At 51.5% G+C, this 135,499-nt stretch overlaps 1 protein-coding gene across 3 annotated transcripts; it reads right to left on the bottom strand.

Moving 5' to 3' along the window:
* Positions 1 to 54,506: 54,506 nt before the first annotated feature.
* IRF2 (interferon regulatory factor 2) lies at positions 54,507 to 130,319 on the bottom strand. Of its 3 annotated transcripts, none has more exons than XM_008151891.3 (9): positions 130,146 to 130,319; positions 91,700 to 91,795; positions 85,330 to 85,429; positions 84,151 to 84,327; positions 83,764 to 83,810; positions 75,264 to 75,378; positions 64,011 to 64,175; positions 57,023 to 57,069; positions 54,507 to 55,827 (listed from the first exon to the last, which is right to left on the bottom strand). In XM_008151891.3, the coding sequence occupies exons 2-9, from the start codon at positions 91,784 to 91,786 to the stop codon at positions 55,525 to 55,527; spliced, it is 1,041 nt and encodes a 346-aa protein (XP_008150113.2). In that variant the 5' UTR covers positions 91,787 to 91,795; positions 130,146 to 130,319; the 3' UTR covers positions 54,507 to 55,524. The 3 variants fall into 3 exon arrangements, with proteins under 3 accessions (XP_008150113.2, XP_054576122.1, XP_054576123.1); XM_054720147.1 differs by lacking the exon at positions 130,146 to 130,319 and adding an exon at positions 116,870 to 116,913; XM_054720148.1 differs by lacking the exons at positions 91,700 to 91,795; positions 130,146 to 130,319 and adding an exon at positions 90,428 to 90,472.
* Between the last annotated feature and the right edge of the window lie 5,180 nt (positions 130,320 to 135,499).

Raw genomic sequence — 135,499 nt, 5'->3', positions numbered from 1 at the left:
CTGTAGTTAAAAAATATTGTAATAACTATGTATGGTGCCAAGGGGATCACTTCGTAAGTTATATAAATGTCTAACCCACTATGCTGTACAGCTGAAACTAATACGAAATAATATTGAATGTCAACTATAGCTGAAAAAAGTTATCTAAAGTATTTGGGAAGACATTGTATTCAGATATGCTCAAAAAGATATCTGAATATAATCAATTCATAAATAAAATAATGATACTTATGGGAATCCTATGACCAATTTAATTAGCATATTTTAAGTGCATTTTCCCATTTTTTTAAAAATATATTTTATTGATTTTTTACAGAGAGGAAGAGAGAGGGATAGAGAGTTAGAAACATCGATGATAAACATAAATCAGCTGCCTCTTGCACCCCCCCCACTGGGGATGTGCCCGCAACCAAGGCACATGCCCTTGACCGGAATCGAACCTGGGACCTTTCAGTCCTCAGGCTGACGCTCTATCCACTGAGCCAAACCGGTTTCGGCATTTTTCCATTTTTTTACATTCTGGTTTCTTTTTAAGTATTTCAGTTTCTGTTTGATAGACCTTCCCAAATAGTAAATATGATTATTGAGAATGTACTTTATTAATAGATAAAAAATATGATTTGGAAGCTGAACTTAAAAAACTTAAGGAAGAGCTAGCTTGTTTTTAAAATGTAACTTTAATAAATTGAACATTAATTTTTAAAGCCAAATAGTCCCTGAATAAAATTGGTTCGGTCATCAACTGAAATGGAGACCGCAGCCAAGAAATCAAGAGAAAGTAAGACTCAGCAGGGCAGCAATGGAAGAATTGGGAGAGATCCCCAAGAACTAAGATGAGTCATTAGAGGTCAAGGCCACGGTCATCCCCATCCTCATCTTCCCAATTACTATGTACAGGTGTGAAAGTTGCGCAGGGAAGAAGGCTGATGGGGGGAAGAATTGTATTCATATAAAATATGATGTTGGGGGAGAGCTCTACGGATACTCTGGACGCCAGGAAGATGACCAAGTGGGCCCCAGAGCAAATTGAACCTAAAACATCACAGAAGACAAAAACAACAAAACTGAAGCTGTCTTACTTCGGGCACATCATGAGGAGGCAGGGTTCTTTGGCAACGACAGTCATGCTGGGGAAACAGAAGGCAGCAGGAAAAGAGGAAGACCAAATGGGAGAGGGGTCGACTCCATAAATGAAGCCACAAGCGTGAGTCTATAGGAGCCGGGCTGGGCTGTTGAGGACAGAACCCTGTGGCCCATCACTCATTCATAAGGTTACCAGGCGTCAGCGTCAACTTAATGACATGCAACACACCATCTTTTCTACCGAAAAGGACTCTCCCCGCCCCACACTCACACGGATGCCCACATTCACTTTTGAGTCGAGCAAGCCCGGTGTAGAGAGAGAAGGTGGACTAGCAGCTCATCATCATGTTGGACCTCAGTTGGCGCTCAATAAAAGACAGCAGCTGTATTTAGGATGTCATCATCCTCCTCCCTGCTCATGCTCCGTTTCCTTTCGGTCCTAAAAATTCAGACACTGGGTGTCACTATTGCTCAAAAGCACAGACCCAGTCTCAGAGTCTGGATAGAAATAGTTTAAGTAAATCCTTTGACAAATCACCCAGGAACGTTTTTTACTATGTTTGCGAGCTTGACAGTGGAAACAAAACAAATTTGTACCCAGAGTTCTGCCCCTGGTGTGCACCTGACCGGGGCAAGTCTGCAGCTCTGTTAGGAACCCGGGGAAATAGCTACTTTCTAACCCCATCGGTCCTTTCTAGGAGCCACCTTTCCACTTGTCATTAAAAAACAAACAAACAAAAAAGCACGAGGGATTTTGGAGTGTTAATCTCCTTCACGAAGAGTAGCTACTTCATTCAGGTTTAAAAGCAGGAGCGGGGGAAGGGATTCCCACCGCAGAGGAGAAACGAACAGTGAACGAGGTGAGTTGAATCACAAGCTCACGGCTTGTAGAATTGGTCCAGGCACCTGATACTACTTACAGCATCAGAAATGCTTCCTCCTTATTTCCCCCCCTTTTCTTCTTTCTCTTCTGTGTCCCCCAAACCAAGGGGAGATTCGGATTTGTTTGCTTGCTTGCTTATTTTAATTGTTTTAGCCGCAACTGTCCAATGCTTAGAACCCAGGTTATCTTCCACCTGGGTTTTCAAATTGGACTCTTTATCCTGCCCCCTGATCTTACCTCGCTGCTCTCCCCACCCTCCACCAAGTAGAAGGGCCCAAATTCTCTCAAGTTCCCGTGCTGCTGGGAGGTGGGGGGCAGCATTGTCATTTGTGAAGGTGGGAACCTCCCTGATGGTTTTTTCTCCCCGCCCCCTTCTCTTCCCTCACTGCCACCCACTCCTTTTTTCTGTTCTCTCTTCTTTCTCTCTGTTCCTTTTTTCGTAATGTAAAATCTACCTATCCCAATAGAGTTTTCCTTTGATTCATTCTACCACTTCATTTTCTATCATTCATTCTTGACTTTCAAGGGGGATCCTTGCCATTCTGTGGGACACTTCTCATGGTTTAATGAATACAAACCAGTTTCTCGATCAGCCGAAGGAAAGGGGACTTGCAGGCATGAACCGCCCAGCTTGGCCCTCGGAAAGTGCCCTGTGCTCCATGGAGCACGTGAAGAGTTGAGCCTGGATTGCATGCTGCTATCTGGCAAACCCCACGTGCCTGAGCAGTTGGGGTCACACTCGCTCCTCTTTGAAAAGAGCTTCCAACAGGAGCAGGCCATTGTCCTTGGCCTGAGCAAAGTCCCTGCTGAAGCAGTTAGAGGGCGGGGACCAGGCCGCCTCCAGCCTGGCACAACTCATGAAGGATGAGATTCTGTGGGTACAGCTGAGCTGCTTCTAGTCTGAGCCTGGACTCCAAAAGGGTCCGGAACAAGGAGAGGTTGAGATGGATTCGCCCTCAGCAGCGTCATTAGCACTTTGCTTTCATCCTCCACTCAGCTGCCTGGCCATGCTTTCTTCTTCCTCAATTTCCCCCTCCAGTGCCAAAGAGAGGGTCTAACATTCAGGAACACTCGATAAATGTTTGGGATGGATGGGTGGATGGATGGATGGATGTTATAAATCTCCACTGAGAAAACACCTGGAACAATCACTCTGTGATGTGAATAAACAAAAAAAGCACTAGCTTACCACTCAGGTCAACAAAGCTTAAGACAAGTTCATAGTTCATACCTCTTTTGAGGGGGGCTGTCCAGGTTTTGTTTGTTTGGTTGTTTTGGATTTTCCGTCTCTGGCTGCAGAGGTTGAGGACACCGTGTTCTCTATCCCTGACGCAGTGTCACTGCAGGGCTAGGCAAGGCCTCTCCCGTGGTTATTCATTACCTCGTCCTGCGGTTTTTCCTTCTACAGGCAGCCGGTAACTTCATGGTGAGGAATTTATATTAATCTTAGGAATAGTATTATATGTTACATAATAACACATTAATATATTAGAAATGTTATTTTTACTGAACTACCCAGGCTTTATTGACCTCTCAGATGTAGGTTAACATTCTTAGTGTGTGTAAAGAGTTCTTATAAATCCTCACAGAAGTAAAGATGAAAAACCTCACACAAACATGGGGGAAATAAAGAAATAAGTCAATTGCACACCAAAAAGAAGTATAACCAGCCAAAATTTATAAGAACATAGTCACCTTTACTCTTAAGGAAACCAATTTAAAATAAATGAGATGCTATAGTTACCTATCACATGTTTAAAATTTAAAACTCAGTGCTGTAGGGAGTATTTTAAAAATGGAGTTTACACACTCTGTAGTGACAGTATTCATTTGATTCAATTATTATAGAAGGGCACTTTGGAAAAAATGTATAACCTTTGAAGAGTAGATGATAGATACATGCATACATAAGTAAACACACACACACACACACACACACACACACACACACACATTGCATATCTTTTCGCCTACCTAGCAACTAAACTTTCAGGAATGTGACCTACTAAGGCCAATGAACTTGAGAAGATACTTAATCTCACTAGGTATAAGGGAAATGCAAATAAAACACAAGAAAGCATTTTATATCAGAGTTAGATCATATAAAGTGTGGGTGAGGGTGTAGTGACAAACACACCACCCTCATCTGAGCTCTGGTGGGAGTGTTACTGTGCAGTCACTTTGATGGGCCATTTGACAGTATCTGTTAGAATAAAATAAAAATGCGCCTCCTCCATGATGTAACAATTCCACTTCCCTGAGTTTCCCCAGATAAACATTTGCACATGTGCATAAGGAATTTGTTTGCCTTAGCAAAACACTGAAAGGAGCCCACATCCTAGGCAATAGGGAAAGAACGCATTAAACAGTGATTTGTCCTTATTATGGACTCTGACACAGCAGCTACAGGGTGCGATGCAGACCTTCCTGTGCTGGTATGGAAATGTTTCTAAGATATGCTACCGAGTGAATACATGTGGCATGGTAGTATCTGAGCACCACTCCCAGCATCACAAATAGAAACTATCCAGCACTACTAGTATATACTCTATTAAGATACATGAAAATATATGTAAACACATTATAATAGAAAGTTACGCAGTAGCCAGTCACAGCAGTTATTTCTATAAGAGTGACAGCGACTAGATTGAAGCTGATCATAATGGGGACTTTAGTCACTTCTGTAATGTTTGTTTGTTTGTTTTTACCAAGAAAGGTGTTCATTCATTACATAGGCATTTAAAAATATTTAAAAGCGTGGCTCGCACAGAGTTGGCTACGCTAATACTTATCACAGCGCTATTTGGAGTAGTGGGAGGTTGGAAGTAACGGTCCAACGGCAAGGAATACATAATGGATGACAACACAACCATCAAAACATCACACCTTCCATCCGCCCAGCAGGAGTGAGATATGAAAAGGGGCAATGCCTAGAGCTGCCTTCAAGGACATTCCCTTCAAGGTGCACATGTCAATTCTATTTCCATTCATTGGCCAGAACTCAGGTGTGACCACATCTACATGCAAGGCAGTCTGGGAAATGCTGTCCCTACCTGAGTGGTCATGTGTCCCGGTAAAAGTCTTGATACAATATGGGGAGAAGGAATACTGGGAGTTTCCTGGCAGACTGCTACTGTCTGCTTCAGTATATTATTTTCTTTTCCCTACTCGTTAACTATTTACCCTTTAGTGCTCACATTGAGTAACTGAGGTGTCTTACCAAGAGGGTGGGAGGTCAATAGACTACATCCCTATGAGGCAAGGACTAAACTAGATTAGCTCTTAAGATATAAATCTTCTTGGAAATGGTAAAAAAAAAAAAAAAGAAAGTATAGTTTTGGCATACATGAATTCAATAATAGAAAAATATTGGAATGCAAAGTTTGGAAGCAACAGACTTGATTTCAATGTACATGGGATAAAACATTGTGATAATCATCTTCACCATGGCACTTTTACAATTTTTCATTCTTTTTCATATTTTGAATGAATATTATGCTTTATAATTAAAATAACCACCATTCATAGAAAGTTGTATTAGTTTCCTATTAAAATTATCATAAACTTAGTAACTTAAAACAACACAAATTTATTATCTTACTAGAGGCCCAATGCATGAAAATTTGTGCCCGGCCTGCCCCCTCTCACAGTCCGGGAGCCCTTAGGGAGGTGACCGGGCCAATCAGGGTAAGATGCCACCCCCATCACCCCACTGCTGCTGCCACTGCCGGCCCTCACAGCTGCCATGGCTTTGTCCAGAGGACGTCCAGAAGATGTCTGGTCTGTCCAGTCTAATTAGCATATTACCCTTTTTTTAGTATAGATAGTTCTGGAGGTCAGTGTCAGAAATGAGTCTCCTGGGACTAAAATCAAGGTGTTGGCAGGGTTGGTTCCTTCTGGAGACTCTGGGGGAGAATCCGTTCCTTGCCTCTCCAGCTGCTAGAAGCTGTCTGCATTCCTTGGCTTGTGGCCGCATCACTTCAATCTCTGCTTCTGTGGTCACACCACTTTCTCCGACTCCATCTGATTTCCTATCTGTCTCATGTAAGGCCCGCATGGGTCACCCAGAATAATCTCCCCATTTTAAGATTCTTGACATAATCAAACCTGCGAAGTCCCTTTTGCCAGGTAACATTCACAGGTTTCAGAGATTAGGACGTGGACATCTTTGGGGGGTCCTTATTCAGCCGACCACAAAAGGCAAATGTATCCCATAAACTGTGCTCACTGTTTTCTGTATGCCCTCTCTAATCCTCACAACATCCCGTAACCTAAGTATGATATTCCATATAAGTGTTAGAATCCGTTTGCAGGTGAGATAGGACATAACTAACAGGTGCCACACCATCTCTAAGGACTAAAGACAGAATCCAGAACTACATCTGCCCAAGTAAAGGTCATTCTCCCTTAATAACGACTGGCATCCCCACTTTCCAGATCATCACCCACTGTCATTAAAAACAGCCCTGAGCAGGTCGGGGAGCCCTGAGTGGCTTCATGAATTCTCCCCTCCACCACCATTTCCACAATCCTTGCAATTAATCCAGAAACCTGGGCCACTATGCATCATCTACCCTCACTTCATGAAAAAAAGTGTCCCTAAAATGCCGAGGACGTACACACAACTATACAATAGGGTGACCCTTGAGACAGAAAACCAACTACAATGTTGAAGAAAGGGGACCTTCCTGGGGCACGCTCTGGGATTTCCTTGGAAAGGGCTTGGCTGTGTTTTTCTACGTGTTTTGTAGTCACTGCTCTTTATGGTCTCAAGGGACACAAGCCCAGCCATTAGTGACCTACAGGAGCCAGACTCCCCTTTCTCCAGAAAACAACGCCCGGAGGTGCTTTCTGCTTCCTCCTCGCAGCCATAGCAACCGTTGTTGGGTAATCCATGGTTGCCAACTCCTCAAGTGGAATGAGATTTTTTAAAAACCGGTGTCAATCCAGGACACACGAGAAAAGTGTTTTGTTTTTTTTTTTAAACCCTACTAGGCTCCTTTATAACTACGGTGTTTCAGAAGAAATATATACATACCCTGATATGTCCCTTTCTCCTGCTTTGGAAATATAATTCACATCCCAAGATCTGTCTCTATTCTAGCCTACACCGGTCCCTTCTCCAGCTGGCACCCGAGCCCACCCAGAAGCAAGTGCCCATCCCCACGCCAGAGGAGGCACTCCCTCCCAGGGGATGCAGTCAATTAAATGCTGCACCCTCCTTGCCTCACCCAGTCCCGCTCCCAGCCCCTCCTGCTGTCTCCTCCGGGCGCTCTGTGAGGGGGTGCATTTGTCCCTCAGGACCCCTTCCTCTTGATCTTCACCACAATACCCTCCTCCCTTCCTCATACCCCAGACCCCCCGTTATTTCTGTTCACACGCTGACTCCACAGCCCACTGTCTGGAAACCAATGCCCTCTCCAGGTGCCCATCCCACAAGAGGGGATCGTGGTGGGCTTTCGTGATTATTATACTACGATCTTTGCTCTGTCCACCCCCACGTCCCCTCAACAATGGCCACAATATCAACAAACACATGAATGGTATGTGTCAAAACAAACATGCCGGAGTGGACCCAACACAGGCCCACGCATGTCCAGCGTAGCCATCACTGTTCAATATGACTGACAGGTTTGCAGGTCTCATTCCTACATCACCGCTGGTCACATCACCCCTGCCAACACCTGTGGACAATTCACTTCTGTGGCTTCAGCTGTGAAGCGAGGGCAGTCCTAGCACACGAACACACGTGCAATCGCGTCTTCCTTTCTGTGTTTTCCGCCACTACATCCATGGCGCCTGGCCCAGCAACCGGGACATGTGTACTGAAAGGAAAATCCGTGCCTGGAGAACCAAGAGGAGACGGTTCTCACAGATGCCCTGATGTGATGGGTGGAAGACATGGAGAAGGAAGAAGACACGTCAAAGTGTGCGCGTTGCCGAAACCGGTGTGGTTCAGTGGATAGAGCGTCGGCCTGCGGACTCAGGGGTCCCAGGTTCGATTCCGGTCAAGGGCATGTACCTTGGTTGCGGGCACATCCCCAGTGGGGGGTGTGCAGGAGGCGGCTGATCGATGTTTCTCTCTCATCGATGTTTCTAACTCTCTATCCTCTCTCTTCCTCTCTGTAAAAAATCAATAAAATATATTTTTTTAAAAAAAGTGTGCGCGTCACGCCACGTCAGAGACACAGACCGTGGGGCTCCTGTGGGGGCCACGCCCGAGCTCGGGCTGAGTGGGCAGTGCTGGGCGGCTGGCCTGGAAGTTTCTCAAAGCCTGAATCCTAAACTATAGGTCAGCCAAGCAGAGCAAGAGAAATAGAACAAGAGAGAGAACAAAACCATCTGCAAGAGGAGCCGGGTCTGCGTGGACCTCTGATCATCTGGGTTCGGAGAAGCTGGGCCTATGAGCTACAGAGTCCGGGAACCAATGAGTTCATTTAATAGGGGAGAGACCTGTGTGTCAGGCTTGAGTTCTAGAAATTTCTCTCTGGCAAAGTGAGGACAGATTAGAGCGGGGGATGACTCACCACCAGGATGGTCACCGCTCTTTGTGGACATTAGAAATTGACCAAACCAAAACCTCGGGGGCAGCCAGCACCCCCAGGGCCGGGCCTTGCTGGGAAAAGCCGTTAAGGTCTTTTAATGGCAGGAATAGCTCCTCGCCAGATGCGTTCTCCTATTTTTAAATACAGACAATCCCCACCCTCCTAGAATCTGCCTCTGATTCTTGGAAATTGGGTAAAACCACATGTTTTTCATCATTCCTCAAAACCGCGAGCTCGAGGCATGGGGTTCTGAGCCGTAAGCAGCCGGGTGGCGTGTCTGTCCCCACTCATTTCCTCTGGTGCCTTACAGCAAACCCTGCGAGGTGAGAAGGCCATCGGGGAGAGACGGGGGCAGCCAGGATCCTAAAGGAAGGAGGCTGCCCAGACAGACGCTGCCCCAAAGGGCACAGAGGCAGGGGCGGGGTCCCAGATGCAAGGCCCCAGGGCACACATGTGGAGTCTGCTCAAAGCCAGCCATCTGTCCTGGTCCTGTCATCTCAGTCTCCTCCTTTTCATCACCTCGCGGGGGACAGCGGGCGCCCTGAGCGCTCTGCTCAGTAGGAAGGAAAGCAGCTGGCATCACCCATTCTGCGGTCGCCTGGGCTCCGTCAGCGGGCTTCCACCCCCTGCCACGCTGTTCCAGCCGGCCCCGGCCCCGGCCCCGTGGGAGCCCCTTAGCTGGCCATGGCCTCGGCTCCGCAGGGCTCCCAGTACTCATTGGCCCCTGCGGCCCCCAAACGCCAGAGGGCTCATTTGCCAAGCGCCAGGTTGTGAGAGGGGCTGGCACTGATTTGGCATCGGAGCAGTGAGCCAGCGCAGCACCCTCACGGCCGGCCTCTGGGCACTGCAGGGCGGGCTGCCGTCAGCGGGACTCCGTGGAGCTGCCCTGCTGGGATGGGGTGGGGGTCAGGGCTTTCCTTCGCCTCCCTCTTGCAGACCTTGGGACAGTGTTTTTGCTGATGCGACGGAAGCCACGTGTCCCCTCACTCTGGCAGGGGTGCATGTCAGCACCGGGAGGTTTGTGCCCCACGCCCAGAGGGGCGCTGCGTGTGGGCAGCGGCACACCCCGCCTGCCCCTCAGGCCCCGGGGTCTGTTTTGCTGCAGAAACTGTGGCAGCCCTGCCCCTGCCCTCCTACCAGGACACTGGGGAGAATTCAGCAAGTCGCGTATTCTACACGCTGAGGGAGGGGAGGGGGGGGAGAGAGGGGGAGGGAGGGAGAGGCCTCCGAGTCCACGGTACTACTGTCGTGGGAGGAATTTGTACACAGCGTGCGAGAGTAAAGCGTTAAGACAGAAAACCTTCGCCTTTAATGTAATCAACTTGCCATGCAGTTTTTTAAAACTATGAACTATTACCCAGAGTCCAGTTGAGATATTTCACATTTAAAAAACCAAGACTTCCTTCTTTTCCCAACACACAGGGCGGCGGCAGCTGCGGCACAGCAGCCCAGGCCCAGAGCAGCTACACACACACACACATACACACACACACACACACACGCACACACACACACACACCCGCTCCATGGCGCCCCGTGCACCAACCTGCCAGGGCAGGGTCCCCCAGCGTCTTCCAGTCATGCATGCTGCTTGCCCGGCCCCTGCGGGCACTGGAGTCGGGGGTCAGGCCTACTCAGTGGACCCCAGACACCCAGTCCGGGGAGGGCTGGGCCACAGCCTGTCCTGGTGATGCCCACGCATCCAGCGCATGAAATTCCGTCCGTCCGCCTGTCTGTCTGGCATGAAGCCGCTCTGCGCTCTCCTGCCCTGAGGAGCGACTGCTCAGAACAGGGCGAGGAGGAGGCGGCCGGTAAGGCCAGGCTGAGCCGCAGGTCTCCCCACCGCTCCCGTGAGTTCCGGGGGAGCCGGGAGCCAGTCCGCACCCTCGTGCCCCCTCCCATCCGTGCCACCGGAGGGGCGCCCACCACAGGGCCTCGCACAGGCACACGCAGTGGCACCCGGTCCGTGGCGACGACTCAGGTGAGTGCGAACAGGCGGCCCCGAAGGCAAGTTGAAGCTGCATCTCTTTCAGGAAACACACACGGGATTTTTTAAACGGCCAGTTTTCCAGAATTTTCCCCCATCGTGCTTTTAAACCTGAAGCTTTTTGCACCTGTTCTGGGTGGACTGCAAGGTGCAGCGTGTTTACAGAAATACCAACACTCCCAGCCCTGACCGCCAAAGGCCCAAATCTTGTGGGCCCGGGCGGGGGAGGGGGGGAGGGGGGACTCTCATAACCCTAGAACAGTGGTCGGCAAACCGCGGCTCGTGAGCCACATGCGGCTCTTTGGCCCCTGGAGTGTGGCTCTTCCACAAAATACCACGTGCGGGCGCGCACGTACAGTGCGATTGAAACTTCGTGGCCCATGCACAGAGGTCGGTTTTCGGCCTGGGCGAGTCTATTTTGAAGAAGTGGCGTTAGAACACTCCAGGGGCCAAAGAGCCGCAAGTGGCTCGTGAGCCGCGGTTTGCCGACCACTGGCCTAGGGCACCTGACACTCGGGCACGAAGGAGGCTTTGAAAGAAGAAGCAAACGTTTAACTTCTCTTTGCGAGTGAACCGCTCTCGCCTGACCTTGAAGTATCACAGGAACCACCAGAAGGCAGGGCTTGGGAAACCCCATGTGTCTCCACCCCGATGGCAGGGGCGGGCGGGCTCGGGCTCAGGTCCCGCCCCCTGGGTCTCATGACAGCCAGCCGGGCTGCAGGGAGAAGCCGCTCCCATGTCATAGCCTGGCCCACGGGTGGCATAGGTGCCCCTCTCTAATCCCCCCATCCCTCCTGCTGCCCCCCTCACCTGACCTACCCCCACTCTGCACAATGAATGCCACCCTGAACCGCTAACTGCAAAGCTTCACTCGTGTGGAGGGCACTCGCTGTGCACACACGGGGCTCGGAGCATCCTGACTGGGCAAACACAGCGCCCTAACCTTCCCGGGTTGGGGGGGGTCGCAAACGGCCACCCAGATCCTGGGGTCCTGCCTAACCCCCGCCACCCAGAACCCTGTAAAGCATTTCTCAGTTCCTCGGGTTTCACACCCGAGAGTGAGGCTCGGGAATGCCTGAGGATCCCTTCTCTTCCCGACCAGAGTCCCGCCCCCCAATTCTGGTTTCCCTCTGAGGACCCGCCACCTCCCGAGAATTCACAGCGGGAAGTCCAGCCACGTCCCAGAAGGCCGGTGTGCCCAGAGCACCACAGCGCTGCCCCCGAGATAAGCACCTCCGAGGACGGAGCCCGGCTCGCTGTCCGGGAGCGCACGTGCTGACGTCTGGCCTCACTGTTCCCTTAGAAGCATCCGTTCTGCCCACGCGGGGCGGGGGAGGGTGGGGTACCTGAGCCTGAAGACCTTTCGTCAGCCAATTGAGCTAAGGGTGGCAAAGCCCGGGCCGCCTCCTGGACGCTGTCCTTTCCCGAGTAGGAGAAGCTGGACTCATCGGGGAAGAGGAGAGGCGGGGTTTATGGGGTGAGGGGGGAGTTCAAGCTCCTTTTCTGTAACTGACATTGTCTACCACCCACTTGCCTCACCGGTCAGCTCTCCCGGCCCATCATGGAGATGAGCTGATGGCACAGCGCTGGAAAGTCCACTAGGGATTCTCACAAGAAGTTGCTGCTCACTAGCACTGAGAACTAACAGAAGTGAGATGACTCAGCGAGTCGGACATGCACACCCCCCTGAGACACTCATTCTGAGCCAGCGGCATGGCCATCGAGGCTGATGAATAGTCCCAGGATGAAAAGGCCAGTTTCTTAGGATGCCAAGAGCACAAGGCCAGTTGGCAAATCAACGATATCTGATGGGAGGCCTTTTAAAGAATCGTGGATAAATATGGCAACATTTAATCAACTTTTATTTCATCATTAATTCCTAAACAATGACTTATGACAATAATTATTAGCAATAGTTAGTTAATTTTAGTAGTATTGTTATTTAATAATTGCTTGTAATGTGCTTATTGAATTATTAATTATAATTATTAATTAATAATGAACTCTGCCATGTTTGTTAATTAGTGAATGCATAAGTGATGGAGTGGGCTGTGGGAAGCCATGGCAAAGGACAAAAAATCAGAGCGAGCAGGCAAGGGAGGGTACTCATTCACGCCGCTGAGCTTCGGAGAGCCACGATGACAGAGATCTTGGACCTAGAGAAGAGCTTCTTATGTAGGATATGCTTTCTGCATAGGAGTTTTTAAACTTCCAATCATTCTACCTGATTTAAAAAAAAATAAAATCTTCACTTGTGTAGATTTTTTATTTTAAAAAAAAAAATGATGGCCCCCAAAATGTAATCAGGTGGGGAAATTTTATCAGGTGTCCCCACGAAACTGAGGACCTGGAGGGTATGCTCTCCCAGGGCCCGGGGGAGAGCTGGCGCCGGGCACATGGGAAATTAACTTGATCTGGAAAGTCAGAGGAGAGAAGGATTCCTATTAGCTTCTCTGGCAATCAGAGGGAGGCCATGCGTGTGCTTTCGGCTAACAGCCTCACACGGATGCCTGCCTACCACATCCTCTCCAACACAAAGGAACCGCGATGTGTCCCCCAGCAAGAAAGTGCGCAGCCATGAAAAGGAATGGAGTTCTGACACATGCTACCTTGAAGGCATTATGCTAAGTGAAAGCCAGCCACAGAAGGACAGAAATTGTATGATTCCATTGGTGTGAGGTACCTAGCGCAGGCAGATCCACAGAGACAGAGGAGCGTTGGAGGTTACCAGGGACTGGAGGCAGGAGGATGGGGAGGAATTGCTTAATGGGGACAGAGTTTCTGTTTGGGAGGGTGAAAATATTTGGGAAATTGTGGTGATGGTTACACAACACAATGATTTATGCCACTGTATCGTAAACTCAGAAATGGCTAAAATGGCAAATTTTATGTTTTGTATGTTTATCACGATAAAAAAAATACAAAAATAAAAATGAACGAAAAGTTGGGATGCGTTGCACATGATTCTTTTGCTGCAAGACAGACAAGACCGTGTTTCCGAGTCCTCACAGCTCACTGGCAACCTCCTCTTCCAGCTGGACAGCCTCCGCCCCGCCCCCAAACATTCTTGCCCAGATTTCAACTCTGCTTCTAGTCTCAGCCCCAGCAAGAAAAGCTTCGGAATCCCAGAAACCCATGCTGGGAAATCAGTTTGCTTGAAGCCTTCATTTTTGGTTTTAATTAAAAATTTTTTTTAAATACCTTAAAAGCAAAATTGCTATTTAAAATAGGAGAAGCTGGACTCATCGGGGAACCTTCATTACACATGGTATCGATGCCTAGCCCATGATCAATCCATTTTTATTTTCCTTTTTCTCTTATTCCGGGAAGTAAAAAAATAAAGTGGCTTTGCTTTTTTTTAAAAAAAATATTTTATTGATTTTTTACAGAGAGGAAGGGAGAGGGACAGAGCCAGAAACATCGATGAGAGAGAAACATCGACGAGCCGCCTCTTGCACACCCCCCACCGGGGATTTGCCCGCAACCAAGGTACATGCCCCTGACCGGAATCGAACCTGGGACCTTCCAGTCCGCAGGCCGACACTCTATCCACTGAGCCAAACTGGCTTCGGCAAAATGGCTTTGCTTAAATATAAAAACTAACCTATCTTCTCATCTTGCTTACTTGCTTATATTAGATGGTTTCCCCAAACTGGCTGAGACGTCCTAAAGATGGCTCTCTAGCTAGGATGCTTACAGAACGTCTGTGTTTTGTATAACCACCCACATCGGGTTTGCCTTTTAAGTTTCAGGAGGCAGAAAATTCCTTAAAGATTTTCTTTGTAAATAAAGACTTTTTAAATAGCACTGACTAGATATTTCACATAACACGGGGGAGCGTTTGCCCAAGGTCAGTGTGCACGGCTTGAACTCGACTCAAGGTCACCAAGGAAGCCATGCTGAGAAGAGCCTCGGAGAGATAAGAAGGGGCGTGGGGTTTGCCGTTAACAGGCGGTGGTGGTAGTGGCTTTGATGTGTCAGGGTGGCAGGGCCACGGGACCCAGATACGCGATCCAACGTTCTTGTGGATGTTTCTGAGAGGGCGTTTTGGATGAGATGAACATTTCAATCAGTGAATTTCGAGTAAAGCAGCTGCTCTCCATAATGTGGGTGCGCCTCACCCAATCAGGTGAAGGCCCACATAGAACAAAAGACTGACCTCCCCCACGCAGGGTAGAACTCGGCAGCAGGCTCCCTTTAGACTTGAACGACAACATCCGCTCCTGCCTGAGTCTCCAGTCTGTTGGCTCACCTTGCCAACTTTGGACTTGCCCATAATTGCATGAGTCAGTTCCTTAAAAATAAAGCTCCTTCTAGATACACAAACACATCCTTTTGTTTCTGTGTTTCTGGAGAACCCTGACTAACACAGATCTAGCACCTCTCTGAGCCTCGCTTTCTTCATCTGTAAAATGGAGGTTTTTATATTACCTTGAAGTGTTCTGGGGAGAATGTACATAAAGCACATGACATGTCATGGATGTAAATAAAAGGTAGCATTTAAGGGGAAGCACTACAAACACGAAACTAAAGAAATGCTTCTCTCCCTTCCATAGCTCACACCTTTGCAAGCGAGATCCTAACAATGGGGGTGGGAGGGGGTGTTGATACCACATGAACAGGGCTACAGGTTTGTGTTCTCAGGTATGATGAGGACTAAATACACCACCCCAAAACATGGCACTTTGTCCTAAGGATTGTTTTGAGCTGCAGGCCATTAGCGCTCTGCCCTCCCCTTCTCCGTCTAAAAGCAGGACGTGAATTTCCATTTGTACAGGTGTGTCCCTTTCCCTACCAGGAAGAGACATACTCCAGAGACAACTCTCAGCCTCTACAATCTCAAGCCTGTTTCTCTCTCCCGGGATTGATGGTATGTTTACCTAGAGAAGACAAAGGCAAAGGCATTTAGGAAGGTAATATTGGCAGTCAGCGGGGTAGAATAGATGGAAAAGCCCACTTAAGAGTGAAATGATCCGTAATTATAGGTGGATGACCACCAGTTTTTTCTTGTTCCTGTTAGATGTCGAAACGAGAGGTATTGAATAAAAAGCATGGGGCTTAAAGTCGGAGGAGTTTTCAAATCCCAGCTGTGCTTCTTAGCAGCTATGGGCACTGGGAGAGTTACACATATTCTCCGAGCTTCACGTTGCTCATCTGTAACATTCCGTTATGGAGCATAAGAACACAGCAGATCCTGGAGTCATTGAAAGAAAATTTGTTTACCAAGCCCAGGCTTAATGGATCCAAGACCAAGACAATGGCATTGGCAGAATTAGGTTTGAATGGGATGACAGCATAAGTGGAAAAAAAAGAGAATGATTTGGGGAAAGTTGAAAGAGCTTCAGAAATATCGAGGGCCTCCTGACAACAAGGGCTTGTTGAAGTATTTAAACCCCAAAGTGCTTTTCCAACCTCATTTTTATTTTATTTTATTTTTTTTAATTACTTTATTGATTAAGGTATCACATATTTGTCATCAACCCCTCCCCCCATTCCCATCCCAAACCTCCCCACACGCATGCCCCCATTCCCCCTGTTGTCCATGATCATTGGTTAGGCTCATATGCTCCAACCTCATTTTTAGTAAAAGGAAGGGAGTTCTGTTTAAGAGAATAATAGAGAAAACCTCTACGAACCAGGAGAAATCTAATCTCTACCGCACTCGGGGTGACCAGCTGGCCCAGGCAAAGCAGCGTGGATGCTCAGGGGCCTCGAGCTTCTCCACCTCACTGGCCTTAAGATGGTTCCAGATGAGCCCATGAAACAAGATGCTTTGTGGAACTCCCGTTCAACTGTGTGGACCTCGGAGAGTGAGTCACACATTGTCATTCCTGCAGGACCGAGGAGGAGCCGGTCGTGTGCACGCCGGTGAGCACACGAACTCGGGATGCTCCAAACTCTGGTTTCCTAACGAGCACAGAGGGGCTCTGAGAGCCGAAGGTGTGTGATCCTTGTCCGCCCTTCGCCTGCGCAGGTGCCAGCGTACGAAGCGAGAGCAGAGAGGCCGCCTGCGTTTGATGGGGTGACACACACAAGCAATGCGTGTGCTCTGATGTCCGGCCCGGCGCAGAGAGAGGGAACTTTAAACTCGCTGGCGGACAGGGGATTCCTCCATTCTCTCTAAATGCCTACCCCCAGCTCCCCGCCCAGCCTCAGTACTCAGGGGGCTTTCTTCGTTGAGTCATAAGGGTAACCTCTGGCTGGCTCCAGAACTAACAGGAAGTCCCCTTAGAGTAGCACTGGGTTTTCTTTAAGAACTTTCATCCATTTGACAAAAAAAAATTTTTTTTAATTAATATACATCAATTCCTTATGCTTATTGCTATTGGTTTTATTTAAAAAACAACAACACACAAAAAAAAAACACAACAACACATAATATCAGGAACCTAACCTCAAAGATGTTACAGCCTGCTTGGGGAATCAAGCATAAAAATGGAGTAGGAGCTATACACAGCAGGTGGCATATTACTGATTTTGAGATAAGCCTGAGAGCAGTAACACGTACTGAGCATCTGCTGTGTCCCAGGCCTGACTAGGTGCTTTCCTGCGCCCTCCGATTACACTTCTCTGGAAGGTGGAAGGGGCTCCTGGCCCTTACCGAGGAAAGCTCTGGTTAAGGAACCAGAGGGGGCTTCCCACCAGAGTTTCTGGTTAAAACTCCAGGAACCTTTCGGCTACACCGGTGGTCGGCAAACCGCGGCTCATGAGCCACATGCGGCTCTTTGGCCCCTTGAGTGTGGCTCTTCCACAAAATACCACGGCCTGGGCGAGTCTATTTTGAAGAAGTGGCGTTAGAAGAAGTTTAAGTTTAAAAAATTGGGCTCTCCAAAGAAATTTCAATCGTTGTCCTGTTGATATTTGGCTCTGTTGACTAACGAGTGTGCCGACCACTGGGCTACACCAAACCTAATCAGACATTTTCCGCGTTTTCAGGAAGAGCGAGCACTGCCGTTGGCTGCGCCCAGAAGCTCTCCTTGGCTTTCCCTAGCAGCGTGCTCCCAGCAGGGTAACACCGGGCCTGACACGCACCAGTCTCCTGCAGGCCATTGGCCCAAGTCCCATCCGAGTCCCCTCCCGCCCCCGCCCCCCCTCTGGGCTTTCAAGAAGAGGTAGCTGCCTTCCTAAGGAAACTTTATTCTTCTTGTTTGCCACTAACCAAGAGCCAAGGCCCTTTCCGAAAACTCGCCGGCTGCCAGCAGCTGCTCTGTGGGATCCTTCGGCACGGGTCAGTTTCCTGTCGGTGTTGGCGCTGCTGTCACAGAGTGACCCCAACGCGTCGCTGAAGGCTGAGGAGCGGCTCAAAGTTAAATTGCTGGGAGCTTCCTCAGCGTGACTCTTCACGGCGGTGGCCCGGGCCGCCAGCTTTCTCTGCTTTCCCGTGGTGTTCACGGACACGTTACATGCACACATCTCTGTGGCATGTATACATTTCTCATGACGAGTTCACGTAGACAGTGATGTGTCACTCTAAACGTCACACAGGTAGCACCAAAAACAGCTCATCTGGCAGCAGTGCGTGGCTCTCAATGGATCGTCGTGTTAACGTGAAGAATAGACAGAAAATGGGGTGTTTAGACTCTGGAGTTTCAGGAGCCTAAGGACTCCTGGTGGTCTCACCTCTTGTACTTGTGGGGTTCTCCAGAGGAATTTCACAGCAGTTAAGGAAATAAGTAAGCATTCCCTTAATTAAAAGTGACAGGCACAGAAGGGGAACCGCTCAGTGGGGCGTGTGTGCTACAAAGAAGTGAGATTGGGAGCAGAGAAAAGTAACCCACATCGGGGGGCTGGTATTTAAAGATATTAAAGGAGCAAATACATGACATAACTGACTCCATTAGAAAGCAATTTGGAGTGAGGCAGGTTTTCTGTGCCTTTGGTGTTTTTTTAAAACATACTTTTATTGATTTTGGAGAGGAAAGGGAGAGGGAGAGAGAGATAGAAACATCAGTGATGAGAGAGAATCATTGATTGGCTGCCTCCTGCACGCCCCCTGCTGGGGATCGAGCCCGAAACCCAGGCATGTGCCCTTGACTGGAATCGAACCCGGGACCTTTCAGTCCACAGGCCAATGCTCTAACCCAGTGATGGCGAACCTATGACATGCGTGTCAGCACTGACACGCGTAGCCATTTCTGATGACATGCGGCCGCATGCCGAGGATGAAACATTTGCTGCTCCTGAGGATGAAACATTTGCGACTAGAGTCTTGGAGTTAGTTTCTTCCTCAAAGTGACACACTACCCGAGTTATGCTCAGTTTTTTGGCGAAGTTTGACACACCAAGCTCAAAAGGTTGTCCATCACTGCTCTAACCACTAAGCAAAACCGGCTAGGGCTTCTGTGCCTTTTGTAAGAAGAACACCGGGCTCAGGGAGGAGGAACGGCGGGCTCAGGGTCCTGTTAGCCCAGGGATAGCAGCCTTAAGCATCATTCAAAAGCCGAAACTGGCTCATCCGCACGTGGTTACATATAAACACAAACCACACATGGTTCCTGGAGCGGCAGGGTTCTCCCTTTTCAGTCACCCCCAGCTCCACACCATTGAGTTTCGTTTCCTAAGTCCTTCCAATGACACAAAGCGGAGGGAGCCTATAGGAAAGGGTTTAATGAAGAACCAACACGTGGAGACAGGAGAGGCCACAGGAATGAAAAAAACCGGCTGCAGCCAAGGTCCCTGGCGAGAGATTCCCGCTCTTTCCGAGCCTTAGACCTTCTGAGAACTTCCCTGAACCAAGGGGCACAGCACCCCAGTGCGGGCCTGTGTGCCAGGTGCCTGCAGTGGGGGTGGGTGAGGGCCACAGGTGTCGCCCTCCACTTCCTTCCCAGGGGAGAGGTGACCATGAAAGCAAGGCTCAGACTGAATTCAGCCATAAAAACAAACACGTGGACGCCAGCAGGCACCCGAGAGTCGCAGAACCAGCTCCGTGGACTTGAGGAAGTCCCGCTGCTCCCCTGGCGCGCTGACAAGGCCTGCAAACACTCTCGCTCCGGCGCAGGTGACAGTGTTCTATCAGCAAGCCTTAGCGCCTCCCCCCGCGAGAGGCAGGGCGAGACCCTCCTGCACGCGGGGGCCCCGGCCCCGTTTCCAGCCCTGAGGCAGAGGCAGCGTTTGGGAGGACATGCACTGCTCATGAGGCTTTCTCCATCCTCGTGCCCTGGAGAAGCCAGGGCAGGGGTGTCTGATGCAGTATTTTCTTTTTCTTTTTCTTTGTCTTTTTAAAAAAATATATTTTATTGATTTTTTACAGAGAGGAAGGGAGAGGGAGAGAGAGTTAGAAACATCAATGATGAGAGAAACATTGATCAGCTGCCTCCTGCACACCTCCTACTGGGGATGTGCCCCCAACCAAGGTATGTGCCCTTGACCGTAATCGAACCTGGGACCCTTCAGTCTACAGGCCAATGCTCTATCCACTGAGCCAAACCAGTTAGGGCTGATGCAGTATTTTCAACCGACTCGCATACAGCACTCCCTCTCATCCGGGGATCCACTCCAAGACCCTCTGTGGATGCCTGAAACCGCGGATAGTGCCAACACCGACATTCAGTCCAGCCTCTCAAAATTCAGTCCACGCACCATGTTCAGTCCTGCGTACATCCACACCTGTGATAAAGTTCAACTTATAAACGTGGCGCGGTAAGAGGCTAACAACAACAACAACTAAAGAGAACAGTTCTAACAATATCCTGTAATAAGATTTATCTGAATGTGCTCTCTCTCTCAAAGCATCTTCCTGGCTGTGCTCACCCTCTCAGGAGGTGGGGATATAAGTGCCTAGAAAGGCGCGAGCTTTCACCCCTTCACTCAAAGGCAGTGCTCTCCGGCTTCCTTCTGGCATCTGCGCTGCCAGCATCGCTCGGCTTGCACGCTGGGGCCGTTATTAAGTAAAATACGAGCTCTGAGATAACAGGACAGTGGACGTGATGACGGAGACGGCCACCGAGTGACTCACGGACAGGGCTCATCGGCAGCGTGGGGACCCCGGACCAAGGGAGGGGCCGCGACCGGGCTGACCAGAGCGGGACGCTCAGGCTTCATCGCGCTACTCAGAACAGCACACCTACAGACTTAAAACTTACCAATTATTATTGCCGGAATTTTCCATTTAATATGTCCAGGTCGCTGTTGACTACAGAAAACTGAAACCGCAGGAAGCGAAACGGCGGATAAGGGGGCACGACTGTGTTTTGAACAGTGAAAACTGTTTCTGAGATCCATTACGCCACGCGATTAAAGCCGGAGGTGATGATGGGGAATGGAGCCGGGAAGGGCTTACAGCTGCCTCTAGAGCAGGCGCTTCAGAATGATCTTCCCAATTCCAGCAAACCTCCCCTGGAGTGTGTACTCGGCTAAGTAGGTCCCTCACTAGGAACTAAGCCCCTGGGTGTCCATTAAAGTCCCAGAGGCAGCTACCTCCCTGCCTCGGGCGGGGTTCTTTAGCGGTAACTGCAGACAGCGTAGATTTCTGTGACTGTGCTCAATTGCTTCTAGCCAGAGCCCAGGCAGCATCCGGGCCCTCTCTCTCTCCCTCCTGCGCTGTGGTCTGGAGTCTTTTACAGACGCTACCCAGTCAGTTCTGTCTTCTCCAGCCCCTGCCTTGCACCAACCCTGTTGACCAGGTGACGGTGACCAGGGTTAGAGCTCAGCCCCTTCCCAGGCTGAGGAGGTGATTTCTTTTTTGACTCTAACATTTTGTTTCCAAATGTCCTGATTTTTTAAAAAAATTTTTAAATTGATTTCAGAGAGGGAGAGAGAGAAACATCAATGATGAGAGAGAATCATTGATCGTTGCATGCCCCCTACTGGGGATCGAGCCCGCAACCCGGGCATGTGCCCTTGACTGGAATCGAACCCGGGACCCTTCAGTCCATAGGTCGACACTCTATCCACTGAGCCAAACCAGGTAGGGCTGTCCTGATGTCTTTTGATTCACTATGAAAGGCACAGAATATCAGTCTCTCAAAATTCAGTAATAAGGAAACAAATCCATTTTTATTTTATTTTATTTTTATTTTTTTAAAAATATATTTTATTGATTTTTTACAGAGAGGAAGAGAGAGGAATAGAGAGTTAGAAACATCGATGAGAGAGAAACATCGATCAGCTGCCTCCTGCACACCCCCACTGGGGATGTGCCCGCAACCAAGGTACATGCCCCTGACCGGAATCGAACCTGGGACCCTTGAGTCCGCAGGCCGACGCTCTATCCACTGAGCCAAACCGGTTTCGGCAACAAATCCATTTTTAAAACGGACAAGATATTTTAAGACTCTTCACCCCCCCCAAAAAAAATATAGAGAGACAAATTGAAAACAATTACATAAAAATGTGCTCAACAGCATTTGTCACTTAGAGTAATGTGCATTGAAACCACCAACGGTTCCCAATACGCGGCCTTAGAATGGTCAACACTCAAAAGACTGAAAACACCAAGATCCGGCAAGAATGTGAAGGGATTGGAGCCCTCATATACTGCTAGCGGAAATGTAAAATAGCACAACCAGTTTGGAAAATAGTTTGGCAGTTTCTTAAAAATATAGATATGCACTTATGACGTATTTCACTTCTAGATATTTGCATAAGCGGAAGGAAAGCATACGTCCATACAATGCTGGTACGTAAATGTCGTAGAACCTTTACTTGCAATAGTCCAAAACGGAAACAACCCAAATGCCCCTCAACAGCTGGATGGGGAAACCCGCTGTGGTATATCCATACAATGAAACCGCACTCAGCAACCTAAAGGAGTGAGCCACTGATACACAAGACACTGTGGATGAACCTCAACATTATGCTGAGTAAAAGAAACTGGAGAAAAAAGAGTGCATCATGGATGGTTTCACTTATATAAAATTCTAGAAACTGCAAACTCATCTCTAGCGACAAGAAGCAGATGGGGAAAGGAGGGGGTGTGGGCAGGAGAGGTGGCGGGGGGGGGGAATTGCGAAGGGGGACAGGAAACAGAACTTTTGATGGCGATGAATGTGTTCATCATCCGAACTGTGGTGACGGTTTCATGTGTGTATACATATGACATAACTTCCCAAATCGTATGCTTTCCATATGTGCACTTAAATATGACACATTGCGTTGAAGAGCGTCAGAGTTTGCCATCCCAAAATATACCTCTTTGGGATATTGATTATTTTAAGCTGGTTATTAATATTTTTTAATCCTCACCTGAGGATATGTGTTTGTTTGGTTTTTATTGATTTGAGAGAGAGAGAGAGAGAGAAATATCTATCATTTGCCACTCATACGCGCTCTAACTGGGGATCAAACCTGCAACCTAGGCCTGTGCCCTGACCAGGAATTGAACAGTGACCTCTCGGTTCATGGGTTGACACTCAACCAGTGAGCCACACCAGCCAGGCATGCCTGAAAAGTTTTAGACGGAGCATCTGCTCCAGGAAAGGAGTGGTCAGCATAAACAACTACAGTGTGATAGGAACTAGTGTGGTAGACAGGGAGGAGCCTAGCAAGGCCCCTTCGGTCAAAGCCCTCTCTGCGTCCCGGTGTTAAAGATGGCCCTGCAAGCATTGGTTTACCAAATATTTGCTTTTCAATCTCCAGTGAATTGCCTTCCTTTCCTTTGAAGCCCCAACCCACTGCCTACCCCCTCTTTCTCCTTAACGCAACATGGCATACAAACCTCAACTGCCTGATTTGTGCCTGGGGTCCCATATTCTTATGGAACCCCCAAATGCACACACACAATTAAACTTGGTCATTTTCTCCTGTTCATCTGTCTCATGTCAATTCGGTTAGTAGACCAGCCAGAAGAACTAAGAGGAAAACGCAGGGACGTTTTCACTTCTCTCACATTATCATATGTCAATTATACTCCAATAAGTCTTGCACACGTTCACACTTTGTGCTCACCACACTGTTTCTCCAGTTTAAAGGGTCCCTGCTCTGGTTACCGCCAGCCTGGTTATTGGGTGAGAGATTCAATCTTGATGGCAAGTTACAGCTCACAGCTGAGTGACTGGCTCTTCTAAGTGCTTGTTAACGAAGGCCAGGCGTCAAAATGAACGAGGAAACTCAGTGGGAAAGAATCAGGGAGGCAACCTGGGTGGGTGGAAAGTGGATGGGACGAATGTGGGTTCGAGTGGTCATGCTGGTACTTACAGATGGTGACTTTAAGCTGGCTGCTTACTCTGTGCATGACTGAGGGGCACCTGGTCACAAGCTGATTCAGAATGAGATTTGGACAGACAAGAACCAGCAGCTCCAGAGCATCCTTTTTAATATAGATAGATAGATAGATAGATAGATAGATAGATAGATAGATTGATTTCAGAGAGAAAGGGAGAGGGCAAGAGAGATAGAAACATCAGTGATGAGAGAGAATCATTGACTGGCTGCCTCCTGCACGCCCCCTACTGGGGATGAAGCCTGCAACCCCAGCATGTGCCCTTGACTGGGATCGAACCTAGGACCCTTCAGTCCACAGGCAGACGCTCTATCCACTGAGCCAAACCAGCTAGGGCTCCAAAGCATCTTAATAGCAGGTCTCAATAGTTTCACCCAGAATTTTCTTCCCTCTGGTCCAATCAAATTCCAGAGATAGCATCCAATTAGGCCAGTTTGAGTCACTTGCCTGCCCCTTGACTAGGGGAGGGACAAGCATCTTATTAGCAAGTACAACTAAAGGGATTTGAGACGCTATCAGCAAATGAAGGTAGAATAGATGCTTGATGCCAAGACAAAAAAAAACACAAAACACAACCCACACAAAAAACACAACACAAAAAAAACAACCACAAATGGCTACTATACCAATTATATATATTGTGCATAACAGATTATAACAGATTCAGTGACTGAAGACAACAATGACTTGTTACCGCTCACAAATCTGAGGCTTACCTGCGCGGTTCCTCTTCTACCAGTCGTTTTGCGTGGTTCACTTGTGCAGTTGCCTTCGGCGAAAGGCAATTGGTTGGAAGGGCCCCGTGGCCACACTCACGTGTCTGGAAGCGGGTGCTGGCTGTCGGCTGGGGCACCATGTTTCTTCTCTGCATGGGCTCTCACCCTCCAATGAGCCACGCCTGCTGCATTCAGGGACGTCCAGGACCTGCTCCACGCGAGTGAAGGCAGAACCTGCCAGGCCTCGGAGCCTGGCTCTGGCTCTCACACATCTCTTCTGGAACATGGTTTGAGCCAGAGTAAGCCCCACGGTCATTGCACCTTCGAGGGCATGGAGACATAACCTGCACTCGGAGGGGAGGAACGGCTAGGTCACATTGCAGCGAGCATGCATAACTAGAAAGAGGGGGCTTGTAGCCACTAAGTAATCAACCAGCGCCCCTAGACACGTCTCCTTTTCCTCATGTATGAAATGAGAATAATAATACCCAACTCCTAAGGTTATATGATCATTAAATAAAATAACACACGTGGAAGATGTTTTTCGCCAAAAAACACGTGGTGAAAGAGCACCTGTTACTAATATCATTGAATTGTAGGCAGGCACCCCTCAAAGGAAAGTCTCTCGTTTGAAACCCTTGTGTTACCCTCTTTTTGTTGGTGCAGGCTGCAGTGCAAATGGCCAGGAACTGAGTTCTGTTGTCCAATTTCGGGATAAAGTCTTGCTTATGGTTTCCTTCCTGTGAGCCTCATAATGCAAGTGGAGTAAGGGATTAAACACGTTGAAATGTTCATTTGATTTGCCTTCAACTTTTGTCTTTACTTGATATGTGTGTATTGGTCAGTGTCCAGTCAGCAAAGCAGAACTACTTGAGGAATTTCCAATAGAGGGGCGTTGACATGGGAAAGTGGCTGTGAATGTATTGGAGGGCCGGCCGGAGGAAAGGAAAAGCGAGCTCATGCACAGATTAGCAACTGCAGAAAGCTGCTACCATCCTAAGGTTGACGGATCCAAAGGAGAAATGGTCCGGGATCCACTACTGCCCTGTCACCGAGGCTGCTGGCACACCTACAGCTTCCCTGCTGTGCGTGGGACATCTTTGGGAAACCAGGAGGCTGAACTCCCACCCACGGTGCCTGTCACTGAGCTGGGGCTGCTGCCAGAGCCAGACTCCAGGGATCCTGAGCTACGGAGGCTGCAGGAGCACCCGCCTCTGCTGCTGAAATTCGACTCCCTAAGCACAAACCCACCCTCACCCAAAGGCTGCCTTCACCGCCCAAGACTTCATTCAGCAGAAGCCGGGAAAACTTGGCTCCTCTCTCCCACCTACCCTCCAGACTCCCACCAGTGCCTCCCATTAGCAGAACCTGATTGGAAGCCAGCTCGCCGAGGCTCTGGGAAATGTAGTTTTCAGGCTTCTAGCCCCTGTGGAGAAGGACTGGGAGAGTGGGAACTGAGGTGAGAGCCTACAGACAAATAGCCAGCGCAGTGTACGGCGTACGCACAGATGTTTCACACACAGTACCGCTGTGTGTGGGTATCTCCAGCTGTTCTCTATTCGGGTTTGTCTGAAGCAAAGAGAACATGTGTCGACTGTCTCAAACTTCTAACAGAACACTATCACAACACACTTAACCACCCGATGATCAAACTCCTCTTCCTCCTCGCCATCTACTCCTTTCCTTCTTGGATTTGGCAGGGGATGTGCAAACGCTGGCAGACACTGCAGTTCACACTCCACTTTGCAAAACCCCAATGGAATCTTTCTAGCCTTCTGTCTTTTGCCCCTGAGTATCTCCCATGTGTAACCAAGGTAATCCTATATAATAAAGGCTAATATGTAAATTGACCGAACAGCAGAACAACCAGTCGCGGGGAACGGGCCTAAGCCGGCAGTCAGACATCCCCCAAGGGCTCCCGGACTGTGAGAGGGCATAAGCCAGGCTGAGGGACCCCCTCCCCGAGTGCACCTATATAATAAAAAGCTAATATGCAAATTGTCCCCTGGGAGTTCAACCGGGAGTTCGATCACTCGCTATGACATGCGCTGACCACCAGGGGATGGGGCGGAGCAAGTGGGCGACCAGCAGTGGTGGGGTGCTGAGGGAGTGAGGGAAGGAGGAGGCAGGGAGGCTGGGAGGTGGGAAACCTGATCAGCCCTGATCACAGGCCTAGGGACCCTACCCATACATGAATTTCGTGCACCGGGCTTCTAGTATGCTAATAAATTTGTGTTCTTTTTTCTCTTGTTATTCTGTATTTTATTACAGAGATCTCAACTAACAACTCAGAAGGCTAGAGGAAAAATTATTTTTTCTCCCCTACACACATGAAGTCTGCTAGATCCATAATAATACCAAAGGTTATTCTATTGAACTGGCAATGACTGTCCCTTACAGAACAAGGTCACTTGTTCTTAAGACCCAAGCATTAGACTATTCTTGGATTTTTCTCTTAGGTTAATTGAGCCTGGTGTTTCCTTCATGGGCTCAAAACATGCTGTTGTCTATAAGGCAAGCCCTAGAGATGGAGGCGTAGGAGGACGTGACAGGTCAGAGCCACTCTGACAAATGCGATGTGGTCAGGGCTCAGGAAAACCTCTGTCCCGGAATTAGCTTCCCAGGAATAATCAGGTCACGCTGAACAGCAAGGGCAGGCATGAAGGTGGAAACGGAGCGAGGCTTGTTTTGGACGTGGCGGTCCCGTGGAACCTCAAGTCGCTGAGTCACCCACGGGGACGCCACCTGAGGCGATGACAGGGAATGCAGCTGTAAGCGGGGTCATCTTGGGGTGAGGGGACGGCATGTGACTAAGAAGTTTAAAGAAGGAAACTAGCCTGTATTGAGGTCCTACTAGATGACAGGCATGTCCTATCACTTTCTCATTTTAATCCTGAAAACCTTATGACATTATCGCCTCTTTAGAAATAGGGAAACTGGGGGGGGGGGGGGGAGACCCCACATCTGGCAAGCAACATAGCCAGATTCCATGCCCTGTCTATTCCACTCACACGTCAATGCAGGCAAATCCTTGGGACTGGCACCCCTTGAGGGGGCTGAGGCACACGTAACCTTCACGGGGCCTCTGTCGTGTACCAGGCACTGTGTATGTGTCTGACACGCATCGTCCACTTTACCCTTTCTAAGCACCCTGAGGAGTAGGTACTGGCGCTTTCATTCTATAGGGTAGGAACATAAAGTCAAACGTTATAAATGTGTGAACACAGGATTTCAACCCAGGTCTGACTCACTCCAAAGCCATATTGTTTCCCATGAGCCTCCAGCCTCCCCATCTACTTTGGGAGTTAAGATACAACCACCTAAAGGTCAGGAAGAGTCCTGGGCAGAGCACAAGAGCCAGGTGACCGGTTTGGACAGGAGTGAGTAGCAACAGCGAGGCGAGGAGAGAGCCCTGGGGCTGGGATGGCCTGCCCTCGTCACACTGTCTCCCCGCTTGTGTCCCTCCTCCCTGCCAGCATCTCTCAGAGATCCAGACAGGACTGGGCCACTTCCTTTTATTTTCCCCCAGAACCCAGGATGAATTGGATTTGGGGTCCCAGCCACATGTTTTTGCTGACCTCCCCTCAGTGGGCCTCTTTGCTGCCTGCCACTCCCTCTGCCCACACTCCGATCTGCTGGGCTCCATGGGGTAAGCGCCTCTCGTTACAAAGAGGCCTCCCCTTTCTCAAGGTCATAAATATAGCCGGGCAGGGCCCACGCCTGCTCTTTAATTGGTGCCCCTCCAGACCCGTTACATCACTGTGCTCCCAGGGGATGGCCTATAAATATCTCCTGGCCAACTGAACACGCACAGTGCCCTTTAAAACAATCCCCAGCATCTCAGGAAAAGTGTGGCCACCGAAGTCCACTTCATAGGCTCAGTTTGGGATTTTCCAGCAACATTTTGAGTGGCTGCAAAGCATGAAGATGTCAGAGGCATCGAACAAAATGAAAGAAGCAAACCATAAACATATTATCGTTTCTAAAATCTCTTCCTTTTAAAAATGATGTCATGAGATAGCATTTTCTGCCCTAGGCAGCTTGTAGTCATGCCCTCAACCCACACACCCTGCTCTGCCCCTCCTCCACCTCCTCCTCCCTCTCCTAAGAAGAAGAAAGAAGAAGATGGAGGAGGAGGAGGAGGAGGAGGAGGAGGAGGAGGAGGAGGAGGAGGAGGAGGAGGAGGAGGACGAGGAGGAGGAGGAGGAGGAAGAAGTAGAGGAGAAGGAAGAGGAGAGACGGGGGTGGGGGGGAGGAGGAGGAGATCTTATGCTATTGGGAAATTGCTGGCTAAAAATTCCTCCAATCTCAACACTCTGTCCTCCTAACCTACATCTGTGAAAGGTCTCAGTGGTCAGAGCTTCACACATTTAAGCCAAACAGAACTCAGAAACAGAGAGGAGAGTGAGAGAAAGAAAATGAGACCATCTGAGTTCATAAAATAAACCGTTTTAGCCTAGTTTTCCATTCTAGGTAAATGCCCTTTACAGAAAAATGTTTTCAAACACCATGTTGTGAAAAACCATTACTGGGAAGCAATGATCAAGGGATTTCCTCTTGGCAAGGAATGTCACTCTGTGTTTGATATTTCACATCCACCCCATTTCAGCCGGTGATCAGAAAGGCAATAATGCTGGGCCAGGCCTCCACTGACAACAGTTACAAGACAGACATCCAGGAGCCTGAAAAGCTACATCCCTAGTGATGATCCCTAGGCGGTTTTAAAGACAGATTCCTTTATTACTCTCAGCCAACTCCAGAGGCATTTCCAAAATGTCGCTTTCTTGCCTTCCTTTTTAGTTCCTCTTTCAGCTGTGGCCCAGCAAATGCTGCGGCAGAAGTGACTTTCTCCCACTGCTCTGGAGTTTTCAGCTCCAAGTAGGAATGGATGGATGGATGGATGGATGGATGGATGGATGGACATGTGGGTGGATGTGCATGGTCCTCTGCCTCTGGTTCCAAGAGCCTGGGACTGAGGGAGCTAGTTACTTCTCAGCAGTGTCAGATTTCTGTTGACTCAAGAATCCACCCAGAAATCTGGGGCAACAGCCCTTGTACAGCGATACCCATGCTCTCTCTTCCAGCTTATGCACTGGTCAACACGTACAGGAAGGAAGTCACAACTTAAAAATAAAATTCACACCTAAACCATCAGCCAACATTTAAACCTTCCTCTGAAGTCTCACCATGCCCCGCACTGAGTTTTACCCAATGTCATGAACAATCACGTGGATACTCAGACACCTGGACCATCTCCTCGAGCCGGGATCTTCTCGGCAGAGCTGCCCCAGCAGAACCCGTGGTGGTGTCCTCTGCTGAGAAAACCTTCCTATGGCTGGCTGGGAGTCCCATCCCGACTCCCGTCCATCTGCGTGGGGGTACATTCCCCAGGCTTTCTGACCTCCTCAAATTCTGCTTGAGCAGGATTTAGAACTTGCCTCCTGGACATTAATGATGGATGAAATAGCTCATCACAGAGTCAAAGGAACTTCCATGGAAGTTTCTGCTCTTCCACAAAATTACTCCAGCAAAGGCTTCCTCCTCTGGATCCTATCCTCCCTGACAGAGGCCCCTGGGTGTGGTGTGGTCACGCTCGGAGCCCAGAGCAGCCAGGAGGGGGGTCCCCATGTCTCCACCCAGGGAGAAAGTGGGTTTTAACGCTTTGAAGTGAATGAACTTTCCCAAACTGCCCTTCAGTAAAAGATGTTCCAACTTCTGATATGCATATATATTTTCATTTTTTTAAGATCACTTCCTGGTAGTAGCCAGGACTCATGTAGATGACTGGCTCCTTTTTCTAATCCCCCAGGGAGCTTCTGTGGCTCTCCCGATGCCTCGATGCACTGCCTGTCCCCCGATGGCAAGGCTCTGCTACCCAGAGGTCACCGTGAGGCCAATGGCAGAGCCATCTGGCACCCAGGAAGTGGGAAGTCACCATTTGAATCCACGGATCATCTGGATTAAAAGATCATCTGTTAAGAGGCCTCTCCGTGTAGTCTAGCACCTCGTTAGAGAAATCCCTTTTCTGAATGTACCCTCCAAACCATCACTCTGACCAAACAAAACTAAGCCAGACACCTAGCCCTAGATAGGCCCTCAAAATACCGCTCTGTGCCCACTCTTCACCGCAGCCCCTTCCTGGCCCTCCTCCCACCCCCTGGCTAATGCGAATTGTGCAATTATTTGCTGACCCAGGTGCTTTCTCTCCTGGTTTCAGAGTTCCCCTCTTCCGTGTTAGAAGTTGCATAAACAACCTTATCTTTTGGCAGCACTTTTTAAACACGTAAGTCCTTTCTCTTTCCTCCACGCCCCCTGCCCGCCCGGGGGGTGCCAGTGCCAGCTTCCCCGGCTCTCCTCCGGCCTCGTCCTGGCATCGGGCACCTGGGCCTGATAGTTCTGCTAACCCAGTGGGCGACTAGGGCTCAGGGGATTGTGGAGCTCGGCTCTCGGAGGTGTTCATGGAAGGTCAAGGTCCACTGTTCCTCCCGCCCCTCCTTTAGAACACAGAGGCCCACGTCCTTCTCACCAAACCAGCTTAAAATCTGATACCTTGCAAGCAGGTAGGTGCGGCCGCACAATGATTCCCCCCACCCGCCGGCGAGCAAATATTTACCGGTGCTGGGCCGCTGCCCGGCGGGCGGGGCTCGGGGCCTGGCCCCTGGAAAATCACACCCATAGCTCTTTCCTCCTCCTGCCCCTTTTACACCAAATGGAACGGAGCCTGTTTTTAAAGGCTTCTGAGAAGGGTTCACAATTGCCCTGGGTAGAGGGCCTTAATGCGTAATTTAAATCTAATTCGCTTACGCATTCAACCTGCACTTACTAATCCATGGCGTGGACGTCATCTCTCATTCTGATTTCTGGAATAAGAGGGGGGAAGCTGCATCGCACACCTCACGCCCTCATCTCCTTCCAAATCCTTGGGGCTGGCGGGGGGGGGGTGTGGGGTGGGGAGAGGAGCAGATGTGGAAGCTCCAGCTTCTCTTTGCCCGGGGGCCCCTCCCGCGGCGCCCTGGCAGGGAAAGTGCAGGGGATGCTGGCTGTGTCCTGGGCAGAAAGAATGGCCTCTCATCCTCCACGGAGGAGCTCAGTCCCAGGCCCCAGCACCCGCCTACGTGCCGGCTGTGAGGCCTCAGTTTCCCCGTCGTCCTCACAGCTGCCTTTGAACCCTCCGAAGGAGTTGTTTCTCCACCAGCACTGCCTGTTCTGTGGCCCACATCTACGCCTGAGGACAGGAGAGTCTGGAAACGCGGTGCTGACGGCAGCCCTGTGAGAACAAAGGCCAAGGCCACCCCGAGTCCAGGGGGCAGAGCGCGAGCAGGGCAGGAGCGCCAAAGGCAAGGGCAGGAGCAGGGCACCGCGATGCCCGTGTGCACAGGGAGGGGCAGCCGGGGGCCCGCGGGCTTAGCTGCAGCTGCAGTGCTCACAGCTCTTCCCACCCAGGGCCACCTTCTCGCGTGGGGGGTGGATCTGAAGGGCAACGAGGAGACAGAGACACAGACGGGGGAGGAGGTGAAGGGGGCAGCCAGGGGAAGGGAGGGGAGAGAATCGCCTGTGCAATAGACATGGATTCAGAGTGGCTCCGAGGCTGAGAGCGGCCTGGCGCGGCACACGCCGAGGTCCAGGAGGCCTGACCCCTGTGGGCAGGTGTGCGCGTGAGGCCTCCCCGTCCCCCAGGGACCCGGTGCGTGGGTGGGCCTTTCTCTCCGTGTTCCCGGAGAGGCAGAGGCACGCCAATCATCAGAAGGGCCTTGGCTGGAGAAGCCGGGGGAGGACGCATCTCTGGAACCTACTCTTCTATGTTCTCTTTTCTCCAAGAGAGCCAGCGCCTCACAATCCCAGGAGGTGCTTTACGGGGAGACTGCAGGGCGAGGCGCTAGAAGGAATCAGGAGGCGATGCGGTGTGCTAAGTGCGAGCGGAGGCCTGGCACCGCCTCCTGGAGAGAAGCTTCTAAAGGCCCACCGTCCCGTCACGTGCAGCAGCCACCTGTCTGTGAGGGCGCTACCTCTGGGCACCGTGACTGCGCCCACTGGCACCCTGAGCTCACTGCCGCTGCCAAGGACAGGCTGCTCTCGCTCCATTGCCCTGAGCAGGTCAGCACGGCGACGCAGTGAGACGCAAGGCTGTTCGGCACTAAACAGAAAGTGCCCGCGCGACGTGAAGACGTGAAGAAAACCATCGGAATCTTTTGCAGAAGTGTCTCTCAGGAGTGCCAGCCGGAGCTGGTTTCAGAACCTCCAGAAACTGGACTTCCCGTGTGTCTGGGGAAGTTGAAAGTGAAGAGGAAGGGCTCGCCGAGACCTTTTCCCCCAGCGTTTGAAAAGCACTGATTGACCAAGAAGGCCGTCTCAGGACCCTGCTTCCCCTTTTAATGAGGAGGTCACATCAGACACACGTGCCCTCAGACACATCCCGTTCTCCAGGAAAACACGCGCGCCCAGAGCGCAGAGCTGCCGAGGATGGGCTGGCCGCGGAGACGCAGGGCGGGTGGAGGTTACTGTACTCATGTCTTCAACTGGTATTAATTTAATTAGTGCTCTGGTTGTACATCCCACGGTTTTTTGTTTTGTTTGTTTGTTGTTTAAATATATTTTATTGCCTTTTTACAGAGAGGAAGGGAGAGGGATAGAGAGTTAGAAACATCGAAGAGAGAGAAACATCGACCAGCTGCATCCTGCACACCCCCCACTGGGGATGTGTCCGCAACCAAGGTACATGCCCTTGACCGGAATCGAACCTGGGACCCTTGAGTCCGAAGGCCGATGCTCTATCCACTGAGCCAAACCGGTTAGGGCCAGCCCACAGCTTTTTAATAATCTGCCCCAACCCTCCTTTTCTCATGAACCCAATTAATTTTCATGCCTGATTTTGCAGAAGTAAGGTTTTAATCTTTTCTGGGGGTGGGGGGAGGGAAGAGAGGCGGGGAAGGGGTGCATAGACGGCATTATAGTAGGAACCTCGGTATTTGGGGATTCTTGGCTTATTGTCCTGTTTTCTGGATTCTTGTCTCATTTCACTTTGCTTGTATTGGTTTCCCATTGCGGCTGTAAGAAATTATCCCAGGCTTAGTGGCTTAACACAACTCAAATTTGTTATCTTAGTCTGAAAATCAGAAGTCCTAAACGGGTCTTGAAGGACGAGCCCCAAGGTGCAGGCAGGGCTGTGTTCCTTTCCTTTGATCTGGGCAGGTTGGCGATCCACTTGTTTTATTCTGCATATCACTGGTGGTGGTGATGGCCGTTAATGCATGGTTGTATTATAGTCCTCCTCAACTAGCATTTGGGAGAAAACGTGGACTCTCTTTCCATGCCCTCCACTCTGTTACTGCATCGCTATCATTGCTGATGCAATAGGACACTCCCTGTATTAAAAGGGCCAAAAATTGTACACTTGGAACCTATATCATTGTATTAACCAATGTCACCCCAATACACTTAATACCAAATTTTAAGAAAAAATAAATGCTTTTCTGTTGACTTCGTCCATAGAGTTAGCAGTTAACGCTGAAATTTGTCAAACAGCCCTTCCTAAATTATACTGTGGAATATAAAATAAATGGATTACTTAATTTCTATTGAAAAATGCAGTGTAAATGATGCTGCAGGACTTCCAGGTCATAACAGGCCCTTGGCTTGGTCCTGCGCTGGTGCACTTGCCCTTGAGCCCTGAGCTTCTGTGTTAGGAGTCCCACGGCTTAAGGCCGCCATGCTGTGAGGAAGCCACACCACACGGAGAGGCCCGGGAAGCGCTCCAGTCAACAGGGCTCATCTCCACATGCTCCAGGCCCAACACCAGACATGTGAGTAAGGGAGTCTTCAGGTGACTTGAGCCCCCAGCTGCTGTGTCACCCCAGCTGTCTAGACCCCAGATAAAACGGAACAGAGACAGGCATCCCTGCTGTCTAAATTCCAAATCCACAGAATCCGTGGGCATCATAAGGTGGTTGTTTTAAGCCACTACATTTTGGGGGTAACTTCTCCTGCAGCAGCAGGAGCTCGGGCACCGGGTACATAGTGTTCACGGAAGGTACTGCTCAGGACCGTGCCTGAAGCACAGATATGATCATAGTCATCGTGCTATCAGAACAACTAACACCCAGCACAGTTAAAAGACAGTTAGTGGCTTCTCCAGAGTCTCAGGTGCAGTGCTGGGTGCGAGAAAACGTGACAAAAATCCATTCTAAGCGTTATTTTGAGGATTAAACCACTTTTCTAGAAACGAAAACGAGCAGAATGTGGGTGCCTAGAGGCACTGAGAGTAGGCACAACACCCCTTCGCCGTAGCCTCCAGGGTGAGCTGCCCTCCTGGTATGAGGCGGGTCAGCACCCAGGCTGGGTAGGCATGGCCTCTGCAGGAGGAAGTCAACCGAGGAAGCTTCTCAGACAGGTGAGGAATTCCAGGCAGTCTGGGAAAAGCCCTTTCTGCTGCCTCATCTATCTATCATCTATCTATCTATCATCTATCATCTATCTATCTATCATCTATCTAGCATCTATTTATCTATCTATCATCTATCTATCTATTTTTATGCCACATTGTGGTAACACACACACACACACACACACACACACACACACACACACACACTGCACAGCTGACCGTGGCCAGGACTTCCTGGTGACTGGGTAAAATAATTGTTGCTGGGAAGAGAAGGGAAGTGCCCGCTTCCGGTGAGTTTTGCCTGATGTGGCTGAAATGTGAGGAACTTGGCACACTTCCCAGCCGGAGGAGTCTGTGTGAGAGACTGATAAGGAAGGGAGACTAACTCGGTAACCAAAGTTACTGAAGGACAGCGAGTTGTCCTCACGCCAGACCCTTCCTTATATGGGGAAGGGTTAAAATACAAAACAAAGCACAGTAGGTTCTGAAATATTATCTTGACAGTTAACAGTCACCCACAGATACTGACCAGACACTTAGGAATCCAAGTGATAATTACTTGGACTATTTTTTTTCTTTGCTTAGGACATCTGGACAATTTTGCACAAAACACGATGGGAATACAAAATTCTTAGGTTTCCTTCCCCAATTAAATTATTGCATCAATAAATAATTCCTGAGCAGGTAACTCCAAATATGTTCATTCACATCAAGAAATTCCAAGCAAGTAACTTTTAAAAATCTGTACTAAATAGATGTTTCCTTCTGTATTGGCTGGGGCTCATTGTGTATTATAAATTGGCTCAACATTCGAGGCTCTAGACTGAAATTTTAAAGATCAGGCTTCCTTCTTCTTGTCCTGAAAGGTGCAAACTTGTGCTGACGATTGGTTGAAGGTATGTTGGTTTTATTTAGTGCAATCACCTACCAGATGCCCTCGATGATACTATAGAGCAAAATTTCCAGAATCCCTGGGCTGATATCCCAGGAAAAGTCAGCTATGTCATCTTGTATTAGTTAAGATGGTGCCAGCTGCTATCAAACATGAACCTCCAGCCCAGCCAGTGTTGCTCAGTGGTTGAGTATCAACCTATCAACCAGAAGGTCACGATTCGATTACCAGTCAGGGCACATACCTGGGCTGTGGGCTTGATTCCTAGTAGCGGGCATGCAGGAGGCAGCCAATCAATGATCCTCTCTCATTATTGATGTTTCTATCTCTCTCTCTCCTCCTTTCCTCTCTGAAGTCAATAAAAAAATATTTTTTAAAAACATAAACCCCCAAAACTCAGTGGCAAAATATTATTTATTTGTATGACACAAAATGTTGCTTATGAAATTTACTTCCCATTCATGTAGTGTGCAACTGACACAAGGCAAGACCAAGGCAAGGCAGCACACTCTGCAGAATCCTGTGGAGACCCCAACGGGACGGGGCAACGCCATCCTCAATGCGTGACCTACCCAGAGAGAGCAACGGATCACACAGGCCAGGCCTGGAAGCGTCTCCATCACTCTGACCCACAATCTGATGGCCAGAATGCAGTCAAAATGGCCCAAATTAGATGCAATTATTTCTGGGCAATGTCACCCCTGGCTGAGCACCCACTTCCCAGCAATAGAAGCGAGCATAGTTCTTTGGTGACAAACCACCCCTCTGCCACCCATCTCATGGACAGCGTGGGTTCTTTTCATCCCCAGGCCTGTGGCTGGTGCCATAAATGATCAGGTCAAACCTCGCCCCACCAAGACCCAAAAGACTCATGCTCTGCCGTCTTGGTCTCTATGACCTTTAGTTTGGAATGGTGCTGTGGAGCTGAGACGGTCCTCCCCAGGAGGGCCTAGCACAGATGGTGAGGGTGTGCTGGCCCAGCCCACCTTCATTGCGCAGCAGTGCTAGCGCCTGTTATGTTTCCAGTGTTCACCCACCCTGGGAATGCTACCACGTGTGGGAGGGCTCTGTGATAGAGGAGCGTGTTCCCTTGGTCCTTGGTGATAGATGGGCATGCTCAGTGCCCCCAGGCCCACTTTGGGATGCCAGGGCCAGGCATCAAGAAGATTGCCTATGGGACTAGGCCCTGGTCTGGATTTCACTTCGTAATAACTATCCCAGCTGCCCTTGTTCTCCCGGGAGCAGCTGCTAATGATGCAATGCCCAGGGCAAACAGGCCCGTGTGGAGATGTGTCACTTACATAATAAATTAGCCTACGCATCACCCTCCTTGTACGCAGACCTAGATTGTTTTTAAGAATGTCAGTGTAAACCATCATTTGTTGTTATCCCATTATACTAGGCACTGTGCAAAGTATAGTACCACTTTTTATCTATAGTAGTAACAATTGTTCTGGTAGGTAGAAATCGGGTTTCATTTTAAACTGAGGTACCTCAACAAGGTTAAGTAGCTCATTCAAAGTAAACTGATAGTGGCTGAGTTGAGGTTCAAATCCAGACCAATGTAACTCTAAAATCTGTTCTCCATCCACTCTGGCATATAATGAGTACCACCACCACCCCCTCCCCCCAGGCACCCTGGGGTGCTGACCATCAGCTTCCAAGAGCAAATGCTCAGAACACACAAGGAAAACATCAACCCATTCATTCCTCCCTGGCAAGACTCCCCCAAGTAAGTTTTCTCAAACTGCTCAGGGCCAACCTGATGCCTTCACCTTGATAGAGTAACCCCATGGGCAGGAAGTCTGGAGAACATGTATTCATTGGAAAGTGAGATTTCATTGTGCATAACTGTGCACAACAATAACGTATGATCTGTGGCCACTCGCGTACTAAGGGTAGGCTGCAGAGGCACACAGGTGTCTTAGATTATTGTAAGCGTTCATGTCATCGTCACACGAGGCTGATTTCCCTTCACATAGCTGCTTCTTCCCAGTCAGCAGCGAGGTATCCCTTCTCTCTCTCCAGAGATGTTACAAAAGCAACATCGATTCAGAGAGTGACCAACTGGTCACCAAGTCAGCCTGTTTGCCAAGCCACAGGACATTTAAAAAGATAGGTACTAAAGCCAAGAATCCAAATGACTTAGTACCACCTTCTCGAATGGAACCTTTTGTGTGTGGATCTTTGGAGACTTTAAGTAAAGGCACAGTATTTTGGTGTTGGAGATCAGGACAAAGAAAAGAACATCACATGTTCCCTTAGTGCCATTATTACCATAATGGCTTCACTTAGAGGACTTAAAATAGCCAGGCACTATGCCGGATGCTTTGCACACATTGTCTTAGTCAACCCTCACAGTGATCCCACAGAGACTATAATATAATCACTTCTATTTCACAGAAGAAAGCAAAACCAACTAAGAGTCAGGTTAAGTAAGCACTTCGCAAATGACAGCAAAAGAAGTTTAACCCAGGTTTGTCTGACTATCTCTAAAGCCCACGTTCTTTGGGGTGCACCAGCCCACCCAGAGCCCCAGAGCGGAAAGAACGCCAGCAGGAGGAAATGCGGCCTGGAGTGGGAAGGCTGTCCGGCACTCCATGGCAGTGTTGTGCAATCTTAAGGAAGGGAACACAGTGTTCTGAAGTTGCACAAGGAATGTAAACAAGACAAATGAAATCTCTCAGAATCCGTGCTAATCCGTTGCCGAAGTCTGATTCCAGAAAAAGCTTCTGTGTGTGTAGCGTTTGACTAGGCAGCGTGGCTCTCAAAATACTCAAAGTGGTGAGAGCAATGGCTGAGTTTTGCACAGTGTCTGTGCGTTGAAGGTAGTTTATTTCTCCCTCAGCAAACAGTGTCTGTGCTTATAGCAGGTCTCAAGTGCTTACTGAGCTGTTTTAAAATTCCAAGGAAGACCAGACTTAGCTTTTATAAGGAAAATTCCAAAGCTGACATTTGTTGATGGACGTACCTTCTTTAGTTTTGATAACATGGCCTTGGTGGGTCCCAGTACATTCCAATGCCATCTATTCAGGATTTGTGAGCACTTACGGGGGCAGCAGGGGGATGGAGTTCTGTGAAGGCCCCCTGCCAGCAGGTCCCTTCACACACAATAAATAAGCAGGTCAAGGTCATGGCTCCCCAGGAGTGCTCCAATGGCTTCACATGAAAATGCTCCCATGTAAAACACACATACCTACTCCATCACAGTTTATTTATAACCGAGGCTTATGGGAATCAGAGGTACAAACGAGTTCATAAAATGTACCATCTATTATGTGTTAGACTCTACAGCAAGCATGTCAAACTCAAAGGCTAACATGGGCCAGATAAACAAGGTTTAAGTGTATGTGGGCCACAAAAAACAAAAGCTTCCATTTTCATAGAAACGTAGGTTTATTTCAATAGAGACATGCTGAATACAAAGGGCTGAAATAAATGAATAATCGTTAACATAAAATAATAGAATATTTTAATAAAAATTAATATTTTTTTCTTGAACATTAACTTACCAGACACTGAATAACTGCACAAATTAATAAGCGTAACACAAATAAACCTATTTTTCTTGTTCTCCGAAAGTGAAATATTTCCCGTTGCACACACCAAACAAGTCAGTCCAAGACTAATGACATAGCAATCGGCTGCTAAAATATTCGCTGCTAGTATTAGTGGAGAGAAATCGTGCCCCTGCACGTAAGTCGCATAAGGGAAACTAATGCAACACGATTATAGTAATCAGTCATTAACGAACATTGTAGTTCGTTATTAATCATTATGTATAACAGGATATTGTAAAAATTAAGTTACAAAAATTTATTAAAACGTTTCTTACATACCCTTATATTGACTGGGCCAAAAAGATGTTAGTTGTGACCCGCGGGCCACGAGTTTGACATGCTTGCTCTACATCTATTATCTTATTTCATTCTGACAACACCTGTGAGTTTGTGGAGCAAAGGATTTTCATGTCCCTGGGACACACAAGGAAACTGAAATTCAGAGAGCTTAAGAGATTTTTCTCAGGGACACAGAGCAGCTGAACTCAGACTTGAACCCAGATCTCTCTGTATCACTTTGGAGTTCCTTGAGGAATAGCAAAGGGTGATTTTTATATGTACTTGGAGACTGCTATATATATATATTTTTTTTTACATGCCTAGTCCTTTCTTACTCATCACCATTCACATACCAGAGTCCCCAAAGTCTACCATCCACCATGTGAAGTATTACATTGATCTAAACGTCTCTTAATTTTGAGCCCCCAAATTTGCTCAGAATTTCCTCTACCTGGCGGGATTCTTAGCCTCTGAGTTCCTTCACACTCCTCGTCATCTGGAAGTTTCCGCCTTTCCAGACAAAGTTAGGAGTGGACGCACCTGCAAGGCGGAGCCCCTCGGCCTCTTGGAGCCTGTGGGCCGCCCTCCGCTGCCCTCTTCCCGGCTGGGGCTGAGGCAGCGGCATCCTCTCACCCGCTCCCAGGGTCCCAGCGGGGAAGAACACAACATTACAAACATGAAAACAGGTGTGGACGCCAACAGAGTGAGAAAAGAATACAAAACAAGCGACAAATTTATTCTTTATTTTTTTTAAAATATATTTTATTGATTTTTTACAGAGAGGAAGAGAGAGGGATAGAGAGTTAGAAACATCGATCAGCTGCCTCTTGCACACCCCCTATTGGGGATGTGCCCGCAACCAAGGTACGTGCCCTTGACTGGAATTGAACCTGGGACCCTTGAATCCGCAGGCTGATGCTCTATCCACTGAGCCAAACCGGTTTCGGCACAAGCGACAAATTTAAAACTGACAAATAACACAAGCATCAAGAAGTCCAGAAAATTAACATTGTTCACTCATTAACTGCTTAAAACACCTCTACCATACTTTTAACACACATTTATTCGCTACCTGTTTTTAAAATATTTTTCTAGAAAGAATATAAATGCCATGCAGCCTTTTCTCCAGCTTGTTGGAAAGTCCTTCTGCACTTTACAGGCTGCTCCTGGTGATATCGTATAAATATCCAGAATGGCTTTCAAGTTAGGGGAAAGCTCTATGGTCTCTCTTTCATCCAGGAATTGTGTCAGGTGAACTCTGTACTGCTACAGGCTTGGGTCCCCTACACATAGAAAGCCTGACAAATTCTAGTTCATGCAAATTCTATCAAAAAACAAAATAGATGGCCCTGGCCAGAGTTGTTCAGTGGTTAGAGTGTAAGCACACACACCGAGGGTCTAGGGCAGTGGTCGGCAAACTCATTGGTCAACAGAGTCAAATATCAACAGTACAACGATTGAAATTTCTTTTGAGAGCCAAATTTTTTAAACTTAAACTTCTTCTAACGCCACTTCTTCAAAATAGACTCGCCCAGGCCGTGGTATTTTGTGGAAGAGCCACACTCAAGGGGCCAAAGAGCCGCATGTGGCTCGCGAGCCGCGGTTTGCCGACCACGGGTCTAGGGCTTGATTCCCGGTCAAGAGCACGTACCTGGGTTGCAGGCTTGATCCCTGGCCCCATGGGGGCACATGCGGAAGACAACCAGTCAATGTGTCTCTCGCACATCGATGTTTCTCTCTCCCTCTGTCTCTCTCCCCCTCTCTCCCTCCTTTTCACTCTCTCTGAAAAGCAATGGAAGGATTCACAAAAAAATAAATAAGTAAATAAAATAAAATATATGTATGGTGAACTTAGAATTAAATACTCCGCATTACCAAGGACATCCCCAGTTGGGGAGAGCTCCCCTTTGCGTGGGAGAACCTCACCCTCTCCTTCGCAGTTTGAGACTTTGGGGGGCGGCAAGCACCTCCCACAACGAGCTTCTGGCTCCGCGCATTTAGAACACAGCTTCTCCCCAGCCCCGAGGCTCCAGTGCGGGTGCAAGCGGCTCTCGGACTCTGCACATTCACGCCCTCACACGGGGAGCACCTGCCCAGTGGGCGAGGGAGGACTCTGAAGGCATGCCTCATCAGGAAGGTTATGAATAGCTACATGTGATTTAGTCTGAAAACCACATAAAAATCCTCCATTTAACCCAAACTAATTATACCTCCAACTCAAACTCCATGAAAGCAAAAACCATCCGGGCCCACTCCCAACACTAACACAAGGGAAATAGAAGCAAAGAAGTCAGACTGGAATAAGCCAGCAGTCTTCATTTGTTGCTTAAATGTCTGACTTGCAAATTTTATAAATATCTGACCTTTGAACCCATTCTTAGCCCCTCAGGGGGACTTGAGAGAGGCCCCAGCAGATCAGGGACCCAGCCTCGTATGCTTCTAGAGCAGTGATGGGCAACCTTTTGAGCTTGGTGTGTCAAACTTCGCCAAAAAACTGAGCATAACTCAGGTAGTGTGTCACTTTGAGGAAAAAACATTATTTCGCAAATGTTTCATCCTCAGGAACAGCAAATATTTCATCCTCGGTATGCCGCCGCCTCAGCGGCCGCGTGTCATCACAAATGGCTACGCGTGTCAGTGCTGACACGCATGTCATAGGTTCGCCATCACTGTTCTAGAGCCTCGTGGTAAATCGCCTGGGCGGTTCCATGTCAAGGGCTCCATGTCCTGTGCCCTCCTGGGCACTGCGGGGCACTGCAGAACCCCCCAGAGCTCCAGGACTCCAGGACTCACAGAACACACGAGGAAAAAAAGTCGGAGGGAAGAATTCAGTTTATGCAAAAGAGGCGGAGTTTAGACCTCAGTTCCAGCAGAAGTGAACAGAGGGCCGGCACAGTGATCACACTGAACTGCAGAAAAATAAAAGCTACTTTCAGCCACGAGACCTGGAACCTGCTATAAGTGTACCCCCCAAGTCATAGATGCCAAGAAGCTTAGAATGCGACTCTGAAAAGAGGGACTTTACAGATGTCACTAGTTAAGGAGCTTGAGCTAAAATCATCCTGGTTTCAGGACGTGCCCTAAATCCTGACAGTTGTCCTTACAAGGAGAGGGGAGGACAGAGAGACTCACACAGAGCAGGCCCTGTGAAGACAGCCACAAACCAGGATGGGTCAGCACAAACAAACTTGACTACCTGACCCCTACCTTCCATTCCTTTCCCTGTAAACTTACCTTCCCGTAATTTACCGCCTCTGGGAGCTCAAAACCCCTTTCTTGTGTCTTTTTGTCTCTCCAAAAATGGGTGGCCCTTTTGCTACCATCCTATATAATAAAGAGCTAATATGCTAATGGCCGTCACGCCATCACGCCATAACGACTGATCAGCAGAAGACTGCATTCGCGGCAGGCGCACGCAGCTGGGCGGGGCTGCATGCTCAGCAAGGTGCACACGGGTGGGCAGGGACTTGATGCTGCGTCCTTCTGGACAAATCCACAGCAGCTGCCTGAGGCTCAAGCAAGCTGTGGACAGCGGCTGCTACTGCCCAGGGCTGGCCGGAGGCTCAGGCAAGCCGCAGTGGTTTCGAGGGCCAAGGCTCAGGCAGCCGCATGGCTGGCAGTGGCAGCAGCAGAGGTGTGAAGGGGGCGTCGCCTTCCCCTGATCGCCATGTCGCCTCCCACAGAGGGAGGCTAGAGGCAGCAGCAGTGAGGGGGGGATGGGGGTGGTGCCTTCCCCTGATCAATCGCGGGGAGCCGGCCTAAGTTGTCAGTAGGACATCCCCTAAGGGCTCCTGGACTGTGAGAGGGGCAGGCCAGGCTGAGGGACCCTCCCCACCAGTGCACGAATTTTCGTGCACCGAGCCTCTAGTAGTAGATAAGCTTTGAGGTCTGATGGTCTTTTTAGGGTTTTGATGCTGTGAGGGTGCCCTCCCCTCTTATGCACATGAAAGTAAACCTTTTTGTGCTGTTCATCTGTCTTTTTTCAGTTCGGTGTCTAGGGTTCCAGCTACTGAACCGAGGAGGGCAGAGGAAAAGGGGGTCCCCCAGCCCCACATCTTCAGCGGATGAATGGATGAACACACTGGGTCCCCTCCACAGGATGGGATACTGCTCCACAGCAGAAAAGAATGAACGACTGACACGTGATTGAATGACATGGCTGGATATCTAATACACCATGTGAGGGGGAAGCCAGACACAAAAGGCTGTGTGTGGTATAATGCCATTCACATGACATCCTGGAGTGGGCAATGCTTGTAAGAACAGAAAGCTGATAAGCGGCTGCCAACGTCTCGGAGGAGGGAGGGGATGACTCCACAGGGGCGGGAGGGGAGTGCCTGGATGCAGAAAATGTTTTACATCATGGCTGTGGGGATGGACGGCTACATGGCTATGCATTTGTCAAAACTGAATTGAAGACATTTAAAAGACTAATTTGGCCCGGCCAGCGTGGCTCAGTGGTTGAGCATCGACCTATGAACAGAAGGTCATGGTTCGATTCCCACCCAGGTTGCAGGCTCGATTCCCCAGTGTAGGGGTGTGCAAGAGGCAGCCGATCAATGATTTGCTCTCATCATTGATGTTTCTATCTCTCTCTCCCTCTCCCTCCCTCTCTGACATCAATAAAAATATATTTAAAAAATAAAAGATTAATTTGACTGCATGTAAGGGATATCTCAATCATTTTTTTAAAAATGAGGATAAAAGAAGAAAATGACACAGCATGAATGCCAAACAATTTTTAAAACATTTTTAAAGCCGATTCTCATCCGCTGGAACTGGGTTCACATTCCACAGGACGTCGTTTGTCAATGGGTTTGACCTCACAGAGTAAGCGTTCAGACAGTCTCACCAGGATCATCGTGTATCTGTTCCTCCCACCAGGATTGAGTGAGCACCTACCATGTGTGTTGTCCTGGACGCTGGGGCGTGTAAGCGCAAATGAAAAATAAGAGGCTTCATTCTTCCTGTTGCAAATCAGGGAAGAGATTTCCCCTTCTCCCTGTTCTTCCAGAATTCCCCTTCCCTCTGTCCTCTTCAAACGTGGACATCTTTCTGATGGCTAGATAGGCCTGCGCCAGTCTCCCCTCCCAGGACGGTTTCTCACCACCTGAGAGCTATCTCCTTGAAACGCAATCATCAAAGAGAAAGTGCCGTCTCTCCTCACCTCCCTCAAATCACAAAACTCTAGTTTATTTCTTCATCAGAGATTAACTACTCTTCCAGATCATTTTGGATTCCTGGGTTATCCGCAGCCTTACGGGGGCACACTGTCTTATGGGGGCGTGCTGCCTTATGGGGTTCCTGCCTGCACTTCCCCCGGTCACACCTCATTCCTGGTCCTAAGCTCGGGCGGTTTTCATGGCGAGGATGCGAAGGCTCCTTTTCCGGGGCCCTGACCCTCATCTGAATTAGTGTGGACACGCAGTCCTTGCGAAACACCCCTCCCGTCCGATAAGGGAATGAAGATTAATCCTCTAAGAGGGTTTTGCAGTTCTGTGTGTTCACGTGTGTGGCTATTCTTGCTCTGGGTGTTGTTTGTTTGCTTGGCATGAAGTTACAGAGCAAACAGCCTTTGGATTCTGGTTCCACGTTCTCACGCAGCAAACCCCCTCCCTTCCGCTGTGCCCTGCGGCCTCGGACAACATCCCCAGCTTCGTGAGAAAGAGTAAGTCCCTCCGTCTGGAAATAGGGGACAAGAACCCACACAGGAGGGCAGAGCCAAACCAGGCCAGATGCACACATCTGCAAGGAACTCACGAGAAGCTCTGGAAGAAAATGCCACCTGTGGGCGCTCGGTGCCTGTCCCAGGGCGAGAATGAAGGAGCCCCATGCGTGTCTCTGCGGCCACCGCCCCTGTGGGCACACGCAGCCCTCAGACCCCCGGAGCCAGAGGACCAGCGAACAGGACCCCAGGCCTCGGCTCCTGCACCCCCACTCCTCACTCCTGTGCTGGACAGGGAAGGGCAGCGTCTCTGTTGGGGCAACCGGAAGCCCTTCCCTCTCCTTTCTGGCCGTGGAACCCTCCACTTTACCCCCCTCACTCGTCACGCAAGCTCCCAGGTACATCTCACTTCCCTGGGTGACTGATGGGGGAAAGCCTCATTCCCCGTCCCCGACTGTCTCTGCGTGGCACTCCTGGAGGACCGGACTCGCCCAGCCACTGGTGGGACGTGGGCGGAGCACCACTGAAAACAAAAAGAATTCATTTTTTTAAGATGCTTGTATTGATTTCAGAGAGAAAGGGAGAGAGATAGAGAGAAACATCAGTGATGAGAGAGAATCATCGATAGGCTGCCTCCTCCACACCCCGCACTGGGGATCGAGCCCGCAACCCGGGCATGTGCCCTGACTGGGAATCGAACCATGACCTCCTGGTTCATAGGTTGATGCTCAACCACTGAGCCATGCTGACCAGGCGGAAAGAATTCATTTAGAATAAGAGACCTTGGATCTAAATTAAACACCGTTATTACTTCTCAGTGCTGTGTTTGTGTACATGCATCTTTTGCAGCTGCTCATGCTAAGTAGCGTAATCTTCTTAACATAACTACTAATTTTCTAGGTAGATGCAGATGCTTCTTTAGCGGATATGGTTCACAGGTTTTCTTGTGGTCAGTGATATCGCCACGGTCCCTTCCTGGATCATAAAGATCTATACACATTTTGTGCAAATTACATCTTCAGCATCAACAAATTACACCTTCAGCATCAACTTTCTTGAGGAGCAAAAAGATAGCAGCAATACGTTTTTCAGTGAGCATGCACTTTTTAAAAGACCATGTTGTCAAAAGACATAGCTGTGTATGTGCACCGTATGGTAAATGGCAACCACAGCGGCAGGAGCATGCAGAGCGCTTCGTGCATGCTCTGTGGCGGGAAGGAACGCTCAGCTTTTGTTTTCTGCTCGCAGTTCAAGTACAGCTAACCTACAATGGCCCACGTCTCTGCTGACCTTGGCGCTCGGCAATGTGATGCCCGTGTTCACGTCCCAAGCTGTGGCACAGCCCACACAGCACAATGGACGGGCACAGCGAGGGGCAGGCAGAAGCAGCTTCAATCCCTCTCTGAGGCCGAGGGACTTGCAGGAATTATCTGTCCCTGGACACTGTGTCTGGAGGCTCGTTTTACTTTACGCCTCCCACACACTGTCCTTAAAAAGGAGATGGTCATTATGCTGTGTCAGGAAACGGCCAAGGACGCATGTTAAAGTGAGAACTGTTTTCCCTGCACCTGCATCTCATTCTTCGAATAAGACCACAGAGATACCACCACTGTCAATATTACTGCTCCACCTTCCCGATCCTCTCCCTGCCCCTCTTCCCTTTTTTTTTTCTTTCTCCCTTCCCCTTCCCTTCCCTTCTCGTCCCTTCTTTTTTCTCTCCCTTCCCCTCTGATTTTTGGTTGCATGATTTTTACTTTACCAGAACCTATAAATATAGATACCACACTTCAATCCATGCCTTTACCTTTGTTTTAACCTTAGCTATACAATTAATATATAATTGTATAAATATACATTGTATATATTTATATATTATATATAGTCTCATATTTATGTATAAGTATGTAACAATTGTATAATTATATAATACATAATCTATCCTATATAATAAAAGGCTAATATGCAAATCAATCAGACGGCAGAACAACCAGTCACTATGATGCACACTGGCCACCAGGGAGCAGACACTCAATGCAGGAGCTGCCCCCTGGTGGTCAGTGTGCTCCCACAGGGGGAGCGCCGTTCAGCCAGAAGCTGAGGGCTCCCGGACTGCGAGAGGGTGCAGGCTGGGCTGAGGGATCCCACTCCCCCTGAGTGAACGAATTTTGGGCACCAGGCCTCTAGTAAATAATATAATAATTAATGTGTCATAATATATTACAAAAACAGTTGCATCATAAAATAATTTCCATTATCAGTCCTTTTGCTAAAGTTTGTCCGGTGGTCGCTTGGTGAGAGAAAGTTCACCCCTAGAGGAGTCCCACTGTACACGTGTGCCGTATCCCCTGGTTACTGCGTGTTGAAACTGTGAACTTTAACCTTGATGCTTGAAGGGCATCTTGGCTGGAGAGACCATCTTTGGTTCACATTCTTGCTCTTAAGTCTCTTCAGAAGGTGCCCCATTGTTGACTGGCTTTATAACTTGCTCATGAGAAGCTGGTTTAATATTCTTACTCTTGTAAGTAATTGGACCTTTCAGCTTGGAGGCAAAAATCCAACCCCGTGCCACTATGCTGGAGTGTATAGGAAGGAGACCCCACTCTCTGGGCGTTCCAACCTTGGAGCTTTTGCTTCCTTCGGTGTTCTCGGGGAAGAGTGGTGACCTCGAGGTATGCGTGACCTGCATAGGCAGGCAGGACCTACTCCCACCTCCCCTGCGCCTCCCTCTGCTGCAGAGGAGCAGTGTGCTCAGCACCGGGCACCCCATTTCCTGGGCTTCCTTGCATCTGGGCTTCTAGCTGTGCGTCAGGCTCAACTAAGCCACACGCATTCGCATGAGCGTGGAAGCCAGAACCGAAGCCAAAGCCACCTTCCTGCTGGCTTGGCTGTAACCACTGGCGATGGGGACTCTGGAGACACTGGGACTTTCTAAAGCTGTGTCTCAGTGTCCGGTCACTAATGTAAGTGTCGGGAGACAGGGTGGGGGTAATGCTCGGATTTCAGCTGAAGCAGCGTGTTCTCACGGTCAGCACTTCCGCGATGGCCCCCTGATGTCCCACCTTCTCGGTGGTGGGGAGGTGGGCGCAGCCTCCCGCGGCTCAGCGTTGGAAACATCCGCCTCTCTGCATTCGGTGCCTTCTTAAAATAGCGAGGGTGGTTTCTGTTTCCTGCAACGGAACCCTGCTGCTACACACTGTTTTCCTCTTTCCCACTGACGGCTGGTCTCTGCAACTGCCCGCCCTTTAACTCATCCTTGAGGCTCTCAAGGGAAGGTTGGAATGACTCTGCCACTCCTGTCTCCCTTATCTGGCTCTATTCTTCTTACTGTCACTCAAAGAATATCGATTGGCTGAATGGCCACCCCGGCTACAATTTACGCTCCATTCGCACAAGGACTGTGTTTTGATCACTTCTGAACGGAACGGCTCCCTCAAACAGTACCGGCAAATAGAAGGAACCCAATAAGTAGAGTTAAATGAATGAATTTACTTTTCTTAATAGAACTCTACTACTAAATTAACGTATTAGTAAGGGACTCATCAATAATAAGCCCTGAAGCCCTAGCCGGGTTGGCTCAGTGGATAGAGCGTCTGCCTGCAAACTGAAAGGTCCCAGGTTCGATTCCGGTCAAGGGCACATGCTGGGGTTATGGCATGAAGGAGGCAGCCTATCAATGATTTTCTCTCATCGTTGATGTTTCTATCTCTCTCTCTCTCTCTCTCTCTCTCCCCCTCTCCCTTCCTCTCTGAAATCAATAAAAACATATCCTATCTAATAAAAGAGGAATATGCAAATTAACCATCATTCCGCTACACCCACAAATCACGCCCACCAGCCAATCAGAGCGAGTATGCAAATTAACCCCAACCAAGATGGCTTCAGCCACAGAGAGCAGGAGGGAGGCTTGGGTTTCCCTGGCAATGGAGGAACCAAGCTTTCCACACACCCTGGTGGGCCCAGGCCTCCACTCAATGCTACAAAGTTTCAATTATAGAAGGTAAATAAATTCCAACAGAAATGGCGGCAGCCACGGATTAGCAGGAGGCTTGGCTCCACTCCAGGCTACAAAGTTTCAATTATAGAAGATAAATAAACCCCAGATACCAGGGCCTCCACTTGGGTCACCAGGGGGCGTGGCTGGCCTGTAAACCACCACAGGCCCCTCGCCCAGGCTGCCCACACCCCAAGGGAACCCTTACCCTGATCTGGGACACCCTTCAGGGCAAACCAGCTGGCCCCCACCCATGCACCAGGCCTCTATCCTATCTAATAAAAGAGTAATATGCAGATTGACCATCACTTCAACACACAAGATGGCTGCCCCCATGTGGTCAAAGATCCTGCCCCCATTTGGACACAAGATGGCCACCACAAGATGGCCAGCAGGGGAGGGCAGTTGGGAGGGACACTCAATGCAGGAGCTGCCCCCTGGTGGTCAGTGTGCTCCCACAGGACCTGCAAGGGAGGACAGTTGGGGGCGATCAACCCTGCAGGGGAGGACAGTTAGGGGTGAGCAGGCCGGCAGAGGAGGGAAGTTGGGGGCAAACAGGCTGGCAGAGGAGCAGTTAGACATCAATCAGGCTGGCATGGGAGTGGTTAGGGGGTGATCAGGCTAGCAGGCAGAAGTGGTTAGGGGAAATCAGGAAGGCAGGCAGGCAAGTAGTTGGGAGCCAGCAGTCCTGGATTGTGAGACAGTTGGACATCCCTTGAGGGGGTCCCAGATTAGAGAGGGTGCAGGCTGGGCTGAGGGACACCACCCACCCCATGCACGAATTTTGTGCACCGGGCCTCTAGTTTAATAATAATAATAATATGCCCTCAATAACACCTCCCATGGAGCTTTCACCTGGTTGAGAAAATCCTCTGAATCTCAGCTCTGAATTTAGGGTGACCAACTCCTCCCAGCTTGCTTGAGACCTTCCCCATTTTAGTGCTAAAGTCCCACGTCCCAGGAACCCCTTCAGACCTGGCAAAGCAAGACAATTGCTTCCCTGGGTTAAATCCGTGAGGAGCTCAAGAAAGGCATTTGGAATTATAAGTAACCAAAGGGCCCTTAAATCAGAAGTGGGGACCTTTTTTCTGCCAAGGGCCATGTGGGTACTTACAAACATCATTCGAGGGCCACACAAAATTATCAACGTAAAAATTAGCCTGCTCTATTTGGGCAAACATGTAATTAACTCACCCCCAAGGCCTTGGCAGGGCCAGACCAAATGATTTCATAGGCCTGTGGGCCGGATGGTCCCCGCCCCTGCTTTAAATCAATTTTGCAATTAAAAGTTGGCTAACACGAATCTATTAAGCTGGCCTGTGATAGATTCCTCCCCGTGTCATAGCCGTGTCGCAAATAATCCCAGAAGCCACCGGATGAAATTTGAGCAACAGCTCTGGGCTGCATTTTACTAAAATTTCTATCTGCTTAGACCCTGACTGTGTCAGGGCTCAGCCTGTGAAATCGCTTCTGTATTTCACAGTTGCATTAGAAACACATTACATGACCTTCCCAGAGAAAACGCCGCAGCGTTGACGCCCCAGATTTTGCAGGGAAGGCCAGAGAAGTCCAAGTTCATCATCCCGTTGGAAGACAGAAGAGCGGACTCGGTAGCGAATACTTACCAATGCAAAATCTAGGAACGAATGAAGCCCTGGCCATCTCTAGCCTTGAGGAGCGCACCCCCTCTAGCTGCTAACATGATCCTGAAACTCCAGACAGTTACCATCAAGTATATTTTGGGGATTTGACATGTCAGCATCTTTGAACTGGCACATTAGAGAGAACTTGGAGAATCCGGAGCATTCTCAGATCCTCGGCCCAAGCTTCTGGCAGCGGGGAGGGACATCACGCTATTCTATTTCCCCGATGATTCACGGGGAGGGAGGTTGGGGTGTTTAGATTTTAAAACGCTCTTCTCAACCAAAACTGAAACTTAGCGATGCTGTCAGCCTGGAAATTTTTTTCTTTTTTTTTTTGCACCTGCAAAAACTGTCGTGTTACTAAAACCAACTGTTTTTGCTGCACAGGCTGCTGCACGTGACGGCGGTGTTTCTCCAGCCGTGTGTGCGAGGGGCTGGCCGCGCGGCGGTTGCACAACCCAGCACAACACACCCCACAGAGCCAGCAGCCTCTGCTGCAGCCTGTTTACAAAGCAGACGCCGGGGAAGCGCGGCCCTCCAGAGGGCGGCCTGCGGAGGATCGGGAGCTCAGGCGCTGCCCCCCGCCGCTGAAAACCGGCCACAGGGCTCAGCCAAGGTTCCTCTCGGACCGTGTGAACTCTGAGAGGCCCTACCTCTTGATCCTTCCACAGCATGACTCAAGTTCTTGGACAGACTGAACCTTTTTGCTAAAACCGGCTATTAGGCCCGGCCACTTCCTTCCTCCCGGCACTATTTTCAGCAGCAGACAGGAGCCCCGCACCTGCTGCCCCCGTGGCCCCAGCAGGGAGCCTCACAAAGCCCTCCCCCCCGCCTGCACAGCAGGGCCAGCGGTGCCCAGGCCGGGGGCACGGGATGGTCGGTGTCCAGAGGGCTGGATGGGGCCCAGAGGCCAGGCAGCCCCCAAAGGCAACAGCTCACCCACCACCTTCTGGTGTCTCCTGAGGGGAATGTGTGCCCATCTCCTCTCCAGGGCTGTGGCTGGTCGTGTTCCCTCAGGGTGCAGCCCAGGGCCCCAGCCCTGTGGCCCTGACCTCCAGGGAAATGACCCCAAGGAGGAGGAGGAGACCCTGGGGTGACTGCCGACTGTGTAGCCAGCCTCCGTCCACATGTTGGGAGGGAAATGTGGCTGAGACACAGCCCTGAGAAGCTGACAGTCCTGCGGACTGTGACAGCCCGGGGGAGGGGTCTACTGCAGCCGGCTCCCGGCCCCTGAGCGGGTCAGGATCAGGCCCCACTGGCCTGACCACCCTGGCCTGGCTCTGCCACAGGATGGAATTTCAGGGTGCGGTAGCTGAACACCTCCATTCTCTGTCCAAGCCCAAACTGGTGCCGAGACACCGGAGAGCTGGCCCGGGATTGCAGGGGCCCATGTGGCTACCTGCTGGCCAGCCTCTCCCAGCATGCCTTCTTTCTTCCGTAGAAATCTGGCAGGATGGTGGGGTTCTTATGCTCCCCTTTCATCTGGGTCTGTTTGTCCGTAGCTAGAATAACAGGGGGCTTTTAAAACCGAATGAATGCAACATCCAAAGAATGGCCTCAGACCAATGGAATGTCTCGTGTTCCCTCTCTCTGGCTCGGAGCAGAGGCCCTTTGGGGCTTAACATCTTTTTCATTCACTTGCAAAATACTTCCCAGAGCACAAGTTTGAAAACTCCAAGTCCTGGAGCCAGCTCAGAAAGCTCCCTCTCCTGGCTCCCAACATTCCCCTCTCAGGGGCAGTCACTTGATCAGCTAGAACCCTGCAGATTTGGGGGGTTGGGGGGGCGGGCAGGAAAGGTACTATTTGGGGTTTTAATTTCCAATGCATTTGTGTTGTATTTCTTCTCCATGTCTGTTTCTTCTTCTCTGAAAATATTTAAGTCGACTAAACACCTCCTTTGGCCCATCTGTCACCCAAACACAGACGCTGTGCTCTGGTTGGTCATGGATTTACCAGGGACCCGCGAGTTCCGTCAACCTTCCTTCCGGCGGAACCCCTGCCCCCGGAGTCCCAGGTCACAGCTGAACAATGTTCTCAGGATCAGAGAGGGACGAGTGCTGGCTGCCGAGAAAGGAGACGATTGAATGTCCCAATGGCTGTCACACTGCCCTTCACACACACACACACACACACACACACACACACACACACACACACACACGGCCCATCATAAAAGCCTATCAGCTCACACAGATGCCGGCTGAGGAAGCAGGGTGTCCCGGTACTTACTTCCTCTAACTGACTCCGAGGTCCGAGGCAGGGGCCCGGGACACGCCCCAGGGGTTGGTCTTCATGTCAACTACTGCCAAGTAACCCTTAGCGACCATACGGCCTTCTCCTTTCTCCGAAATAACTCAAACGTGATTCTGTTTTTCACGCCCTTATCAGCCATGGGGGAGGTGATCTTTAACACTGAATTGTGCGTTTCCCAATCCTGAATTGCCTTTCACCTGGCCAGGTTCTGGGAGGCTAGCTATAGCCACAGACGTGGAGGAAGCAGGGCGGGGCAGGAGGGATGGGGGGGGCCATGGGTTTGGGGCCCGCAGAGCTGCTGAAAGGGGCAGGACATGAGTTGGGAAGAGGGAAGGGGAGCTGGGAAGAGGGAGGGGGGACTGGGAAGAGGGGCCGGCCACCTTTAACCCTTAGATGGCCAGGCATGGGGCTCAGGGCTACCTTCTGGTACTGTTTCTGTGAACTCCTGTGGGTGTCAGCACGGGGAGCTGGGAGAAGGGCAGGGCTGAGCCGAGAGCTCCTTGCTGAGGCCAGAGCGCCTTTCCTCCTCCCCACTCCTCCTCTCCCCTCCGAGGTCACCCTCAGTCAGCAGTGCTCCTCACAGAACCAGCAACCACCCCCAACGCGCCTCTCAACCACAACCACGGGCCAGTGAAACGCTCCAGTTAATTTCTGCTCAGGGCGCAGCCGTTTACAGCCACTAATTACCTCTGCAGCCTCACACTGAGCGGCATAAAGTCAGCCCTTTGTCCTTCACTGCGGAGCCTGTTCAAATATTAACTCAGCCATCTCCTCCACACCCCCAGGTTAGCCATCTCCTCCACACCCCGGGGCAGGAGGGAGGCAGCTCAGCCTCAGGGGTCACCGACAGACACGTGGGAGCGTGAGGTCAGCGCAGAGGCTTCCCAAGGTCAGGACTACACCTGGACGTCCCAACGGGTGGTGGTGTCCGGGGTCACACGTCTCACCGGAAAGACGTGCCCCAAGTCTGAGCCCTCCGTCTGTGGCCCCGGGTCCTGGGAAGAAGATGGACTTAGCGTAGGAACCCAGTACACAGCCCCAGTTGAAGATGCCTTGCCCAGGGGCCCATGATGGGACACACATGTGACATTTCAGTCCTACGGAGACGCCCCTGGTGGCATGTGCGCAAGCAGAGACAGTGGGTGGTAAAGAGACTCCCCCCATCGTCACCCCAGACCTGGGCTTCATCACGCCCCCGACTCTGACTACCTAAGTGACCTTGAGGAAAGGCATTCACTGGGCACAACTGTGAGGACCGCGGAGGGCGACTCCGGTGAAACACGCAGCCCAGCGCCTGGCTGGGGACCAGCCCGCCAACGAGGCCACTCCTACCCTCCCAGGAGGAACCTCTGGGGTTCCCCGAGGTGGGAACAGGAAAACGTTTTGGTCCCCAAGGAGAAACGATCCTTTGTCGGTCCTGTCCCGTGACTGCGCTCCCAAGTACATACAAAGCCAGGCGTGACGCCCATTAAAAATTTAACTATATATCATATTCATTTATTATCAATCCACAGGATAATTTGATTGCTACATGAGCTCATAAAAGCTTTTTCACCTTTACAAAATTAAAAAACAGTGTGCCACAAGGGTGTCATAACAACTGCTGAGAAACAAGAAAAGGAATCTTAAAATTATAAATTTGCTGTAGAAAAGATAAAAAACGATTTTATTTTATTTAGATTTTTTTTTTACCTTGAATAAAATATTCCCCTGTATAAAAAATAAAAAAGCTTGCTCTGGTTAGAATTAGAGTATTCTCTCTCTCTCTATCTCTCTCGCTCTCTCTCTTTTTTTTTTTTTGTCTTCAAATCTGGGAATTTGCATAAGATCTCCGAGATCATTTTCCTTAGTACCGCATGGCCTTCAAGCATAGCAGATTTAGAAAGATGCTCTCTCTCTCCCTTAAAGCAGTCTTCACATGGGACATCCGTGGAGAAGAGCCCTTTCCCCTCCTCCTGCTCCGGGTGCGGGGAGGAGGAGGAGAGGAGCCGGGTGGGGGGCAGGGGAGGGCTGAGTGTGGAGAAGGAGGGCGAGGGCTCGAGAAGGTCTACCTGTAAGTGCTTTACGATAAGGTGCAGAAGCCGGCGAGTCGCTAGTGCTGCCCTATGTACATATTCACAAGGATCACCACTTCCAGCTCGTTCACATTTTCTCCTCCGCTCGCTCCGACGCGCCCGCTCGGCGGGGTGGCCGGGCCGCAGGCGGCCGCGTGGGGGTCGGTCCTGTGCCGTCCTGGCGCTGGAGGGGGCGGCCCCGGACCCAGCAGGCTCTACAGACACCGTCTGCCTGCCACCTGCCACCGGGCTGGCGTCCTGAGTTAGAGAGAAGCCCGGCGCCGCCGCCGTCGGGCACGGCGGTCCCTGTCCTGCGGCCGAGGCTCTGTGCCTTGGGTTTGTATAGAACGGGTGTCAGAGAGGGAAATAAAATACAGACAGACAACACGAAGCCGAGGCGAGCCGACCGACCACCGCCGGGAAGTCGCAGGCCTAACAGCTCTTGACGCGGGCGATGTCGGACGTCTTCTTGATGACGCTGGCCCGGGTCTCGCGGTCCGGCCGGCCGCCGCCGGGCGCGGGGGTCACGGAGGCCGTGAGCGGGTGGTCGGGGTACGGGGGCCAGGAGCTGCTGAAAGGCATCGGGTAGTTCTCCTCCTTGATGGTGACCTGGAGGTCGGGCTTGTTGGAGGTCACGAAGGTGGCCATGCTGGGCAGCAGGTAGGTGCTCCGCGTGCCCATGTTGCTGAGGTACTGCTTGCCTTCGATGTTCCGCTTCCGCCAGGGCGGCCGTCCCTTTCAGAGAAACATGAGTAAGAGGTGTGTTTTCCTGGCCTCCCATTGGCTGGGGCTTAAAAAAATAAAAGCGCCACCCACCCCCACGTGTCAGGAAACGGAATTTCCTGAGCGCTGTGGAAGGAACGGGAGCTCAGCGCCTCCACGTCCCTCCGCGGACACCCGCCCCAGCTCGGCCTGCCCGGCGCGGTGGCCTCTCTTCCCTTGTCACCGCTTCCCATCGGCGGCCCCCCGGAAGCGCAGCCCGGACGCTGGGTGCAGGCAGGAAGGCAGGGCGGCCGCTGGGTGTCGGCTTCCCCTCCACGCCCGTGCCCAGCCCCGTCACTGGTGGCCGCTGCCATGGACACTTGGTTCCTCAAGGATGGCCCCATCAGGGGGGGGGGGGGGAGTGAGAACAGCAGCACACAGTGAGCGCCCCCTGACTGCTGGCAAATGGGTGCTGCTCGGAGCTCCAGGGTGCCACGCAGAGAGCTAACCCCCAGGGCAGCCTCCTTCCGAGAAGGAGCCGGAAGGCCGACCTTGGAGACGTGGCTGGAACGTCGGTGGGCGTCTACACGTTGCACTGTTTTCTCAGAATTCCCGGACTGCACTGGGAAGGGTGCAGTGCCCTGGGAACCCACCAATTCCAACAGCCACCAGCCGGTCAGAGCCCCCCTCTAACTCAGACACAGCGCAGGCTCTGGCAGGGCTGCTGGCCATCACCCCACAGCCCTTGCCTGCCACGCGCGCGCGAGGCAGCCTGGCAGAGGGAGACCCGGGGGAAGTGGTGACTCAGAATCAGGACCCACACACACCTGCCCGCAGGGGGCGGGGCTGCAGGAAACGGGGGTGCAGGGGGCGGGGCCGCCAGGGCGGGGCTCCAGGCGCCCGTGGGCTATTTTGCTTAGCACAGTCAGATCCTCACATCTGGCTCCCGCTTTTGGTCACGGCACACACTATTGCCGCTAGAGCATTAGGCGGTTTACAGTGGTTGGAACACCAGCGTCTGCTGGCCTGGATTTCCGTTTCCTTTTCCTTCTCTCTTTCTGATGGCAACGTCAGTTCCCAACGCTTCACGTTATCATTCAAAACCCAAGAGTATGATACATTTTATGTTCTGTACACCTAACCGCACACACACACACACATCCACGAGGAAGACGGACGACCGGAGGAAAAGAAACGTAAGGAGCGCAGGAGCGGGCGGCGTGCTTACCTCGGCGCTCTCCTCGTCGCTGGGCACGCTGTCGGTGGTTTCGCTTTCTGTGCGTGAGAGAGAAACACAGGGCCGTCATTCCTGCCCGCAAACCGTTCCGAGGCTCGGGCGGGGTTTAGAACACGTATCAGCACCTCTTTTTCCAGGAGCGAAATGGGTACCTGACCTCCCCATCTCCATCCCCTTCCTAAGGTCAAACACTGACCGTGGGAGAAGCCAGAGTGACCACGGCCCCTCAGACGCCATCGCTTCCCGTGGGCCAGGCGATGTTTGCTCACGGCCACCACTTCCCAGGGTGGGGTGCTGGTCTCGGGGTGCCCAGCTGCTGTCTGCTCCCCGTGCCCGCCGCGCTCCCGGCCAGGCCCGTCCTCACCACGGCTGTCTCCCCAGCCCCATACGGTCCGCTCCCCCAGCCCATGTCAACCCGCTCACTGAGTCCCAACGCGGAGCCGTTCTCCATCACCCCATTCACTCAGACCCCTCCTTGCCCTCACACCCCTTCGGTTCTGGTATCTGGGGTTTGTAAGTTGCACTGTCCACCCGGGTCACTGTGGGGGGGTGGGGCAGATTCCAGGGTGGCCCCCAGGATCCTCATCCTGGTCTTTACCTTCTTGTGGGATTCCCCCCTTGGGAGCGGGAGGGGGGGCAGGGAGACGACCTGTGACTTGCTTTAAGCCAACAGAACACAGCGAAGGTGATGGGGGGACGTGTGTGATTAGCTAACGAGACTGAGGCCTGTGTGCTGAGGACATTCTGTCGCTGGCTTTGAGGAAGCGAGCAGTCATGTTGGGAAGGCTCGTATGACAAGGAATTAAGGGCTGCTTCCCGCCAACAGCCAGCAAGGAGCTATGTTTACTGTACCCCACGCCGTAGGCGCTTGGACACAGACCCCCACTTCGCTCCTCAGATGGGACACAGCCCCGGGCCGCACCTGGACTGCAGATGGGTGCAGGGGACCCTGAGCTCAGCCACGCCTGCACCCTGGCCCCCGGGAACGGGGGTGAATAAATGTGCGCTGTCTGCAGCCACTGCGTTCGTGGTTAGACTGTGCGCAGCCAGAGATAAGGAATTCTGGGCCCATCCGGACCCGCCTGCCCGCTGTGAGCCACTGCCCGGACCCGCCTGCCCGCTGTGAGCCACTGCCCGGAGCTGCCGTTTCCTCGTCTGCAAAACGGGAGGGGCGCTCCTTCCAAAGAGGGTTCGGTGATGAGTGGGCGAGGCGGGGGCGAGGCCGACGGGGCCCGGGGCGGGGCGCACTCCGTCAAGGGGACTGGGCCCCTGCACAGAGCCCGAGGCCTCGGCCAGCACTGGATCTGCACACGCTAGACTAACAGAGTCCAAGTCGACCGCTGGTGATCAGAAATCACGTGTAATACAAGATTGTTTTAAGCAAAAAAGTTAACTTTTTTAAGCAAAAAATCTTAAAACTCTAAGTAAAAAAATTGTGTGCAGTTGCTCAGCGTTCACAGTTTTGAGAAAACCAAATACAAAGGGTAGAACCCTTGAAATACACAGACCCTGAGGCTGGGCCATTCATTTTACAGGCAAGGCCGGCAGGGCAACCCTAGCTGAGAACATCCGCTGTGCCGCGGGCCAGGGCTGCCGCCTGTGCACAGGCCGCGTTTGGCCTGGAGGACTGTTCATGGGGAGCAGCACCCATCCTCCTCCCATTGAGCAGAAGAGCTCTCGGCCCTCACGCTCGAAGCCTTTCACCCGAACCTACTGAGGAACTGGCCTCCCGTCTCACTTCCTGCTGGTGGCGCAGCCGGGACTGGCCGGGCCGAGCCCAGCCCTGTCGCCCACCCAGCGCTCAGGGCACAGACCAGGCTCTCTGGAACGAAGGCTGGAGAACCCGAGGACAAACCGAGCCGCAGGTTCACTCCCTAACCCCGTGGTCGGCAAACTCATTCGTCAACAGAGCCAAATATCAACAGTACGACGATTGAAATTTCTTTTGAGAGCCACATTTTGTAAACTTAAACTTCTTCTAACGCCACTTCTTCAAAATAGACTCGCTCAGGCCGTGGTATTTTGTGGGAGAGCCACACTCAAGAGGCCAAAGAGCCGCATGTGGCTTGCGAGCCGCAGTTTGCTGACCACGGCCCTAAACGAAGAGAGCGAGCGTGCTGACATACGGCTCCACCCTGCACGCGGTCTCTGGGCCAATGTTCTCCAGCGACTTCTCCCGGGCACGGGTGATTGCCGACGGGACCAAGAGCAGCTAGAGGACGGCCTCTCCTCTCCTCAGACGAGGCAGATGTGCCCAAGCATCCGGCCTGGGAGCCACAGACCCTCGCTGGTAATGGCCTTGGCTCCCGCTCCAGCCTCTGATGACATTTCGAGACCCACTTCCCGTTGCTGTGCTGAGCTTTCTCTGGCTCTGAAGCCAAGGTTTCTCTTCCTTTCGTACCCGTCTTCTCCCCTCCACTCCTCATCACCCCCATCGGTACCTTTCCCCTTCAGTGAAGAACAAACAGGTGCCAACAGGCATGCTGGGGGGCTGGAAATATGCAAAAATGGGATTCCACAGCCCAAGCCACAGCTGCGGGAGGGGCGGGAGGGGGGGAGGCAGCCCCCGGGCGAGGCTCCTTGCGAGGACCTCACACAGACCCTGAGCATGAGCAGCCGTCAACCACCCTGTAAACCTCCCAGCTTTTGGCTTCAGGGAAACAGTGGGGACAAGAAAAGACACACAGGCTCTGAGCTCTCGCTTCGGCTGACACTGAGCGCAGAGCATGTTTCTGAATCGAGACGATGGCCCTGGCGTGGCTACGAAGGCTCTCCACACCGCCACACCCGTTCCCCACGTGGTTAAAGGCCCGGCCTCACGGGCGCCGGCGCTGCAGCCGAGGACGCGGGCCCTTCTCTCCAGGTAACGGTGGTCCTCGGGCTGCCCCGGAACCACGGCGCCAAGTGCTTTGCTGGGGGCGCGCAGGCCCGGTTCCCGGTTTGACTTCACTGTTACCGCCACTTTCCGGGTCCATTGTTATCCCACAGATGAGCCCCTGCGGCTGCTGCGTCCAGATCCGTGTTGGTGCCCAAACTCCAGCAGGAGTTACTTCACCTTCCCTGCTGATCACTTTCCATTTGGCTTTTATATTGACTTCGGACACAGTGGAATTAAGAAAGCATCGGGAGCTGCTTCCCGCTGGTCTGAGTTCTGAGGGTTAACAGGTACGGGATCATCCACTTCACCTTCCTGGCCTCTGCTTCCTCGAAGGCCACTGGGGGAGAGGGAGGGGGAGGGGGAGGGGGAGAGGAGCAGGGCCAGGCTGATCGCAAAGACCCTCTTCCCGAGCTCGAGGAGGACGCTCGCCTCAGGCTCCCGCTGCCCTTCAGCCCAGTGTTCTCGGCCAAACCTTCTCGGGGACATACGGGAGGAGGGACGGCATGCTTTACAGGGAAGCTTTTCTGCATGCTGACATCCTCGTACATTTTCTGGAAGGTTCTTGTTCGACGAGTGTAAGGTTGAGGAGGATTTCTTTCCCGCGATCCTTTGCTCAATCGCTTTCATTCGGGCTCAAGTAAAAGGTTCAAAGCAGAGTGGTCTTCATCTCAAGGAGCCTTTATCCCTGCCCTCGCGCCCCCCCCCCCCCCACCCCCGCCCAGCAGAATGCAATGGTTTCTGTCAGGGCCCCCATCTTTGCTGCCGGCGGCTGGTCAGCAGGCGATCTCTGTTCTCTGGGCCATGACCAGTCAGTCCCTCGTAGCATGCTTCCTTCTCCAGCTGGCCTCCCACCCTCTCACCCGCCTGCTCCAAACACTCCGGCGGCTTTCCTTTCCAACACCAGCGGCCACCTGGCAACACCCTGCTGTCACCCCCCGGGCAAGAGGCCCTTCGGCGGACCTTCAGAGATCAATGCCTCTCCTCCACGCTCCCCAGCAGGGCTCTGGGACCCCCTCCCCAGGACGGAAGTGTGACGGATCCAACCAGAGAGAAGACAGATTTGCAAAACCGAGTGTGGTTTTGTGATCCTGCTGGGATTGTATTTCAGTGATCAGAGGGGGGAAATAGCTAACAGCAGCCTCCAAATACCAGTTTCCTGAACAAAGGCATGGAAGTGGTTAGTGGAGGTTGAAACACAGTTGAATAAGCAAAACCAAAAAGAAAAAACACAAACAAACAAACAGACCCACACCCTGTCACGGGAAGCAGGCAAACAGCAATCCTATTGGCAACATGCAGGTGGAAAGGGGGTCACAACCAAAACAGCGTCCTTTCTGAGCAGCACGCTCCAAACCCGACTCCTGAGACGCACACCAGCCGTGGCCAGGAACAGGTGCGTTTCCCACGTGCCCGTCGGCTCTGGGAACGCCGCAGCGATGAAACGCTTTGGCTCCAACCAAGCAGCCTCCCTCCCAAGGGCGCTGGAGAATCCGGACGATGAGAACAACAGAAGGACCGAAGGCCAGGCTCTAACAGAGCCGGCTCCCGCCTGCCAGGCCCGCACGGAGCTTCTGAGACCCGTGCCGATGTCCTGAAGCGGGAATGCTGTTCTCGGGGTTCTGATGCTAACCCGAGAAGCCGCGGCTGGCGGAACAGCAGGGGGAGGCCTTTCCAGAATCGCTGAGAAGACTTCGGAAAAGTCTGACTCGACACATACACAGGGACGTCTATCAGAAAGCTCCAACGCATTCAAAAACCGCATGGGCCCTACCCAGTTTGCTCCGTGGATAGAGCGTCGGCCGGCGGACAAAAGGGTCCCAGGTTCGATTCCGGTCAAGGGCACGTACCTCGGTTGCAGGCTCCTCCCCAGGCTGGGCCCTGGTCGGGGCTCGTGCCAGAGGCAACCCATCGATGTGTTTCTCTCATGTCATTATTTCTCTCTGTCTTTCCCTCTCTCTTCCACTCTCTCTAAAGTCAGTGGGAAAATACCCCAGGGGGAGGATGAACAAACACCGCCTGGGGAGTCACGCAGCGTGAGCTGCAGCCGCACGCGGTAGCCACAGCCACGTAAGAATGGGCAGAGCAGCTCCGTGCTTCTAGCTTCCGTTATCTCTGCTGTAAAACCCAGGCCGGAACAGCCGGCCCTGCCTCCTTCGGTGGGTCTTTGCGATCATAAGAGGTGGACGTGTCCTGAGGGCAGAGCCCCGCACGGCTGGGGGGAGGGGAGGCGGGAGACAGCATCTGGGTAGCAGGGCTGAGCGGGCCTCTGGCACACGCTCCCTGTGGGTGCTCCCTGTGCCATCCTGCTGCTCACCCCTGGGCCACGGCTTTTACCCGCATCGGCCCCAGATTCCTGACTTCAAAGAGGGCGCCGTGACGGTACCCAGGCTGCGGGTTACTCTCACGATCATGAAGTCAACGGGCACCCAGCATCCACGCAGCTCCCCGGGCGCCATACACAGGCAGGAAATCGCAGTGATGGCTCCTGGGGGCCGGCAAACCCAGCGCGGGGCTCGCACGTAGGCTGCAGAACACGCCTGCTGATGAAGTAACGGACCAGCTTATCCCGTCTGACCGATTAGCTGCGTCTGGCGGCCAAGGCGGTTGGTTCCCACGCTGCTTCAGTGGTCCAGGCCCCAAGGAAAGTTAGGACACGGTGCCACGTGAAATAAGCCCTTTCCCCAAAGGACAGATCCTGGAGGACTCCACTTCCGAGGAGGCGCCCGGAGCAGCCAAATTCCCAGGAAGCAGAACGGGCTGTCGGACGCGGGGGAGGGGGAGAGGGAGTCAGCAGGTAATGGGGACAGAGGTTCCGTTTGGGAAGATGAACCAAGTGCTGGAGCTGATGATGGTGACGGCTGCACAGCAACGTGAATGCACTTAGTGCCGCTGAAATAGCAAAACTGGCCAATTTCACGGTATGAGTATTTTACCATAATTTTTAAATGTCAGTTAGACAGGCAGTTGGGGTTCGGGTTATTGAGTAACTGGTACCTCACAAACGGCCCCGGGCAGCCCAGGAAGGGGACCCTGGGAAGGATTCCCGAGCCATGTGATAGAGCGTCACTCACGGCAGGGCCTTTGCTTCGTGCTTTCAATGTTCGCGAGCAGGAGCACTGGCTCGGAAGTTATGTTTCCTAATTATGGCCGAGTCCCCAAACATTAACGGGAGACCACTGCGAAGGGAGCGTAAGACGATGCGGCGGTGGGAACGGAGCCGTCACTACTCGGTGAGGATGGAGAACCCACTGGGGCGGGTTCCAACCCTGGCTGTCGGGCCAGTTCCTGCCATGACAGGCCAATCCTGGGGCGTCGGAAACAGGCTCAATCAGAAGCTGCACGGAGTTGAAAAAGAAGGGGAACTGTCCGGCCGGTGTGGCTCAGCAGTTGAGTGTTGATCCAGGAACCGAAAGGTCACCGGTTTGACATCCGGTCAGGGCACATGCCCAGGTTGCGGGCTCCATCCCCAGTACGGGGCATGTGAGAGGCAGCCGGTCGGTGATGTTTCTCTCTCATCGATGTTTCTACCTCTCTCTCCCTCTCCCTTCCCCTTTCTCTAAAAATTAATACTATATATATATTCCTTAAAAGAGAAAAAGAAGGGAAATGTATGTGGGAGTCACAAATAAACCTGGTGGAATGGAATGAGGCTTGGGGTCTGAAGGTTGAGGTCAAGTCCTGACCCAAACACTTACTACCGACTGTGTGGCCTAGAATAAGTGCCTTCACTTCCACAGCTGAAGGAACTGGAGGACATGATCCCTGGGGTCCCACCCAGCACGCTCAAGCTCAGCTTCCATTATGAACATCCTTCCAAATTTCGGAGAATTTGTGCAAATAAAATAGACTCAAATGAACTTACACGTCCAAAGAAATGCTATTACGTGTTAGTCATGCATGGAAATGTGTGGACGATCACGTGGAGACACGGTGAGACCCTGTCTGCGGGAGCACATGTGTCGAAGGCATGCCGGTCGAGAGAGAGCAAGAGCAGTTCCCGGGACAGAGGGGAGGCTGTTGCTGGGCAGGGCAGGCGCCCCGACGAAAGGAGCCCTCCCCTGCCCCCCGCGCCGCGCCAGAGCTCCCCCCCACACCCCTCACCTGCGTAGGAAGACACGGGGGAAATCTGCAGAGGGTACAGCTCACTCATGCTGACCGGCTGCTCGTCGCTCTCGGTGGTCACCTCCACCACCTGGCAAATGTCTGGCGGGTTGGTGACAATCTCTTGGTCCTCGATGTTGCTGTCCAGATGTGACTGTCCTACAACTTCAAAGAAAGGAAGCTGTCACGCACCAACGCCTCCCGAACCAGTGACCGTACACACTCTCAGGACTGAACACCTTCCCCGAAAGAGCTGGCCAGCCAGGGCTCAGCGTCTCAGTGACCACGTGTCAGTGGCCGTGAGACTGAAGACCAGGCCCCGGGCTCCTGGGACTGCTCCCAGCAGGCCTGCCAAGTCCCCTACAGGGGGCAGCATCCCCACCCCAGCCCAGGCCCAGCCCCGGCTGTGGGATCAGAGGCTGCATCCGGACCTCGCCCCCGGCCCAGGTGGACAGCGCCTGGCACGGACCCATTTCTGTTCTCTGCTCCCGCTCCACACGAAGCTGTGTGCTATGCTCTGAGTCCTAGTTCAGAGACACACGATCAAACCTTAGCAGGAAGGAAGCACCACCCCAAACCCCCCACCGAGTCGTTTCTAGCTGTGGGGTGCCCTGTTCATGCTCCCCAGGCCACGTGACCGCTGGATGGAAGAGCAGGACGATGGGGCAGACGCTCACCCAGTTCTAACAAACACACCTGAGTCGCATCGACTCCCCAGAACACGGGCAAGATGAGTTCTGACCACCTGGCTCGGAATCCTGCCTCACGTTTTTAAATCAAACTTTTTAGTTTGAGATTATTCTAGATTCACACACCGTTGTAAGGAATAACAGAAAGAGGTCCTGTGTGCCCTTCACCCAAGTTTCCTCCAATGGCAACACCTCGCAGAACCACAGGTCAAGGTCAGGATACTACTGACAGCCATCCACGCATCCGCTCCGATCTCCTCGGAGGCTGTATCCTGCGTGTGCTTATGGGTGTGTACTTAGTTCTATGCAGCTTTATCACAGACGTAGCTTCACATACCCGCCCCACAATCACCAACACAAGCATCTCCTATGTTCCTCTTCTGTAACCGAACCCCCCTTCCTTCAGCCGCCCCTTCTCGCTAATCCCCGACACCCACCAACCTGTTTCCCATTTCTCTAATTTTGGACATTTTGAGTTGTGTTCTCAACAGACTCACACAGTAACCTTCTGAGCTTGCCTTTTTTTTTTTTTTTGCACTCGGCATAACCCCCTGGAGATTTATTCATTCGGGTTGTGTGTGTATCGAGAGCTGGTCCCTTGGCACTGCTGAGTGGCATTCCATGGTCTGGATGTCCCACAGTCTGTCCACCCTCTGAAGGACTCTGGGGCCATGTCCATCCCTTGGCTGTTACAAATCAGGCTACAAAGAACATTTGCGCGCAGGTTTTGTGTAAACGTAAGTTTCCCTTTCTCTGGGATAATGTATCCCAAGAGTGCAGTTGCTGGGTTATGTGGCAATTACATGTCTAGCTTTACAAGAAACTGCCAAACTGCTGTCCAGAGTAGCCATACCATTTTACATTCCCACCAGCATGGATGGATAATCTTTTTTTTAAAAGACTCACCCGAGGACATGCTTAGAGAGAAGAAAGGGGAGGGAGGGAGGAAGAGGAGAGAGAGAGAGAGAGAGAGAGAGAGAGAGAGAGAGAGAGAAAAGAGGAGAAACATCAATCGGGTTGCCGTCCGTACACCCCAGGACTGGGGATCAAACCCATAATGCAGCTATCTGCCCTGACCGGGAATCATCCCTTTTGCACATGGGATGACGCTCAACCAACTGAGCCACTCGGCTGGGCTGGACGATCTAACTTATGCACAGTCTATCCAGCTTTTGGTGTGGTCACTATTTTTTTACTTTTTAGCCACTGTGACTCATCATAGCTTTAATTCCCTGCTCTACCCCTAATGCCCTGCTCTACTCTTACCCAGAGCTGACCTTATACTTCAGTGGGCAATTAACTGGATGGAACACACCCGAACACTGGACCAGTAATCCAACGGGAACAACGCTGTGTTCCCCGGACCTCCGCATGCTGCCATCGTGTATAAGTTATTTTAACATTTTCTGCCCTGAAAACGACAGGCAAAGCATCACCATCCTGTTACAAATACAGACACCCAGGCACAGAGACGCACTTGGAGTGACTTGTCCAAGGCCACACAGCTTGGATCGCGTGCAGTGCTGTGTCCCGGACTTGTCCCGGACTCCTCCCGGCCGCCCGCGAACGCTCAGGGCCGGCAGGGAGGCGACACTCCCGCCTCCGGAGAAGTCAGCCTTCACGGCCCGCTCCTGTGTTCATGCTCACAGTCTTTTCACCGCTCGAGCATTTGTTTAGAAATGGGTCCTGCTTTGAGTGCGTCTTGGGGTGATGAAAAGACGTGCGTCAGGTAGGGAAGGGCTGGGAGGGGTGGGCCGGCCGAGAGAGGAGACGTGGGTGTGACAAGGGTCCTCAGAGCAGCATATGCAAGGGAAGGGAACGTGGATGCTGCCTAGGTTTTCCTGGAGGGGATGAAATTAAAGAAAAGAAAGGCAGGCGAACCCTGGCAGGCAGGCTCCCGAACTCTTACCTGACCCTTGGGGCTACCTCGCTGAGCATGAGAACATCCATGACGCCGTTCACTAGACACACACTGACCCCTCCGTGTTCCTTCTGCCGCTTCTCCCAAATAAAGTAAGAGCAGGAAACGAGGCTTCCCAAGTCCCGGCAGCAGAAACCTAACGGGTGTCGGAATGTGGCCGAGGGGAGGGGGTGTACAGTACCCCCTCTCAGGCCGTTCAGATCTCATGTACCTGTGGCTGGTACCAAAGCCGCTTTAACTTCCGACACTGCACTGCCTTCCCCACGGACACGGCAGCTCCCTGGGGGCACCAACGGCGGCAGCAGTTCAGCATCTTCCTAGTTTTGCCCCTTTGTTCTGACCAAAATTCTCTCCCTCCCTGTTGCTTTTCAATCCTCACCTGAGGATACTGGTTTATTGACCAGAGAGAGAGAGATCATTGTCTCCTGCACACGCCCCAACCGGGGCTCGAACCCACAACCTTTTGGTGTACAGGACGAGCTCTAACTGAGCCACCCGGCAGGGCTCTCCTCACTGCTTTTCCCACAATGCCCAACTCTGCGATTCAACTAACCCAGACTAACGGAGCACCTACTCTGCACAAGACTCCGTGGTCACGTGCTGGGGGGCAGAGAGATCACGTGGTGCAGGACCTGGTGTGTGAGAAGCCACAGGGCCTCAGCGGGCACGCAGCAATAGAGAGTGCGTTCAGCAGAGCGGCGGGACGAAAGGGAAGCGGGGAGAGGCCATGTGACGGGAGTGGAGGAAGTGGAGTGTTTTTTCCAGTTCGAGGAATCAAAGGCTTCAGTGAGGCGATGACAGGGATGGGGGGTGGGGGGGGAGGGCCAGCAACAGGCAGTGTTCACAATGCCTGCTTTTTTGGAGCCTTTTCCTGGCCACCCCAGAACAGGCTGACCTCTCTTTCCTGAGCGCCTCTCACTCACTGTCCCCGCTGTTCAGCCAAAACGACAACGTGACACGCCTTGTGACATTTCCTGACGTCCTGCTTCCCGCTGTGAGTTAAGGCCGTATGTCTTCATCCCAGCTGCTAGCTGTGTGTCACTGCCCCGTCACACGGGGGCCTCTGGGAGAGCCGAGGACCAAGTCACAGCAGCCGCTCCTGCCCGGCACGGGATTGCAGCTCGGCGAGTCGCTGCTGAATGAACAAGCGGGCAGACCGGGGCTCGCCGACGGCAGCGAGTCCTGCAGCGGCCCATGCCACTTGCGAACACCGGATTCAACACACGTGTTTTCTAGAAAATGTCAAGGCATTCGGCAAGTGGGTTTTTTAGACCTAGGTTAATCGTCATTGCCCCAGAAGCTGCAGGTAGAGGAGGGATGTATTGGGGTGATGAAATGTCCTGTCTTCACTATACGAGTAGTGGTGGTTACACAACAGCATGCACCTGTCAAAATTCACAGTCCTGTACGCCTAAAAGGGGTTAATTTTTCTACTGTGTTTCACCTAATCTAGGTGACTTAAGACAAAAAATCAGATAAGCAGCTTGACTCAACTTTTAAAATTAAATTTACTGGGTAACGTTAGTTAAAAACATTAGCAAATATCAGGTGCACGACTTGGTCAAACTACACCTGTCTCCTCTACTGTGTGCTCACCACCGAGCCTCGTCCCCTCCGTCACCAGGTATGCGGCCCCCTTCACCCTCTTCTTCCGAAGGCCGTGACCGGGATTCCAACGTCCGTCTTTGTTTCGGGCGACAACCCGCATCCCCAGTTAAGCTCATTCCATCGTCCCTGAGGCAGCGGCCCCGGGAGTGTGCGGCTGCACGCCTTCTCTCCGCCCGAGCAGCGCTGTGGACACTGGAAACTGTCCGACTCAGAGGCGCAACCCAAGAGAGAAGCAGGGGACTCCCAGCATCTGAGATGCTCTCTGCATGGACTGCAGGCGCCACCCCCATCGATCTCTCTCTCTCTCTCTCTCCCCCCCCCCCCCCGTCTCTCTCCATGTGAACGCACTTCCCCACCACCAAGCTTTGCCTCAGTGATAACATACAGTAACCCTTGACCCGTGACTACTGAAAAGTGACAAGAAGAGCAAACGTTCAGCAATCTAGAGCAAATTCGGTCAGAGGCCGCACCCTCTGGTAAGTAATCACAAAACCTAACATCTCCTGAGCACTCACCTTTGCCCCTCCCACCACCCCAGGACCCCACACCCCACAAGGAAGGATAGCTATCGGCCTCATTTTAGACAGGAGGACAGACATCAGGACAGACAACAAATTCAGGGTCAGACGGGCAGTGACCAGTAAGTGGCAGAACCAGGATTCACCCTCAGCGTTCCCTGACCCCAGAGCTCAGCAGGTGCAGCACAGCAGGGTCTCCCTACCAGAGAGAGCCATTAGCACGCTCACAGGGAGCGGAGCGGCCCTGGGCTTTCTAAGCCCCTCTCAGGACAGAAGCATGCGGTTCTCACCTCGTGAGCCTCCTCCCGCCGGGCTCAGGGCCAATAATGAACCTGCTTTTCACGGTCCCGTGTCGGGTGCAAAGGCAGGCTCCAAAGGCTGGAGGAGCTAGAAACCCACTGGGCTTCCCGGCTTATTAAGGTCAGCACGTGAGGAGAGAGCCGCCCACAGGAACGCAATCCTCCCCGGACCCCGTGCTGAGAATTACAACAATATTATTCATGGCTGGCTCCTGGCGAACCGGCTTCGTGCCTTAACAGGTCAGTCTGGCTTTATTAACTAACCAGTGTTGACTCCACATAGGGCTCCACCGGAGAGAGCAGTGCCCCGCGCCTGGGAGAGCGCGCTCGCTAAATCAAAGACGACCAGGAGCTGAAAGGTCTTGGGAGGTGGGTGGGCCCCTACTGCTGAACAGCTGAGAGCAGCTGAGACCCAGGGAGGCTGGGAAAACCGCCAGCGTCACCTGGGAGCTGCAGGGTCCAGGATGAAGCTCCCTGGGCGGCGTATAGAGTCAGCCCTCCGCATGGTGCTGTGGAGGGGGTCCTCGGCCCACCGGAGGGCTCAGGTTTTACCTGCTAACATCAGCCCTGATCCCGCAGCACGGGGCGGGGCGGGGCGGGGGGGGACCACTTTCCGTCTCAGATGTGTCTGAATGTATTTTGATGATATCATAGCCCTCATCATCTTGGTATTTTACCACCGTACAACCACCCGCTCCCCTCATTTGATCCTCGTACCTGTGAGGTAGGCAGAATCAGTACTATTTTTTTTATTTGTTAATCTTCATCCCAGGATATTTTTCCATTGACTTAGAGAGAGTGGAAGGGAGGGGGGAGAGACAAAGAGAGGGAAATACAGATGTGAGAGAGAGACAACAATTAGTTGCCTCCGGCATGTGCCTCAACTAGAGCCTGCAACCGAGGCGTAGGCTCTGGACTGGAATCGAACTCGGGACCCTTCAGTCTGCGGGCTGGTGCTCTGTCCACCAGAGAGGGATCTGGCAAGGGCGGGGTCAGTACATTATTTCCATTTTATAGATGAGGCAACGGAGTCCTAGCGGGGTTTAGGGAGCTTGCCCGAGATCACACGGTAAATAAAGGACAGCAGAGCCAGGTCTGGAGACCACGTGTTTTAACTTCTAATCTGGTGCACTTTTAAAACAATAATAACGTGGTCACGGTGTAGTCTAGCAGCCCAAGAGCCATGGTGGGAGAGACCGTCTGTGGGGCTGGTCAGAGAGAAGGGAGCCCCGTCCTTGCAGGGCAGGCTGCCCCGACAGCAACGGCCCCGGCAGGGGCCTGGGAGGCGAGAGGTGACCGGCACAGTGTATACCCCCGCCCCCCGACACCCCGCAAAAAGCATCACACACATCGGTGACCCAGCACAACTCAGAGCAGGGCACCCGCAGGTCTCAGGGTCAGACATCCGGGCTAGCCTTCTTGGGCCGGCAGCTCGAACCCACACCGGGTCTGCACATACTGTGGCCACTGCGCCTCAGCCGCTGCCCACAACAGCGAACGCACAGCCAGCCTCGCTCTCTCTCCCGCGGCACGTGGAAGTCCAACTGTTCAGAGTGGTTCAGATTCAAAACGAGTTCTGAAGAGCTGGGCGGGGACCAGGACCCTGGGCCGCGAGGGAGACTCCCGGTCTCTGTCCTTTGGTCGCTGTCCTCCGGGCAATGGTGGCCTGGGGAGGCTGGCATTGTTTAAAAACCGCTCTGTGTGGAGAGTGAACGGGGAGGGGACAGGAGGAAAGCGGAGGTGACTGGGAGGAGCAGCAGAAATAGAAAGAAGGGCCCTAGCTCAGTGGTTTGCTGCTCTGTTGACTGAGTTTGCCGACCACGGCCCTAGCCAGTTTGGCTCAGTGGAGAGGGCCTCAGCCTGTGGACTGAAGGGTCCCGGGTTCGATTCTGGTCAAGGGCACACGGCCGGGTTGTGGGCTCGGTCCCCCTGCAGGAGGCAGCCAGTCAGTGATTCCCTCTCATCACTGATGTTTTCTATCTCTCTCTCCCTGCCTCTCTGTAATCAATAGAAGTATTTTTAAAAAAAAGAAATAGGAAGAAGGGGAATTGAGACCGAGGATGCGGGAAGACGGGAGGATTTCACAGTGAAGTTAATGAGGGGGTAGCGAGGGAGAGAGGGGAGGAGAAAATATTATGTAGCCTCATAGAGATGGCAGGTTTCTTGGGTAATTCATGACTTTTTAAGGTAAAAAAAAAATGACAGCCAAAACCCACTGCCCGTCTCCCAGCTGCCGGTGGTGACAGAGCGCGCCATGCAGTCACCTCTGCGCCCAGTGAGGACGGCTCGGTGCTCCGGGTCCCGCACCTGGGTACAGTGACACCCCGTCCACACCGCCCGTGGTTTCCTACTGTGCCGAGGTTTCGGGGGGTCCTGGTCAACGTGGGTGCCTCGTCGCTGGCCCCACTCCTGGCGGGGGAGAGCTCGGCCCGCCCAGGAGCAGGCCTGGGGCACGGCCCCCCGCAAGCAGCATGGGAGACTTCTCTCGACTGCCACCTAAAGATCCCCCCAAAGCTACTGCTCATCTTGTAAGTGGGGTGTTCTGTATCTGAAGCCCCGGGGAAACGTCAAAAACGGGACCCACGGAGCCGGGAAAGACGGAGACAGCGCCCCCGCCGAGGGTCCCCTCAGCCACCCTCCAGTCACTGTGGAGTCCTGGCGCCAGGGCCTTCGGGGCAGGGGGCAGGGGGCACTCTCCAGGGGTCTCTACGTGGGGAAGCTCTTCTCTGCAAATTCAGTCCTCCCTATGGACACCTGAATATCCAAGCTTGCCTAAAAAGCTACCCAAAGTTTACTTTAAAGTTAGTCCAATTTGGAAGCAATTACAAAAAAAAAAAAAAAAAAGCAAAAAAGGACGTTCTATAAGGTGCATTTGGGGCTGCCAAAACCCAAATTACACTGTTTCCTGATTTCTGTGGTCTCGTCACTTAGGACCGGTCGGCTCACTTCAGCGTGTGAGGAACAGCCTCCGGTTCCCCAGCAATCTCTGCTTCCTTGAAGGGCGGGGCTGCCTTTTATCAAGAAACACAAGGGCTGTACACCGCCCGGCGGGGCGTCAGACAGAGGCCCGCACCTGCCCGCTCCTGCCCCTGCCCCAGGCCCTGCACGCAGCTCAGCCAGCGCTGCGGCCCGGGCCCGGCGCCAGCGGGGAGCCGGGACAATCCAGCAGGCTGCCGGCGGCTTCCGCCCCCGAGAAGCAGAAGTTGCCGCACACGCAGGATAACGCAACGCCAACAACAAGCGAGAAGAAAAGCGGGGCGTGCTTTGTCCTCCCCTCGAAGGGAGAGCGGGGGCAGGTGGCCGGGGTGCTAACCTGTGCCTTTAGCCATGGGGGCAGAGGGACCGCTGAGAGACGGGTCTGAGACACGGAGACGGCACCCTCCTTCGGGGCGTGCACCTGAATATCCAAGACGTGAAAGAGCATTCGGCTGTCCCAGGCTAGAAGGCAAGCCCCGAGTACAGCCTGCGGACGACTGCGCGTGCGTGCGCGTGTGCCTGTGTGCATGCGCACCTGTGCATGTGTGTGCATGTGCATGTGTGCATGTGTGCATGTGCATGTGCATGTGTTTTCCTGCTATGATTTGTGGCCAGAATTAACGTAAAACTTAGCAATCAAGCAAGAGCTCACTGTCAGGGCAACAGTGCACTTTGCGCTTTGCACACTTAGGGATCCGCTTACACAAACAGCCATCCTGTCCGGAATACAACGTCTGGGTGCCGGCCTCCACCGGATCAAGTTAATGACTCAACCACTGCCCGGCCCCGAGCCCGCGGACACCGTGAAGGAGTCCTGCCACATTAACCGCTTGCTTCCGTTCCCACTCACAAAAGCGGGGTGCAGGCACCCTGACACTCCCGTCTTGGTGCCTAAATACAAAACTGAAAGGAACCCTGGGTTCAGAACCAAATGAACTGGACGCCCGAAACAGCGTCATGTGGAAGAAAGCATTTTTAAGGAGACTCCCCTCCCAGTGGCCTTGGGATGAGGGTCCCGGTGTCTCCCTCTCTCTCCACAGAAGACGGGGTGGCCGGTGAGCGGTCACAGGGGAGCGTGTGGACAGACGCCCCGGGAAGGGTTTACAGTCCAGGCAGCGCCGCTGTCAGCAGTGACCACACGTTACCCACCCTTCCAAACACGTGATGGCCCACGTCATTTATCACCCATCACGCCCCTTCGCAACGGCCACCCTCGACAGAGAGGTACTCAAACTCGTTTCGCTGCCATCCGTTATTTTATTATTAAGCCAAGAAGAGAATCACGTAAGGCCGTGGTCGGCAAACTGCGGCTCGCGAGCCACATGCGGCTCTTTGGCCCCTCGAGTGTGGCTCTTCCACAAAATACCACGGCCTGGGCGAGTCTATTTTGAAGAAGTGGAGTTAGAAGAAGTTTAAGTTTAAAAAATTGGGCTCTCAAAAGAAATTTCAATCGTTGTGCTGTTGATATTTGGCTCTATTGACTAATGAGTTTGCCGACCACTGACGTAAGGCAACAGGTGATCGCTGACCACACCCGCATTCGCCGTGGCCCGGAAGCACTGACTCATTACCTTGGTACCGGGGGCACGTGGCACCATCGCAGCGGGGCAAAGAGCCATCGCCGGACCCAGAAGTGACACACTGAGACTCAGAAAAATAAGTGAAAGCCCACTGCCGCCTGAGAGGGGTGCGGCAGCGTGGGGCCTCGGGACAAAGGGCTGGGGGGGGGGGGAGGGCAGCTGGGCTTCTGGTTGGGCAGGGCACCTCCCTCAGAGGGGAAGTGACCAGACGCTCGATCTCGATGTCCTCTCTCCACTCAGGACACACTGGCTCCACGCAGAAGTGCCCCGTGGAGCGTGAGCACCTGGAAGAGGCAAGGCCAGGCCTGTCCCGAGACACCGCCTGCACTCAACGCTGTCTGTCCCTCTGTCTGCATCCCCCAAAGACGTCCACGCCAAGGGACAACCCGGGCACGCGGTCCACTCCCAGAACTCCCAAACCGCAGGGCACCAGGGCTGTAGTGGCTGCGGCCTCGCACCCGCGCCCCGCTGGGAAGCAGACGTGAAGGCGCCCGGTGGGAGGCTGGCTCCGTGCCTGCTGATCTCTGGTTCTACCAGCATCACGCCGTCTCCCACCTGGAGCACAGGTGAGCGGACCAAAAGGTACCCAAGGGTGGCGACTGGGTTCTGGGGCCGGAGCTGGGCCTCACCGTGGGACAGAGTCCCCGCCACGCGTTCCTGGCAGCATCCCGCGGCGGGATGCTCACGGAGATGTAATTCACACGCCACCCTCCCGCCCAGGAGGCTCCAAATGGTGTCTACAGTGTGTCTGTATGTCACACGTGTGTGCATTTTACTGTTCTACTTGAATTTTAAATACATATACATTTTTAAACACACCCTTCAGCATTTTGGAAATAAATGCCGACCTCCTTCCCGTGGCCTGCAGAGGCTCCAGGACCTGCCCTGCCCGCACACACCCCCACCCCGACCCGTCTGAGGGACCCACCGGCTGCTCACTCCGCTGAGTCACACTGGCCTTCCCTCTGGCCCCTCACACTGCCCCTGCTCACGGCTGCGGGGGACCCACCGCTCCTTGGAGAGGCCCCAGCCTACACCAGTCCCTGGCTCTCGCTCGCCCCCCTTCTTGCCCTGGGCAGCCTTCGTTGTTAGGTGTGGCTTCGTTTACTGTCTCCTTCTGCGAAACCAGGGGCTGGGCTACTTCCTGCTCGTGGCACCGCGTCTGGCATAACGTAGGAGCTCAAAACTCCTCGTGGAACCCACGTGCGCCCTTTGGCGACACGTGTCCGAGCCTCCGTTTCTCCATCTGCACGACGAGCGTGGCCACCGCTGTGGCGTTTCTGCCGTGCACAGGTGTGGAGGGGACAGTCCCCCTCTCCCGGTTCCCAGGTTCAAAGAGGACGTGTCCACCTGAGCCATCACTGCAAGACCGCGACTTGCTAATCATTAGCCACGGAGGCGATAACGCCATCGCATCTCCTCGGGCCTCCTGGGAAGGCCCTCTCGGCCCACTTCCTGGAGGCTGGGCCATCGGAGTCCCTTTATCTGCTCCTCACACACCTTCATGGTTCCGCCCTGAAACCTGGGGGCCGGAACTGGCAGCGTGAGACGGTTCCAAGGCCCCCGCCCGCTGACGATGTTATTTCAAATCACGGTTCCCCAGGGTCGGGCCCCAGGGGGCTGCTCGTGTGTATAAGAAGGGAGATGTCAAAAACAGTTTACCTATGATGTTCACCGTACTATCCACTTCATTTTTTATAGCTGAAGCCAGGACCGCGTACTCGGGAAGATCACTTACTCCATTACTAAGCCCCAAAGAGGACTCAACTGGTTCTTGCTAGGAAGAAGAAAAGAAAACAGAATTGAGAACACTTCCTTCCCCGCCCTTTCCTCAGCGTCACTTCTACCCTCCGTCACTGTCTTTCCTGCTGGGTCATTCATTCCCTCATCCCCCCGTCAGCCAGGAGCCAGAGCGGCCTGTTTTTGCACAGGTTCCGAGGAGGAGGAAATGGTCTCCAGCGGGTGTCTGCCTTCTGCACCGAGTACACCTGCCGCGCGTGCCTCGACCCCAGCGCTGCTTCTCCGAGGGCGTGCGTGGGCACGGGGAGGGACCATGCCACCTCATTTACGATTTCTGAGGAAAAGGCTTCAATCACGGCCCAAGGACAGGAACCTGTGGGTGAGTTCTTCCAGATAAGGTCTGCCCTGGACTCTGGCCATGGAGCATCCTGCCCTGGGGGGTGGGGGTCAGACTCCCAGCCAGGGCCTCCCTCCCCTCCAGTCCATCGAGCAACCCACACCCACAGCTTCAGAGACACGTCCAGGTGCCTGGATGTCCCCTGCAGCCCGGGAGCCACACATTCCTGTGAGGGAAACAATGAGGCCATTTCCTCCTCCTCGGGGTCACTCCTCAGGCCCGCCTTCTTCCTGCCACCAGAACCCCCACCCCCACCCCCATCCCTGAGAGCACCAGCCACCGGGGAGCCGCTGAGTGACACAGTGACTCAGCACTGTGCTGGGAGAGGTCTCCCCACAGCAAGACTGCACCCGTGTCTGTGGCGGCAATCGAGCCGGACTAAATAAATGCCACAAGGACAACTGCTCTGGAAACCCAGAGAGAGGAGGGTGGGGGGCGGGAGGGACACAGGCCGGGAGCAGGCCGGGTAGGGCGGCAGGACTGTGCTTTGAAAAGTCCAGGGTGCTGCACACCTCTAAGTTTTTATCAACGTATTTATGCACTACTTGGAACCAATGATGATCACACATCCCCCCCACCCCCCGCAACACACACACACACACACACACACACACACACACACACACAGTGACTTAGGGAAGCCACTTAGGGAGGGAGGGGAAAGGTCTCCTCCTTCATGATGCCACCTGGAAACGCCTCCCCCAGTACCTATACCTTCAAGCCATCACTTCCCTGTACAGCTCAGCTCTGAGAGAAACCACACTGCAAGGCTGACCAGATGTGCGGGGGAGGGGGGGAGCGGGGGAAGGGGCATAAGGAAGGGTCCAGGCGGCCTCGCGGGGCAGAGCCATCACCCTGCTCTCCGGCAGCCTCGTGCATCTACCCCGCTTCTACACGTTCCAAGAAGTCTGTCCTTCCTGGGGAAATCCCACTTGTCGGTCGCTTGCGTCACCATCTCAGCTCTTCCTTACGCCAAGCGTGTGGACAAGTGCCTGTGCCCCAGGTAGCCAGCCTGCGGCCTGCCGCCATCCCACCCAAGGAATCAGCTCTGACTCCCGGGGCCTGGGGGCAGGGAAAGCCTGGCCTGGCTCTGCAGGACCTCATTGGACTTCACTAGTCGCTGGACTTCACCTCTTGAAGCCTCTCTGAGGGATGGAGGACAGCGCTACACTGAGGACAACAGGACCCGTGTCATAAAGTGAGGACCAAATGAGATAAATATGCACCCGGCACAGATTTAAACAATATTCGCACCCCGGCTGGTGTGGCTCAGTGGTTGAGCGTTGACCTGTGAACCAAGAGGTCACAGGTTTGATTCCCAGTCAGGGCACATGCCCAGGTTGAGGGCTCGATCCCCAGTAGGGTGTGTGCAGGAAGCAGCCAATGGATGTTTCTCTATCATTGATGTTTCTATCTATCCCTCTCCCTTCCTCTCTTTCTAAAAAATCAATAAATACATATTTTAATTTAAAAAATATATTTGCTATTATCTCCAGTCTCCAGTACAACTCCGCTCGCCCCAATCCAATGGCCTTTCCTCAAGTCCCCTTCCCTCAACACCACCCTCCGAACCCCCCCATCCCCCGCCACCACCACCACGGGAGGCCTGCGCGCTGCGTCTGAGGGATGAGCACCTGGCGTTGCTGCACTTGCCCACCTTCCTGACGGCACCCTCCTTCTCCCGCGGCTCCTCAGTGGCCCCTCTCTGCACGTGCCCGCCCGTCACGCCCCCCTCCAGTCACTCCCACTTCCTCACTTCTCTCAAAAGCAACCACAGAACATTTGAAGGAATTCTGGAAAGAACTGCTCATTTTCATGGGCTTCTTTTGCTGTCTCAAGTTATTTTTCACTCATTCGGCTTCCAGGTTTCTGATCAAAGTAATAAGCCAGTCAGACTTGCTTATATTTAAAAACGTGAATCATTCCAATTTCTCCATCGAAGACATGTGTTTCACGCGATCTGCAGTTCGATTAGTGGCAAGTGATATTCTGTCACTTTGCACTTGAGAAAACTATGACTCAGACACTAAACTACTTTTCCGAGATCCGGTGGGGACACGGGAAGGAACTCGGTCTTTGATCAGGCAACATGTCCGATCCCAGGAGCTCCCGTCTCCATCAGCCCGGGTCCACACTAATCCAGCGGAGCCCGGACAGAACCATTCCAGCCTCCTCACCAGCCCCCACCTTGCACCTTGCACCTTGCACCGCTTCTGTGACGGAGACCGAGTCCCTCCATCCTCAGCACTGCGTGGCTCCTCCCGACCCCACTTCAGAAGCAGCCTGTCCGTGTCAGTCTTCAGTGCGGCCGTCCCCGCGGCACATCCGCTCTGGGAGGACCGCGCAGCGAGCTGTACAGAGAGGTGGACCCCGTGCCTCCGTGGGAGCCTCCATCCGGGAGCAGAACAACTGGGAGCTGCACTATCCTCGGCCGGAAGTTTAGTGACTGGATGAGAATACCTAAACCCAAACCTAAACTCTCTCTCTGTCTGTCTCTCTCTCTCTCAAGCAAGGAACCCAAAATAAACACGGGGTCTGCAGCTGTCTATGGAGCATACGTCTGGAGGTCCTGGGGGTGCTGAGTGAGCGGCCTTGGCCCACGCTGTGCCCAGTGCCTCCCAGTCTCTGAGGTGCCCACTCCTGCCCGGGCTGGTGACTCCTGACGCAGCCTCCTCTTCCCGCCCCCTTTCTTACTCTAGAGAGAGCCTCTTGTCTAAATCAAGCCGTCATGGTTTCTCACCCTCTCACCTCGCCCCAGAGAGACCCCTCCTCCATGGTACATTAATGCTGCCAAATAATTATGCTCAGGAATCTTTTTTCTCATAGAATCCAGGTTTGGCCTACAGGGTAAGGGATTTTAGGCAAAAAAGCAAAGTGGGAGGGAAGCCTTCTTTCTAAAATAACATGCCGCTGGGTGGTCTAAAAGCTGCATTTGCTGGAGGGGCTGGAGTCCCAGGACATCAAGGGCCACTCCCCACTCCCCCTCTGCTCCAAGCCCATTCTGTCTCGTCCCTGTGCCCCAGCCCCTTGTCTAGATGTCCCCTCCCTGAGGCCAGATTCAATGGCCTTAAGACCATTTCCTACCCTCATGCAACCCCACCCCAGTTGCCATAGTTCCTCTGTGCAAAGCCAATCTCCTCCAAGATAAAAGAGCATCCCCAGGTCTCTCAAAAACACACGTCTGAACCTGACAGCCGGGCCTCACGGAGCAGCCCGGGGCATGCGCACTGCACCGAGGAGGCCACCAGGACAGGAGCTCCAGTGAACAGACGGAAGCGCCTGCCCGGGCCCAGAACCCCTTCTCCTTTCCTTCGTTCCTGGGAATGGACCTTCATTCTCTGCCTCCGTCCCTCCCCCAGGACCTTTCTTCTTGGCTCACTCTCTCATCTTCTCCTTGGGTCCCGTCTTCGTCTCATGCGGCTCCTCCGTTAGGAAGGCATCTGTTTCCATGGCCTCCGAAGACATCCTGGAGTACGCGACCCGCATCTGCCCTCCAACTCTCCCCTGAGCTCTCCGCCTGTCAGACCCAACTTCCCACCTGACGTCTGCCTAGAGGCTGTCATTTCAAACTCACACGTTCAGAGTTAAACGCTGAAAACCTTCTCCACAAAACACACGCCATTCCCACAATCCTGTGAGGCCTGGAAACAGGGCCGCCCCTGGGACCCGCTCCTGGCTTCCCCTCCGCATCCTCCTCCCTTCTCCAGAGACATGTCCCCTGCTCCCCCGTCCAGCTGCACCTCCTTCACCTAAACCTCCCACCGCAGCCCCTCCTCCCCACTGCTTCCTGCCGCCATGAGAAACCCTGCCTGCAAGGCCCCGTCCATCCTGCTCCACGTCCTCCCAAGGAGCTCAGCTCTGCCGGGTTTCACAACATCACCCGGAGAGCCCCCAGCTTTCACACTGTGCTCTGAGCTGCACCCCAAGTGATTCAGGTTTAAAGCCTGAGACCTCTGCTCTCAGCCCTGACAGGTGGCCACGTGGCCTGTCTTGCTTGGGACAGAGACACGGAACATGCTGCTTTTTAATCCAGCTCACCTGTTAGAGCCAACCGCTCTACTGGAAAGTTCTGCCAAACCATGACCCGCTTTCTGTCACTTCTGCCCAGAGGTCTGCACTCAGAACTAACCCACACCAGGCCTGCTCCTCACCCCGTGAGTCAGAGGTCCTCCTAGGTTCCATTTCCCACCCCAACGCCAATTCTTTGATCTGAAAGCACTTCAGAGTTTCAAAGCTTACATCTTTCATCTGCAAACAATCCTTTGAGGCAGGAAGTATTCATCCGCCCCCCACCCCACCCCTTTGTTTCCCATTGTTCCCTCACAAACTGCGCCCATTTCCGCTCATCCCCTGAAGGCCACACAGCAGCCCTCCTCTCCAGGCCCCTGTGGGTGATGCTCCTGGTGCTAGAGAGGGACTTCCTTTTATCGGACCCACCCCCCAGGGCCTGGCTCCGATCCCACCCCCCAGGGCCTGGCCCCGATCCCACCGCCTAGAGGCGGAGGCCCTGAGTGTGGCTTCTGGGGTTGGACGAACTTGGATTAAAACTCCAGCTCCACGAAGCAGTGCAACCTCGGGGAAAATTCCTCAACCTCTCTGTGCCTCCATTTCCTCATGTGCAAAAGGGAGATAATTGCCCGTCACAGGGAGCACTAAATGGGATGACAGTTAGAGCCCAGCACTTGGAGGAGGCCCCACAAGTCAGCTGCCACACCTCTGCTTTAGTCACCTCTGTCCTCGTCCATCTTGACCGTGTGACGTTTTCAAACACACAGGTGCACAGCCTAGTGCTACTCACTACGCTGTCCCTTCGTCTGACTTCCTCCGTGCAGGTGGGTCTCCCTCAGGTGAGAACGGCTCACTGAGCACGCAGGGCTTTCTCCCCAAGAGACGTGGGGCACACGGAGGCGGCGTTTCTGCACCTACTGCGTGCCCCAGGGGCCTGGGCCCCCCATGCCCGGGGAAGCTGTTTGCTGAGAACACGTGACATGGAGTTCAACGGCCCGAGTGACCCCAGAGGAGTTCTGACAGCCGGCCCGCGTGCTCCGAACGTCCTTGGCTCAACCTCGATCCAGCCTGGACTGAATGAAGACTGGGCAGGGCTTGCTTTAACCGCAGATCCTCAAACCTAGTCACCACACACCAGCCGCGCTTCCTCAGGGGAGGAACGCCACCTGGTCTATCCAGGGGCATGTGTGCACGGGACAGGTGCGCGCGGAGCTCGGGGGTTTCCCGGGCAACAGAAAGCAATGCACGCCTAGCTCCGTGAGGATGAGGTCCTTCCTTCAGTTACACAATTCTGAGGAATGCTCTGCAGGAGCGGTCAGAGAACACTATGGCTCTCACCGTCACGGGCCACAGGACTGGGGAGGCCTTGCCCAGGGCTGCCTGCAGGACGGATGCACGCAGACTGATACTTAAAGGTGACGCGCCTGCTTTCTGCTGAAGGAACAGTGTCCCTCTGAGGGACCAGACCTTCATCACAGGAAGCTTTCACAGTGCACACCTGGCTGGGATGGAGCCTGAGCCGCACGGCTGCACCTCACAGCAGACCTGTCGCTGCTCTCCTGGGCTGAGATGGCCACACCCCACCCAGGCCTGTGCCTTCCACAACCTGCTCCTCTGCGGGCCGTGGGAAGACACGGCCATCGCCGATGTGACTGCACGTGTCCTGGACTTAAATGTGCGTGTCATCAACTCTGAGACGCACATTTCCACATCCCTCCGATAGGATGTGCCTCGTCATCAATTACATGTCAGGCTTTCGTTGCAAGCTGTTTTTCTTGCCTAAAGATACATAAACAAGGATGCCTCTTAGCCCCCATATTGGTTTTGGAGAGTCGATGGAGTGTGGGGGACACGTTTCATCAAAGTTTGTTGAAAAGGTAGCATCTGTTACCCCGTTATTATTTCTCCATTAACTGAGGTTGTGAAATGAAATCTGCATTCCAATGTAAACCTCCCCCCTCCCACCCACGTTATATTTATTTAAGCATCTACTTGGTCAGCGAACACTCACGCGTGTGTTCAGTGATCAAATATACACCGATCACCTGTCCTGTCCCAGGCACTGAGCTAGATGCTGTGAAAGCAGGAGATAGCATCTAGTCATATTGATGATTATAGCAACTTCTTCACACCCCCATATTTGTGGGGAACTTACGCTTTTCTGTCTAAACAAAACTAATCAGAATCTAGGCCCTTAAAAACCCCAAACTATGGGAAACGTGAAACAACTAATAGCTAGGTGTATTTTTTTCAATTGCAAGGGAAAAATTGATTGTTTTTCAAAAGTGAGGTAGGGGCAACCTGTAAATTAAAAAACACTTAAGAGACATATGCAAAAATCACAATGTGTGGGCCTTCCGTGAATCCTGATTTAGGAACACAGATGCACACAAATGAGAACGTGTAGGAGATGGCTGGAAATCAGGCACTGACTAGTATTTGACGATACTGGGAATCGCTGTTACTTTTTTCAGAGTCAATCATGACATTGTGGCATCTTCCAAGACTGCCTATCTTTTAAAGATATACACGGAAATAGTCGTGGAAGAAATGATAGTGTCTGGAATTTGTTTCAAAGTATTGAGCTAAACCATATGCAGTTATTTTTTGTAGGTCAAATATGACTGACGAGCTGCAATTTTATATCAGATGTAAGGAAGCGGGTGGGGGAACTAATGCAATCAAATGACCGTCAGCTGATTCATGGTGAAATTGGGGTGATGGTGTGCAGAGTAAATTTTACTCATTTGTCTCCTTCCTGTGTGCATAAAATGTTTCTGCAATAAAAAGTTAGAACAAAATTGGTCCTTGACACTGTGCTATATTTAAAATAAGGCAAAAGCTAAAAATACTGAAAATGAAACTGGAGGTATGGCTATTAAAATACTCTGCCTAAAATATTTCTTTTCCATTGTACAGGTAAGTGTGGCTGAAACGTTAACTATTTACCTACATTTTCCCTCCAACTCTTAACTACCTTCACACGTGTAACTTTATATCTGAAGTCGATTTTTAAATCTCTTTTCCTCCTAGTGTGACTCACTGGCTTATTTTTAAACACTGCACTGTCTGGACAGTTTGTTTTTCTTCAACAGTAATTCTAGGTTAGGAATCGGGATACCTGGCATCTCCCTGAAGTTCAGTGCTAACTAACGGTGTGACCTTGGCCACGTGCCCCACAGCCTCTGGGGTCCACGTCACGCCGCTCTCTCAAACCCCAGCTTCATCTGCAAACAGGGCGCAGCGACCCAGAGGGTCTCCCCTCTGCTGGCCCAGGGGCCGGGCACTGCGCTGCCTGCTCTCTGCCCAGCGGCTCAAGCTCATGCTCAGCTTTGCACAGCATACCTGACTACCCCCAGGCTAGCTACAGGGGCTCCCCAATCTACACACAAAGATCCCCACTGCAGGGGTTTCAGATGCACAGCCTCCTGGTAACCCACACAGACCCAGCCCTGCGGGAAACCGCTGGGGATGGTGAGAGCTGGCTGCACAGGGGTGCAGGGAAGAGCTACTGAGGCCCACACTAATACCGCGACTGATCTCCTCCCTGGGCCCCCAGCTCATGGCCTGCCGTGGACTAGATCTATAAAATATGGGTGACACGGTTAATACAAGTATATAATATTCAATATACCTTCAAGTATATGTGATAGCCTGCAAATGTACTTCCCGGTTATCAGGTCGGAGCTGGCTGCGGCAGCTCAGCTGGTACCAGGTAACCAGCTGGCGACGGTGTGGGGACCAGAGGGAGGCTTGAGACTGGCCAGCTCCGTGCGAACTGGTGACTTCACTCACAGATTTCTCGGTGAAACTGCATGAAGCAGGGATACGTGTGCCTGAGTCTGCGAGTGGGACCATGCCAAAGAGGAGACGTGGAAAGCACGTAAAACACACACACTGCCAAAGAGCAAAGATCAAATACTTCACAGAGGCCATGTCACTGGTGTTTATGAGCCAGAACGGGAACCGTGAATAGGGTCACAACGTTAGCCTTCTCCCTGAGCAACCAATGATTACCTTGATGTGCTTAACTCTGTCTTCCTTTTCTGTCTTTGGTTTCTTTCCTGTGGCAACAGAAAATAGTTCTGGATTAATGCATGAAGAACACACAGAGAACCAGCTCCCCTCAATTAAACGCTTCCTAAAGCTCTCCTAGAAGCCGTGCGTGCGTTCACCTGCACACGTGTGAACCTGTACACGCGTTAACCTGTAAACGTGTTAATCTGTACACGGCCAAAATTCCAAATGCTTTCCTGCCTCTGGTGACCTGAGAGTCCTTCCCGCAGCCAGGGAAGGGCGGGATTATGCTCCACGGTGCGAACTACAGATGTGGAAAGAAGGAAACCCCAAAGGCGTCATCATCTACATCAAGAGGTCTCAGTATTAGCAAGTCTGTGTGTCTACCTTTTTTAGAAGGCCGCTCAGATAAGGGCAACATCCGGTATACTCTGAAGGCGTTATTTCCTTTCTTTATACTTTTATCCTTGACTTCTTCAATATCCGGCAAGGAGTTCATGGCACATCGAAAATTCGCCTTCCATGTTTTTGGATCGGGTTTATCGACTCCTGGTTGATGCTTTCCTAACAAAAGAGCCAGGAGAAGGAAGGTTAAGGAAAAGAGAGGGAGAAATACTCACACAGTAAACATTTCTGGAAACACAGGGCTGCTAGCCAAGTAGTACAGAGAACCGACCCTCTGAGTCCCAGACTCTGCCTACAGCGACCAACGTCCTGGTTTGCCTGGGACTGGGATGGTTCTTGGGATGCGGGAATTTTTGTTTTAAAATCTGGACAGTTGCGGACCAATCAGTACAAGTTGGTCATCCTGACTTTACCAAACAGCCTGAGAAACAATAATAATGGTGGAAGAATGGGGACTCCATGTGAGTAACACGGAAGGCTGGGAGGCCGCGAGGCCGATGAGCACAGGTAACCGGAGTGTCTCTTTTTCATCTGACGGTCAGATATTCAAAGTCCCTTCCTGTAAATAGCCCCCTACTTAAATTCTGTTGTAAATAAATACATTCTTGACTACCTTTTAGGGAGATAAATCCACCCAAGTTTATAGCTGCAGAACAAATAGTTCTTTATGACCCCGGTACACATGTGGGGAGCGGAACCAGAATTCTACGTTAGAGGAAACGCAAGCGCTGAGTTTCTGTGGGATGGGCGGAGCCTCACTTCTGAGTGACAAGGTTTGTGCCCCTCCCCCCAAGGTTTGTGTCCTGGATGCGCCTGGGGCAAGCCACAGGTTTTTTAGAGCCTTCTTTATGAGCCCATCATCCAGGAGATTTTATATGTGTAGGAAAAACAAAAACAAACACTGTGGTATAACAGAAACGTGCTAAGAGAGCACACCTAAAATGTTCCCAGTAAAATAACCCAAATAATTAACAGGTACGTATGGGAGGAAGTGAAGGTGTGCATTAACATCCTTTCACGAGGATCACATATCTCAAGTCATCACTTTAAATGCCTTACAATCTTATTGGTCAGTTACACCACAATTAAGAGAAAAAAGAAAGCATGCAAACGACACAGTGTCCCCCCCCTGCCCCCCTGCACGACGCGGGGCATCGACACCTGTGTGGATCGCCCAGTTCCTGAAGAGCGGCGCGTCCTTCTCCACGTCCCAGCCGTGTCTCGCTGCATGCATCCAGGGGATCTGAAAGATCTTCTTTTCCTGGAAGGAGAAGCAAGTAAGAACGGCAGCCAGGGTCTCAGGCCACCGCTGAGGAGGCGTCTTAAGTTCCAGCTGGTAAGGTTCCCCTCCGAGCATCCACAGTAGAATCTACCGCACACCAAACCCGCTTCCCCAGGTCCAACCTCGGCGGCCCGCCAGGGAGGCCGAGAGGCAGGCAGGGCCTGGCAGGGCAGGAATGCGACCGGTCCCAGGTCACAGGCACGACCTGGGAGATGCCCGTGTGCCTTACCTGTGCCGCTTTTCTTTAAAGAACCACAGACAACTGGCCTCCGACGGAATCGTCTCGTCCTTACTTTATTCTTACCACGTATTCCCATCATTTGGTCAAGAGGAGCCCCAGCTGGCCCAGTAAATGAAAAATTAGGCAGCTCTCCAAGTGACCCCACTGGTGCTGCGTAAGGGAGGTCGGGTGGACGAAGCCACTGTCACGGGACCCCGTGTCTCGATGGGCTGGGGCCGCAGCAGACACAGAGGATCCTGCCTGCTGCTCAGCCTGCGTCTACGCCCTGCATGGGCCGGCCGGAGCGTCCAGATGCCTCGATGACCACAGCCGACACTCCTTTCTTGGAGCAAAGTCCCTCCCTAAGATTCTTGTATCGGACCCTTTCCACCTCTCTTACAGCCCGAGAGGCAACTCGAAATCGCTTAAACCAACCCCGGCAAACACCACTAGAAACTAGAGCTTGGGAACAAAGTCACACTCATAGTAAAACCACACATGTAACCTGGTTCAGCCGGCAGCACCAGTGGTCTCCCAGGTCCCCTGGCACCTTACATGTGACGACACATGCTCACATGGTCTCACTTCTGCTTTTTGCAACAACCTAATGAGCTACATGTATGTTATTACTTCCGATTCACAGTTGAGGGAGCTGAGGAATGGAATTAAATTATTTAGCCAAGGAACTTATGACAATAAGTGTCTAAATTCCCATCTTCAGTCGCATCACAGCATCCCTCGCCTCTGGTGCTCGAATGGTGAGATTTCCAGTTTCACAGGAAAACCTGCTGACTTGGATTCTATGGACACTGAAGCCCAGGAAAATGTATTTTTTAATATATTTTTATTTATTTCAGAGAGAAAGAGAGAGGGAGGATGAGATAGAGACATCAATGATGAGAGAGAATCATTGATCAGCCTCCTGCATGCCCCCTACTGGGGATGGAGCCCGCAACCTGGGCATGTGCCCTGACCGGGAATCGAACCGTGACCTCCTGGTTCATAGATCGACACTCAACCACTGAGCCGCACCTGCCAGGCAGGAAAATGCACTTTTAAGTTCTTAGGCTAGTTTGATCACTCCCAGGTCTGGGGTCTCCACGGGACACACAGGCAGGAAAGTGTTGGCAGGGATCTTCTGCCATTTGGGTCTCACAGTGAAAACAGAAAGGGTCCCGCCGACCCAAAAGGGCCCGGTGCCTGCACACAGAACCAACCACAAAGCCTGAACTAAGAGTATGTCAGGACATTGAGAGTTCCCCAAAAGCTGTTAAAGGGGGAAATTCTGCTGTGTTTACAACTCAGTAAGTAAAGGAGAACTGAAAGTGAGAGATTTTCGTAAACCCGTTCCGTTCGCTCTGTATCATCGCGGAGACAGCAGCGTTTCAGGTTAGCCATCTCCCAAAGGGCCGGCGCCGGAGCGGGGCTGAGCGAGACTTCATCGTTTCGTGTGGATGAAAACCCGAGAGGAAGTCACGTCATGCAGGTTCGACGTTCACGTGAAAATGAACTGACTTCAGGGACAGGTTTCCTCAAGCGCACAACCAGAATCTAAAGGTCTGTGCTTCCAGACAGGGGCCCTTAAGGAATTTGCTGTTGCTCTTTTCTTTCTAGGTCAAACGAGTTCTGTGGGGACACAATCTGAAATCCGTCTCATAAGACACAGAGTTGATTCTCACAAGTGGATCTTTTCAAGCATCTGCATGCGTGCAGGCGGATGTGTACACACACACACACACACACACACACACACACACACACACACAGCTACACAGCTAAACCGTCTCCCAGAACAGCGGTCGCTAACCGGTGGTCCGTGGACCATGGTGGTCCGTGAGGTCCGAAAGGTTGGCGGCCGCTGTCCCAGAAACCAGGCCCAAAGCATGAAGCTACCAAAGTAACGACTGAACTGAGCAATCCTCCAGCACAGAGCCTCGTGAAATGGGCCAAGGACCCGAAGAGACCAAAGAAATGGCCCATAAGCACACAAAGGACGACTCACCACCCCTCCTCAGGGAAATGCCAATCAGAACAACGAGACGCCACTTCACAGCCACCAGGATGGCTACAGCAAAAACACAACAACCAAGTCCTAGCCCTAACCGGTTTGGCTCAGTGGATAGAGCGTCGGCCTGCGGACTGAAGGGTCCCAGGTTCAATTCAGGTCGGGGGCATGTACCTTGGTTGCGGGCACATCCCCAGTGGGGGGTGTGCAGGAGGCAGCTGATCGATGTTTCTCTCTCATTGATGTTTCTAACTCTCTATCCCTCTCCCTTCCTGTAAAAAATCAATAAAATATATTTTTTTAAAAATCCTAAGTGCTGGTGACGATGTGGAGGAACGGGAACGGCCACACAGGGCTGGCGGGATGGGGACTGGGCGGCTGCTGTGGAACACAAACTGGCTGTTCCTCAAAGAGTTCAACAGAGTCACCACGTGGCCCAGTAACTCCGCTCCTGGATGAATCCCCGAAGAATTACAAATAGGTGATCAAGCAAACATTTACACATACAAGTTCATAGCTGCACTACTCACAACAGCTGAAAGGCAGAAGCCACCCCCATGTCCATCACGGATGAGCGGGTAAGAAAACGTCGCATGTACACACGCTGCATGAACTGGAGCCTTCTTCGGCCCCCAAAGGGATGCAGTGCTGACACACACATGCGGCAACACGGGTGGCCCTGGCAGACACGGTGGTACGTGAAGGAAGCCAGACACCAATGCCACATATTGTATGAACCAGGCGAATCCACAGACACAGAAGGCATACCCGTGGTTGCCACGAACTAGGGAAGGGGATGGGAGTGGTCACGTGATGAGGAAGTATAGTGTTTCCTTTTCAGGGGATGAAAAAGCTTGGAATTGGACACTGGCGATGGTTGCATAATATTGTGAATGTACTTAATGCCACTTTTAAATGATAAATTAAAAAAAAACACTTTAAAATGATAGATTAAAGAACAACCACATGGGCCCGGCCAGCGTGGCTCAGTGGTTGAGCATTGACCTATAAACCAGGAGGTCACAGTTCGATTCCCAGTCAGGGCACATGTCCGGGTTGTGGGCTTGATCCCCTGTAGGGGGCGTGCAGGAGGCAGCTGAACCATTATTCTCTCTCATCACTGATGTTTCTATCTCTCTCTCCCTCTCCCTTCCTCTCTGAAATCAGTAATAAATAAATAAATATATAATAAATAAATAAATCCTACACGGAACTTTTAAACAAACCATCACACATCTCTTTTTTTAAAAAGACCATGTTGAAAGGTAAAGGTGAGATTCATTTTAAAACTGAAAGAGATTCTGACCAATAAGCATTCTGGTCATCGATCCCTGTGTTCTATGGGACAGTGATGGCACTGCACTGCACTCTGCAGACCGTGACATCACAGCCTGTGGCATCAGTATGCGCTTCAGGAGCCCTGAGTGCCCAGCCCGCACAGGTGGTGGGCGCACACACCGTGTACGGAAGGACTGCGAGGACCAGAGCCCACCCGTGTCTACATCTGAGGGCAGGAGAGAGAAGCACTGCTTGAGTTGAGAAGAACCTTTAAGATGACCTCGAGCAACGCAGAACCATCAGACCTCGGCCCCACGTGGAAACCAGTTCTCTCACCTCCCTCTGCCTCTCCTCTCCCCCAATATTTATAAGGCGTTCTCATTTCTCTTGCTATTTTTGTTTGAACTCCTTACCTGTTCCGAGGTGGCCTGATAGTTAGTTACACAAGCACGAGCCTGCTCTCAGTGAAGAGCAGGGAAAGGTGTGGACTCCCTGCTGGCTGGGCCCGGAGAGTGGCCTGGCCTGGGTCCAGGCAGAGCTCCAGGAGGAAACACCAGCATCGGGAGGCCGAGGGGGCGTGACGGGAGCTGCTCAGGAAGAGTGGACCTGGGCGTGGCTGCCTCCCCTCCCTCTAGAAGTGGCCCAGGGAACCACACGCGAGCACCTGGACCAACCCAGAACCCACCTGGCCCTTCAACACGCCAATGGCAAGAGGGCAACCAAGGAGGGCGCACTGTCCACAACCAGGAGGGACTTCGAGTCACACAACCAAACACAACACCAGACATTTTTTGGATTCTGATTGAAAAAAATCAATTGTAAAAAGGTATTTTGGGAGTACTCATGGCATGACACTAAAAACTTATGATTGATTTTCCTGATCGACAACAGTATTATGAAGACATGAGAAAATGTTAAGTCTTCTAGGTGTACACTGTCAGGGAGTTGCTCTGTAATACCACACACACACACACACACACACACACACAGATAAAACAAAATGTTGGTAATTGTTAAATCGAGATGTGCATTACTAAATCTAGATGGGAATTCACTACACTATTCTGTCCAGTCCTTGGGCCATTCAAACACACTATCAGTGTTTGCAAATACTCATAATAAAAAGTAACTGGCCCCAGCCAAGGCCCCATTCAGGTCACATAAAACGGTCAAATGGTTTCCTTAAGTCATTCCTATTTACTTCATACCCCACCTCGTTTCAGAACGACTCACTTAAACAAACACATTCAAATACAATACCATTAAAATAAAAATAAGCAAAAAAAAACCAAAAAAAAGTGGATGAGGGAAAAGGAACAAAAAATGTAAGATCTGAGAGGTATCTGAAACGATCAAATGAGGCCAGGAGTGGTATTAGTTTAAAAAAATGATGCTGCAATACCCTGTACACCTGTGAGAAGTGGCCCAATTGGGCTCTCTGCTCTCGGCACGTGATATAGAGCTAAAGACTGACCTGCTAAATGAGTCGTCGTGTCCTTAAGATTAAAGACGAGGGGGGAGGTAAAGAGGACAAAGAAATTTGCTCAGAAGAACTGCAATATCCCTGGTAATGGGAGAGAAACCTCCCTCGGGCCCTCTCAAAGAAGGCATCTATATATATAAAAAGCCAGCGACCGGAACTCCGGAACCAGAACAACCAGAACAACCGGTTGCTATGACACCCACTGTGGCCAGCCAACCGGCCCGATCAGGGGCAGGGCAGGCCAGCCAACCTCCCATGTCCCCTCCCCTCCAGCCGGCTCTGCCCCAGATCAGCCCCCCCACCCCAATTGGGGGCAGGGCAGGCCGGCCAACCTCCCTGTCCCCTCCCCCCCGCCAGCCCAGCCCCGATCGGCCACCATCGAGGCAGGCAGGCTGGACCCCACCTGTGCACGAATTCGTGCACCGGGCCTCCAGTAATCTATTATATTTAGTTGCTTTTCTAAATTTTAACTATATAATTTCAGGTGTTTTTTATTTTTTACAGATACTGTCTTCCTGATTCACCCTTACCAGTTAGGATCAGTTAAATGGAGAGTGTGAGAAGGATAAATAAGGAGTGTTTACATATATGGGGGAGGAGTGTAAATGGTAGAATGCTTACTTGTTAGAACAGGTTGGCACACAAACAGAGTTTCACAACAAAGAGAAGACGTTTTAAACCACTATGCTGCACACCTGAAACTAATACAAAGTTGAATGTAATTGAAAAATAAAAAAGAGAAATGATAAAAAAAATTTTAAGAGAAGACTTTTTTAAAAGACAAAAACAAAAGTTCTCTTCACATAGAAAATACTGGAAACAATGAATACGCCCCACTCCCCACATGACACCCTAGAGCCTGACGTCCTCTAGCCCTGGAGAGCCAGGGGGGCAGCAGGCAGTCTGAGAGGGAGGGGGCACGACAAGCGGCCAGCTGCCACCGCAAGGCGAGTGGAGGGGGGCCACCGTCTGAGATGAGGACACAGATCTTCATATAGTCACTTGATGTTTCTATGGTCAATTTCGATTGGATGGTTTTTGCAATTAACAAGCATAAGATTTTGAACACAAAGAACAATTTTACTTTCAGAGGTCCGCATGCACATGCTTTAGTAAGGATCAGACACGCACACTCGCACATATGCACATGCACACACACATACACACACATTCACACTCACACAAATAGATACACACGCATACTCATACAGACATATATACACACATGCTCACATACATACACACACATACATGCACACTCACCTTGTTCAGCCACTTCAGCCCTGGTATCGTGTTCGAGTTGATCTGTTCCTCCAGCCACGGGCGCATGCGCATCCTTTCCACCGGCATGGTGCCCGTCTGCGGAGAGACAATCCACATGAGGCGCTCGTGCTAATGACTGTCTTGTCTACACCAGCCTGACCCGCTTCTACTGTCCCCTTCCTCGTAATCCCACAGCCTGTGTCGGGGGGCCTGGGGAGGGAGGCATAGTCAGGGGCTCCACCCTCGAGCCACCGGCCCTGCTCGAGCAGCCGGGTCGTTCCAGAGGGGCTGTCTCCGTGGGGCAGTGCTGCGGGCCAAGCAGGCTCTCAGCTGAGAGGGTCCCACAGACGGAGGCTGGAGAAACTCAGCTACCCAGAGGGCCCAGCACCTGAGTGACCCCGCCTAAAGCAGGTCTCGCCCCCTCCCAGCCAGGCTGTGTTAACAGCACACACCGTCAAGGTCCCCGCATTCAGAGCATCAGTGCTGTACACCTGTGGGCATGATCCTCCCAGGACCAACGGGGACGGTGCAAAACCGTTGTTGTGGGAAAGACATTACAACCAATGCATTCCTTTGGGACATTAGGGCTACAGAAACGCTCTGAACCCCAATACTGCCACTTTAAAGCTCTAAAGGGATGTTCACTGGGTCCCAGGTCCCTCCTGACAGATTCCATCTCCGCTCAGCGCTCGCAGTGCCTCGCTCTGGCTCCAGCCTTGCTTTATGTGAACGCGGGCGGGCACTCATTCACTCCCGCAAAGAGCCGCTTCACGGCGCCCCTCCCCTCTCCTGACACCATCCGTCCTTCTCCTCCAGCTTGCCTTCCCTCTGAAAACTGTCCCAGGGCTAAACACCCTTTCTCTGCCGGCTCACACAGTGCTCTTCCCTCCTGGATGCCCTGGAGGCATCTTTCCCATGTCCATCAAAATACATCCAGAGTGGAATCACTAACAACGCACTGTCGCCCACGCATTCATCCTATTTACACAAAAATTTCAATTTAGTGCGGATTCAAAAGCCAAGACGATGCCAAGTCAAGCCTCCATTCTATAGGACTTGGTGGACGGTGTGACATAATCCTCTTTCCACCCTTAGCTGTCTTTCTTTTACTCATTTCCTATAAAAAAAAAAAAGAAAAAGAGCTCTGAAGCTCTGAGGATTCTATTCAGATAAACTTGGGCTGCGATGGTCAAAGCCTCATTAACTCCCTCTTCCAGCTCCCAGAGGACGTCCTCCCTCCTGGATGCCCTGCCCCCAGCTCTGCCCGAGTGCTAGCATCTTTGTGTGACCCACACAGGGCTGCACCCTTTGCCGATAGAGCCTAATCAATTCTAGAACGGAATTCTAGAACCCGCCTCTCCCTGGTACATCTCTCCCAGCTCGGATGCACTCATGGCTGCAGACGCCTCCTACTTCTTTGCTCATACCATGCCCTCTCTCCTCTTTCCTGGACCTTGCCAACCCTCAGCCATCCTCCAAGACCCATCTCCCACCCTCCTTTCTCCACGGGCCTTGCCAGCCCACGCCAGCCTGGAGGAATCTCTCCTCCTGTGACTCCACACTGCTCACTGGCCTTACACGCTCACTTGAAAATCAAGCATGGCTTTAGGAAAGCTATTGTAAGCTGTCTTTACTCTTACCTCCCTCTACCTTACCTATGAACTTGCAGCTGTGTGCACTCTTCCTTGCTAACCGAACTGTAAGCTCTCTGAGAGGAGGAACTCCACCTCTTACGGGCCCTTTTATGATCCTACAAAGCCCTCCACCCGGAGACGTTCGGTACAAGAACCAGGCCAGTTCTGAAGGTCAGCCTAGCGGGGTCGCGCTGCAGGCGGGCTCCATCTACTCATCTGGCCACCACTCTTTGAGACGAGGGAAAGGAACCTCAAGGACAGTCCAAAAGGACGTGGAACGGCCACAAGGAGCCCCAAACACAGCTGCTCTTCGTGGTTCTCAAGTCCTCCCTCTCAGTCACGTATCCACCTGTTCACAGAGCACTTACTGAGAACGCTATTCCAGGAGCAGGCAAGGTTAGGCATTCCCTGCCTAGCAGAAGACAGGGAGGAAGAGAATTGTCACACCACACAGAGCCCTGTTTGCGGACTGAGGAGGAGCTACAGGGGAGCGCGGGGAGAAGATGTCCACAGAAGATCCTCCTGGGCGACCGGCCACTGGGAGGGCTCTGCCCAACAGGGGGATGAGCGCCAACCCGGTCTCCAGATCTCGGGGTGCAGAGAGGGGGCAGCTGGGTCCAGAGCAGTACAGGAAGTAGAAGGAGGAGCACCCTGAAGAGTAGCTACAGTCGTCACAAGCTCCTCAGAGGGGACAACGTGACAAGCAGAACTGCTACGGACCACACCGTCCTGGTGTATCTAAACTTAGCAATACGGAAATGGCAGGGATGTGAAAATGGCCCTGCTTCCGCTTCATCGTTATAATCATATGCTATTTCCTCCCCTCCCCTTTCTTTCCCCACAAATGACCCATTTAGGGGGGAAGATGGTCACCTGAAATATTTCAAAAAGCTTTCTGACTTTAAAATGAAAGCTTCCATGGGGAGGTACAGTCAGCCTCGTTATTTGCGGATTGCATATTTGCAAAGTCGTCTACTCACTAAAATCTATTTGTAACGCCCAGATCAATTCCCGGGGTGCCTTCCGGGTCATGAGTAGACACGCACAGAGAGGTGAAAACCTGGGGTCTCCCGACACCCATGGTCCCAGCCGAGGTCCGACAAGGTGACATTCTGCCTCATTCCCGCTCACACTGTAAACGAGGGTCCTTCTCACTGTCTATTTCGTGCAACATTTCTCTGCTCTGCGTTGGCGATTTTACTGTTTAAAACAGCCGGCAGGGATGGTCTGAAGTGTGGAGAAAGTGTGTGCCTCTCAGGCCCGAGGCAGTGTGGTTGTCTGGGAGTTCAATGTCAATGAACCAACCACTGTTCAATGAGGCGCCTTCACACAGAAACACACCGAGAACACGGTTACCGATTGGTGGATGCAACTGCTGTGATCAGAGCCTCCCAGGAACCGAAGGTCCTTGCAGAAGGAAGGGAATTTGGACGAGACACACACGGAGAGGGCCACGTGAGCACACAGAGGGAAGGGGGCCACGCAGGGGCAGAGGCTGGAGGGCTGCTGAAAGGTAAGGAAGGGTCCTCCCTAGGGCTTCGGAGAGAGCACCGCCCTACAAACACGTTCCTCTGGACTTCTGTCCTCCAAAACTGTGCAGAGAAAACGTCTGTCGCCTGGGGCCGCTGTCTGTGGTACCGTGTTCAGGCCGCCCTAGGACACAACACAGAAGGCAGGCTGGCTCAGGTGCCAGGGCCCCGCCCGAGGCCGCAAGTGAAGGCGCCCCGAGGCCATGAGGAGGAAGGGGAGACCCTGCCCAGGCAGAGGTCCAGCGGCCAGAAGACCATCAGGAACAGGAAAGATGCCAGAGCCAGGCTGGCCCTGCAGGGCCGGGAGAGCCACTCCTAGGATGCTGCCCACCTTCCCACGGCTGCAGAGGAACTGGAGACTTAGGTGAGTGAAAGGTATGGTGAGCTTGATTAACAGTGAAGGTAAGAGCCGATGATGAAATCCAGAGCAGTGCTTTCCCCCCTCTCCTGTGCAGATGCATCTCAATTCGGTAAGTCCAGGTAAGGTCTCCGACTAACAAGCCCCAGGTCCTCGGCCCACACTGAGGCTGCAGATGAACTCGTACGTTTACAAGTCACCCGGCTCTTCTGTGACTTCCTGCGAAGTCTGGTCATTCTGGCAAACAGGCCTCACTCATGCCCGTGCCAAACGCGGCTGCCTCATCTCTCTGTTGGCCCAGCCCTTGTGTACATACTAAGCCTTTCTACCCAGGATGCAGCTCAGCCAAACTTCGAAGCTTATCGCTCACCAAGATACGACAGAAATCACACATGTAAAGTTTTTCCTACATCTTTAATCATGACTGTCATTAAGTGTACGTAGGTTTTTAGGAAAAGCAAAGACAGCAAGTATCTTACCAGAAAGGGAAACTGCTATAAAGGGCTCACTTATTTCAGGTTCATTTTTTTATTATTATTCTCAGAGAATCATTTTATTGACTTGCTTACTATCAGCCATCTTCCGTATAATTACAGGACAACGTTGAACATGTCAAAGACTCTCAGAGTATCACCACTGAGATTTTCCTCCAAGTCTTCATACCTATAGTGATTAATAAAGCAATTTCCAGGGATCGTCATCTCGCGCTGTGGTCCACATGAATGTGAATTATTAACACCAAGTAACCAAAGCGACTTATATATGTCCATGTGGTGTTTTGTTTCATAGCCGGGACATCCCTGCTGATACACAACGAAAAGCCAACCGATTTACACGAAGGCACTTCCTCTTTTTCACTCATTTTACAGCGAGGTCCCACCTCCCACACTGGACAGGTAATGGATTACTTGGCCTTGGCACATGACACAAATGAGAAAGGGCGCGGTTCGGCACAGATTGCTCACGACTATCCGAATGTGAGCACGCGCTCTTCATTCCGTGAAAGAAAGCGAAGGTGGAGTGCTACAATGAGCCTGGCACCAGGAACTCATCATGTAGTTTGCACTAGAAATATATTCTATTTCCGGAGACTGAGAGGCTGGGAAGGCAGTCCCGGGGGGCAGGAGACCAAGTACTGAGAGTACCGAGTAAAGAGGCTCACTTGGCCTGTATCTCCTCGCTTCCATCAATGAGATTCCAACCGATAGGTCAGTCTTCTTTCTATAATGCAAGGTTCCCACGGGCACCAATACCCCAGCCACATGAATCTTGAACGAAGTTAAAGAAGGTATGGCACTGGTAGGAAAGACACAGAGAATCAAAATACAGCAGAACACAGAACACCGGTGTGCAGTCCTGACGTTGCCGTGACTACGGGGCGTCCTTGGGCCAGTCACTCCCTCGTTCTAGCCCACACTTTGATCGTCAAAAAAAAAAAAAAAAAAAATGAGAGGTTTCTAAAAGATAACTTCCGGGGTTATCTAAGATTCTAAGAATCCTTGTGTAACACGAAGGCTCGTTATCTGATTTCTCTGTTTTGTGAGCTTCTAATCTTGTGCACTGTGTTGGTTTTAAAAGTGAAATGCTGACATTTCAGGATTCTACAGATCTAAAACATGCAGTAGCCACCCTCCAGCCTGACAACAGGCACTTTCTAAAGTCAGCTCCCAGTGCACCTCTGAGTTTTGGGGTGGGGATCATCTTCAAACCCAGGGCCTCGTGCTATGAATCATCTCGGGACACGGCAGGTATTTAGATTCTTACTGGCACCAGGGCTGCTGCATTAAGGCACGCAGCTGATCACTGTGATTTGCAGGGTGTGAATTCACACATCCCCCATAAAGTCAACAATGCCTCGTCAGTGGCATTAACAGTGATCCTGAATTTTAATCTAAAAGAACAAGGGCTTGGATCTCGGTATAGAAATAGCAATGGCCCCTACTTATTGGGCACTTACTATATGCCAGCACTAACACCAGGATTTTCTATGAGTTTCTCATTTACTCTTACAACCCTGCAAGGTAGGGAGGGACTTTATTACCGCATATTACAGATGAGAGGATAATTGGGGAAGTGTTTAAAGGCGACCTGCTCATAAGCAGGGACGCCCAGACTCCTTCGGGTCTGTCTGAAACGGGACGCCCAGGGGCTCAGCAACCCTAACCTCTGCTTTCTTCCCACTTTAGGAAGCAGTTAGGATGGGCTTGTAACTGTTCTTCTTCCTGAGCCTTTCCCGACTCCTCTCTGTTTTGTGTATCGCTGACATACTAATCTTCCTAAAATGCCACCTAAATCATGTTAATGTTCTGTTCAAGAGACTTCTAACCCTCCCTGCTGGATTTAAGATAATAAAATCCTTGGCTGAGAGAGGGAGCCTTACAGTGACTACTCAGCAAGAACAATGGAAGACAGGAGACAATGGAAAGATGTCTTTACAGGACTGAACGAAAATAACTGCTATTCAAAAATTTAAATACAGCCCGTATTTCCTCCCAGAATGAAGAGGAAATAAAGGCATCAGAGAAAAACTTAGAGGATGTTCTACCAGTAGCCCCACAGCTCATCAGTTACAGGAGACAGATCATGCCTCCACGGTCACAGGAGACAGGTCAACACTGGGCAGGAGTGAAGGCAACAGTATGGCCACCAGGAAGCTCAGACCAGGGCTAACGCTGGAGTCTGTGTCGCAGAAGCTGACCATAGCAGTGCTTGGCTCCACCTCTTGCAATTGTATCATTTCCTTTAAATAAACTGTGAGGATTCCTGTCACCTAATAGCCTGCCCTACATAGCCATGTGCTCACCCATCTTACCAACCTACAAAAATGTGACCCTCCCAACAAAAGCTAGCTCAAATCTGTGTTCATCGTGACAACTTCTCTCACAGCTCCAATCACTGGACCCTCTTCTCCTACGACGCGTATTGTCTGCAGTAGCCAGTCATCCAATGTACCAACAAATATTTACTACACACGTATTGTCACAAAACAAAAACAAACAAAACTGTGCTAAATGCAATGGAGGATTCCAAGATGTGCACGACATGATCACTACCCTCAAGGAATTCATAAGTTAACAGGGGATATGAGACATAGCCATATAAAGGTAGCGACTAATACTATAATTATAACAATAAAAGACTGCACTAGAGATCAGAAGGCAGCATGGGGTTAATTGCCAGCTAAGTGGACTAGATCATAAAGAATACATCAATCATTCTTGGATGGGTCTGTAAGGGAACGCTTACGGAAAAGAGCTTATAGAATGGCGAGGAACTGCCTAGGCAGAGAGGAGGGAGCAAGCAAGCCAGGGAGGCAAAGGCTGGTGTCCACGGCCAAAGCAGGACGGAGGACGGCGTGCGTGCTGCTGTGGGCAGAGCACGTGACCGAGGCACCAACACGGAGGAGCTTCGTAAGCGTGAGCGGGCGCCTGGGAGGCACACACTGGATGTTTTACATAAATCATCGCTCACCCTCCCAGCAGCCCGAATCAGTCAAATATTACCATCCCCATTTTAGGGATGAGGGGAAGTATAGCTTGAAATGGCAACAAAAGAAAAATGTGTCCTAGCCCCCAGATGAAGAAGCAAGGTTTGAACCCAGGTCCTTCCGCAAGGCCTCAGATGCCCAGCTAGAGGCTGAGCTTGTTTGCAGAGGCTACTAGAACCTTCCGGACAGCCATGTGTCACTGTCGTAAACCAAGCAGCACTTGGTCCAGGGGTAAATGGAGGCAAGGAGATGCGCCCGAAGCGGCTGCGTGGGCCCGGGATGGTGGCCGTGGGAATGCAGAGAAAAACACCACACAAGTGGAGTCCACCGGTAGGAATGGAACAGCAATTTCCAGGAGTAATTTTTCCAAGATACACGGTAACCCCTCCCAAAACACAAGGTCCTCTTTCCTGACATTCTACACTCCTCACTGACTTGTGTGTGCCTTTTTAGCAAAAGCAAGAATTCCAGCACAAAATTACGTGGACTGAGAGGAAACTGGAGTTGAAAACGGAAAAATCATCGTCATCCTCATCATCATCACATCCGTTCAAGTGTTTCCTAGGAATCAGAAACGAGGCCAAGGGCTTTCCCTGCGTTATTTCACTCAATCTTCACACCAGCTACGTGAGGTGCAGCTCCTATCTCCCTCTTACAGATGAGGACATGACGCCATTTCCCAAGCTGCGGAGCTATTAAGAGGGAAAGCCGGGATTCAAACACAGGTCCGCCTGACCCTGGAGAAATTTGCCAAAAGCCTCTAGACCAGTGTTCACCAAACCTCAGGTTGCAATGCATGGGGCGGCGGGGTGGGGGGGGGGGGCGGGGGAGGGTCATGAAATCAATTTCCTGGGTTGGTCAGCAGTTGCATGTTAGTGTGCGAGAATACAGAGTGGAACTATGAGAATCCGCCAAATAAGAGTGAGCATTGTGCCCTGGCTGGTTTAGCTCAGTGGTTAGAGGGTCAGCCAGCAGACTGAAAGGTTGCGGGTTTGATTCTGGTCAAGGGCACGTACCCCGGTTACAGGCTCAACCCCCGGTGCTGGTCAGGGCAAGTGCGGGAGGCAGCCGGCCAATGTGTCTCTCTCCCATTGATGTTTCTCCTCTCTCTGTCTCCCCCCCTCCCTTCCTTCCACTCTCTCTAAAAAAACTAAATAAAAAAATCAATGGAAATAATATCCTCAGGTGAGAATAAACGTAACAAAAAAAGAGTGAGCACTGTTCCGTTAAAACGTTTGTTTCAATTTTACATTATACTGGCACTGTGGTCAAAAGAAGTATAAAAAGCACTGCACTGGGCTGAGCTGCTCCCCAGATGTGTAAACAGATGTGTGTAAGCATGTGGGTGGCGGGTGGAAAGTGGAAAGCAGAAGAGAAGAAGCAAACCCTCAGAACTAGACTGACTCCTGGCAGACACGTGAAATGTAGGAGCAGTTTAATAGCATGTTCGGAGCTAAGATAACGTGACTGTATATTAGGGGAGGGCTTTGGGACGTACCCGCTCGGCTCTACTTAATACTTCTCTGCCTACATTATTCAAATCACTACATCCTCTCGTGGGAACCCGGAGGATGAAGTCATGAAATGAGAACGACATTTAACATGTGGATGGAGTGGCGGACACAGAATCCAGCACGCCCCTCAGCGTACATACTCTCCGCACGAATGCAAAACCAATTTTAAAAGTTTTATTAAACTTCCGGAGAGTTAGTAAGCAATGGAAATCAAGTGTGTGATATCCACGGTATCGCTGATGTGATCCTTATGTCATGCATTTATTGTTTTATTTTAATGAACTTTTAGAAAAATGCATGTCCATCGATTCATTCAAGAATTTTAGTCTCTAGCCCAGTTTTTCTCAAGATTTTAAGCAATTCGAGCATGACTTCTCCTGCCCTGTGGACTTTTTAGAAACCCAGCCTTGACTGATGAGGCAGGATTGCTGCAAAGGGTTACCCTAAATATATCACAGTCATGGTTATACCTTTCTATTCACCTACCCCAGCATCCAAAACCATTTGTGCAATGTTATCGCCTGGGGGGAGGGGTAAAAAAAATTCCTGCCCCATCCTAGACCTACTGAGTAAGCCCTTCCAGGCGTAGGAACCAGGAATGCTTCATCATCGGGGGTATTCTGACATCCCTGGGCTATCCCTGGGATGCAGGGCCCATTCGCCCGAGAGCCTTCCAGATTCCACGGTCAGTAACATCTTCCACTGAGCCATGGGAAACGGGCGGCCAACGGTGAGTCAATTTCGTGCGCAATGGACAGAGGTGCACATGAAATTAAAGTGCTAAAGCGCCTTTCAATACCACAGAACAGGTTTCCCACTGAGAATCATCCCAAGGATCGTTGTGCATATGCGCCGTTCTCCCCGCCATTTTCTTACCAGGTGTGCTTTCTGCCGCCTTTGAGAAGATACCACCAGAGTGACTGGACCAAAATGCCCCTGTCTCTGACCACAAACGACGCTGGTGCCTGAAGAGCGTGAGTCGGTCCCCGGGAGTGACGGCGGTGCGAGGCCGGCCGAGAAACGGACACGTGGCCTGCACGTGTGCGCCCGAAACACACCCCAGTACCCCCGGCTCTCAGCACTGCGGCCACCCCGCGGGCATTCCAGGAAACAGGGCTCCGTGCAGGGAGCCGGCCCTGGAGAATCACGGATCGTGTGACATCTGTGAGGGCGGGTGCTCTCCCGAGAGAGGCCCCAGTCTCACGGTCATCTGCACAGCGAGCTCCGCTTCCCTGCCCCCGTCCCTGGGATGTCCACCCCCCCACCCCACCCACCCTCCGCTCACGTGCAACAGTTCATACCCCATCACAACACGAAGGCCCCAGAGCTTTAAGGCAGACCCTCCGGCCCCTCCCTCACCAGCTCCTGTTCCCGCCCCGCAGGAGCTGTTCAGATGCTTCCCCCTCTCACGCCCTCCCTCCCTCCCACACTCATGGTCCCGCCAGTGGTCTGGCCTCCAACTTCGGGGAGGAGAGTGGAGGCCGTGGGGCTCTTTGTAAATGCCTGACGCCCTTCCCTCTTCCGACTTACCGGGGCCTCTGTGACCCCCTGCCTCCCCCCCCCCCCCCCCCCCCGCCCAGCAGGTGGGTGACAGTACCTCTCCCGGCAGCAGGGCATGTGGAAGGTTTAAGAGGAGACGTACTGGGCCGCGTCTCAGATCTGCTGAAGGTGACATGTCTTTGGGATACCCAAAGAGAGGTGCTGGGGGCACCGTTAGAGACGTGAGGCTCAGGAAGGCGGTTTCGCCTAGAAATAGCCAAGCATCCTTCCGCATCCTGTTCAAATGCCGTCTCTTCCACAGCCTGGCGTGGCCAACGCATGCCTTCCCTTGAATTCACAAAGCACGCTGCCTCTCACACGTATCTTATACTGAACCCCTTCCATTTCTATGTGCCTCCCTCCTGAGACCACAGGTCCTTTCCAGCGGGAAACCTACGTTAACATTGCTACCTACGTGAACTATTAGCCTTGCACTTCTCACCAACCCCCCCCCCCAGTCCAACAAGGTAGCCACGAGCCACATGTGGCCACTGAACGCCGGGAGCGTGGCTCGTGTGAATGAGGACCCATTTGTCCCCCAAGATGGACACCGTGTCAAGGCTGGTTCTAGTCTCTCCAAATCACCGGGAGTGGTCAGGTGTCTGGGAAAAACAAAATATCTGCAAAGAGCACCCCTGTGGGGTTTCTGAAGAGGCAGGTACCCACCTGACATTGAAACTGTTCTCTTCTGAGAAAAGCCTGGTTTTTAAAAGCCTGACTCACCCTCTTCGAGCTCAGTCCCCTTTGGAAGGCAACCTGTTGGTGAGTGGGAGCTTCTGTGTAATTCTTATCCTGCTCTAGACCAACAAGCCCCTCAGACGCCCCGAGCCGGCGGGTCCAGAGCACCCCCATGGTGCTACTAGCAGCAGCTGACGGACTGAGTGCGCACTGGTGTGTGGCCAGTTGTGACCAGTAGTTCACCGGATTCACCACAACCCTGCCAGTCAGGCGCTACTGAAATCCCCATTTTACAGATGAAAAAACTGAGGCACTCAAGGTTAAGTAACTGGCCCAAGGTCACAGAGGTACTGAGTGACAGAGCTCAGATTTAAACAGGAGTCGTAGGCCCTGACTGAGCCTTTGGACTCTGAGGTCAAAGTGGGGTCTACAGAAAGGCATCGAGATCCCCAGGCCTCCGGGTCTGCGCAGCGTCCTCACTGGGAGCCTGAGCCGAAGGGGCCCCCAGGCGGGGCCAAGAGAGTTTGCACAGACACCAAGTTATGGTCAAGGCTGTTCGATGGAGCATTATCTAGAACAGCACAAAATTTAAGCTGATCCAATACCACACAGGAGGAAGATGATTAAATAAAATGTGGCAGAGTCAAATAATGGAATACTGTGACTATAGGAGACTTTCATTTCTAGGGGAAATGCTCAGAATACATAAGCTAATATGGAATGAATAAGTATAATTGTACTATGTATGTATTTGATGTATTCTATGATAGTAATATGTAAGTTAGCATAGCTCCCTGGCGTCCCCGGGGAACCAATCGTGCCGACCCCGTGATTCCAGCAGTCACTAGGGGAGGGGGCAGTAACGTCTCGGTGCGGGGTACAACATAAAGAGGGTGTCCATGGTGGGGAGGAGGCAGCAGCACCTGGCAGGCGGAGGACTGAAGCCCATGCGGGGTCGTGAGGGCAGAGGCAGGAGGGAGACCAGGCCAAATGGGGGTGTCAGGGCCCAAGCCCAGTGAATAGGCTTCGGTTCAGGAGGGCAGCCCCGTCCAGGGTGTAGGAGCCGAGGACAGGGCTGAGGAGGGCATCCTCGTTCAGGTGGGGCCGCCGTGGGGACATGAGATTAGACACACACAGGCGACTAAGTTAATTAATATATTAAGGATAATGACAGCCAGGTTTCTCACTATTGGAGGAGGAGGTTCAAATACAGAAGAGAAAAACAAAAACCTAGAGTAACCCTGGGTGTTGGATCAGAATAGGACTGAATTCATCATTTGTCATCCATCCCCATAAGTAGAGGGATAAATATAGGCACAAAAAAGTACGTGTCTGTGTAAGTATATGTCTGAAGAGCACATACTCCCTGACCCTGTCCACGCAGAGGGACGGGGGAAGCCATTTTCTAATGGTGATGAGCAAAGCCGGGCCCAAGTCTTAGTTTCTAAATTCCATTCTCCACGGAAGGCATAGGGGCTTCTTGGGAAAATGGCTGACTCCAGGGCTAGAGCAGGGAAAGCAGAAGATGGGCCTGAACCATGTCGGGGAAGGGGGGGCAGAAAGCAAGGAGGTGCTCAAAGCATGCTGGGAAAACATCAGGAGGACATAGCAGCCAAGGTAAAGGGCTCCCACTGGCCAGATCGGAGACCATCTGAGCATCCAAATAATGATAAAAAGATGTTACAGCCCGCTGACCAAAACAGGGACCTGTGAAAAAATAAACAGGGAGATGAGAAAGCTTCTCCATAAAGTAGAACGCCAACAAGTAAGTGTGGGAAGATGACTGAACTAGATCGCCATTTGGCAGCTATCAAAGAGTAATTATTCAGCCAGGAAACATCAATGGCCGCCAAGATCAGCGGGTGAAAGGTTGATGGGAAATGGGCCACCTACAGCGTCTCAAAGTACCTCGCACAAAATATTTCTTATTACAAAGGGGAAAAGAGCGGCTTTACAATGGAGAAGCCTGACAGATGCCTCCTTAATCAAATGATCGAAAGAACTTCGCCAATAAAAGAACAAGGCAAAGTCATGTACCCCTGAGAGGATGCAGTAAGAACGGAGCTTCGCTCTGTGGTATTCTCACAGGAAATAAATAGCCCCGATCTAATCACGAGGAAGCCACCAGCAAACCCAAACCGACGGACATGCTACAAGACACCTGGCCTGTCACTGTCAAAAACGTCGAACCCACCGGGCCAGCGTGGCTCAGTGCTTGAGTGTCAACCTATGAACCAGGAGGTCGTGGTTCGATTCCTGGTCAGGGCACATGCCCAGGTTTCGTGTTAGATCCCCAGTGTGAGCGTCCAGGAGGCAGCCAATCAATGATTCTCTCTCCTGATGTTTCTCTCTCTCTCTCTCTCTCTCTCTCTCTCTCTCTCTCTCTCTCTCTCTTCCTTCATCTCTGAAAACGATAAAAATATGTAAAAAGAAAAAGTCAAACCCATGGGAATTAAGGAGATTAAAGAGGCATGACACCTGAGCCTGACTCGGATTCCTGTGCCGAGGGGCATCAGTGAGACACCCGGCCAACCTGCACGGGGCCTGGGGCTCCGGCGGCCCCAATGCCACTGCCCGGCTGTGGCGGTCACATTGTGGTCACGCTGGAGAGGGCCCCGGACTGCAGGAAAGATACACTCAGGTATTCAGGGGTGATGGGACATCATGTTGGCAAGTTACTCTCCGAAGGTTCAGAAAAAATAATTACTTGTACTATTTTTGCAACTCTGGTGTAAGTCTGAAAGTAGCTGCAAAGAAAAAGACTCGGAGGGAAAGACATTAACCAAGTACGCAGGTGATGTACAGAGTCCAGAGGGGAATGGCGGCCTTTCTGAGAACACAGCACACGCGGGAGAATTCCCCTTGTGGCACTCAGTTCCACAGCTGGCAGTCTTCTTGACCCAGGCACCACGGCTGAATCAAGTACACGCTCCCATCACCATGTCCCTCCATCCACGTGGGGCAGCGCAGGCCAGCAACAACTCACTGAGCTGGGCGCCGCCACACTTCACCCCCCCCCCCCCCCCGGGAAGGTCAGGAGGGACGCTCCCCAGTTGGTTTCCATGGCAGGCGGCGTAGAAAACAGAGTGAGGCGACCAAAAGGCTCGCCGGTGTGTTTGGAAGACGGCCCTCCGATGGATTTAAGCATCAGAGCTTACCTCCAGTCCAACGTCTGTGCTTATATTTCATGGAAGTTCTTTAAGTCGTAAGGCACAAGGTGGTTACCAAGTGCATTGCCTCGCCTCACAGGTTAAGTTAGAGCAAAGGAAAGGAGTGGGCAGGATGTTCTCAAGATGCACCCGTGTTGTCACAAACAAGACGAACCAACAAAACTCACAGACACAGACCACAGTGTGGTGGTTACCAGAGGGGAGGAGTCGTAAAGGGTAAAGGGGGTCAAAGATATGGTGACGGAAGAAGATTTCACTCCGGGTGGTGAACACACAGGGCAAGTTACTCTCTGAAGGTACAGATGATGTATCACAGAATCATGCACCTGAAACCTACATAATCCTACTAACCGATGTCACCCAGATAAATTTAATTTTTAAAAAAGAACTACTGAGCCCTGACCGGTTTGGCTCAGTGGATAGAGCGTCGGCCTGCGGAATGAAGGGTCCCAGGTTCGATTCCGGTCAAGGGCATGTGCCTTGGTTGCGGGCACATCCCCAAGAGGGAGTGTGCAGGAGGCAGCTGATGGATGTTTCTCTCTCATCGATGTTTCTAACTCTCTATCCCTCTCCCTTCCTCTCTGTAAAAAATCAATAAAATGTATTTTTTTAAAATATATTTCATTAATTTTCTACAGAGAGGAATTGAGAGGGACAGAGAGTTAGAAACATCGATGAGAGAGAAACATCGATCAGCCGCCTCCTGCACACCCCCCCACTGGGGACGTGCCCGCAACCAAGGTACGTGCCCTTGACCAGAATCGAACCTGGGACCCTTCAGTCCGCAGGCCGACGCTCTATCCACTGAGCCAAACTGGTTCCGGCTAAAATGTATTTAAAAAAAAAAAAAAGAACTACTGAAAGGATTAAGATGGCAAATTTTACGGATGTGTATTTTACCACAATAATAAAAAAAAAAAAAAAGTTAGGAGCGCCATCCCTGGGCGGCCCCGGACCACACTGATTGGATATTGAGCCGTCAGAGGCCCCGCCACGGTGTCCTCCGCAGGGCACGCCAGGCCAGCCCCCAGCTGTCCCCAGAGCTCCACACTGGCACTCCCAGCAGTTTCCTTTTCTTCCAGGACAACATTCCCACTGCCAGCGCCTTTCAAGAGCTTGGCTCAGAAACGGGCCCCATGAGTCAGGGGTTTTGCTTTTTGTTTCTCATCGACAGCTTTCCCTCAACTTGTAGAATCCGGGGCCTGAGCACCCTGCAGCTGCCCTCGCTCTGACTCGGCTGAAGATCTCAGCCGCCTTGGCCTCCGAGGACACGGCGCCCATATTTACATTCTCCCAGAGCCGCTAGGACACTGTCAGAATGGAAAGTGAAACCAGCGGGTCAGGAACAATCCCTTCCTTCAACACAGCCGCACCCAAGAGCTACTCTGAGGGCCCTCCCCACCCCAACCCCGATCTGTGATGGGCCTGCAGCCGGAGCACGGAGTCAACAGCACAGATATGGCCTGCCCGACGCCCACTGCGGTCCGCCGCGTCCTTCCTCCACGTCCTTCCTCCCAGACCTCCAGCCTGCGATCCGGGCCAGAGTGTCTGCACCTATTATTGTCCTTAGGCTCAGGAATGTCCCCTTTCACTGGCTAATTACATTCTTCAGGTCTTAGCTTCCAAACCGCCTCCTTCCTCCACCAGGCCGAGCCAGGCCAGGCCTCACTAGACGCTCACCTCCAGAGGCCCCAGACCAATTCTGCCTGTTCCCCCTCGGTTCCCAGGGCCTGGAGAGCCTGGCCTAAGAAACTGGGAGCTGACCGTGCACGCCGGCACCATGATAGTCAGAGGGGGAGCCCAGAGGGACCCCGCAGCCTAGGAAGAGCAGTTACGATGAGGAGCATGATCATTTATTTGCCCATAAAACAGAAAAGGTATGTAGCAACGCCGTGGGGATTCTAAGAAAGCAGTGGGGTACACATTTTAACAATTACTTCTCATAAGCAATGCTTCCTATTGTTGTGGGTTTTCAAGACATCATCTGGAACTTGTTCACCTGAAAGCTTTGCCTATGAGCATTCACTCGGAAAGTACTGATGCTCACCAACACGGGGCTGCCATTCCCAAGAAGAAGTCAACAGGTGCGCGTGGCGACCGCATCCACACGGACCACCTCCGGGCGTGAACGGGGCCTGGTGAATAGTTACACTTGCCTCTGAGTGCGTGTAAAGAGGGACCGTCCCTGGGGAGACCAGACGTGAGGCTCCCCTGTTCCAGGAGACAGTGTCTCTTATTGAAAAGGCTTGGACCAGATGTGTTTCAGAACTCAGAACTTTCTGGATTTTAGGGAGATAATACGGTGCACATACCATCTAAAACATAACGCTCCCAGCCATCACAACCACTTAACCAACGCAGTAGTATTTCTGCTGTAAAACGTGAACAGTCACACTGACTGGATTAGCAAACTCTATGAATAGCTTTATGCCGTTTCAGGGCTGGCTACTCTGCCCAGTGAGTCACAGCAGAAATTCTCAGTTTTCAGAGCTATTTGGGTTGCAAATGAGGGACCTGGGATCCGTAATTGATTTCAAGTTATTTCTGTCCTGAGAAAATATCACTGTTCCCGTGTCATACAAGAAAATCAGCCTCTTCTTCCTTAAATTGTGCTCACATTATAAATTAACCTGGCGCACACAATGTTTAAATTATCGAATCGATTAACAGCACCTTTATAGTCCTGAAATGGAACGGCTTGCATGCAAACTGCATTTGCATATTAGAGAGTGGGGAAATACTTTTGCTTAATATTTTCACAAAATTTGAAATCCTAAGTTGCCATTTAAAAATTATTATTGACTTAAAATTAGGTCTGCCTAGCAAAGTGTGTGTTTTACTTTACCAATCTAATACATAAAATATTTACTTATAAAGTAAGAAAAGCTTTCAATAAGACTCAAAACTTCTTTTAAATATCTTCCCTAAGGTTCCTTTACAATGACACTATTCCTTCTCTTCTGACATTTTAAATTTTAGTTCAAAAATTAAATTTAGCGCCAGCCAGGTGGCTCAGCTGGTTGGAGCATCATCCCGCTCACCGAAAAGGTTGGGGGTTCGATTCCCGGTCAGGGCACATACCCAGGTTGGGACATACACAGGAGACAGCCCACAGATGTTTCTATCTGTCTCTCTGCCTTCTTCTCTCTCTAAATTCAATAAACACATCCTCGGGTGAGGATTTTAAAAAAGAATTAAATTTATTACAAAGAACACTTTCATGAGTGTCAGTTAAACTGAGCTAGTTTATTGCTGTTCATGCAGAATGAGCGAGAACTATGCCATCCTCGGAGGTGGGTCCCCGAGCCACTCTCCCGGTTCACAGAAGCCCGACTGCTCTCTGGAAACTGTGACATGGAACAAAAAAAACTACCTGTGGAGGCCCAAAGGCAGATGCACTCAAGGAACCTTCTGGAAAGCGTACCTCCTCCCTTTCCTTATCACTTACTATAGCTCTGCATGAGAGGGCAAACGCGTGAGGGCAAAGGATGGGAGGAGTGTCACGCACACTGACCTGCTTAGGTGCTGGGACACGGGGTCGCACGCCTGGCCGTGTGCAGGAAGAAAACACTCGAGGCCAAGGACGGTCCAGGGGAGGGAGCCCCAGGCTCCACCTTCCCTCCACCTTCCCTCCCCAATGCCCCCGGCACTTAGGCCAGCGTTTACATCCGCATGCGCTGAACAGAACTGTTTGTAAACAGATGCATAAAAATGTCAAACCTTGCCTCCAAAAACACACCAACGGCCCCCGATGCCTCGGGAGCTAAGGGCGGTGTGGGGTGATGATGTCAATGGCTGTTTACAGAAGCCCCTGGTAGCAAGCTGTGTTTTAGATACTCGATCTCTTTAACCCTCACAATCGCCCCGTCAGGTGGGTACGACTTGTCCTGCCTTAAGAGCAGGAAGCTGCGGCTGGGTCTGCGCCAGAGCCGACTCTCCGCCCGCCCGCCCGCCCACCCGGGAGCTCCGTTATCTGAGAGCAGGTGTCCGCGAACAGGCCGGCACCTCCCGGGGACAGAGCGTGCCCTCCGGGTCCTCACACAGGAACGTGCGAGAAAACTGGCGCGTTTCCAAGCTCTCCTTGGACAGCGCCCCGGTTCTGGCCGGCGCTTCCTCGTGTTGGGAACGCGTGTTCCGAACATTTCGGGGAACACGAGTGTCAAAGTCCCCGGGCCTGCTGACGGGACATGCGGACGTGCAGGGGCATTTCCCAACACACCTTCTGCTGGCGGGGTCTTTGTTCTGGGGGAGGGGAAGCTCACAGTGCAAACGCCCCACCGCCGAGGATGGAACTAGGAGCTAAGCGAGCTGTCTGGGGCTTTTCCTAAAAGCGGAAGTCTTCTGACCCTGTGTGACCTCAGGGCTGCACTGATGAAAACACTATTTTTTTTTTTTTTTTTAGTGATTTCAGCAGCGAAGATAAGCATGGGTTTAAAAGCTGAAATTCCTAAGCAAAGCTCTGTTAAGTCTCCACACCTCTATTTGACCCCCTGACCCCGGGAGACCCTGACCAGGCCTGGGTCCCAGCAACACCTCAGGGACTGAGGCAGGGAGAGTCTTAAAGATAAATGATGTCACGCTGTCCCCTCCCCTGCCTAGCCCGCAGCCAGCAGGACGGGACCAGGCAAAGGGACCGTGCTTGTCGGAGAACACTTTCCGAGTTGCCTAAGGAATGCAGAGACCTAAGGCTGTGCCTCCGGAAAATCCGCTGCCCCCATCGGATGAAACGAGAAGGAGGGTTAAAGAGGTCAAGCCCATCCCCAGGGTCTCCCAGAAGGAGGAAAGAGTCTGGGTCCATTTCCTCAGACCGGCGGCGGCATGGGAGTGACAGCAGAGAAGGCGACAGTGGGGCTGTGCAGCCAGCTGTGGGGCCAAATCCCAGCGCCAGCACTTAGCAGTGTGACCTCGGGCAGGTTACTGGCCCTCTCTGTTCCCATGGGGCTTTGCGAGGTTAGATGAGGGTCAAAGAGCTGGGGGGGGGGGGGGGTGCCTTCTATCTCACAGGTGCTATGGAGTATAAGCAAGTACAACCTTCCCAGACAGCAGCTGGGAGACAGGTGTCGAAGGTGTTAGATGGCATCCTTTGACCCAGCCGTACCCCTTCTAGGAATGTTCCCCAAGCAATCCTGTGTGATGCATGTTTTCTTAAAAAAAAAAAAAAAGGTATTCAATGATCATTCAGTATGTTGTAATATTACAAATGTAATATTCTGTCTTATAAAAAAAAAACAAGATGAGAACGCCTTAGGAAGTTGCACAGATAAATTACTTTCCAGATATACTTCAGTTATGAAAATCTAACAGCATTTTTTTTTTTTTACTCCATCGCCTTTTAAAGGAGTATTTTCTAGAAGACTTCATGGAAGGTAGTAAGAACCTAAAAGGGTGGACTGGCTTTTAAACACATTTCATACATTTGAAATCATGCTGGGACCCCAGGACCTGGATGGCATCGGATTCTGCAATTCAGCAAAGCAAGAACCACGCACAGATTTCAAAGCATATGGGCCCGGGCTCCCACGGCAGGTTCCAGCCTTCCCAGATGGAAAACGGGAGAGGGAGCGGCCCGGCTCTCCCTGAATCAGCATGTCCTCCGAGCACCGCCTGGGCCGGTCCAGAGTACAGCCAAGGCGGAAAGGCCCAGCCTCCCGGCGGAGTGGAGGGAGGGGTCACGTCAACCTGCCCCTCTTCCCACGAAGAGGTGGGCATCCCTGGACCACCCATCCAAGCCGGCAGTCTGAACGCCGGAGAAGTCGCCTTCGTCCTCAAGGACGCCGGGGAGCCGGGGGAGCGTGGGGAACGGTAAACAGGACGGTGCGTGTGCGCGGAGGGCAGGACCTGAATCGCCTGCGTCGTGCATGTCACCCAAGTCGCTGCATCCCTCCCACCTCCTGTCCACACCCTCAGGCCTGCAAAGGGTGCGACTGTCCGCCAGGAACACCGAGAAGACGAGGGGACGAGAAGACGAGGGGACAGGGAGAGAGGCGGGGGCCATGCCTTCAGGGCTTGAGTTTGAAACGTCAAAGGGCACAGACTGTGAGGAGGGCCAGCACACGGGCACCTGCCAGGAAAGCCTGTTGCATAAAATGACCAGACTGTGTGCTGCCGTCTGCTTTCAAACCCACGACGGGCGCCTTCTGCCTCCCCCCGAAGACGGCCGCCTGGGGAGGACGTGCTCGGAGGAAGGCTGACCGGGAAGGGGACTGCCTGGCTTTTCCCCGGCGAGAGTGAGGGAGCCACAGGCCGTGCCCGAAGCCGCCTTCCTGCTGCTGCCGCCACTGATCCTTTGGGGATTTCCTCTGAGTCCCCTCTGCCAGGAACCTCTCAAAAAAAAAAGGGCTACGGAAGATTCCTGTTGTTATTATTACTCAGCATCCAATTCAACTCTCTATATGCAAATCAGGCCGAAATCCAACACACAAACTAGACACTTAGGCAAAGAAGTCCAACCGGAAAAGAGCGAACACTGCTACCCACCCCGAGCACAGGAACACGTCTGAGGCAAGGCCCGTGTCTCTCCTCCGCACACCGCACAACCGTCTTCAAATACTCTTAGAAGGTACGTCCCGCGGCTAAACTAGTTCCGACAGTACCTGGACACTGGATTTGGCGCCCACTGTATTCTCACTATCCCCCCCCCCCGCCCCCACCCCCTCTGCCAGCCCTTTCTGGACCACAGTTTCCTTTCCTCCCCCGTCCCTGTTGAAGCAGACGGTGCTGGAGAGAGCTCAGGCTTGGTGTCCAGCACACCTGGTCTCCAACCTCCCCACTCACCACCTCTCATCTCCTCCACATCGTAGTCTCCTCGTCTCTAAAGACACCTTCATAACAACCTGGCAACGCTCCCGTGAGAGACCTGAAGGGCAGGGTGTGTGAGGAGGGAAAGTGGGAGACGACGGCTTTGGTCTCCCCGACGACTTCCACGAGGAAACGTCAAATAGGAGAGCCGTGCTGCACCGAATGACGGAGCGGGCCGCCCAGGCTCCAGGCCGAGGAGGAGGAGGGTGCCCACGGCCACCTCCCGGAATATGAGCCTCGTCCCCACTCTGCATCCTGCTGGCCGGGTTCATCTTCCCAAACATCGCAGTCACCCGATTCAAAATCCTCCAGGGGCCCCACCACACCCGCTGAGCAGACGCTGGGTTCCCCGCCCCATCCCGTCTGACTTCTCGTGCCTCTGATGCCTTCCACCTTCAAACAACCGAAGCTCAGAGCATATCTCTGTGCAAAGTCCTTGCGAGCAGGAATCCCATCTTATTCATCTTTAAACTTCCCAAAACATCAAGCACGGTACCTTGCCCATCATATGCAGTAATTATTAAGGAGGGGGGTGGATGTCTCCCATAGTACCCACTGGGGGCGGGGTATGGTGGAGAAAAGGCAGAGATACGAACTGTATGTTGTGATGGATACAACTTATTACAGGGATCCTCAAACTTTTTAAACAGGGGGCCACTTCACTGTCCCTCAGACCGTTGGAGGGCCGGACTATAGTTTAAAAAAAACTATGAACAAATGCCTATGCACACTGCACATATCTTATTTTGAAGTAAAAAAACAAAACGGCAAAAACACCCGCATGTGGCCCGAGGGCCGTAGTTTGAGGACGCCTTGCCTGACTTATTATGATAAACAAGCAAGGGGAAATGATTGCAAAAAACATGCAACCAAGGAAAGAATAAATGTACTTCTGTCCAGACATTTCCCAGGTGAATCAAGCTAAGGATAAGAACAAACTTTTGAATTATACGTTTTCACTATCTCATTCAAAAAATCTTGTTGAGCCCTAGGCAGTTTGGCTCAGTGGATAGAGCATCAGCCTGTGGACCAAAGGGTCCCGGGTTCGATTCCAGTCAAGGGCAGGCACCTCGGTGGCAGGCTCCTCCCCGGCCCGGACCCTGGTTGGGGCTCGTGCGGGAGGCAACCAATTGACATGTTTCTCTCACATCGATGTTTCTCTCTGTCTTTCCCTCTCTTTTCCACTTTCTCTAAAAATCAATGGGAAAATACCCTTGGGTGAGGATATTTTAAAAAACATCTTGTTGAGCTAAGTACTGTGCCAAGCACTGGGAAGAACTCAGGGGGAGGGGTACAAGGATGGGGACGTGAACTCTCTCCTCCAAGGTCTGCCGGGCGGTGAACAGCCGCTCAGACACAAGGTGCCGTGTCCTGAAGCTGACACTGGAGGCACACACGGAGGGGGATAAAACTCCAACAACGCACTTTATGGCTCAATGCACCCCAAGCACCCTGAACAAAGGCGCTCCACACAACTGGTTCTGGGTTCGTTCTCTGCATCAGACTCACCCCCACCATTTCATTAGCCTCCCAATGCATGCGAACCTGGGTTTTATACAGGGGGATTTTTGGAAGGAATTTCGGGGGAAGGGGGGGGTAACTATACTATTATATAAAAGCCCAAGGAGAGTGAGAATTCTGGAAGACTTCAAAGAAGAGGGGGCATGTGAACCGGCCCTGGAAAGGTAAGAGATCCTCAGGTGGATGAGAAGGAAAGACCTTCCAAACAGAAGTAAGAGCACCACAGGGCGCGGGAGGGGGTGTGGAGGCGTGTGAGCTACTTGTTAGTAACACCAGCAGCTGTGCCCCTGGGAAATGGTTGCGTGTGGCAGAGACACAGCCTGACTGGGACTTGCTAACCACCGAGAGCCACCTGTCCTTGCCCCTCCACAGGCGGCCGGTGCTGGTGGCAGCCCAGGGCTCACCAAGCCTGGCCCATGAGCCTCCACCTGCTCTCTGGCCCTGCCCCTCCCTGGCAAACACAGCGCGTGGGCCCTGTTGGCTCCAAGGCACACGGATGGGTCTATGTCTGGACAGGGCACAACAAATGGAGGACGCGGTCCGTCATCAGAACGTAACTCAGCCAGCACGCACTGAGTCCTGGGCACTGCCGAGCCCTCACATAAGGAGCGGGCGCTCCGGAACGTGTAACGGGGTCCAAAAGGCAGTCACTGGTCACAGGTGTACAGCGTGATATATTGAAACACAGCAAAGAACCATGCAGGGCCTTTGAATCAGGCCTTCAAACCGTATCCCTACCATGAAGTGAAGAGCCCAGCAAATACCCAATGAATGCGACCAGCGCGGCCAGATGGCCACGTATTACAGCCCCCGCACCGAGGGGGCGGCGTTCTCAGCCCTGGGGCTGCCCCCGGCTGCCCTGGGCTTCCTGAGTCCCTGTAGCTTAGGCGTGACCCGAAGGCTCCGCACACCAGCCCTCCCAGGGGGTCACTCCGAGAAGCTGCCAAGCGCGCCCCCTGCCGGGCAGGGAGGAGCCTCCGCACCCCACAGGCCGAGATGCCCCAAGACCGGAGCCACCAGGACGCCCTGTCCTAAGTGCCTGCTGTGCGAAGGCGTGGCTGCGGGGCTCCGTGCCAGTCTCCTGGCTCCCTGACTGGGGTTTCTCCTCGGGATTCAAGACAGCGGTCCCCATCGCCACCTCACTTGAGAACTGCAAACCTGTTCGTGATCACTTCCCCCTATGAACCAAATCCAAACACAAACCAACCCAGGAGAGGACGAAAACACTGCTGTGCCTGCGCATCACTTCCTCTCAGGAACGTGTGAAAGCCCGGCCAGGCCAGGCCTGGTTATCATCACAGCTCAGCCATCGTGCCCCTGCGAGACAAGGCACACCCCGACAGCTCCCCCTAACACAGCTCTGCCACCCCCACCTGCTGACAGCCATCAGCAACCCTGTTCTAAAAGGTAAGGGGGGAAGGTTCCAAGCCGCAGGAACCAGCTCCTCCCCAAGCCTGCTCCACCCTCAGCACCAAGGCCTTCCTTGCTGGTAAACACAGGGTCATGTGCCCGGAAGGAAGTTGGGGGGCCACCAGGAACCCCCTCTGACACTGCTCCCGCCGCACCAGAGCTCTCCCTGCCCCAGAGAGGAAGGGGTTGTCACCCCTTCACCCTCTGCTCCCGCTGTTCTTTCAACAGAAGATGCCGGGCTCACCCCGCTGGCCCCGAGGGACGCTCGCTCCTTCTCATGGTGGGTGGCGCATCCCCATTTCTCTGGTCACAGATACCCCTCCTTCCCCTCCCCTCCCGCAGCCTTTTCCTTGCGGTGCTTCTATTAAGCACATGTTTCATTCTCTCTCTGTCTACAGATGAGTCTTTACCTGCCTGCCCGTCTAGCTAAGCGGTAGGAGAACAGGAGATGTTCAACTTTCCATCTCCACAGCCCAGGCTTCACCCACAGCAGCTCAACAATGTCTGCAGAAGGGATTAATCCTCCTGAGAGTCTTCTTTAAAATATTTGTTTGCAGCCTGGGCCGGCGTGACTCAGTGGCTGAGCATCGACCTGTGGACCAGGAGGCCACAGTTACATCCCGGTCAGGGCACCTGCTCAGGTTTCGGGCTTGATCCCCTGTGGGGGCGTGCAGGAGGCAGCCGATCTCTCTCATCATTGATGTTTCTATCTCTCTCTCCCTTCCTCTCTGAAATCAATAAAGATATATTTGAAAATATATATATATATATTTGTTCGCAGGAAGAAGTCTTCAGCTTAATTTCGTCATTCTCTTACCTGTACTTGAGGCCAATTTTAAGGATCTTTTTTCAAGCTTTGGCCCCGAGCCTGAAGGGAATACACGTTTTTGTAATTCCTCCTACCATACTGCCTTCTATCAAACACAGACAATATGTACCTCCTTCCCAATTACTTATAACTCACTCTTAGTTAGAACCCATGCTATCTGGCCGGGCTGTATTATTCAGTAAAGACCAACTTTTCAAAAGGATTGAGTGAAATGAAAAAGTTGAGAAGACTGTGCAGTAAAGCAATAATCAATTCGCTACTGGGAAGCTGTGATAGTTCACTGAATTTCTTCATCTACCACAGCTCTTATCAAAGCAGATAAATGGTTTCTCATTCTGTTGATAATTCACAAAAAATACACAAGTGCTTCTATTGATTTCAATTAACAGATCTGTTTTTACAGCAATAAATGTTTTGCATCCACTCATGTAACAGTACTGAACTATTACTGAACGTATTACGTGTAAATTCTCCTGACCCCAGAGGCCATGGAGGCCATTTTTACTCACTGTATTCTAACACCACAAAAGTGATCAAGCCTGGAGTGTCTTCCATGAGCCCCGGGTGTTGAAGGAACCAGGTGAGCAGCTGTTATAATTAATTCACTCCCATATTCAAGCACTGCTAAAAACTTTAGGAAAAAAATCAATCAGAACAGAAAAAAATTAATCCTTTACTACAGAGTTAGCTCAACAACACATACCGGGCACGTACTCTGGACCCGTGACCGCGGGCCGGATACCTGATTTCTCCAGCTGAAGAAATGGAGGAGCTGACGATAACCTCTAAGGAAACGTCCAGTTCTGATATTCTGTGACTTCCCATTTTCCCTCCCACGCTGACTTCCTTCCTGCAGTACCATCTAACCCCTCTGCAGTGCTCTGTCAGCCTTACCATATCTCAAAATTGTAACCATGGTTTTGAGCCGCACGCTTCATATACTGTAATGCGGGAGAACTGTCCGTTTTCCAGGCCACACCAGCATGTCATTTTGGAACCCACAAAAAGAATGACTCAGTCCTACAACTCAACAACCAAGAACCCAAATACTAAATTCAAAAATGGACAAAGAACTGGAATAGACATTTCTCCAAAGACATATAACTGCCAAGACGCAAATGAAAAGATGCTCAATATCACTGGCTCTTAGAGAAATAAAAATAAAAATCACAATGAGGTATCACCTTGAGGAAATAACAAGTTGTGGCGAGAATATGGAGCATTACTGATGGGAATGTAACTGGTACAGCCACTGTGGAAACCAGTTTGGGGATTCCTCAACATACTACACGTAGAATTACCATATGATCCACTGGATTAAAAGAACTGCAAGCAGGGACTCAAACAGATACTTTGACACTAACGTTAACTACAGCATGATTCACAATAGCCAGATGATAATAACAACCCAAGTGCCCATCAACAGATGAATGGATAAAGAAAATGGTGAAATATTATTGTCTCAAAAATAATGAGGCTTTGACACATGCTACAACATGGATGAAGCTGGAAAACATTCGGGCAAGTGGAATAAGCCAGTCAGAAAAGGACAAATATTGTGTGATTCCACTTACATGTGGTTCCTAGTCGAATGCATAGAGAAAGAGAGCAGAAGGGTGGTTGCCGGGGGCTGAGGGAGGCGGGATTCTTGTTCATGCATGTACAGAGTTTCTGTTTGAGATGATGGAAAAGTTCTGGAGATGGATGGTGCGGAGGGCTGCATAACTTTGTCAGTGCACTGATCGCCCCTGGATGGTATAAAGATGACTGTCATGCTAAGCTGTCTGTTATGTAACTTTTACCACCACAACAAAAGCACTCGACATGTGCCTGTGAATTCACCACTTGCTGCCACTGTTTCCTTCAGTCCTGCTATGGACAATAATTATCCTTCCATTCCAGGCAACTTGAAGCATTCACTGGCCAAACAGACAGAGAGAGAGAATATGAATTAGGGACGGGTTTTCTAAATTAAATAAGGGCCCATTTCCCCTTCATGGTGATGTCATCGCCAACCATCTGAGAGAAAGCCTCTGCGGGCACCGCCCCGGGGGGGGGGGGGGTGAGCATGGTACAGCCCTCATTAGCGCACTGGCCTGCTGGGTACAGTGTCTGCCCCGAGGGGAAGGGACCCAGACCACCATCAGGGCTGACCCACATGGTTTTCCTGAATGACAAGGACACCAGACCGCAGCTGAAGTCTACCTGCCCAACTGAGAAAAACAGCAACAACAACAACAACAAAACGGCGTGTTGTTTTATTTTATGCCGGTGCTTTGATTTGCTAAGAATCTGCCTTTTAGAAAGAAAATGTATACAGTTGGCCAACAATGCATCGCGTTAGCACTGTTGCTAGCCCGACAAGCCCTGTGGCCTCGGGAAGAACCCTGGAACACAGATACCTAGAATCACTTCTGGAGCGGTGGTCACAGTTCCCAGCTGCTAGGTTCGGTTTTATCTTGCTTTCTATTTATTAGCATAAATCAGGCTCCTGACTAGCAGCAATGCAGATCCTCTAGTAGCTAACTCAAAGCCAAGATGATTGCTTCTTTACCTGTTAATACCTCCTTCTACGTGCAGTTAGCCTGGAATAAATGCCTGTTAAATGACTGACTGAATGAATGATCAAAAGTCCAGCTGAGTGACCCCATCTCCCAAATTGCAACCTATCTTTGAAGAAAAAAAAAAGTCTTAATGTATTAAAAGCACCTGTGAGAGAGGCAAATTCTCTCCAGTAATATTTTAAATTCACCCTGACTTCTCCAATAGCAGTATGACCACACCCCAAAATGGAAATAACAGTTCATCTACATTCCCCACTGGGGCCTCCCAGACCCCCCCAAGTTCCCACTTTCATTCTAGCAACGGGGAGAAGGGGTGCAGGCCATCTGTGTGGGTCCTTGGGAGTCCCCAGAACACCCCACATGCTCAGGGCGTCCTCTTGGGACGACACCTCAAGTCTAATTCTCTACCCTCCTTCTACCCTGAGGACATTAGCCTTAAAGGTCAGGGAAACCATGCCTATGAGTTAAGTTTTTCCACACAAACAAAATCTTTGAAGAGTCTATAAAGATTTACTTTCAAGATTACTGTTTTAAGGTAAGATTGTACTTTCCTGTTCCGTCAGTTGCAAATCCCCAAACCCAGCAGAATTCACTTAAATCTACTCTACAGTGTTTTCATTGGAAGAAAGCAATCATGCACGCTCTGAGCCACTGAGCAGCTGGGATTTTTTTTGCTGAAGGTTTGGTTTAGTCTTTATTTTTCTAGCTGCTGGCCCTGCTAACATGATTCAGTGAAGGTCGTATTGAATCTCGCAGAGAAATGCTACCTAAGCAGTTCTTACGTGGGCTTCAGTCAAAATAAATTGCCTTGGCTCTGTGGATAAGTCTGTTGCTTCTACCCAAGAATTACAGTCCAAGAGAACAAATGAAGGCAACTGTGAAATACTGTATTTGATTTCAAAAGAATTTCACTGCCTAGATGCTACGGGGCTGAGTATCTATATCTAAAAAGCCAGCAACCGGAACGCCATATGGACCAGAACGACTGGTCGCTATGACACCCACTGAGGCCAGAGAACCGGCTTGATTGGGTGGGGGGCTGGCCGGCCAACCTCCCACTGTCTCCTCCTCCCAAAAGGCCTGCCCTGATCCGCCAACTGGGGCCGGGCCGGCTGGACCCCACCCATGCACGAATTCGTGCACTGGGCCTCTAGTTTGTTAATAACAATGTTACTGTTAATAACTAACGAACCCACCAAGACAGCAGTAGCTCCCAAATGTTTAGCTCCAGTTTATCAGCAAACATAGCTTATTTATGTACAAGAAGGTATTAGTATCCTTGGAACTTAAATGTCAAAGGAATAGACTGGTAAAGACTTCTTAAAGGCCTAGGTACACAAGAAAAAAAAAAACGAACAATTTTTCACCCTGCGGATACTGAAATCCCTAACACAAAACGACACATACCAACATCCATGTGCTCAACGCATGTACCACTAGGCTCCACCACAAGAAGATCCGTGCCAACCATTCCAAGCTGGAAGTCAGCCGCCTCAGCTAACCTTTGCTTACAGCTCAGAATCAAATCCACAAATATTTATCTAGTTCTTACTGGTATCAAGCACGGAGGGAATGTAAAGAAACCCAACGCGATCCTAGCTCTCAAGTAACTTGCCCTGTAGGTGTTATACGTGGAAAAACCCGAGGAGTCAAGGGTGTCGTAACAGTTCAAGAGGCTAGGAGAGACTCAAGGCGCTCGTGACGGATCACCATAGGAATGGCACACACGGCGCTTTGCTTCTGGAGAAATTCGAAGCATTTTATTACTTAAGGCTGACGAGACAGCCACGGCTTGTCGGTGGAGGCACAGGGAGATGCAGGCACAGTTATAACCAAAACAACCCCTTTAACTCGACTCTCCTTCTGTCCTTCTAGGTTGGGTTCCCGCCCGTCGGTCCGTGTGACAACTTCTCCCCATACTTCTCTTCACACCTTGCTGCATCTGCTAATCCCGCACGGTCTACGATGGCAGCCACCAGCCACGTGGCTATTCCGCTCTTGATGTGTGCCCAGGCTGAATTAAGATGTGCGTGGGCATACAAGACACATTGGATTTTGAAGATTCAGAATGAAGGGGGAAAAAAAAGAGCATAAATTGTCTCATGGAAGTCTTTATATTCATTACGTGCTGAGAGGATAATATTTCGGATATGTTGGGTAACATAAAACACGATTAAATTAATTTCAGCTACTTCTCTTTGCTTTTCTAACACTGCTACTAAAAAAGTTAGAAATCGTATTTCTATGGGACAGTGTTGTCCTCATCAATACTTTCTCTTCTGTCTTGGCTGTGCTTTGGCATTCTGCCTCTCAACTCCTAACAGCTACGCCTAACCTTAGTTCATAACAATCCAAAAATGTCTCCGGTAGCTCTAAAGGATCAAAGCTATTCTAAACACTTTTTTCAGACAAACATTACAAGTTTAGAGGGTTCTTCAGTTATAAAAAAAAAAAGCCAGAGGTCACTTTGATTGAGTCACACTCAGTCCTCCTCCAGTGGGAGACGTGTAGAGGTTGGAGGGACGGGATAAGACGTCCCTGGATTCCTTCGCGCTCCAGTGGCCCAGGAACGTAAGTGATAGAAAGATAGGGAATGTCTGCACTCACTGCCTCTGGGAACACTTACTCCTCACAAGACACAAGACTTGGATCTGCAGCCATTTGTCTACACTAATTGCTCTGATCCAAAAACATAGTTGCACCTCTCTTATCTCCTCCAGAGGGACAAATGGGCACAGCCTGGACTAGGTCCCCACAGTGCCAGGGAGACCCAACTCTCTACGCATGTCCATTTCCAAAGAGATGACGCCCAGACCTTAGGGACACCGCTAGTTCGTAAAAGCCTTCTATTCCAAAAGGTCAGGATGAGAACCTACAGAGTACAACCCACGCCCACGTTCCATCAGCTTCCAGAGGGTCTAGGTCTGGGGACCAGGGTGGCAACATCACTCCGGCTGCTGACCTGGTTGTAAAGATCAGGAAAGAACTCTTTTCTCCTACCCCAATGTCCTGGGTCCGCAGTATTCACATATAAAAAGGCCATATCGCAACACCCCAGGCCCTTCACAGTTCCTGACCCAACCTCACCAAGGATCCTCCGACCTGAGGATCATGAGGCAGCAGGAGCTGTGCGGGACCTTTTCGTGTCCCCGGCTGGGAAAGCCCTGATGCCAGAGCCTGGCTCCACACGTCAAAGGAGAGAGAGCTCGAGGACGGCCCAGTCCACGCACAATATCCTCGTCAGACACATCCAGCTCCCTCGCCCCAATCTGCCATTTACCCGAGGTGAGGTCAGATGCACACCTGAGAGTTGTCTTGAGGATATTTTTCTGCTTAAGAAAGTAACTGTGCTGCCCTAACCGGTTTGGCTCAGTGGATAGAGCGTCAGCCTGCAGAATGAAAGGTCCCAGGTTCGATTCCGGTCAAGGGCATGTACCTTCGCTGTGGGCACATCCCCAGTAGGAGGTGTGCAGGAGGCAGCTGATCGATGTTTCTCTCTCATTGATGTTCTAGCTCTCTATCCCTCTCCCTTCCTCTCTGTAAAAAAGCAATAAAAATTTATTTTTTTTAAAGTAATTGTGCTGTTGTATTCAATGTGGAAAATACAAGTGTTTCAAGGATGGGAGAAAGTTAAACACCTATAATCCCACCATGCAAATGTCTCCCTCCAGGTGTTTTGTTTTTTTTTGTTTGTTTGTTTAATGATGTGTATACAAATATACGAGCATTTTTAAAGTAAAACTAAGGTCACAATTGAATATCCCCTTTTTCTCCACTCAACATCTAACACAAACATTTTCCCATCGTTAAATGCTAAAACACAAAGTTAATAAGCTCTCTATACTCATGGTCTGGCTGTGCCGTATTTCATTTAAATGTGTTCCTGTTGTTGGGTATTTAGGTTGTTTCCAAGTTTCCACTATAACAAAAACTAGTGCAACAAACATCCTTGTCCCTAATCTTTGTTCCATCTCTGGTTACTTCATGTGAGTGAAGTTCCTAGAACTGGAATTACTAGAACAGAAAGTTTAACATTTGTAAGACTTTGAGTATATACCACTCAATGGAATCCCAGAACGTTAATTTCAATGTACAAGTCCAACTACAACATGGAGTGATGGAGTGCTTCTAGTTTCAAAACCAGTGACCTGCAGGACCCGGTCATGGCACTCACAGTTCAATGCTAACGTGTGCCCTCTACCCTGCAGGGAAGCACAGGATTGGCCCTTTCGTTCTACGTTCCCAATTCCCTAGTCACCTCCTACAACCCGACAAAAATGGAACAGCAGCAGGAAGACCAGCATGAGGGAAGAGAGGAGGACTTACGAGAGCTGGTGCAGCATTTCTGATCTATTCTATCAACATGCACCTTCCTCTCAGGGTCCATGGCTGCCTTCAAGGGCAATTTCGGGAGAGACTGAGGCCTCCGGTTGGGAGAGCAATTCCTCCATCCTCTCCAGCTCTAACACTACCTTGATGGTGGCTTCAGCCATGCCCCAGTGACAGCCACGCAGAGCCTCCTGCTTACCTGTGACCAGCTGGCCGGTGCCTAGCCATTTTCCCATCAGATGTCATCATCCCACAGTTAAAGAGGCCCACCTCCACCGTCAGAAGTGGGGAGTTCTCCAGTATTTCAACTTGCCCTTGCGTTACAATCCATTAACTACCAATTTGCTCCCACCACCTACAAAATGCTTTCAATGACATACGTGGCAAGACAAAAATATACCTGCCCGATTCCTTCTCTCTTTCCCGCTCAAGAATTCAGGAGGCACAGTTCTATTCTCTACCTTTTCATCACCTCATCCCCCAACGGTCACCCATTCGGTTCCCTTCCCACTGTGAGTCCACCACTCCACACACCCACTAACACCTTCCTAGGTGTGAGGACACCCTTCTCACCACTGTCATTTTCTCATCGTCTCCAATAATTCTAGGGTAAGGAGAAGAACAACAACAAAAAAGCTCTCTTTAAAAATAACACGCTAGATACTACCTGAAACAAGGCAGTTTGTATGCAGTTCCTTCTCACTCGAAATGTCAATCTCATGAAATGCGGATTCTTGCCCAGCTGGTGTGGCTCAGTGGTTGCGCATCAACCTATGAACCAGGAGGTCAAGGTTCGATTCTGGCCAGGGCACATGCCTGGGTTTCGGGCTCCATCCCCAGTAGGGGATGTACAGGAGGCAGCTGATCAATAATTTTCTCTCATCGTTGATGTTTTTATCTCTATCTCTCTCCCCCTCTCCCTTCCTCTCTGAAATCTATATAATTAGGGGTGGGGAAGATTAGGATTCTAAGCTTATAGGGCCAGGACAGTGTATTCTATCTATAAAGTATTTCTTTGGATCCTACAAAAACCTGACATTCATAATCTCAAGAACAAATTAAATTGGAACTCATCTTTCCCTTGATCACATTGGTGAGTATCAAATGCTACTACACAGATAGCCATAGACGGCTAAGTCTGCTGAAAAGAAATTATTTGTGAAAATTACACAGCAAGTAGTTAACTCTCAAAAATGTTTGTTAATGAAAGCTGGACAGGCTTTTATCATGCAAAATCCTAAAAAAAAAAGGGGGGGGTATTTCATTGAACTAAATTGGTCTTGCCCTTGAGATAAAAATGCTGAGACTCATCATCAGAAAGAACCGCACAGCCTTCTGTTTCTCATAAAAACAGGGACTACAGGCATGTGCACAGGGCACGAGACAGAGATGTTTGTGCTCAACTCTCCTTCTTTCTTGCTTATTGACACTAACTACTAAGTAAAAAGAGGAATGTGAGCCAAAACAGAAACAAACAAAACAAAGCCCTAACTCGTTATGTCCTTTCTAGACAAAGAGACCAAGTCCTCTGGCCTCTTCGGAATGGAAAATTCAAACTTTCACCACCACAACAATACTGCCATTTTTATGTGAAAAGCAAGGTCAACATGGGCAGAGCCAACAGGGAGCGGCCACAGATTCCCTATTCCAAGCACCGTCTGAAATGTGGATAACAGGTTCCATCTGCTTACCTTCCTCCATAGCACAGCCCCTGAGCCAATGAAAAAATAAAAAAGGCTTGGCTCGGGGAGGAGATCCTGGATTCAGCGCCTCTCCACTTTGCTCTGGCCCACACACCACAGGGCTGGGGGACTCAGGACATCCCCGTGACTGCCAGAGGCTTCCTGGGGGGAAGCGGGGTGTTCCCTAGGGCTGGAGAGGAAGGGGCTGTAGATAGTTGCAAATCGGAAGGTTCCTGTGTGATTCCTAAAGGCCCCCTCCTCCTGGGTGATTCTGAGACACACAGTCCCGTCCAAAGATGACAGAACTATGCAGGCCCAATTTACAGATGGGAAAACTAAGGTCCAGAAAGAGGAAGTGACTGGCAAGTTACTGAGAGCTGAAAAACAACTCCAGGCCTCTGAACTTCGACTTCATGTACCCACCCCCAACTACACAAGAGCCCTGGACACGGCTGGCTGTCACAAACATTTAATAAATAAATGAAATAAGGGCACAAAGTTGGCATAGTTCATGTCCTGGGGTCCCTGGATCCCAAGCAGAACTCAGTCCCTGATGGCAGTGGGAGGAAGCTGGGCGAATAGAAGTTATTCCTCGTTTCATCCCTCACCATTATTTATGGCGTCTCAGAATAACCAAAACCTCAGGAAGCCTCACCGGATGACACGCTCAGGCAGAAACCCGCGTCCCAGGCTGCCCAGCACATCACGTTTTGCCTGGAAGGAGATCCACTAGATTTGATGATTCCGGTTCTCTCGAATCAACCAGGACTTCCGAGTGGAGTCCTTGTGTTTCTGAGTAACAAAAACGGGCATATGAAGTCTCCCCGACGAAACACAATTTGTTTCAGAGACAATTTGTCAAAAGATGGGCCTGGTGAGCGGGGAAATCATTTTAAAGGGATCACGGGAGGTAAAATGCTAGCAACCAGGGCCTCCTGCACGTCCCGTGAGGCCGGGCCCAGTCCTGGGACGGTTACAACTCGGCAACGGGAGCCTGCGGCCTTCACTGCCTGCGGGGCGGTGCGTTGCCTCGGGTGCCTTCCATAAAGTACTGGCTTCAGACTTCACTGTGGGCCCTGTAGGTAATTTACTGCTGTTTTCTGAAAAATCAAGATTTTATCAAACCTTCTCACTCCCATTCCCACCAGGACGACCACCATGCCTGGGGCAAATACTGATCACCCACACCCAGGGCCAAACCCAGGGCACAAATGGGGCAGGCAGAAAGCCCTGACCTCTGACCCCTGTGTGGGCAGGAACATGGTGTCCCATACAGGTGAAAGAAATGACTTTATTATTAATAATAACTGGCATTTCATAGCAATGTATACTATTTTTGTATACTACTTATGTATTTTTATGCTACATATTATAAATATATACTATCTGTTCTTTTATTTTCACATATAAATGTCCCTAGAACATTTTACATGTTTCACATTACTTTCACATGTACAGTGTTGGGCACATAATAAGCATTCAATAAATACAAGTTAACTGAGTCCCTTTAAAGATGTCGTAACAAAATACTAAAATCAGTTGAGGCAGTGGTCGGCAAACTGCGGCTCGCGAGCCACATGCGGCTCTTTGGCCCCTTGAGTGTAGCTCTTCCACAAAATACCACGTGCGGGCGCGCACGTACAGTGCAATTGAAACTTCGTGGCCCATGCGCAGAAGTCGTTTTCGGCTCTCCAAAGAAATTTCAATCGTTGTACGGTTGATCTTTGGCTCTGTTGACTAATGAGTTTGCCGACCACTGAGTTAAGGCATACCTGTAATAACAGCTAGTGAACTGAGTCTGAGACAACGATGAAGAAGATTCAAACTAAAGCACAGTGAGTTTAGGAAGATCTTTCTCTGATATAAAGAGGGAAAATACATCGGTCCAACCACTGTTATTTCCATATCATTGGTCTCCATGACTACCATCTAACTTTTCTTCTGACCAAAAAAAAAAAAAAATCACTGACAATCCCATATTTCATTGTCAGATACTTTGATACTGTACATAAAAGTTATTCCGTATTTAATCCCTTACCATTATTTAGGTAGTCTCAGAATAAGCAAAATCCCTTCTTGCTGAAAATTCTATAAGAGAAAGTCAGTGTTTAATCCGTAGTCAGGGCTTCCTGTTTTTTTTAAAATTAATAATAATCTGATAGAATTCTATAAATTAATGCCTCCCACATTGGTAGATTACTGTAACTGATGCAACCTCCTTTCATACACAGTACCTCATCTGTTTCCCCAAAGCAACACTATATCAGATATACAGTTAACTATTATTATTACCTTCCATAGCACTGACCCCAAATGATAATTACTATGTTTGGTTTTTAGTTGTGTACTGACAGCTCACTAACTAGAACGCAATCTCTCTAGAGGGTACAGATGTTGTCTTCCTCCTCCCAGTTGAACCCACAGAGTCCAGCACTGTGTGGGGGCATAGTGAATGTTCTAGGGAAATTTATTAAATGAATACAGGCCTTTGTCTGCTCTAAGCCCTTTTGGGTATAAAGCATATAATGGAACCATGCCCCAGATATCCCATTTACAGTTCAGTGGTCTGGTCTCTATCAAAAGGAAACTGCATGAAAATTCTCTAAAAACAACAGAGCGTACACGCGATAATACTAAGAATAAAAATACAATGGCCTTGCAAACATGAGACTATCATTGCACATCAAATGTTAAACATCCAAAGTTTCAAAGTTTCCACTAAGTTTCAACACCTTTAACTAGCTGTGGTATATTGGGCATCTGCCTAATACAGTATTTCCGAAAGCAGAGGGAGAGAAAGTGAGGCCAGAGTTCAGCGCTGCCAGGACTTTTAGACAACCATTTGTTGAGCATAACTTGCTCCCAATTTTACTACAAACCCTTCCTCTTGATTACGATGACGTTTTTACAGGTAATTCCGTCTGAGACCTGTGGAATTATCTCTGACTTTTCAAGGTCAACAGGAAAAAGACAACTCATTGAGAATGAAATATATAAATGTTTAATATTAGGAAGCAGTAACAAATCATACCAGACAAGCACTCTTTGATCTATGAGGCCAAAATCTAACTTCTTACGCAACAGGCTGTTATAAATTATAATCACTCACTAATTGCAGTGAAATTCAGGACTTTGCCACATCAGTCAATAGATGTTTCAAGGTTACCCCTTAGAAAGGCCACTTTACGTTCTACAGAGTCCATCTCCTGAAGTTTCCTAAAAAAAATAGATTTTTCCAGGATTTTTTAGGGTTCCTTCCCTCCCCACACCTCCACCCCCGCCCTCTCAAAAAAAAAAAAAAAAAAGAGGGAGGGAGGGAGGAAGGATAGATTGGAGGTTGAAAAAGCTAGAGAACCCTGAAACTGCTGCCTGATGAAGTTAAACAGGGATCGCCCTCCAGCCCTGGTAAGGGAGTGTGCGTCTGTCTAACATCAAGACCATCCAGACCCCTGTCTGCACCTGCCCTTGAACACCAAGCTCTGCAGGCTGCTAAGTTCCAACGTTATTTGCAATCGGTCTGAAAACTAATAAATGACTGCCGGCTTGACAGCAACCTTGGCGATTCCTGAAAATCCACAACAGGAAATGTAACTATCCTCCACCCTCGCCAGCCATTCATCAAGAGCAGACCGGCTCCGAGCAGCCGGAGGCCGGTGGGGAAGGCCACTGGTCTAGAGCGAGGTTCTGCGTTTTCTCATTCCCTGGCCAAGGACGGGGAGCACTGCCCACAGCGGAGGGAGGGGGGAGGGAGGGGACTGGAGAGCCAGGCAGCGGGTAAAATGTCCCCAAGTTCCCAACTCCGCTGTGTAAACCGAGTGCAAGCCGAGCCGCCCGTGTGTGGCCGGCCACCTCTCCGGTCTGGCCCAGGAGGCACCCTGAGCGCCGATGAGCAGGGGTCGCGCCTGCACCGCCCTCCCGGGCGCCTAACCGGTGCCGGGAACGCTGCCTCTGCGCCGGGCTCGGGCTGCCGGCCCCCTTCCCCTCTGCCCTCCGAAGGGGCGAGGGGCGAGGGCGGCCACCGCACGGAGACCCGGCCGCTGCGGGTGCGTCCGGGGAAGGAGGACGAGGGAACACGGGGACCCTCCGAACTTGGAAAGGCGCGCCGAGCCGACCCCCGGGCCGGGGCCGGGGCACTGCGGGCGGCGGGCGCCACGACTGGCCGCGGCGGGCAGCGCCGGGGACGAGCCCGGCCGAGCGGGCGGAAAGGAAGTGGCGGCCGTGGCTCGGCACCAACCATGTTCGGCGCGCGGCGGGCGGGTGCCACTCGGCACCCAGCGCGGGGTCGGAGGGCGCGGGGCGGGCGTTCCCGTCCCCACCCTGCTGCGGCCCCAGGTCCCCCGAGGACGCGGGCCCCCGGGCGTGCCAGCAGAGCACCCCCGCTCGGTCCTCCGGGGCTCCCCGCCCCCACCTCGCCCGCTCCGTAGCCGAGGCCGGGCAGGCCCAGCGCGCGAGGCCGCCCGGGGCGCTGCGGGGACGGGAGGCGCCCGGCGCTAGGCCGCGGCCAGGGCCGATGACCCCCGGCGCTGCGCCCTCCCGGGACGCGCCGCCGGAGCCCCCCGCGCGCCGGGACAAGTGCCGTGACCGAACCCCAGGGCCGGGCCGGGCCGGGCGCCGGCCGACGGGAAGGAGGACGCGCTGTCCCTCCCGAGCGGCGGCCCGGCCCCGCGGAAGCCCGGCTTCACCGGCCAGGCCCCGCGACCAGACCCGCTCGGAGCCCGCGACCCTTCCCCGATCACGGCGGGCGGGCGCCCCGGCAAGTTTCCTCGGGCCCCGGCGGGCGGCGCCTCTCCCGCGGGCGCGGGGCGCAGGCAGCGGGCGGACCGGGGTCCCTGCTTGTGGGCGCCGGAGGCTGCCTGCGGAGGCGCCGCCGCCGGGCACCGAGGACCCGCTCCCCGCCTGCGGATCCGGAGGCGACGGCGTCCGTGCACAGCACACACTTGCACACGGTAATTTTGTTGTAAAAGGAGGCCCGACTCCAGCGGACCTGCACCCCCACACACCCCACACCTGGGGCGCGGAACCACACAGAGCAGGTCTGTGTCCATGGAGCCACCTCTCCGCATCTGCAAATCCAAAAGTGAAATTAAACCTCCACCGACCTCCTCCTCCTCCTCCTCCCTCTCTACCTCCTCCTCCTCCTCCTTCCAGCCTCAGCAGCAGCAGCAGCAGCAGAACCTGCCTCCCCTAAAAGCAAATGCTCCATCACAGCGCCGACGGATCCTCCAAAAACCGGTATTAATATTGATGAACCCCAGCATTCTCCGTCTGCAAAACACAGTGTCAGACCATCTGGACGGACACACACACACACACACACACACACACACGTCCCCTCCGAGCCTCACAAACATGCCCTCAGGAAAACACACACGCACAGGCACAACTAGTATCTGAAAAATGTTACCTCTCAGTGTGCTTTTTCACGCTACCAGTGCAATTCCGCAAGGTTTGAGGGTTGCTAGGGTGTGTGAAATGGAAATGAAAGCCCGTCAGTTGAATAATCGCAGGAGCAAAACTAAAAGTTACTCCCCGGCTGGCCTGAGAACAGTCCAGATCGAAAGCAAAACAAGGAGAGGAAACTGCGAGGAGCCGAGGCTGGAAATCCCCCCGCCCCCCGCCCTGCGCCGGCCGCGCCGCCCGCCCGCCCGCTCCCCGCCCTCCTCCTCCCTCCGCCCGCCCTCCGCCCGCCTCCCTCCGCCCTTCCTCCCAGTGTTTGTCTCCCGCTTGTGCAACCGGGAGGCGGGGGCGGGGGCGGGCGGGCGGCCCGGCCGGGAGGTGCGGAAGTTCGCCGCCGCCGTTCATTGGCAGGCAGCGCTGCTTTCATCATTTCTCGAAAAGTCTATTTCATTTTCACTTCCCCATGTCGCGGGAGCAACAAGCGGCTGCTCGTGAGTCTGTTGTTCACACCCCGGGGGCGCTCCCACGCGCCCCGCGAACACCCGAGTGCGGTGGGGTGCGGTGGGGTGGGGCCCGCCCGGGGTCAGGCAGGAGCCGGCGGCTGTAGGGGCGGGGAGCGGGTACCTGAGTCTCCATCCTAAGGGCCACCTGGAGGTTGGGGAGGGGGAGGAGGAGGGCGTCCTGGGAGGCCGAGGGGCTCTCGCCTTCCATCCAGTTAGGGGAGCAGGTGTAAGGGGTGTGGAGACCCGCTCTTCGCGGAATGAATATTAAGTCACTTTGTAACGCTGTCCACGCAAAGGAACAATTGACTGACAAGACGGCATTGCTTAGGTGTTGGTGCCAGGGCTGGGCCGAGGGACTGGCGTCCGGGGCCGTACTTGAGCCCTTATCAGTGGTTGAGGGTGTCGCCGGGTGAGGGCTGCTGCCATCTGGGACACCACCTGGCGCTGTTTTCCTCCCGGGGCGATGAGGAAGGCCTTCCCCTGGCAGGTCAGCAGTGGCAACTCCCCAACTCCAGACTGAGTGATGGCCTGTGCGACAGAACTTACCAGTGCAGGAGGGCATGCGCATCGTTTTGCTCAAAAATGCCTGGGTGGAGGCTGGCCCAGGAAAGAGGCTTTATATGTGGTACTTGAGCTCGTTTCCAGCTGGGCCTCCTTAGTTTACTAGCTGGGCGTCCTTGGTCATGTTTAAACTGGGGGCTCAGTTTTCAATGCTGTACAATGGGGAGGATGGAGGAATGCAAGAATAAAAGTAGCACCTGTCACGGTAAGATAGGTTAGCTCAGACTAATACACTTCACTTGGGACCTACTGGGCTTTGGTCCCTTGTTTTAAAAACATGTCTTATCCCCTTTCACATAATCCTACCTGACACAGCCATTCACTTATTTCCTGAAGCAGTGACCACTCCGGGCAATTAGAGACCCTCTGTACAAACTCTGCAGGATACTTGTTGTTCTACCCACCCACGGGTCCGTATTAAAAACCCAGTAGTCATTCTTGGTGTCTTCTTTCCCCAACATACAGTAAGTCCTCACGAACATCATCGTCATCCGGTTCTGAGGGTTTAAATGAAAGTTCTTACAAGGCCCCGGCCGGGTGCTCGGGGCATCCTCCTCCCAATAAGCCAAAGTCGCCGGTCCCTTCTCCGGTCAGGGCACATACATGAAGCAGCCAATGAAAAGCATAACTAAGCAGAACAAATCAATTTCTCTCTCTCTTCCTCTTTCTCAAATCAATAAATAAAAATTTAAAAAATAAAAAGAAATGTATACAACCAATTTTATCCTAGGCTAATTGATATAAACAAGGGTTAAGTTCCTGCTCCATCTCATCAATGTTACAATGAAACAACATTGAACCAAATGATGTTATTCAAGGACCTATTGACCTGTTGATTGTACTCCCAGACATCCCTGGACCGGGACCTTTTTCCATCCCCACCGCCTGGCTTCATTCAGTTACTGCAATGGCCCTGCTCCCTGTGTCCTAACTCAGACCCCTCCAGGCCTGCAGCCACAAATTGAATAGAAAATAACTTCAGAGCAATTAGAGACCCAGTAGTGGGGGTGCAGGAGGCAGCTGATCAATGATTCTCTCATCATTGATGTTTCTATCTCTCTTTCCCTCTCCCTTCCTTTCTGAAATCAATAAAAAATATATATTTTTAAAAAAGAGTAACACAGAAATTAGTTGCACCTTTTTCAGTACATTATAACATACCAGTCATATGATGACAATATGTCTCATGAGCAATGATATTAAATTGGATAACTTCGTTAAGGTGGTGTCTACCAAATTTCTGCCCTCCCCCCAAATTATTGTTTTTCACTTTTAATTATTAGTATGTGTCTTATCAGGAGTTACTTTGCAACTTTGCAAATATCCTGTTTGTCATAATACTTTCCCCAACTGATTTTAGCATACATCGATGATACTCTTCTAGGACAATTATACAGTGTGTCTGCAATATGATGATATTATATTTCTAGGATTCTTTCTCTATTTACATATTCAAATTGTGCTATATGGAGAAGATGTCCCTCCTCGATCTATCTACCCATCACCCATTTATTTATTATATCAGTATAAATTCATTGATATTTACTTTACTTTATGGAATTTAATACATTTATAGTATTGTTATTTTGTGGCTAAAATGTCCCAGATTTGGCCACTGGTAGCTCTTTGAAGTTAGCTCCTGAGTTCTTTTAACATGGCTTTGTTTTTATTGAGAGCTCTTGCTTACTTTTTGCAATAATAAGATTGAGGTTTCATTTTCAATTCCAATCCTAGTTCCGCCCCTCAATGAAGCCCACATTACTTGACAAGACATAAAAAGTCTGTTTGGATCTGGCACCAAACTGCTTTTCCTGCCGCCCCTCCTGCTACCATGCCCCAGGAGCCCTAACCCCTCCCTTGTCAAACCAGCTGCCATTCCTTCTTGTGAGAAACAGAGCCATGCTCATGTTCATTGTGTTATCCTTAGCACGGCGCCCAGCACATGGGCACCCAAATCCCTGTGAATTAATCATGACTTGCCCTTGGCGGAAAGGAGAAAATCCGCTACCTGGAATCTCCCCAGTCAGGAGCAGACCTGTTGGTGTTGTTAATTAATAGACCTGTTGTGACTTTTCTGCAGGGCCATTTCCACTCCTCACTGCTCAGTCTTTTATGTGACATTGAATAATGCCCACTGTGCTGCCCATTCTCCGTGGGGCCTTTCTATCCCGTTCTGTCCTGTTCCCTCTGTCCTGTTCCCTCTGTCCTGTTCCCTCTGTCCTGTTCTGCTTCTTGGCTGGCTCCTCTTCTGCCAGCCCCTAAATTACAGTGTTTCCAGACATTCTGTCCTCAACCCTCCTGTTTTCTCATTCTGTGTTCCTTCCCTTTGAGTGCTCTGAGCCACGCCCAGAGTTTCAGATACCATTATTTAGGGATATCTCCAAAATCTGTAACCTCTCAGCTCTGGGTGCATTACCTCCTAGGTGTTCCTCAGATGCAACAAACTAAGCGCGTCTAAAGCTAAACTCGTAACATCTTTCCTTACAACCTTGTATCTGTCACTTCCTTAAGCAGCCAAGACCCTGGGAGGCATCCCAGTTTTCAGCCTTTCCTGGCCCCCCTGAGCTCCCTGAGGCCTGGGCATTGTTTCTCATTTTCCAGGCCACTGAGCTCAGAGAGCCTAGGATGGATTTCACTCCAGTCTTATGCCCTCCAGGACCGATCACAGCTGACCAAAAGTGTAAATACAACCCCAAAATCCACATGACGTTGATATACACAATCAAGAAATATTTCTTAGCCCTTTAATGAGATACATATGGTCATAAATCTCTGTGGGGTGGGGGGGATCAATATAGCAACATGTAACCATGTTGAAAGTCTCTAGAAAAAGTAACCTGTGCCATACCAAGGAAATCGCACCAAACACCTGGGTCTAACACAAAAACCACTGTTTGAGCAGCTTAATGAAACTAGAGGGACCTCTTGAGCGAGGCATGCTATGTTCCAGCTGTGGAATGGAACATCCTAAAAGACCATATACCTGGGTGCATTTGACACATTTCTTTGCAAGGGGGTGGAGTCAGGACAGTGGTTGCTTGGACCTGTAGCAATTGCTCTCTCCATGAATGCATCTCAACTAAGGAAGAAATTTAAAGATACATTCAAGCCCGGCCGGTGTGGCTCAGAGGCTGAGCGTCCACCTATGAACCGGGAGGTCATGGTTTGATTCCCAGTGGTCGGGTCACGTGCATGGGTTGCGGGTTTGATCCCCAGTAGGGGACATGCAGGAGGCAGCTGATCAATGAGTCTCTCTCATCATTGATGTTTCTATCTCTCTCTCTCTCCCTTCCTCTCTGAAAGCAATAAAAATATTTTTAAATAAAAATACATTCAAGGTTAACCCCCTTCAAATGGGTTAATTTATTTTTCTAATAAATTAGAATAGTTTCACAAAATCATCACTCAAGTAACAGACACTTGTTTAGTACTCGGGAACTTTCCTCAGCTCTTGGGGGACATCGCTGACCCTCCGCCTTCCCAGGAGCGTTCTTACTTACAGTCTCGTGCATTCGCAACTCCCAGACATGCCCACCCTCACTCACGGAGCGGCTGCAAGGCCATGGACACTCCAGGGCTGCTCAGAGGCTGACAGTCGGGACAAGACAAACCCCTGCTCTCCTGGAAACTACATTCTAGTGGTGGTAATGTCACCAGGCAGACACACGAGCAAGCCAACAGGATAGTTAGAGGTTTGTATTTGTGTTCTGAAGGAAATAAACGAGAGCTTTGGTAGAATATACTGGGGGGGGGGGGGGGGGGAGAACCAAGATGGCGAATAGGTGAACACCTGTACTTGCTGCCTCTCACAACCACATCAAAACTACAACTAAAAGACAAAACAGATATCATCCAGAACCACGGGAAAGCTGGCTGAGTGGAAGTTCTACAACTAGAAGGAAAGAAAAAAGCGCATGGAGACTGGTAGGAGGTGCGGAAGTATGGAGGCACGCGCGGGAAATGGGCTGGCAACTGGGTGTGCTGTTGTTGTTTTTCAATCGGGAGGGAGATACAAGCTCCTCACTGCTCTGAACTCCAGTTGAGGGTGAGACTCTGGGGACCCAGACTCATACGGGGAGAAACTGGACTGTCTGGCATCGGGCTGGAATGCAAGGGCGGCTTTCTCTCAGAGGTGCTCGCAGCGATCATTGTTCTTACACAGGGGCCCGAGACGCAGGAACCTCCCCAGTTGCAGAGCTGACTGGCAGCCATTGCTGTTTGCCCCACCCTGGTGATTCCCTGAGACTCCGCCCCACCCAATTTACAACCCCACCCAAGCTGTGCACAGCGGCTTTTG

The sequence above is a fragment of the Eptesicus fuscus genome, chromosome 8 (assembly GCF_027574615.1).
Source record: "Eptesicus fuscus isolate TK198812 chromosome 8, DD_ASM_mEF_20220401, whole genome shotgun sequence".
Taxonomy (NCBI): Eukaryota; Metazoa; Chordata; class Mammalia; order Chiroptera; family Vespertilionidae; genus Eptesicus; species Eptesicus fuscus.
Note: the sequence above shows the minus strand (reverse complement) of the source record. Positions and strands in the feature narration are given on the sequence as shown.

Coding starts and splice junctions, on each gene's coding strand:
- IRF2 (XM_008151891.3), bottom strand. CDS start 91,786: ATGCCGGTGGAAAGGATGCGCATGCGCCCGTGGCTGGAGGAACAGATC. Junction 83,811..84,150: donor TGAGCGGCCTTCTAAAAAAG/GTAGACACACAG, acceptor CTGTTGCCACAG/GAAAGAAACCAAAGACAGAA. Junction 57,070..64,010: donor CCCCGTGTCTTCCTACGCAG/GTGAGGGGTGTG, acceptor TCTCACGCACAG/AAAGCGAAACCACCGACAGC.